The sequence below is a fragment of the Papio anubis genome, chromosome 11, assembly GCF_008728515.1.
Source record: "Papio anubis isolate 15944 chromosome 11, Panubis1.0, whole genome shotgun sequence".
Taxonomy (NCBI): domain Eukaryota; kingdom Metazoa; phylum Chordata; class Mammalia; order Primates; family Cercopithecidae; genus Papio; species Papio anubis.
In genome coordinates this window covers 82,741,649-82,885,827 of record NC_044986.1, presented here as the reverse complement: position 1 = coordinate 82,885,827, position 144,179 = coordinate 82,741,649, and the positions used below count along the sequence as shown (strand labels likewise).

The 144,179-nt window shown below is 41.3% G+C and overlaps 1 protein-coding gene and 1 non-coding gene across 7 annotated transcripts; one reads left to right on the top strand and one right to left on the bottom strand.

The window, feature by feature from the left end:
* Window positions 1-22,853: 22,853 nt before the first annotated feature.
* Window positions 22,854-110,436, top strand: WAPL (WAPL cohesin release factor). 6 transcript variants are annotated; one of them, XM_021943324.2, is made up of 20 exons: window positions 22,854-22,962; window positions 26,235-26,753; window positions 44,971-45,996; window positions 48,382-48,500; window positions 73,236-73,331; window positions 74,759-74,911; window positions 75,180-75,316; window positions 76,417-76,528; window positions 80,529-80,756; window positions 86,922-87,033; window positions 87,717-87,814; window positions 89,455-89,531; window positions 92,599-92,774; window positions 93,098-93,213; window positions 94,240-94,404; window positions 99,931-100,138; window positions 103,002-103,090; window positions 107,685-107,780; window positions 108,082-108,167; window positions 110,307-110,436. In XM_021943324.2, the coding sequence occupies exons 2-19, from the start codon at window positions 26,255-26,257 to the stop codon at window positions 108,145-108,147; spliced, it is 3,573 nt and encodes a 1,190-aa protein (XP_021799016.1). In that variant the 5' UTR covers window positions 22,854-22,962; window positions 26,235-26,254; the 3' UTR covers window positions 108,148-108,167; window positions 110,307-110,436. The 6 variants fall into 6 exon arrangements, with proteins under 6 accessions (XP_021799016.1, XP_021799020.1, XP_021799018.1 ...); XM_021943328.2 differs by having other exon boundaries at window positions 48,400-48,500; window positions 108,082-110,436; XM_021943326.2 differs by lacking the exon at window positions 103,002-103,090.
* LOC116269661 lies at window positions 58,017-58,123 on the bottom strand. Its single transcript, XR_004177268.1, has one exon. It is a non-coding gene; the product is annotated as a U6 spliceosomal RNA (small nuclear RNA).
* Window positions 110,437-144,179: the final 33,743 nt, after the last annotated feature.

Here is a 144,179-nt window from a genome sequence, read left to right as displayed (position 1 = left end):
AGCATTAGAGGTAAGTTGGCCATTAGAAGGAAGCCTGGACAGGTCCCTTGTTTCAAAGGTATGGCACAAGGTAACCTGTAAGCCAGGGAACCCAGACCAGTTCCTGTACATAGACACTTGGTTACAGCTGGTTTTAGACCTCTCGCCCCCAACACACAGTGGTTGAGAGAATAGCAGCATAAGTGAAAAAGGCAAGAAAAGACCAGCAGAGAGAGAGAAAAAAAAGAGACAGAGAGGAAAAGAGGCAAAGAGAGAGAGGAAGAGACAGCGAGAAAGAGAGAGACAAAGAGGGAGTCAAGGAGAGAGAGAGAGAAAGAAAAAGGCAGACAGAGAGAGGAAGAGACAGAGGCAAAAGGAAAGTCAAAGAGAGGGAAAGTCAAAGAGAAAGAGAGAACGAGATATACAAGTAGTTAAGAAAAAAAAGCCATCTATACCAATTCTAAGTTAATTTGGACAAAACAAGGTCTTATTAATAGCAAAGGATAATTAAAATCCCAAACTTACAAGGTTTTCAAGAAAAGTAAAGTTTGCTAAAAGTTAAGAGTGTAACATGTATTATAGTAGCTTCTATTCTTTTGGCCTCAGACAATCTAGTCCACAGACATAAAAACAGGTTTGCTTTAGAAAAGAATGATTATCATCTTTGGGGGGAAAAAAAGGAATAAAAAGGAAAAAAAGGGGGGTGGTGTGGAATTTATATAAAAAGAGTGTTATATGGTAAATTCTTGTCCTGAAATAAATTAACTGGTTGTTTAAAGAAACAAATGTTTGTAATAAGTCAGAAAGTTAAGGCATGTTGAAAAATTGCCTGTAAAATTTGTAGAAAAAAAGTTATAAAAAAATGTGTGTTAAGAATTTATGCAAAAAATGTTGTATAATTTAAAAGTAACTAGGCCTCCTGAATGTAAAACTATTGGAAAAAAAAACCAGTTTATGTGCAAGGTGTATAAAAAAAGTAAAATATACCTTTAGTAAAAGGATTATAAGGAAGCATAAGAACGTACATTTTTACCTACATTAAAAAGTTTAAAAAATTATTGTTTTGAAGGTTTAAGCAAGTTTTAAAACGTTAATTGTAAAGAGAATTCTGTGTGTAAACATATTAGCTAAAGTTAAAGAAGTATTATCCAGTTTTTCTGTGAACTAGACGTTAAAGTAAAAGCATAACAGCTTTTTCTTAAAGTACCAACCTGCTCTTTAGCAAAAATTATAAAAGGTTAAAAAGAGTCTATAAAATCTTACCTTATAGTCAAACACTAAAAATTAGATAAATGTGTCTACAAGGTTTTATTAAAATTAGGTTTAACATTAATAACACACTAATATAAAGATAAAATTTAGCTTATCTGGTATAAAAATCATACAAAAAGCATTATTAAATATAAAATAGTGTTTAGCTTTCTTTGGTCTAAAAACGAATAAAAATAGGAGCTAAAGGAAATTTCTCAGTAAAAAAGCACTAAGGACTATAAAGTCCACTGCCAAGGTCCCCACATTTAAAACAAAAGGTCAATTTCTTAGAAATTATATACTTGGTTTATCTTCCACTTTCCTTTCTCTCAAAAACTAAAAGTCTTTTAGCACATGTACCACACCTAGAATTTCCGGTAAACCAGCACCAGCCTGAAGATCACGTTCTCATCGAAAGGTGGAAAGAAGAAAAACTCAAGCCAGCCTGGGAAGGACGCTATTTGTGCTGTTAACCACCAAGACTGCTGTTAGTACAGCAAAAAAGGATGGACTCATCACACCCGAGTCAAGAAAGTGCCACCCGCTCCAGAGTTGCAGGCCACAGTCCCAGGGGAAAACCCTACCAAACTAAAGCTAAGAAAAATCTAACTTTTTTCATCTATTCTGTTACTCTTTCTTCTTTCCGTGCTCTATTGCTGACCATCTAGTTATTAACATAACCAAGTCAATTTTGCCTCAAACTATTGCATTTAATGCTTGCCTTGTTATACCCTGTGGGGACTTGCCAAGTCAAAGACAGCTTTCTACTTCAGAGAAGTACTTCTGTCCCTCCTGACTTTCCTCAGACTGGGCATTAGTAAACTAGGACCATTTAATCCAGGGAGATTTCAATAAAGACCCCATTGCCAAGGAGGAGTCTTGCCCCCTGATGTAGAGCTTTCATGCCATAGTTGGTCCAACGTTCTGTGGACCACTAAAGAGCAAGGATGGACTGCCCCAACCAATTTTTGTAATTTCCTAGAACCATACATTCATTTTACTAGAGGATCATAGAAGTTAAAGACTTAAAACAAACTTAAGCAATTAAGACAGGATACCAAGATGCAAATGCCTGGTTAAAATGGATCAAATATTCCACCTGCACATTAAACGAAAGCAATTATCATGCTTGTGCACATGGCAGGCCAGAGGCCCAGACTGTCCCCCTTCCACTAAGGTGGTCCTCCAGTTGACCAGGCATAGGCTGCATAGTTGCTCTTTTCCAGAATTCTACAGCCTAGAGTAATAAGTCATGCCAAACTCTCTCTGCTATTTCCCGAAGTCCAGCACCTTGCGGGTCAGCTTCTGAGGGCCATCTAGCTTCTGTCTCCCAACACTAAGTTCACTTCGTGTCTCTCACGACAGGGAGGAAACTTAGCATTCCTTAGAGACCTGAAGGGATGTGATGAGCTTAAGAATTTTCAAGAGCGTATCAATCAGTCAGCCCTTGTTCATCCCTGAGCGGATGTGTGGTGGTATTGTGGTGGACCTTTACTGGGCACTCTGCCGAATAACTGGAGTGGCACTTGTACTTTAGTCCAATTGGCTATCCCTTTCTCCCTGGCATTTCATCAACCAGAAGGAAAAAAAATGAGACATTGTAAAGCAAGAGAAGCCCCTTATGGGTCTTTCGACTCTTATGTCTATTTAGATGCAATTGGAGTCCCACGAGGAATACCAGATCAATTTAAAGCTTGAAATCAAATAGCTGCAGGATTTAAGCTAATATTTTAGTAGGTGACAGTTAATAAAAATGTAAATTAGATAAACTACATCTATTACAACCAACAGCAACGAAGTTTTCATGAGTTAAAAGAAAAACTCATGTTGGACCCAGCTCTGAGGCTACCTGCCCTGACAAAATTCTTCACACTCTATGTGTCAGAAAGAGAAAAAATGGCAGTTGGAGTTTTAACCCAGACTGTGGGGCCCTGGCCAAGACCAGTGGCCTATCTCTTTTTTTTTTTTTTTTTTTTTTTTTTTGAGACGGAGTCTCGCTCTGTCGCCCAGGCTGGAGTGCAGTGGCCGCATCTCAGCTCACTGCAAGCTCCGCCTCCTGGGTTCCCGCCATTCTCCTGCCTCAGCCTCCCGAGTAGCTGGGACTACAGGCGCCGCCACCTCGCCCGGCTAGTTTTTTGTATCTTTTAGTAGAGACGGGGTTTCACCGTGTTAGCCAGGATGGTCTCGATCTCCTCGTGATCCACCCGTCTCGGCCTCCCAAAGTGCTGGGATTACAGGCTTGAGCCACCGCGCCCGGCCCAGTGGCCTATCTCTTAAAACAACTAGGCAGGGTTTCCAAAGGCTGACCCCCAGGTCTAAGGGCCCTAGCAGCAATGGCCCTGTTAGCACAAAAAGCAGATAAACTAACCCTTAGGCCATATAAACTAACCTAAGGCTCCCTATGCTGTGGTAACTTTAATAAATACCAAAGGACATTATTAGTTAACAAATGCTAGATTAACCAAGTACCAAAGCTTGCTATGTGAAAATCCCCACATAACCACTGAAGTTTGCAACACCCTAAACCCCACCACCTTCCTCCCAGTATCAGAGAACCCAGTTGAGCATAACTGTGTAGAGGTGTTGGACTCAGTTTATTCTAGCAGGTCCAACCTCCGAGACCACCCTTAAACATCAGTAGACTGTGAGCAGTACATGGATGGGAGCAGCTTCGCTAATCCCTGCAAAGTGACTCTGAAGAAGACAACAAGCCCTGCTCCAGTCATACCTGGAAACTGACTGGTCCACGCACAGCCGAAGCATGAGGAAACTCATTGTGGGACTCATTTTCCTTAAAATTTGGACTTGCACAGTAGGGACTTCAACTGACCTTCCTCAGACTGAGGGCTGTTCCTAGTGTATACATCAAGTCACTGAGGTAGGACAAAAGGTTGATACGGTCCTATTATTTTACAGTTATTATAAGTGTACTGGAAATCTAAAAAGAACTTGTTTGTATAATGTCAGTCTATACAAGGTATGTAGCCCAGGAAATGACCAACCTGATGTGTGTTATGACCCATCTGAGCCTCCCATGACCACAGTTTTAAAAATAAGATTAAGGACTGAGGACTGGTAGGGGCTTATAAACGATACGAGTAAAGTGTTAGCCAAAACAGAAAAAAGAAAGGGTGCTCAAACAAGTCACCTTAAAATTTTATGCCTGTGCTGTCATTAATAGTAATAAGTTAGGAATAAGGTGTAGTTCTCTTAATTAGAAAAGAGGCTATATGGCAGAAAATAAGTACATCTGTCATAAATTAGGACTGTGTGGAAATAAATGTAAATACTGGTCTTGTGCCATTTAGGCCACTTAGATTAAAAAAAAAAAAAAAAAGGATCCAGTCCACCTTCAGAAAGAAAAAAATGGCTCTTCCTGTACTAAAGGACAATGTAACCCCTTAGAGCTAGTAATAACCAATCCCCTGATCCTCGCTGGAAAAAAAGGGGAACGTGTAACCCTAAAAATTAATGGAGCCAGACTAGATCTTCAAGTAAATATTGTGGTTTCAGAAAAAGTTTATAAATGCTCTCCTGAGCCAGTATTTCAAAACTTCTATGATAAACTAAAAGTGTCAGTACCGGAAATTCCAGGAAAAACAAGAAATTTGTTTTTGCAATTAGCCGAGCATGTAGCCAAGTCTCTCAATGTCACATGCTATATATGTGAAGGAACTGTAATAAGAGATCAATGGCCATAGGAAGCCCGATAATTAGTACCTACGGACCCAGTTCCTGATGAATTCCTGGCCCAAAAGAATCACCCTGATCACTTCTAGGTCCTAAAAGCCTCAATCATTAGACAATACTGTATAGCAACAGTGGAGAAGGACTTCACCCTTCCTGCAGGAAGACAACATGGTGGAGTTCAAACCACACAGAGAAAAATCCATTCAGTAAATTTCCAAAGTTGCAGACCGTTTAGGCCCACCCAGAATCCCACCAGGACTGGACGGCCCCCACTGGGCTATACTGGATATGTGGACATAGAGCCTATGCTAAGCTGCCTGACCAGTGGACAAGTAGTTGTGTTATTGGCACTATTAAACCATCTTTCTTCCTACTGCCCATAAAAACAGGTGAACTCCTGGGCTTCCCTGTCTATGCTTCCCGTGAAAAGAGAAGCATAGCTATAGGAAATTGAAAAAATGATAAATGGCCCCCTGAGAGAATCATACAATATTATAGGCCTGCTACTCAGGCACAGGATGGCTCGTAGTGATACCAGACCTCCATTTACATGATCAACCGAATCACACAGTTATAAGCTGTCTTAAAAATAATCACGAATAAAACTGGCAGAGCCTTGACTATTCTGGCCTGGCAAGAAACTCAGATGAGAAATGCTCTCTATCAAAATAAATTAGCTCTCGACTACTTGCCAGCAGCTGAAGGAGAGGTCTGTAGGAAATTTAACTTTACTAATTGCTGCCTACATGTAGATAATCAAGGGTAAGTAGCTAAAGACATAAAGATATGACAAAACTGGCACATGTGCCTGTGCAAGTGTGGCATGGATTTGATCCTGGGGCCATGTTTAGAAAATGGTTCCCAGCGCTAGGAGGATTTAAAACTCTTATAAGAGTTATAATAGTAATAGGAAACTACTTACCGTTCCTTGTTTGCTACCTGTACTTTTTCAAATGATAAAAAGCTTCATTGCTACCTTAGTTCACCAAAATGCTTCAGCACAAGTGTGCTATATAAATCACTATTGATCTGTCTTGCAAGAAGACATAGGTAGTAAAAATGAAAGTGAGAACTCCCACTATTGAGTGAGAGTCTCAAAGGGGGGAATAAGGGAGGAGACCACCCCTCATATTGTCTTATGCCCAATTTCTGCCTCCAAAGAGAGAAAAAGTACAAACTAAAAGGCAGAAATGAAATCCACAAGCAGACAGTCTGGCACCACACCCTGGGCCTGATAGTTAAAGATCGACCCCTGACCTAATTGGTTATGTTATCTATAGATTATAGACATTGTATGGAAAAGTACTGTGAAAATCCCTATCCTGTTTTGTTCTGATCTAATTACCAGTGCATGCAGCCCCCAGTCACATACCCACTGCTTGCTCAGTCAATCGCAACCCTCTCACGCACACCCCGTTAGAGTTGTGAGCCCTTAAAAGGGACAAGAATTGCTCACTCAGGGAACTCGGCTCTTGAGACAGGAGGCTTGCCTATGCTCCCGGCCGAATAAACCCCTTCCTTCTTTAACTCATTGTCTGAGGAGTTTTGTCTGTGGCTGATCCTGCTACATTCCCAGAGAGAACTCATATGCCAGTTAAACTCCACCATTTTGTCTCTTAGGTCACATGCTTGAGCCTACTCGCCCAACTCCTCAGATCTAATTGGGAAGCTGATCACCAGTTTTGGGTTTTTCTATCTGTTGGGGAGACTGCCTTTCTCTGGCGCTGGGTGTGATCAATTACTATTTTAGACAGCTTAACAGCCTCCTGACCATCACCTGATGGTCTTCTGATATTCCTGGGTTTGGAGGTGGGGGCTCTCCTGACCTGCTCATGTCTGCTGCTACCCACTGTAACAACACTGCCAGGCAGGCTCTGCATCAGGAGACCCACTGTGGCTTCTGGACAACAGGAGATAAAACCCAGGTTGCCGGGACCTTCTGCTTGTCAACTGGCCAGGAGTCGTGTAGCTATCTTACTTGTGCCTCCTAAATCCCTTTCTGGGAAGGAGAGATGGAGGGGTACCGGTATTGTCCTCATTTTACCAAACCTCACGCCTAGTGCCCTTTCCACCATCCCTGGGGCCTTCCAGTAGAATCTCTGTGCTTGGAGAGAAAGGAGTACACAGTCTGAAGTTGGGTAGGGGATGCAAACATCCATCCATTCAACTATTTCTTGGGAACTGGGGCTGCCTGGGACAGGGAGACCTGGGACACTGTCCTAACGGAAGCCAAGACCTGGGGAAGCCCAAGTCGAACGCAGTTAATTATAATTGCAATTACAACTTCGTACTTGAGTGCTTTCAAGGGTTGCCGAGGAGGCGAGAAGGGAAAGAAGGGGCCACAGGTCTGTGGGTGTTGGGTTTGCTGTGTTAATCAGTTTCAGCTGGATGAACACTGCGAGCATGGGAGAAAGGGCGCAGAGAGAATGGCAGGAACCGTGCAGCCGGCAGGCCTAGCTCCCCACCGCGGGTTTGCGCCCACACCCTCTTCCTGGGGCTGCGCAGACCTCACCTCCAAGGTACTCCACAGGGGAAGGCTCGGAGGTGCGGGTGTTCATGTCCTTGGGGCTGCCACGGCTGCGGTTGCTAAGCCCTTTTGGACTCACAAGCCTCAGATAAGTAGCTCAAAACCCAGGTTGGGGCGGGTGGCCTAATCTGCCGCGGCTCCCGGGTCCCGGGAGGCCCCAGCACCACGCGGATGATAACTGACAGCGGAGCCGACGCGATCTAGAGCTGGCCCTGGCTCAGCGCCCCCGCGCCCGCTTTCGGAGCCAGGACCGTCCCGCAGAGCAGCCGGGCCACTGACATGGCCTGGAAGGTCCCCTGCGCAACAAAGGCAGCCCAGGCGGCCCCAAGGGTAATGCCCGGGGTGACCCCAGTGCAAAGGGGAGTTCTGGGGGAGAAGCAGTCCGAGGCACCCGCCCCCAACTCCGGGGGCATTTATTTGAAATGTTAATGTTTTGAAGCCTCCCCTGGGCCCAGATCCGTCTCCTAGAAAGCAGGCAGAAGCCGCTGTGGGATTACTAAACTAACCGCCTCTGGCTCGGGTGCGAACCCGGTAAACATGTGTTGGTGTAAGCTAGAGAGGCCAGTGTACACAGATGAACCGGGTAAATTATTACACACCCCGACCCCTCGCCTTAAAGTATCCTTGGTGCACCAATTCCAGGAGTTGAAGTTTCTCCGGGCCACAGACCTTTATTTGCTCTTGTCCTTTACACCCTCCGCCCTCGCACAGGAACCGCGGAATCCAGGTCACAGGTGGGGGCAGGGAGGCCCGGGCGGGGTGGCTGCTGCGCAGCTCTGACAGAGCCCAACCCTGGCCCCGCCCGGGCCGCAGGCCTCGCCCAGGTCCTGCTGGGCGGCAGCCGGGCCTGCACTCAGCCGCCAAGTCTCCGCCACGCCTCTGGACGTCCTTGGGTAGCCCGGACCACGCGAGGTCGGGTGTCGCTGGCCCGGAGGCCGCCGGGCCTGGGGAGGACACAGAGGGTGTCACAACGGGAGCTTTTTAGAAACCTTGGAATGCGTTTCACTGTCCACATTCGATAGTTTGTCGAGTTATTGCCAAAATTATCTAGTCAGATCCTTTTCCCAGCTCAGCTGCTGGCGATGGTAATCATACCCGCACACACTTTGGGCGCACTGAGACTCTGCCGGGCGCTGTTCCAAGCTCTTCTTATGGATTAACCTGTGATGAGGCGACCAAAGTCAGTCATCTGGCTTCTTTCGAGAACTGGCAGGTCACCTGCCCTCCACTCGACTGGTGGGGTGAGAGTAAATTGGGGCGTGCTCCCCTGTTGGATATGGGGCCCAAGCTGCGCAGACATGATTGCCAAGGGCCCGGGGTTCCCGTGCTGGAGAGGGGCTAGGTAGGGCGTCAGGCACCGTCTTGATTCTGGAAGATTTTTTAGGCCCCGCTATAGTTCTCCAACTTCAACATTCTCTAATCCACGAACTCCTCCAAGCTGCCTGAGCTTCCAAAAGCTTTCGCCTCAAGCTGGGAGAACCCAATAGAGTGATCATTTTTCAACCAAGGGAGCCAACACTCATACATAATGAAGCGAGTTACACAAAGGACAGAATTCTTTCCCACTCTCCTGGGAGAGGCCCCTCAGCTCAGGGAATATGCAGGGCTGCCCAAACGACCCAAACTATGGGCCAGGTTAGGGGTGCATCAGAGGAATGGGGGCAAGCCGAAGAGCTCCTCTGCCCACTCAGAGGCTGGAGTTCCTCACACGAAGAAACCTCCACCCAGGTTATTCCTGAGCACTTCTCAGAAAGCACAATTCCTCCCTTTTCTTTGCCCCAAAGGCCAGTTGCAGAGCCCATGACCCAGCCGTGGGACAGGACGCTGTGAAGGGAGGAAGAGCCGCTTATGGTGGAGGAGCTCCCTTCAAGCCCCAGCAATACATCTGGATGCTGTCAAGAACCAAGTGGGCAGGGCAAGAAGAGACATGGGCTGGTTAAGACAAGACACTGTGACCTTGACTTCAACAACCTGGCCTGTTAGATCTCTGTCTGCCACCTTACCTTTGCTGCTCACAAATACCTGATCTCTCCCCAGGTCAAAGCTTCTCCACCTACAATTCCTCACTCCTCCTTGAATTTGGCTTCTTCTTCTAAACAGCTTTGAGTTATTGATCTTGATCCTCACTCCTCCTGGCTTGAGCCTCTGGCTTGAAATGACAACAGAAGGATGGGGTTCCTCTACTGGCTTGATATTCAGGGCCCAGGACAGCACATGCTTCATGCCTGGAACCTTTGGAGAAAGATAGTTTTGGTTTAAAACCCTGGCTCTGTCACATTAATCAGTTGGGTGACCTTAGGCAAGTCATTTACCATTGTACAGTATTCCTTAAGAGTCCTATCAGAGAAGTGGTAGGATAATGCAGCTCTGATAAGGAGATGAGACATCAATGACAATGTAAATAACAATGCAAATTACAATGCAGGGAAATCTGCACTGTGGCTGGCAAAAAATAGGACTCAGTAAATGGTAGCCTTCTCCCTAGGTAAGAGTAGAGCAACTCAGCACCTAGGAGGCTGCTTGCCGTTGTTCTTTTATTTAAAAAAGTTCTTTTAGAGACAGGGCCTTGCTCTGTAACTCAGGTGGGAGTGCAGTGGCATGATCATAGCTCACTGCAACCTTGAACTCGGCTTACGAGATCCTCCTGTCCTCAGCCTCCTGAGTAGCTGGAGCTTGCCTTTGTTCTCACACTCTCTCCCAAGGCTCCACAATATGGAGGTAGAGACCATGACATCGGTAATGTTGCTGCCACCTCCAGCTCCACTCAGTCATGCCCTGGAAGTTAAATACCTGAAACTGTATGGCCATGGCATCCTCGCTTGGGCAAGCAGCATTCAGAGGCAGATTGGCTTTCAGAGCAGGTGACACCCCAGAGGACTCTCTCCTGACGTCATTGTGGGCAAGCAGTCAGGGAGCAGGGCCTCACTGCTGGGATCTTGCTCCTAACTGGGTGTCCTGCTGCCTCTCACCTAGGAAGTGAGCCCAAGTAGATTTTCCCTGACATTCAATAGCCTTGTTCTGCTTCCACTGTTTCCATCTCAAGGTTATTAATTCCTCACCCACTCATGGCTATCAGAATTATTTTTCAACATTTCCAAGATTAATATATAAACCCCCCCCTTTTTTTTTTTGAGATGGAGTTTCACTCTTGTTGCCCAGGCTGGAGTACAGCGGAGCCATCTCCGCTCACTGCAGCCTCCACCTCCCAGGTTCAAGCGATTCTCCTGCCTCAGCCTCCCGAGTATCCGGAATTACAGGCGCCAGCCACCACACCCAGCTAATTTTTGTATTTTTAGTAGAGATGAGGTTTCGCCACCTTGGCCAGGCTGGTCTCAAACTCCTGACCTCAGGTGATCCGCCCACCTTGGCCTCCCAAAGTGTTGGGATTACAGGTGTGAGTCACTGCACCTGGCCCATATCCATCTTCTAAATTCTTACTAGAAAGAAGCACAAAAATGACAAAAACAAATATCTGCTTTGCTGTATCTTCTTTTGTTTTTGTTTTTTGTTTTTTTTTTTTTTTTTTTTTTTTTTGGAGGCGGGGTCTGGCTCTGTCACCCAGGCTGGAGTGCAGTGGCGGATCTCAGCTCACTGCAAGCTCCGCCTCCGGGTTCCTTGTTCTCCTGCCTCAGCCTCAAATGCTTCAGGACTTCTGGCCGCCACCTCGCCCGGCTAGTTTTTGTATTTTTAGTAGAGAGCGGGGGTTGCTTGCGTGTTAGCCAGGATAGTCGTCCTGACCTGCGTGATCCGCCCGTCTCGGCCTCCCAAAGTGCTGGGTTCTTTTTTGTTTTTAAACCTTTTTGAGATAGACTAAGGGTCAGCTCTGTGCCCAGGCTGGGTGCGGTGGCACAATCAGCTCACTGGCAACCAATGAACTCCTGGGCTCAAGTGATCTCCCACTTCAGCGTCCCAAGTAGCTGGTGTTAACAGAAACATGTTAACGGTAGAGTGTCCATATTCTTGGTATCTTGAACAAAGAATTGGACAAAAAGCACTAACACAGCAAGGAAGGAATGAAAGGATTTATTGATAATCAAAGTACACTCCACAGTGTGGGAGTCGGCCAGAGCATGAGGCTCAAAGACCCCATTACAGAATTTCTGGGAGTTTATATACTCCTTAGAGGATTCCACTGGTTACTTCGGGTACACCCTATGTAAATGGAGAGGATGAAGTAAAGTTACAAAGTCATTTACGGCGAATGCCCTATGGAGAGGATATTTCCTGTTATAGCTAAAGTGTGAATTGGCCTTATGTTCCCTGCCTCCAGACCCTATTTTCCTGCCTCACCGGGACTATAGGAACATGCTACCACACCTGGCTACTTTTTTTGTTTTGTTTTTTTTTGAGACAGTCTTACTCTGTTGCCCAGGCTGAAGTGCAGTGTCACAATCTCGGCTCACTGCAACCTCTGTCTCCCAGGTTCAAGCGATTCTCCTGCCTCAGCCCTCTAAGTAGCTAGGACTACAGGTGCGCACTACCATACCCGGCTAATTTTTTTGCATTTTTGTAGAGACGGGGTTTTATCATGTTGGTCAGTCTGGTCTCGAACTCCTGACCTCAAATGATCCACCTACTTCTGCCTCCCAAAGTGTGGGATTACAGGCATGGGCCACCGCACCCGGCCTAATTTTTTTTTTTTTTTTGAGACAGTCTCACTCTATCGCCCAGGCTGGAATGCGGTGGAGGGATCTTGGCTCACTGCAAGCTCCGCCTCCCGGGTTCGTGCCATTCTCCTGTCTCAGCCTCCTGAGTAGCTGGGACTACAGGCACCCACTACCACACCTAGCTAATTTTGTTTTTGTAGTTTTAGTAGAGATGGGGTTTCACCGTGTTAGCCAGGATGGTCTCAATCTCCTGACCTTGTGATCCGCCTGCCTCGGCTTTCCAAAGTGCTGGGATTACAGGTGTGAGCCACCGCACCTGGCTCTAATTTTAAACTTTTTAGTAGAGACAGGGTCTCACTATGTTGACCAGGCTGGTCTGGAACTCCTGGCCTTAAGCGATCCTCCCAACTTGGCCTCCCAAAGTGCTGGGTTACAGGCATGAGCTATGGCACCTGGCCCGTATCTTCTTTTAACATAGAACTGGTGGAACCAAGGACTAGAGGATGACTGATTCATTTATGGGAGAGTCTATGACTCCATAAGTGTGAGGCTCCACAAGTGCAGAGGGAGAGGGAAGTTCTAGACAGAGAGGACTGCATGAGCTGGGCATGGAGTCAAGTAGTCTGGCCCAGCTAGTCAGGAGAGGAGGGAAAGAGAGGTATGGCAGGGTAGAACATAACCATAAATGCCAATGCAAATTACTTATGCCTATGGGATATGAACTTATCTCCCATAGATAGTGGGGAGCAAAATATTTTCTTCTTTTAGGAGAGGAAAGTGATTTCTCAAATGTATGTTTTAGAAATATCATTCTGGGGACTGTGCAAGAAGAGTACATTCATTTTTAAAAAATAGACTTTTTTAGAACAATTTTAGGCTCATAGAAAAACTGTGCACATAGTACAGAGTTCCCATATAGCTCCCTCCCCAATCCCCTTCCCCAGTTTCCTCTATTATTTATTTATTTATTTTGAGACGGAGTCTTGCTCTGTCGCCCACGCTGGAGTGCAGTGGCACTATCTTGGTTCACTGCAACCTCCACCTTCTAGGTTCAAGCGATTCTCCTGACTCAACCTCCCAAGTAGCTGGGACTACAGCCGTGTGCTACCATGCCCAGCTAATTTTTTTGCATTTTTAATAGAGATGGGATTTCGCCATGTTGACCAGGCTGGTCTCGAACTTCTGACCTCAGGTAATCTGCCCGCCTTAGCCTCCCAAAGTGCTGGGATTACAGGTGTGCGCCACCATGCCCGGCCAGTTTCCTCTATTATTAAAATCTTGCATTAGTGTGGTATATTTGTTAAAATACTGATACATCATTAACTTAATTTACATCAGAATTCATTCTTTGTGTTATATAGTTCTATGGGTTTTGACAAATCTATAATGCCATGCATCCACTGATACAGTATTACAGGTTTTTTTTTTTTTGAGATGGAGTCTCACTCTGTTGCGCAGACTGGAATGCAGTGGTGTGACCTCAGCTCACTGCAACCTCCAACTCCCCGATTCAAGCAATTCTCCTGCCTCAGCCTCCCAAGTAGCTGGGACTACAGGTATGCACCACCATGCCTGACTAATTTTTGTATTTTTAGTAGAGACGGAGTTTCACTATGTTGGCCAGGCTGGTCTTGAACTCCTGACCTCAGGTGATCTGCCCACTTCGGCTTCCCAAAGTGCTGGGATTATAGGCATGAGCCAGCGTGCCTGGAGTATTACAGAATTATTTCACCACTCCCTAAGTCCCCTGTGCTTCAGGTATCCATCTCTCTTCTCCCCTCCTCCTGAACCCCTAGCAACACTGATCTTTTTACTCTCTCCATTGTTTTGCCTTTTCCAGACATCATATACAGTAATTGGAATCATATAGTATGTAGTCTTTTCAGACTGGCTTTTTTCACTCAGCAATATACATTTAAGGTTCCATATCTTTTCATAGCCTGACAGCTCATTTCTTTCGGTAAATTCATTTTTAATATTTTTCTTCAACAAATATTTACTCAGCCTTTTTTTTTTTTTTTTTTTTGAGACAGGGGCTTGCTCTCTCACCCGGGTTAGAGTGCAGTGGCACGATCATGGCTCTCTGTAGCCTCAATCTCCCAGGCTCAAGCGACCTTCCCACCTCAGCCTCCTGAGTAGCTAAGACTACAGGCATGTGCCAACACACCTGGTTAATTTTTGTAGAGACAGGGTCTCACCATCTTGCCCAGGCTGGCCTTGAACTCATGGGCTCAAGCCATCCATCCCGCCTCGGGCTCCCAAAGTGCTGGGATTATAGGTATAAGCCACTGTGCCCAGCTACTGAACTTTGATATCAGGGCTGCCAATATAAATATAATGCAAGTCACAAAGGTAACTTAATTTTTTCTAGTACCCACATTAAATAAAGGTAAAAAGAAACAGGTGATATTAACTTTAATAACATAATCTATTTAACTTGATATAAAAAATCATTTCAACATTTAATCAGTGTAAAAAGTATTGAGATACTTTATTTTCTTTTTTTTGTAGGAAGTCTTTGAAATCCAGTGTGTGTTCTACATTGTCAGGATTTCTCAACTTGGACTAACTATATTTCAAGTGCTCAGTGAACGCACAGCTCATGGCTACCACATTGGACTGTACAGCCTGTTCTTGGTGCTGAGCATACAGCAGAGAGCAGAATGGACAAGATCTCTGCCTTTACACAGTTGACATTCTAACGTGGAAGATAGATAATACAGAACTAGACTGGGTGCGGTGGCTCACGCCTGCAATCCCAGCATGTTGGGGGGCCGAGGCGGTGGACCATTTGAAGTCAGGAGTTCAAGAAGAGCCTGGCCAACGTGGTGAAACCGTCTCTACTAAAAATAGAAAATTAGCCAGGCAGTAGTGGCACAAGCCTGTAATCCCAGCTACTCAGGAGACTGAGGCAGGAAAATCACTTGAGCCTGGGAAGCAGAGGTTGCGGTAAGCCGAGATTGTGCCACTGCACTCCAGTCTGGGTGACAGAGTAAGACCCTGTCTCAAAAACAAACAAACAAAGAAGTACGCAGGCTGGGTGTGGTGGCTCACAACTGCAATCCCAGCACTTTAGGAGGCCCTGGAGGATTGCTTGAGGTCAGAAGTTCAAGACCAGCCTGGGCAATGTAGTGAGACCCCCATCTCTAAAAAAAATCAAACATTCATTTTTTGAATTTTTCCCTAGGTGTCACTCTTGCCTGTAGTTCCAGTTACTCAGGAGGCTGAGCCTGGGAGGGCAAGGCTGCAGTGAGCCATGTGTGTCTGCACCACTGCACTCCAGCCTAGGTGACAGAGGGAGACCTTATTTGGAAAAAAAAAAAAAAAAAGAGAGATAATTTGGGAGAGTGGTACGTGTTAATAATATACCAGTGTTATGATAGAGACTGGGAAGCTGCTTCAGATTGCCTAGTCAGGAAAGTCTTTTGGAGGCTGAGACTCCAAAAAAGGAGGCATTATCAATGGGAAAATCGCTAGTTGTTATCCATTATTTATTGTCACAATGCTGTATAACAAACCACTCTAAAATTCAGAAGCTTAATATAATAAGTAGCTATTATTACTCATGAGCCTCCAGGTCATCAGGACAGTTCTAGTCCCAGGTGAGCTCACATCTACATCTTTGGGTGGCTGCAGGTCAGGTGGGTTGCCATGCTGCTCCTGGCTGGGCTTACATGTTTGGGGTCTGCTGGCTGTTCATAGGTCAGGGAAGACTTCAGCTCTTTTCTATGTGGCTTCTCATATTCCATCAAACTAGCCCAGGCCTGTTCTCATGGCAGAAGCAGGGATCCCAAAGAGAACGTGGAAGCATTCAAGGTTTCTTTAGGCTCAGACTCAGGACTTTATCACTTCTGTCATTTTCTTTAGGCCAAGGTGAGTTAAAATCTAGCTGAGATTCTGGGAGGAGCTGCCAAGTCACATTGCAAAAGGTGTGGCTATGGGGAGGAGTGAGTGGAAAATTCAGGCAATTTTTTTTTTTTTTTTTTTTTTTTTTTTTTGAGACGGAGTCTCGCTCTGTCACCCAGGCTGGAGTGCAGTGGCCGGATCTCAGCTCACTGCAAGCTCCGCCTCCCGGGTTTACGCCATTCTCCTGCCTCAGCCTCCCTAGAAGCTGAGACTACAGGCGCCCGCCACCTCGCCCGGCTAAGTTTTTGTATTTTTAGTAGAGACGGGGTTTCACTGTGTTAGCCAGGATGGTCTCGATCTCCTGACCTCGTGATCCGCCCGTCTCGGCCTCCCAAAGTGCTGGGATTACAGGCTTGAGCCACCGCGCCCGGCCTAGGCAATTTTTGCAATTAATCTCCCATATTACTTTAAAAGCTTTCAATTCTACCAGGAAGCGATAGCAATTCTAACTTGTACAGTATGTGCCCAATAAAATAGCCTAAAAATGCAGAAAGAAAAATAGAACTACAGGGAGAAATGAAAAAGATTACTCTTATAGTGGGAGGTTTTCATGCATGTTTTGCCATTATTTATAGGTCAAGCAGACAAAAAAAATTATTAAAGATATAGAAGAGCTGAACACTATTTATTATTATTTTTGAGAAAAAGTTTTGCTCTTGTTGTTCAGGCTGGAGTGCAATGGTATGATCTTGGCTCACTGCAACCTCCACCTCCTGGGTTCAAGTGATCCTCCTGCCTCAGTCTCCCAAGTAGCTGGGATTACAGGTGCCTGCCACCTGCCTGGCTAATTTTTGTATTTTAGTAGAGATGGGGTTTCATCATGTTGGCCAGGCTGGTCTTGAACTCCTGACTTCAGATGATTCGCCGCCCGCTTTCACCTCCCAAAGTGCTGAGATTACATGTGTAAGCTGTACCCAATTTTTTTTTTTTTTTTTTTTTTTTTTGAGACGGAGTCTCGCTGTCGCCCAGGCTGGATTCCAGTGGCGCGATCTCAGTTCATTGCAAGCTCTGCCTCCCAGGTTCACGCCATTCTCCTGCCTCAGCCTCCCGAGTAGCTGGGACTACAGGCGCCCGCTACCTCGCCCGGCTAGTTTTTTTGTATTTTTGTAGTAGAGACGGGGTTTCACCGTGTTAGCCAGGATGGTCTCGATCTCCTGACCTCGTGATCCACCCGTCTCGGCCTCCCAAAGTGCTGGGATTACAGGCTTGAGCCACCGCGCCCGGCCTAAAGCTTGAATTAATTCAGGTATTCCGTCAACAAATATTTATAGCACACTTTCTGTGTGTGAGGCACTATTTGAGGTGTGCTTGGTATATAAAGTGAACAAGTCAGTCATCCGCGTCCTCATGGAGTTTATATTCTTGTGAAAGGAAATAGATAATAACCAAGTTCATACACAAAGCAAACGTAATGACTATGTTATGGAGAAAAGCAGCAGGGAAAAGGAGATACAGGGTGCTGGATGACCTTAAATAGCATGGCCAGGGAAGACACTACTGAGAGAGACACTTGGGCAAAGACCTGAAAGCATGGAGGGAATGAGTCATGTATGTCTCTTGAGGACTAACAGAGGGAACAAGTATGAAGAGGGCCCGCAGGCAGGAGCTGGTTTGGCATGTTCTAGTAGTAGACAGAGGCAGGCCTGGCAAGGTGGGAAGGGATAGGAGTACTCAGGGGCCAGATCATGCAGGGCCTTTTTGCCGTAAGAATTTTGGATTTTAGTCTTAGTGATAGGAGGACCCTTCAGGGTCTTTGACTAGGGGGGTATCATACAGTATTAGGGGTGAGGATCCTGGATAAAAAAGGGCTGTTTCCAGGACAAGGGTCAGGAAGCCAGACTTCTTCAAGGTTGCTCATACCAGTCCTTGTCAGGCAATGTACTCCTAGAGAATTTCCTTTGCTTTGTGTTTCATCTACCGAGACAGCAGTGTATTCCCCAAAGGATGTCACTATCTCCAGAGAACATATTCCAATTATCCTGGGAAATAAGATAACTGAGATTATAAGAGTACTCATTTTCTCAATTTTCAGAATGAAAACCTATCCAAGGCAAGCACAAAAGGTCTCTAGGAAGTACTCCCTTCCCCATTGTGATATCCCAGTTAACACTTTATTAGAGCTACCAGGTTATGTGAAACTGTTGATAGTTTTGCCACTTTCCTTTCAAGATATAGGCAGGGGCAGTGGCTCAAGCCTGTAATCCCAGGACTTCGGGAGGCCAAAGTAGGTGGATGGCTTGAGCCCATCAGTGCAAGACCAGCCTGGGCAACAAGGTGAAACCCTATCTCTACCAAAAATACAAAAATTAGCGGGGCATGGTAGCGTGGACATGTAGTCCCAGCTACTTGGGAGGCTGAGGTGGGAGGATGGCTTGAACCCTGGAGGTGGAGGTTGCAGTGATTGGAGATCGTGCCACTACACTCCAGCCTGGGCGACTGAGCGAGACTCTGTCACAAAAAAAAAAAAAAAAAAAAAAAAATGCAGCCAGGCATGGTAGCTCACACCTGTAACCCCAGCACTTTGGGAGGCTGAGCCGGGCAGATCCCAAGGTCAGGAGAAAAAAATGAGCTGGGTGTGGTGGTGCGTGTCTGTAGTCCCAGCTACTGGGGAGGCTAAAGCAGGGGAATCGCTTGAACCTGGGAGGCAGAGATTGCAGTGAGCCGAGATTGTGCCACTGTACTCCAGCCTGGTGACAGAGCGAGACTCAGTCTAAAAAAAAAAAAAATGTGTGTGTGTGTGTGTGTGTATATATATATGTATATAATCTTACATGAAAGAAGGAAATAAATGGGTGCTTTTATTCAACAAGTATTTATTGAGCACCTACTCTGTGGCAGGCAGTCTTCTAGGTGCTAGGGTTGTAGCAGAAAACAAGACAGGCAGAGATCCCTGCTCTCAGAGGGAGCACAACATGTAAGATAAACATGCAGAACACCTGGTATGTTAGATGCGAAGATAAATGCCCTTAAGGAAAGTAAAGCAGGGACAGTGACATTTAGGAGTGAGGATGTTGCAACAATTTAAAATAGGTTGGTCAGGGGAGATTCATTGAAAAGTCCCATCTGAGTCAAAACCTAGAGGAGAGGAATTGAAGCAGGCTGGCATCTGGGGGAGTTGTGGGCAGAGGAAATAGGAAATACAAAGGCCCTAAGGTGGGGAAATAGCAAGGACTCAGGTGTGGGCAGAGCAGAAAGTAGGGGCTGCATGAGCAAAGGGCAGGGCCTGGCCCACATCTTGTAGAGCTTTGTAACATAACCACAACATGCAAGTGTACAATTTAACATTTTATTCCACATCTTATGGCAAAGAAAAATTGACTGCTACCAATATGGTAGTTTCTGACCTCTAGTTCCCTAAATAGAATTCTGTAAGTTGTAATACACTTTACTACACATTATCAGAAAAAGACTAAAAGTTCTATTTAGTAACTCCAATTCTGACAGTTCTCATGTCTGGGCTAGAACAAGCGCGTGGCAATGGCAGAACAGATGTCTTCTATTTTCTTTGCAGGATTTTCTTTTTTCAGAGGAAAGTACAGGTAGGGGCCCACTCAAGTGGGGCTCCAGGTAGTAGGGGGTTCTGTCCTCACCCAGGCAGCAAACAGGAGGGCAGAAGCCCCTCCAAGGGTACTACAAACTTGGCTCCGATCCATGATTTCAGTTTCTGACAATTACAACATTCAGTGGGGGAAAGAAAATCAGGTATCTGAGAGCTTGCACAGAGGCATTCTAGCAAAACCAAAAGCATCTACTGGCTACTTGATGTTAGTGTGAAGATTCTCATGAAATGGAGACAACCATTCTAGGGGTTGAGGGTGGCCAGGGGGATGGGCAGAGGGTGAATCCTGAGCTGAGAGAACTAAGAAAACAAAAACAATACAACAAAAAGCTGCTCAGCCATGTGTTACCCATACTGGAGTCCTGTTTGCTCATTCTGGTGTGGAACCCAGGGCCCTGGTAAGGGAATGAGGTGACTCCAGGGCATTTGCCTGCCTCAGTGGAAGCAGGGAGGTAAGGGGTTAAGGTGGTAGTACAGCCTGCAGGGCCAGGGGTCTGAACTCCCTCCAGGAGGGACCCAAGAGGTGTCTTTAGCCTGAGCCACACAAGGAAGGGTATAGAGCCCAGAAGAGCTCTGCTTAATATTCATATAGTAAGTTTCCACAGACTAAATACACACACACACACACACACACTTGTTTACTTCTCAAATCATGTACCACTTTCTACCAGATTCAAGAACATCCGTAAGTACTAATGGGTATCCAACCATTAAGAAAAAGTTTGACTCCCTCACTAGTTGTAATATACAAGTCTTCCCATTTCCTTACCTGTAAGATAAGGGAACAGCCTAGCAACTTACCTGATGCATAGGAGGTTCTTAATCATCTCCCTTCCTCTCCCTCATCCTAACGAAAAATACTAGATTGCTGTCAAATGCTATGGGTATACTTTAAATCGGTGCTTGTCAAACTTTAATGTGCAGCCCAATCAGCTGGGGGAATCCTGTTAAAATGCAGGTTCTGATTCAGTGGAGCTGGGGTGAGGATAGGAATTATGCGTTCTTCACAGGCTTCCAGGTTATGCTACACTACTGATTGGGGATCCTTCTTTGAATGGCAAGAATTTGACACTACTAAGTTCCATTACTTAACACAACCATCTCACAAAAGCCCTCAAAAGGCACCACATAGTCTAAACAATGAGCCCTTCCACTTCAGCTTCATGCAGGCACTGACCCTGCCAGTGTCCAGCACTAGAGAGGCCAGGCATAATACATATATCCTTTGGTCTTGGGAGGTTCACAACACCCTCCTACGGGAAGATCTTGCAATTGTCTCCTCACCTCTTCTGGTTTTTTGATCTTACCTTTTCCCTCTGATGATAATTACCCTTTAATTACCATCCACTACCTTGTCATCTAAATAATTATAGTAAGTGCAGCCTGCACCTCTGCCAGAGATCTTTAAACAGAATGATAAAAACAAGTTCCTAAATTGCCAATTAAAAAAAAGAGACAAAACTGACCCAAATAAAACAGTCATGTGCATCCCACCCACAGTGGAAGATATGGACTTGTTATTCATATAAACTACAGAAGAAGTTGGTTTATTTTGAAACAAGAAAAAATACTGACTCAGTATTTGGGAAATTGTAAATGTCAGAATATAAATTCTGCAGTCAGGTAGGCAAAACAATCCAACCACACCAAAACCCACCTCAAATTCCTCTTGGGAAAGGCTGCAGGGTCTCTGAACTATTTTTCCTTTATTTGGAGTTTCCCCGATTATACCGGAGGGAGCTGGATAACTTCTGGGTGCATTAAAAGCAAATTATCCATTTGTGGAAGAAGGGCGGGCTTCTCACTGAAAGCAATTAGTAGTTTTCTAATTTCCCAGGTGGGTCTCCATTAACCGCCTAACAAACATCAAGGCTGTCCGAGTCCGACGAATCATGCACTTCTCTTAGGGGGAACTGGTTGTGCTATTCTTTAGAATGCTGTTTTCTCATAGTAGCCTTTAAAAAAAAAAAACTTACCAATTTTCTGAATTAGGTAACACATTAAATGGGGAAAACCTAAGACAGCACAAAAAGGCGCACAGCGAAAAATTAAGACTCCTTCCTCCCGTCATCCGCCACCGCACTGTTCTCCCTTGAGGCAATCACTGGCTTACTTCTCTAAACTTTTTATTATGGAAAATTTCAGATACACAAGTAGAGAGATTGTATGATGAGCGCATGTGCTTGCATCACGCAGCATCAACGATGAAAAACGTCCTGCCAGCTTGTTTTATTCCTCTCCCCCAGTTTTCACAGGCGTATTTTACACTCCTGACACCAGATCACTCTACCTGTCAACATATCAGTAGGTCTTAAAAAAAAACAAAACCATAGCCACATTACCGTTACCACACCCAACAAGGTTAATGATATTTGCTCAATACCATCCAATATTCTCGGGGCCACTTTCAATCGGTGACGGGCAGACGGAGTTAGAGGGAGGACTGCAGGACTGGAGGGGCGCGAAAAACCTCGGGGCAACGCTGCTCGCGGCCTCGGGTGTCCGGCGCCTCGCAGTCCCGCCGTCGTCACCTACGCCGGGCCAGGACCTGCCAGGCCAGGTCGAGGGCGGCTCTGGACCACGCGCTCCCTGCCTCCGCGCTCCCGGGCGGCGGCCCCCGCAGGCCCAGCGCAGCTGCACAGCCCGTGGTCCCCAGACACCGGCGGGTCCCTGGAGGGGAAGCGATTGATACAGCTGCCTGCACTGCGATACCCGCTCGGCCGCCCATCCCCATGGCACCTGCGTCTCCCGGCGGGGCCGGGAGCTAGAAGTGGCTGCCGAGATCAGGAGGGCCAGGCCACCCGCCCGCTCCCGCTCCCGCTCCCGCTCCCGCGCCTGGTCCTGGGCAATGCGACCTCGCGGACCTGGACTACAACTCCCGTCGGGCCCCGCGGTCAGGCCAATGGCGGGCGCCGGAGCATGCGGAGCGCAGCGCCTGCGCGGCGGTTTGAGTAAGCGGCTGCGTGATTGGCTGCGGGGTCGGGCGGCCGCGCGGGGACTGTGGGAAGCGGAGTGACGGAGCGAGCGGCTGTTGGAGGAAGGAGGTGGGGGCCGGGAGCGCAAATGGCGTTGAGATGGTTCAGGGCCCTGTTCAAACTCCAGCGCTGACCATTCACCGGCGGAAGCGGCGGCGCAGGAGGCGGCGGCGGCCCAGCAGGGGCACGTAGCGGGCTCTGGCACCAGCTCCGGCGGCGGCGGCCAGCGAGAGCTAGGCCCGGGCCCGGCCGGCGGCGCTCGAGGCGGGGAGGGAAGTTGCGGGGCCGCCGCTCCTCCTCCCCCCCCCACCGGGCTTCCTATTTACCGAAAGCGGAGCCCCTCGCCTCTCTCGGCTCTCAGCAGCCGGCCCTGCTCTCCCGCGCGGGGGTTCCGCGCCCGCCCGCGGGCCGTAGGGAGCGGGAGAGGCGGAGGCGGCCCGTGGCCAAAGCACCCGCCAGGCGCCGAGGGTAAGTGAGGTGTCGGGCGGCCGCCTAGGCCGGGAGGGAGCCGGGAGGGTGGGGGAGGCAGAGGCTGGGAGCGGGCGGTGGAAGTCTAACTGCCTCGCCCACCCGGCCGCTGAGGAAGTTGGGCAGGGGAATGACCTGAAGAACTCTCTTTTTCCCCTTTTATTTTCCTTTTTCGGAGTTCTTTTTCGGGCGACTGCTGATTGACTTAGGTCCCCAAACCCAGTCAAGTGTGTTGATTTCAGCCCCGAGTCCTTTCCCGTGGTTTCATCCGCCCCTGGCTGCCACTGGGGCCTTGCACTGCCCTGGGGATTCGGTGGCAGAGGCTTCCGGGGCGTCGAAAGCGACCTCCCTTTTCTGGGCGGCGCGGGTTGGGAGGAGAAAAGTTGCGTGAGTGTCCAGTCCGAGGGGTCCACCGCGCCCACTGCCCGTGGCGCCCCGGCTGTCCCCAGGTGAGGATTTCTCGATAGTCAGGTTTGTCCTGTCCGCTTTCCATCCTTAATGGAAGCCCCTAAAGCCTTTGGGGATCGGGAAGACGCTAGATTAGGGTGGGAGTGAAAAATAAAGGCTTTTTTTTTTTGGTTTTCTTTAATCAGCGCACTTCCCTGAAAATTCGACCTGATTTTGGGCTAGGGCAAAAGCCCAACAACCGAAAAGACTTAGTCGTGAATCATTCTTTCGTTTTTAGTTAGGACAGTCTTTGGAGTTTAAAGGTTGAGCAGGATCGTGTACTTGAAACACTTAAAATTTAATTTCAAAGACGTCTGCACACTTATTTTGGAATCTATAGTGCTTTATGCTTACATGCCATTGCAACAGTCTGCAGACTTAAAGACATTTTATTGTGGGAAACGATAAAGGCAATCAGGAAGAGATACTATATAATGAACTCCTCTGTACCCATCGCTTGGATTCAGCAGTTAATATTAAACAAAGTTATTTCATCTGTACACTTCTCATTCTTTAATGTTGGAAAATCGCTGACGTTATTTCATCAGTATTTCACTATGTATTTGTAAAAAACGTGGTCTTTTGGCACGAAATTATTATTATTATTATTATTATTTTTGAGACGGAGTTTCGCTCTTGTTTCCCAGGCTGGAGTGCAGTGACGTGATCTCAGCTCACCGCAACCTCCGCCTCCCGGGTTCAATTGATTCTCCTGCCGCAGCCTCCCGAGTAGCTGGGATTACAGGCATGCGCCACCACGACCGGCTAATTTTCTATTTTTAGTAGACACGCAGTTTCTCCATGTTGGTCAGGCTGGTCTCGAACTCCCAGCCTCAGGTGATCTGCCTGTCTCGTCTTCCCAGAGTGCTGGGTTTACAGGCGTGAGCTACCGCGCCCAGCCAGCACAAAATTATTTTTTATCACATAAAATAATTAAGTCCTTAGTGTCAGATATTCATCTGCAGACTTTAAACTTTCAACAGTGAATGCCTTGGGGTTCTAGAACCATTTTAACAGTGAGTTTTTCTGATGTTGACATAAAGGAACTCAAGTCTAGATTTTTGGTTTGGCCTTTGGTTAGTATTTTTAGATGATTAGCACATAAGCGTATCGAAAACATTTCAACCTTGTTGGTGTATATATGTAAGCACACTTACAGACCTGCAGGATCTCAGCTTTACATTCTTGAAAGAATCAAGAGAATCGACTTTTAGTTTGTTGTCCGTGATAGTTGCCCAGTATCCTGTTGTGTTTAGGCTGTACTTAACAAGAAAGAGAGTAAGACTTCTTAGTGTTAGAGCTGCAGTAGAAGATGAAATAGATCTCCTTCAGGAACACTGTTTTCTCTTAACACAGATATATATGATGACTAAATTATTATTTTGTTAAATTAAAATTGTCTTCTCACCAAACATCGGGGGATCTACTACAGAATATATATAAAACTCAGACAGTGACTCATTGTAAGTTGTAATAATTTAAGTTAAGCGAAAACACAAGTGTAGCTCAAAACATATTCAAAAGTATAGGTCAAATATAATTTCAGTTCTTGTAGTTTTCAAAGTAAGAAGATTTTTCATCCCTTAGGCCCTTGTTCACTTTTTAAAGTTATATTCGATGTATTGATGTTTGAACTGTAGAAAGGTCAAAGTGTAGACAAACGGATAAGGATTGATCATGTTTAAAAAGTACTGTACCTTTTTTTAATAGGCACAGAACCAATGCAAGTAACTTGTTTTAAAAAATGTTTGACTCTTGATTTTCTGCCCTAAAGATTTTTTTTTTGTCCTGTGAAGTAGATAAATCAGGTAAATCGATTTGCCATTTATAAATCGAAGAGAAAAATAAAGGTTATATGTTTCTATTCCTGTATTAATCCATGAAACAGTGTAATATGCTGGAGCTCACTAGCTCCAGAAAATGTAACTCAGCAAATGAGCACAGCACTATCAGGACAAGGCAGATAGGATAAGGATAGTTTCTTTCCCTTAGGGAGATGACCATCTAAGGAACATTTTTTAAGTCACAGCCCGAATTACATTACACCAAGAAGCAGAATCTTCAAGATTGGGTTAAAAGCTGCAGGTTGTAAAACATGAGAAAAAGCACCATTTTGGAGACCTTTTTTCTCCTATGAATTAGTGCCATGAAATTTCAAAGAACTAAATTTAATCAAGTATTGGATATTTCTGAGGCCCTGAAAAAAATTAACATTCTGTGCTTAAGATTTTATATAGGTAATTACCCTATATAGATCATTATTACATCACTGCAACCTCCATCTCCTGAGTTCAAGCAGTTCTCCTGCCCCAGCCTCTCAAGTAGCTGGCATTACAAGCGTGTGCCACCACTCGCAGCTAATTTTTTAATTTTTAGTAGTGACAGGGTTTCACCATGGTGGCCAGGCTGGTCTCAAACTCCTGGCCTCAAGTGATCTGCCTGCCTCGACCTCCCAGCCTCTATACAGATTATTTTTTAAGGTAAAAATGATGTTTATAAGAATAGCAAGTTGATTCATTTGGAGCTTAATACGTTTCAAGTTAGCTTTGTGGATATCGTATTATAAGTTGGTTAATCATTAAGTTTTTTTACTTTGTAAGTAGCATAGGAATATGTATTCATTGTAGAGGAAAATTGACATGGAAGCATGTAGAGTAATAAATCAGCCTTTCTTTATACCCCTTCCTCATATTTGTTTGTTTAAAAGTCTGTGGTGAGTGTCAAAAGTCATGAGGGAAGAATCCCTAGGTTTTTATTTTTATAGCACTGTTTAACACTTGTTGAGTATTTGATGATTATATGTTTTCTTAAATTTTTTTTCACAGAATATGAAACTGGTGTCAAAATGACATCCAGATTTGGGAAAACATACAGTAGGAAAGGTGGAAATGGCAGTTCAAAATTTGATGAAGTCTTTTCCAACAAACGGACCACCCTTAGCACAAAATGGGGAGAGACTACATTTATGGCTAAATTAGGGCAGAAGAGGCCCAATTTCAAACCAGATATCCAAGAAATTCCGAAGAAACCTAAAGTGGAAGAAGAAAGTACTGGAGATCCTTTTGGATTTGATAGTGATGATGAGTCTCTACCAGTTTCTTCAAAGAATTTAGCCCAGGGTAAGGGTTCCTCTTACTCAGAATCTAGTGAAGCTGCTCAGCTGGAAGAGGTCACTTCAGTACTTGAAGCTAATAGCAAAATTAGTCATGTGGTGGTTGAAGACACTGTTATATCTGATAAATGCTTCCCTTTGGAGGACACTTTGCTTGGGAAAGAAAAGAGCACAAACCGAATTGTAGAAGATGATGCAAGCATAAGTAGCTGTAATAAATTAATAACTTCAGGTAAGTTTTGATTTTCTTTATTCTCAGCCAAGAGGGCTTTGTGCAAGCAATTTTTTAAAATGATTTAACTTCTAAAATACATGTTGTGTTTTCTTTCTGCACTTAGGATAAATGGGGACTATTGATAGCTTTGTAAAAGACATTTAAGAACTTTAAAAGAACATTTAAGAACATTAAGAAACCAGTTGGAGGTTGAAATAATAAAACAACTTGGATATTAATGTTTATAGACTGTTGCTCAGGGTACATTTTGGGAACAGTCATACGTTTCTAACCCCGATTCCAATAAGAAATATCTCTTTTTGTTGTGTTAGGATCACGGAGTATCTCATTTCTATTACTGTGGAGGATTTGGATGGTTATTGTTAATGAAAATGAGATGAGTACTTAAAATGAGGATTAGTTAACAATGGTAGACTCTCTGCCAAAACTAGCTCAGAAAGATTAAGGAGGTATTGAGTGGAGACATTAAAGAATTGAACTTGATTCCAAATTGAGATTAGTTTGGGGCCAGTAGCAGCTTGTATTGATAGATTTATTTATTTTGAGACGGAGTCTTGCTCTGTCGCCCACACTGGAGAGCGGTGGTGCCATCTCGGCTCACTGCGCGCTCCGCCTGCCAGGTTCATGCCTTTCTCCTGCCTCAGCCTCCCAGGTAGCTGGGACTACAGGGGCCCGCCACCACGCCCGGCTAATTTTTGTATTTTTAGTGGAGACAGAGTTTCACTGTGTTAGCCAGGTTGGTCCCGATCTCCTGACCTTGTGATCCGCCTGCCTCAGCCTCCCAAAGTGCTGGGTTTACAGGCGTGAGCCACCGTGCCCGGCCATATTGATAGATTTTAAACCACAAAACTGGTTGTATTTTAAAAATGTTAATTTGTAAATAGAGCATCTAGTACTCTCTCCTAAAACGATACATTTTGTTCTGTCTCCTGTAAGGGATTTGAGATTTATAATAAGTGAAAAAGGTACAATTAACTAAAAGACTGAAGAGCTAATATTGAGGGTGGCAGGGAAGAGGTGGGGTAGAGAAGTGGGAGCACTCTATCAGCATTAGGATAAGGGTGGCACTATACTGTAACTGAAAAGAAACCTTAGTTCTTGACATCTTGGCAAAGTTTAGCAATAATGAAAGGTTATAAAAATCTTCCTTTTAAAGGAAGTAAACACAAACACAAAACTTTGCTGTACTGAATTCTTAAGGGGAATTTGTCCTTTGAAGGTTAAGGCACATGAAACAGTACAATGTACTGGGCCTTGCATAGTTTTACTAAAAATGTGGAGCATTTTTTCACTCTTTCTCTCACTCTTGGATGAGACGATGAGCCAGCTGTTACTGTCATTCCTTTGATCCTCCGGGTTAATTCTAATTTGGCTGTCCTTACTGCTTTGCCCACATTTCTCCTCAGGCGTTGTTGGCAAGTTTAGGTTAAATTTCCATTAAAAAGACGGCATAAAGGGCCTGTGCAGTGGCTCATGCCTGTAATCCCAGCACTTTGGGAGGCCAAGGCGGGTGTATCACCTGAGCTCAGGAGTTCAAGACCAGCCTGGCCAATGTGGTGAAACCCCATCTATATTAAAAATACAAAAAATTAGCTGGGCGTGGTGGTGGGTGCCTCTAATTCCACCTAATAGGGAGGTTGAGGTGGGAGAATCACTTGAACCCAGGAGACAGAGGTTGCAGTGAGCCAAGATTGTGCCCTTGCACTCCAGCCTGGGCAACAAAGCAAGATGCCGTCTCAAAAAAAAAAAAAAAAAAAATAGCATAAACAGCATAAAAACTGTTTTCAGGTCAGCTTCTAAAAATACATAAATGTATGTTAAAATCATCAAACTTTGACACAGAGTCTCACTGTGTTGCCCAGACTGGAGTACAATGGCGCCATCTTGCCTCACTGCAGCCTCCGCCTCCTGGGTTAAAGTGATTCTCCCACCTCAGTCTCCGCAGTAACTGGGATTATAGGCACCTGCCATCATGTCTCGATAATTTTTATATTTTTGTAGAGACAGATTTTCACCATGTTGGCCAGGCTGGTCTCGAACTGACCTCAAGTGATCCGCCCACGTAGGCCTCCCAAAGTGCTGGGATTGTAAGCGTGGGCCATCGCGCCTGGCCCCTCAAACTCTTTTTGAACTAAAATGAATTTTAACTGAGCTCTCATTTTATATATGAAGCTCAAAGAGGTTAAGTCACTGTCCAAGGTCAGCTAGTGGCAGAACTGGAATGAGATTCGTTTATTATCAACATATTGAGCACCTACTGTTTGTCAAACCACTGTACTAGGCCCTGTGAATGCTATTCTGCTTGTGTTTGTTGTTCAACTGACATTTTTTTTTTTTTTTTTTTTTGAGATGAAGTCTTGCTCTTTTCCCCTAGGCTGGAGTGTGATGGCACTGTCTTGGCTCACTGCAACCTCTGCCTCCTGGGTTCAAGCAATTCTCCTGCCTCGGTACCCCCGAGTAGCTGGGATTATAGGCACCTGCCACCATGCCTTCGCTAATTTTTGTATTTTTAGTAGAGACGAGGTTGCACCATGTTGGCCACGCTGGTCTAGAACTCCTGACCGCATGTGATCTATCCATCTCGGCCTTCCAAAGGGCTAGGATTATAGACATGAGCCACTGTGCCCGGCCTGACATTTCTTGATGTTTTCAGATAATATAGAGCGTGGGGTGGATGGGCTGGAGGAAGGAAGATGACGCTGTACAAGTGGTGAAAGTCCTCAAGGCTAACTCCAGCTTCCTTAAGTGTGTGGTCTTTTGAGGGATGGCGCATCACTGGCAGGCAGGGACCCTGATGGCAGAGCGTATTAATAAAGATGAACGTTTAGGTAAGGGGGAAAGGAATGTGGAAGTATTCAGAAGTAATTGTTTCTGTAGCTTTGCAGACAATATATCTTTGTGTTAAATCTGTTGTTGGAAGTAGGTTGGAGAGACCAACCAGCTAAGTGGGATAATTGCTTCCCAGTCTATGTAGCTAAATTGTAGTTCTAATGCTGATAACTGTGACTGACTCTGAGTTCAAATTCCATTTTAATTGGTTTGTGAGGGGAAAATACATACTAAAATACAGGCAAATAGATGTTCAGGAACATCTTGTCCATCTTCCTCCTTCACAAAAGGTCTTTTAGTGGTCAGGGAATGGTATAGCACTATGAATATTTCTTTTTTTCTCCTCTCCCTTCGTCATCCAGAGTTGCAACAACCATGGCAGCTCCTTGTAGGATAAGAAGTGAATTTGAGGGAGTGCATTTAATTTTTATGGTAGTCTTCTCCTGTCTCTAATGTGTGCAAGTTAGTTGTTGTTATAAACCATTTATAAGTTTGTATGTTTGTAAGTTTGTTATAGTTGTGGGGATGCTTTTGTACTTCGTGACCTTTCCTTTGTCTCTCCCCTCTAAACTGGTCATTTCTCTTGTGCCTAGACTGTTTTCTTGCATTATGTCTATCAATTTTCGTTGCCTTTACTCTCACTCAGACAACCTTGTAATTTTAATTGAAATTTAGAAACCGAAACCTGCATTTTTGATAAAAGAGGCCTCTGTAAATCTCAAGGGGTTCCTAACCTTTTTTGCATTAGGGACCCTTCTGAGAATGAGTTTCGAGCTCTTTTCTCCAGATGCAAGTACTCATATACCTACTTGGGTCTCAGAAGTCTTAGCAGTCTTTTGCAGATCATGGTTAGGCATTTTATTTAAGAACCTGTTGCAAATTTTTTTTTTTTTTTTTGAGACGGAGTGTCGCTCTGTAGCCCAGGCTGGAGTGCAGTGGCCCGATCTTGGCTCACTGCAAGCTCTGCCTCCCGGGTTCAAGCAATTCTTCTGCCTCAGCCTGGCAAGTAGCTGGAACCACAGGCATGCACCACAACGCCCAGCTAATTTTTGTATTTTTTTTAGTAGAGACAGAGTTTCACCATGTTGGCCAGGCTGGTCTCGAACTCCTGACCTCAGGTGATCTGCCCGCCTCAGCCTCCCAAAGTGCTGGGATTACAGGCGTGAACCACCGCGCCCGGCCACCTGTTGCAAATTTTAACAACTTGTTCAAAGTGCACAGATGAAGTTCCATCATATCTTTCCAGTGGAGTGTTGAGTGTCCCTGCTCGTTCGTCTTATTTTTTTGCTGTAGAATTATATCACATTAGTGAAAAGGGCTAATCCAGGCTCAGAATTATTATGTCATTTGACCTGGCATTACGTTTTTAAGTGCATCTCTTTGTCTATAGGGGAGTATGTGGTTGATTTTTTTTTGACACTGTTAAAATTCTTTGTTTTAAGTACTTTTATAAAAATGGATAGTACTTTTAAAAATTGTGTTGCGGGTGCGGCGGCCCATGCCTGTAATTCCAGCACTTTGGGAGGCCGAGGCAGGCAGATCAGGAGGTCAGGAGTTCGAGACCAGCCTGACCAACATGGTGAAACCCTGTCTTTACTAAAAAAAATACAAAAATTAACCAGGTGTGTTGGTGCATGCCTGTAATCCCAGCTTCTCAGGAAGGAAGCTGAGGCAGGAGAACTGCTTGAACCCAGGAGGCAGAGGTTGCAGTGAGCAGAGATTGTGCCACTGCTCTCCAGCCTGGGTGACAGAGTCAAACTCTGACTCAAAAAAAAAAAAAAAAAATTGTGTTTCACTTGAAGAGGAAACATAGGATGAGGTCACTATGAAACATACAATAGCCGGGCGCAGTGGCTCACGCCTGTAATCCAGCACTTTGGGAGGCTGAGAGGGGTGGATCGCTTGAGGTCAGGAGTTCGAGACCAGCCTGGCCAACATGGTGAAACCCCATCTCTACTAAAAATACAAAAAAAGTTAGCCGGAAATTGCTTGAACTGGGGAGGTGGAGGTTGCAGTGAGCCGAGATCGTGCCACTTGCACCCCAGCTTGGGCAACAGAGGGAGACTCCATCTCAAAAAACAAAAACAAAAAACAACCCACAAAATCTACAATGGTTCCCATTTTCCAGACAGATGCTTGATGGGTAAGGGAACCAGAAACAAGATTACAAACTGAATAGGTACTTCAGGGAAGAGTCGTGTTGCTAAAATATCCTATTCCTTGAACAAGAAGAAAACGTTTATTATGAAACTTTTCAGGCACACAAAAATAGAATGGTAAAAAAAACATCATGTACTTGATTGTCCACCTCCAATATTTAGTATCTGGCAGATCTTGTTTCATCTGTTTTGCACACTACTCTCCCCACTTCCCATCCTTTACTCCCTGGATTTTAAAGCTAATTTCAGATTTCTGTTTCTATCTGCAAATATTTCTGTGTCTAATCTTTAATTTTGAAAACAGAAATTTCTGATTACGGTTGCTATTAAAGCCAGTCAGTTCTCAGCCAGGTGTGCCCATTAAAAATGACTGTTAGCAGGGGCTAAAGGTTCACCCTTCTAAGAGATCTCCAGGTAATCCTTAATGGTTTGAATCAGTGCTGTCTGTAGTAGAGGCAAAAAAAAAGTCTTCTCTTGCCTTTTATGCAAGGCTGCTTCCATTTCTCCTCTTTGTTCTGTCTGCTACAGGTTTTTAATCTGGACTCTAAAGTGTGCAAAGACTTATATTTCGGCTTGGCACACTTTCCTTGCCAGTCAGCTGGGATTCAGTCTACATATCCTGCCAAATACTGAGAAAACTACAGCATAGGCTCTTAATTTGCCTGACTGGTTTTGTAGCCAATAAAAATTTTTAATTTGTTTAAAGCTGTAATGAGTATTTGTGTAAGTTAGAGGGATGGTATTGTCAGGAGATTTTTAACTTAGATTTAGAACTGAAGGTGATTTTTTAGAAAGGGAAATGAATTATTACTGAAAGTTTAGAGTAGTCCACGAACTTGTGACCTGAGATGAGATTGTCATTGGATAAACTATAGATGATTAATGAGGATTATTATTATTTTTTTAAGTCCTGAAAGGATAGTATCAGCAAGAGTTACCTACCTTTATTTATTGCATGTATTTGTTGTGTAGAATATATTTAAATCATATCTAAAATCAGCTTCTTTTTAAGAGAAGTAGATAAGATTCATTATTTCTTTTTTTCTTTTTATTTTTTGGAGACAGGGTCTTACTCTGTCATCCAGGCTGGAGTGCATGGCTCATCGCAGCTTCTACCTCCTGGGCTGAAGCCATCTTCCCTCCTTGGCCTCCCCAGCAGTTGGGAGTATGGGGTGCACCACCACACTGGGCCGATTTCTAAATTTTTTTGTGGAGACAGTGTCTCAGTATGTTGCCCAGCCTTGTCCTGAACTCCTGGACTTGAGTGATCCTCCCACCTCCACCTCCCAAAATGTTGGGATTACAGGAGTGAGCCACTGTGTCCAGCCCTGTTATTTCTTAAATTCCTACTTTTACATATTAATTGATCCTTAATCACAACTGTATAAGGGAGGCTTTGTTTCCATTGTATTGAGGGTAAGGCACAGTTCAGAGGTTGAATAACTTGAACTGTTAAGTGGAAGATCTGGGAAACATCCAAAGTGTTCTTTTCATACAGTGCTGTTGTATTCTGATGTGAATGAGATTAATTTTGTCATCTTCAAAGCTGTATGTTTAGAAGAGACTGTCACTGTAAGAACAGTTTTATCTTGATGTTGGAAATAAAGTTGTTTTGCGAGGGCCAAATTATGGATTCCCTCTTGTCTCTGTTCAAGTAATTTTCTGCTTTTTTTTAATTTTAAAGATCTGATTTTTTTTTTGAAGAGGTGGGATCTTGCCAGCTTGCCCTGGCTGGCCTCAAATCTGGCTCGAAGGACAAGCTCCCACTCTCAGCCTTCCGCTCCCAGCCTTCTGAGAGGCTTACTGATTACAGGCATGCCACTCATTAAATATCTTTTGAGACGGCCAGCTACCAGGTTGAGCCGGATTACTGTTCACGCCATTTTTCCGCTGATTACGGCTACCACCGCGCCGCTTTTTTTGTATTTTTAGTAGAGACGGGTTTCATCAGTAGTTAGTTGTGATGGTTTCGATTTCGATCTAGGATCATTATCTGCCTTCAGTTGATTGCGGTTTGAGCCACCGCTACCGCCACAATTTCTTTTTATATAAGCACGATGGGCCAGGCGGCCGGGCGCGTGGCTCAAGCCTGTAATCCCAGCACTTGGGGAGGCCGGTGATGGGCGACCACCAGTGTCAGAGATCGAGACCATCCTACAACATCACAGTGAAACCCCGCCTCTACTAGCCAAAAAAAAAATAGCCGGGCGAGATGGCGGGCGCCTGTAGTCCCAGCTACTCGGGAGGCTGAGTCGGAGAATGGCGTGAACCCGGGGAGGCATGGAGCTGCAGTGAGCTGAGATCCGCCACTGCACCTGCCTGCTTGCCGCAACCGCCCCAAAAGAATGATGGGCCAGGCAGGGTTCAAGCATCTGTAACACCAGCACTTGGGGATACCAAAGTGGGAGGATGGTTTGAGCCCAGGAGTTCAAAACCAGCCTGGTCAACATAGTGACATCCCATTTCTGCAAAAGAAGAAAAATTAGCCCGATGTGTCGGGGTGCACCCGTAGTTCCAGCTTCTTGGGAGACTGAGTTGAGGATCACTTGAACCCAGGAGTTCAAGGCTGCAGTGAGCCATGATTGGGTCACAACCTGGGCGACACAGCAAGATACCATCTCAAAAACAAAACGAGAATGATGACCAAACTATTTTTAATACTTACTGAATAAAGTTTTTGACTTGATTTTTATAGATATTTTCTACTTCTTATTTTCATATGTGTGTATACAAATGGAAATTCGACATTATGTAAATTATGAAAGAGACATTATAATTTTAAGTAAATTCATTTTGTTCTGAAGCAGAACTTTTGTTTCTTACTCAGATATTCTGAGTAAAAAGAGTATTATTCTCAAGGTTTGTGTATTAACAAAAGCATGGGAGACCACTTAAATTTCTTCTCAGATCCAGTTTGAATACCAGCTATGGGGTAAAATATGAAATTTATAAACATAGCCTCTGTACTTTAGAGTTATTGACTTCTGCTGGTCATGCTAAAGAACTAACATGATGACAACACCTTTATATAATACATTGTGCTTTTCAGAGCATTTTCCCTAAGTATTCTATGCTTTTAGAACTTGAAGCCAGACAGCCAGGCACGGTGGCTACGACTGTAATCCCAGCACTTTGGGAGGTCAAGGCAGGTGGGTCAGGAGGTCAGGAGTTCGAAACCAGTCTGACCAACATGGTGAAACTCCGTCTCTACTAAAAATACAAAAATTAGCCAGGCGTGGTGGTGTGCGCCTATAATCCCAGCTGCTCAGGAGGCTGAGGCAGGAGAATCACTTGAACCCAGTAGGCAGAGGTTACTGTGAGCCAAGATCACGCCCCTGCACTCCAGCCTAGGTGACAGAGTGAGACTCTGTCTCCATTAAAAAAAAAAAGTAATCCCATCCCTTTGGGAGGCCGAGGTAAGCAGATCACGAGGTCAGCAGTTCGAGACCAGCCTGGCCAACATGGTGAAACCCCGTCTCTACTAAAAATACAAAAATTAGCCAGGCATGGTCCGGGCGCCTGTATTCCCAGCTACTCTGGAGGCTGAGGTAGGAGAATCACTTGAACCCAAGAGGCGGGGGTTGCAGTGAGCCGAGACCGCGCTATTGCACTCCAGCCTGGGCGTGCAGGGTAACTTGGGGGGTTTAAGGGAGCTGGAAAGAGTTCAGATAGATGTTACTTAAAGTGGGAGAGTGAGCTGTCTAGAGACAAAGTAGAATTCCTGGACATTATTGAGGCCTTAGTTGAAGTTGGTGTTACTGAAAACACATGGTCACTAATCTACCTAGTGTGTGAGTATGTTTTTTTCCCCCTCCTTTAGTAGGCCCCATTACCTGGAACCTGGACAGAATACAGAATATTGGATAGGGTTATTAGAATTGTCCTCAATAGACATTCTGTCAGTCAGCATGTGGAATGAAGAGAGAGAAGCAAGGGAATTTAGGATATTGTTGCCCAGAGAGTGATTGAGAAGGTTAGACTGTGGAATTTGAAATGCTGAGTGCCTGGACAGGGCTAATGAATAGGTGAAAGGGGAGAAAAAGGGTAGTATACTGAGAATCTGCTTAAGTAAAAATGAAGAATGGGAGTACTGGCACAAGCAAGTTGGATGGTTGGTAGGTTATGATTAAAAAAAAGTGGGCTATCTGATTTTAATGTTTAAGAAGTAAAGCATTTTAGGATGTACAGCAAGCTTCTGGATGAAACTGGTGGCTGAGATGGAATGCGGGAGATTGTTGATGATGAGATAGGTTAAGAAACTGGGAAGTCAGAGGGTTGGAATTTGGTGGAATTCAGTGTGATAGCAAAATTGGGATGGAGTAGATTATAAATATGGTGTAAAATCCTTAAATACATGAACAGTGAATAAGAGGTTGAATAAGAGGTTGTTAGATGACAGGTATTAGGAAGATTGGAAGGTAACTAGCACAAGCCTCAAAAGAAGGGGCTTTACTTTATTTATTTATTTATTTTTTGAGACTGAGTCTCGTTGTTGCCCAGGCGGGAGTGCAGTGGTACAATCTTGGCTCACTGCAACCTCTACCTCTCGGGTTCAAATGATTCTCCTGCCTCATCCTTCCGAGTAGCTGGGATTACAGGCGCCTGTCACCACACCTGCCTAATTCGTGTATTTTTAGTAGAGACTGGGTTTCACTATTTTGGTTAGGGTGGTCTTGAACTCCTGACCTCAGGTGATCCACCCGCCTCGGCCTCCCAAAGTGCTGGGATTACAGGTGTGAGCCACCGTACCCGGCCACTACTTTTTTTTTTTCTTAAATCTTTCCTTGTTTATTTTTGTTGTCTTTTTATTATTATTATTATTATTTGTTTAGTCTTACACAGGAAAATCAAAGAAGCCAAGAAGGGGCTTTTATATAACAGGGTGGAGGAGTAATCATTCTATAAAGAGGCTCTGGAGAGTCAGCATATCAGTGTCCCCAAACTGTCCTGCCCTGAAATAGCAGGGTGGGCTGCAGGAGAAGAGGCACCCTTAGTCAAGTGTAGGGCAAGGAAGTGGTAGAAAGGATGAACCCCAGGTATCCTTTTAATTTTTTTTTTTAGAAGCAAGGTCTTTCTCTGTTGCCCAGTCTGGAGTGCAGTGGTGTGATCATTGCTCACTGCAACCTTAAACTCCTGGGTTTAAGTGATCCTACTGCCCCCACTTCCTGAGTAGCTAGGACTATAGGAACGTGCCACCACGCCCGGCTGCTTTTCAAAATTTTTTTTTGTAGAGACAGTCTTACTCTGTTATCTAGGCTGGTCTCTGACTCCTGGATGCAGGTGATCCCCCTGCTTTGCTCCCCCCAAGTGCTGGGATTATAGGCGTGAGCCACCACACGTGGCCAATATTGACATTTTAAAATATAACATGCAGTTTAGGTGTCATAGTGATTTTCTTTAACTTTTTTAAGTTGTAAAATAAAACATACAGAAAACCGCACAAAAGAGGTCTAGCTTAATTAATTATTAGAAGAGGAACACTCCTGTAACCATTACCTAGGTTAAGAAATAGAATTGTGCCAGCCACTCTAGAAGCTCTTCCATGCATCACTTCCTCACCCTCAAAGTATTTATTTATTTATTTTTTGGAGACAGGGTCTCACTCTGTCGCCCAGGCTGGAGTGCAGTAATGCAATCATATTTCTCTGCAGCCTCAATCTTCTGGGCACAGGTAATCCTGCCTCAGCCTCCTGAGACGCTGGGACCACAGGTGTGCACCATCACAGTCAGCTAATTTTTTTGATTTTAGTAGAGACGAGGTCTCGAACTCCTGAGCTCAAGCAGTCCTCACACCTTGGCCTCCCAAAGTGTTGGGATTCCGGTCATGAACCACTGCTTCTGGCCCATAATTATTTTCTTGCTTGCAAATACCATAATTACCTGCTGTTCGTTCTCTTTTTAAAAATTTTTCTTTAATAATTTTTCTTTCTTACAAGTCCCCATTATGTCCCAGAAACTGTTCACTTTTGTATGTTTTAAAAAATACAAGAATGTGCTCTTTAATAGCTAGAATGTAGTGTTCCTTGTTCTTTTTGAAATTGTATTTCTATCCTACTTCCCCTTCAGAATTTTATCCTAATGATTATGGTATTTATGTTTAGTCTTTTAGTGGTCATGTTTTTCATAATTCTTGGTACAAAAATATGTATATGCATTTAAATTCAAATTATTTATGTATTTATTTTTCTTTTTTTGAGATGGAGTCTTACTCTGTCGTCCAGGCTCGAGTGCAGTGGCGCGATCTCGGCTCACTGCAAGCTCCGCCTCCCGGGTTCATGCCATTCTCCTGCCTCAGCCTCCTGGGTAGCTGGGACTACAGGCGCCCACCACCACACCTGGCTAATTTTTTTGTATTTTTAGTAGAGACAGGGTTTCACCGTGTTTGCTAGGACGGTCTTGATCTCCTGACCTCGTGATCCGCCCGCCTCAGCCTCCCAAAGTGGGAGAGTATTACAGGCATGAGCCACCACACCTGGCCTAAATTCAAATTTTTAAGAGCTGCAGTCGGGCCTGGTGGCTCATGCCTGTAATCCTAGCACTTTGGGAGGCTGAGGTAGGCAGATCACTTGAGGTAAGGAGTTTGAGACCAGCCTCGTCAACATGTTGAAACCCCGTCTCTGCTAAAAATAAAAAAATTAGCTGGGAATGGTGACTTGCACCTGTAGTCCCAGCTACTCAGGAGGTTGAGACAGGAGAATCACTTGAACGTGGGAGGTGGAGACTGTGCCACTGCCTCATTGACAGAGCAAGACTCTGTCTCCAAAAAAAAAAAAAAAAAAAAAGTTGGACGCTGTGGCTGAAGCTTGTAATCACAGTACTTTGGGAGGCTGAGATGGGAGGATCACCCAAGTCTAGGAGTTTGAGACCAGCCTTGGCAACATAGAGAGACCCTGTCTCTACAAAAAAAAAAACAAAAAAAAAACTCCACAGCTTTTAGGAATTTTATGTGACTGTAATGCTGTAAACTGTTTTAAAAATGATTCTGTACTACATCATGATCACAGTTACCAGTGCTTACTTTTTTTTTAATCAAATGCTCTCTCTCTGTTAGCAGAATATTTGATCAAACTTAAATGCTGTAATTTATCAAACTTGAATGCTGTATATATTAAAGATAAAATTTACTGGAAATGTATCTTTTTAAGAGATGACTGGGCTTTTTTCAGTTTATATATATATGAATGAGTATTATTGCTAAAGTATATAAAGGTTTTGGACAAAAAAGTTTTTTGGCATCAATTTTATTCCTATTTTTTGTTGTTTGTTGTTGTTGAGATGGAGCCTCGCTGTGTTGCTCAGGCTGGAGTGTGTGGCTACTCACAGGTGTGATCATAACACAGCAGCCTCAAATGAACTGCTGGCCGCAGTACCCTGGGTAGCTCTAGGTGGGACTACAAGCACGTACTACTATGTCCCTATTATTCCTATTTCAAATATTTTTTTTGTTTTTGAGACTGAGTCTCGCTGTGTTGCCCGGGCTCACTGCAACCTCTGCCTCCCAGGTTCAAGCGATTCTCCTGCCTCAGCCTCCCAAGTAGCTTGGACTACAGATATGTGCTACCACACCCGGCTAATTTTTTGTATTTTTTAGTAGAGATGGGGCTTCACCGTGTTAGCCGAGATGGTCTCGATCTCCTGACCTTGTGATCGCCTGCCTCTGCTTCCCAAAATGCTGGGATTACAGGCGTGAGCCCCCGCACCTGGCATCCTATTTCAATTTTTTTAATATGCGTAAATGTTGAGAAGCCATAAATTCATAAAATAAAGATAAGAATGGTAAGAATTTTGTTATAGCAGATTCTATTATTTGAATTCTTGCATGCCACAAAGCATGTGGTAATCATAGAAATTCATTGTAATAATGAATCAGTTAGGTCTTTTCAATTCTGTGAAATGCAATTAATTTAGGAAACTACCTGACATGAAAAGGATTTGTTACCCACACATGAAGGTTTTACTTAATTATGAAGTACAGAAACCAACAGTCTATCACGTTATCAACAATCTATCACATTATTTCTTTATAGTTCATGTCAAGAGTTGGAGAAATATACCGTATAAGATTAGGGATAGGTGAGCGATATGCTGTTATTAATACTTGTAATGTGGGAGAAGAGTGATTGGTTAATGCCAGGTGGGTTGGCAAATCAGTTTTTGGAACAGTATACACCTGGAGGTTGGGGATTTAGAAGTGAATTTCCTTAAAACGCCATTGTACCTATATTTGGAAAGCCCTTGTATAGGCTTTCCACAGGCTGTGTTAGTGGGAGTTAAGGGAAGGCTGCGATAACCTGGACTGTTCTGTGCGGTGGGCCAAGCTGAATAGTACTTTTGAAATTGTTTTTAGTTTAGTGTTTTATCTTTAAAATTGCATGTAAACTTTATATTTTATAGGTATGCCTTATAAAATATAAAATGTTTTGGATTACCAATTGTAACGCTTTACCGTTTTTTTGTTTTTTGTTTTTCCCCAAGACGGAGTCTCACTTTGTTGCTCAGGCTGGAATGCAGTGGCGGATCTTGGCTCACTGCAACCTCTGCCGCCTGAGTTGAAGTGATTCAACCAGCCTCAGCCTCCTGAGTAGCTGGGATTGTGCAGCACCACTCATGGCAATTTTTTGTATTTTTAGTAGACACGGGGTTTCACCATGTTGGCCAGGCTGGTCTCAAACTACTGACCTCAAGTGATCCACCCGCCTTGGCCTCCCAAAGTGCTGGGATTACAGGTGTGAGCCACAGCGCCTGGCCTTAACTGTTTTAAAAAATAATTTTTATCTTTCAAATCTTTGAGTAAAGATTTGCTCACTTAGGAAGATGTGCCGTGTTTTTCCTGTGGCCTTTCAGGTGCCTCTGGTGATCAGCCACATGACCATATTAACAGTGAAAAGTGAATTCCCTTCCACTGAACCAGTGCTGTTAACGGTCTGTTACACAGTCTTTAGTAGGCACAGCATGTGTGTCTATATTTGTGTTCTTAAAAACGCACACAAATGGGAGCATATATGCATATATATATTTAGTGTATTATGCCTTTAAAAACACTTAATCTTTTAAGATGTTTATTGTAACATAAGGCAGATCTATAAATATTAATAAGATTATAATTAAAATTATAATCTTATTTTAATTATAATCTGATATAGATTATTATAGATTTATTTATACACTGTTACAATCTTACTGATATTTATAGATCTGCCTTGGTTTTTTTAAAGCAGTTTCATAGTTTTCCATTGTAGTTTCCATAGTACTATAACTGGTTTTAGTTTCCATTGTAGTTTCCATAGTACTATAACTATAGTTTCCATAGTACTATAACTGGTGTCTTACAGATAGTTTGGCTGTTTCTAGTGTTTTGCTATTACACATAATGCTACACAATATTATTATATACACATAAATGCTACACAGTATTACATACACATGTGTATTAATATATTAATATATTAGTATAATACACATGTATAATTATAGTAATATATTAATACATGTGTAGTGTATTAATACATGTGTATTATATACACATAAATGCTACACAGTATTACACATAAATGCCACTTCAGTTTTCTCTGGAACGACCATTCATTGTTATTTGCTTTAACCTTTCTGATACGTTTTGCGCACATACAAGCAATACAGGCAGTTCCACATATCTTTGTGTACATGTGTGCCTGTGTATTTTAAGCCACAAAATTAAAGTCCACAAAATGATAATTTGCTGCTGTTTTGTACCTTACACTTTCTCATGTAATATCTGGGTGATAATACCATATCAGTTTTCTTTTTGGCCCTCTCCCTACCCTTTGAAAAAATACTGTTGCATGTTGTCAATTTCTGTATGTGCTATAAATTACACACGAATATGTCTTTGACCATTATGTCCCATGTCTGAATATAAGGGTAGGAGATGTTTCTTAAGTGGCATTGAAAGGGCTTATATTTATTTATCTTTGAGATGGAGTCTCGCTCTGTTGTCCAGGCTGGAGTGCACTGGCGTGATCTCAGCTCACTGCAACCTCTGCCTCCCAGGTTCAAGCAATTCTCATGCCTTTGGAATTACTGCGTGAGTCACCACGCCCAGCCCCTGCCCTACTTTTATTTTTAAAACAGTTTATGACTGGGCTCGGTTTCTCATGCCTGTAATCCTAGCAGTTTGGGAGGCTGAGGTGGGTGGATTGTCTGAGGTCAGGAGTTTGAGACCAGCCTGGCCCATGTGGTGAAACCCCGTCTCTACTGAAAATACAAAAATTAGCTGGGCATGGTGGAGGGTGCCTGTAATCCCAGCTACTTGGGAGACTGAGGCAGCTTGAACCTGGGAGGCAGAGGTTGCAGTGAGCAGAGATCGTGCCACTGCACTCCAGCCTGGGAGACAGAGTGAGACTCCGCTGCAAAACAAACAAACAAAAAACCCAAAAACACACAAAAATACCTTTTATTTGCACATGGTTCAATATGGTGTTGGTTAACAACTTCCCTCCTAGCACATTTCCTTAGCCACCTCAGTTTTCTCTGGAACAACCATTCATTGTTATTTGTTTTAACCTTTCTGATATGTTTTGTGTATATACGAGCAATACTGGCAGTTCCGCATATCTGTATGTACATGTGTGCCTGCGTATTTTAATCCACAAAATTAAAATCCACAAAATGATGATTTGCTGCTGTTTTGTACCTTACTCTTTCTCATGTAGTATCTTGGGGATAATACCATATCAGTTTTCTTTTTGGCCCTCCCCCTACCCTTTGAGAAAATACTGTTGCATGTTGTCAATTTCTGTATGTGCTATACATTACTTAGCCAATTCCTTATTAATGTCAGACTTTCAAGTTGCTTCCAATTTTTTTTAATAAGTTGCCTTATTTTTCAGAGCGTAAATACCACTCAATAGCCATGTAATCAACAACTAGTAATGTAAGCCCATTGTCCTTTATCTGTGGAATGAGATAGAGGTTTACATTTCGTTATCTGAAGTCGTTGGGGCCAGATGTGTCTTAGAATTTAGAATTATTTTGGATTTTGGAAAGTTTATATTAACTCCCCTATCAGGATCTGAGGTGGTGTTCTCTATTCAAATATAGTGTTTCTTCAGAGGAGAAAATACCTTCCCTAAGTAGGGTAAATACTATAAACAGCCTCCCTTTGGTTGGGGTCGGGTTTTGCTTCCAAGTGTGTTGTGAGAAAACTTTTTACTTTTTAGAGCTTTTTGGATGTTGGAATTGTGGGAAAGGGATTATGAATATGGCAGTAGTACCTACCTGATGGTTGCTTTGAGATAAATTAATAGAAAGTATTTAGAATAGTACCAGGCGTATACTGAGGGCTTATATAAATATAGTTCAGCTTTGTTTTACTTTGAGTTTTGTGAGTGAAATTGAGTATCCTTCATAAGTTATTTAATTCATTATATATATTTTAATGAATTGCTTCTTTGTGTCCCCAGCTTCTGATTTATTTATTTTTGAGGCAGAGTCTTGCCTTGTTGCCCAGGCTGGAGTGCAGTGGTTCTATCTCAGCTCGCTGGAACCTCCTCTGCCTCCTGGGTTCAAATAATTCTTGTGCCTCAGCCTCCCAAGTAGCTAGGACTTGGGAGTGGGTGGCAGGTGCCACCACGCCTAGCTATTTTTTTTTTGTCTTTTTAGTGGAGACAGGGTTTCGCCATGTTGGCCACGCTGATCTTGAACTTCTGGTCTCAAGTGATCTGCCCACCTCGGCCTCCCAAAGAGCCAGGATTACAGGCCTGAGCCATTGTGCCTGGCCCCTAGCTCCATTTTGTACTGGGACATTGGATTTACTGATATGTAAGGATTCTTAGTATATTAAGGAGTTTACCTTTTGTGTTTCCCTAGCAACTCATGATAAGCATTTTTCATGTGTGTATTCTTGATGTCATTATAATTTCGTTGGTGACAGCTGCTCAAATTTTTTTTTTTGAGACAGTCTTGCTTGTTACCCAGGTTGGAATGCAATCTATAGTGGCCTGATTATGGCACACTGCAGCCTTGACCTCCTACTCGGTAATTCTCCCACCTCAGCCTCCTGAGTAGCTGGGACTAGGCATGCCTCACCACGCCAGGCTAATTTTTGATTTTTTTGAAGAGACAGGGTTTTGCTAAATTTCCCAGGCTGGTCTGGGACTCCTGCACTCAAGTGATCTTCCTGCCTCAGCCTCCAACAGTGCTGAGATTTACTGGCATGAGCCACTGTGCTCGGCTCTGAAGCTGCAGTGAGCCGTGATCACACCACTGTATTCCAGTGTGGGTAACAGAGTGAGATCCTGTCTTGAGGGGAGGAAAACCTATTGGGTAGCATTAAACATTTTATAGGGAATCTGTCCATGTAAAGCATCCCTCTCACCTGTATTTGATGATACTAATTGAGATTTGTAAATAGATTTTCTTAAATGTAGATATATTTTGTAGAAGTAATTTTATTGTTTGTCATAGAGTATACATTTTGCCAGTGTTTTTCTACAAGTAAGTGTTGAGGGAATTAATAATAATACCAGTTGGAATCATATTTGTATCTCATTTGGAAAGGTTATAAAAATGTTCCGATAGTAAAAATTGAAGGCAACAAAAATGAATTATCCACATATAAGATGAAGAGGCAGGCCAAGGATTTGTTACTGGCTGATATGCATAAATAGCCACTATTAGCCATTTAACTAACACACCAGAACTACTGCTAAAAATTCCTTGAGGTTATATGGCTTTTAGGATTAGAAGAAATAACAGAAATAGCTAGAGAAACCTGATCCTATGGGCAGGCTTCTAGATAGAACTAGCATACCTTATGGGCAGCCCTATCCCAAATAAATAAAAACATTGGTAGAAGGTTTTTCGGTTGGTTTAGATTTTACTGAATAATTTTTAATTTAAGCATCTTTATTTGAAAAGCCCTTAATACCCCTAAGAAGGTTTGGCTGAGTCATTTGCATGTCATTCTGAAGGGATTCCATTGCTTAACCCTGCTGAAATTTCTTGTGAGTTGATAATTTTAAGGGACTTGATTGCCTGAGGAAAGGTCAATAGAAGACATGAGAGCTATATACTGAAAAGACAGGAGAGAAAATGTCTGATATGTACACGTTATTTTCTTCACAACCTAAAATTGTTTGCAGTTCTTTCGAGATTGATCATATACTACTGATTAACCACATGTCTGTTGTTTATTAACTTTTATATTGATACCACTCATGTTTTTATCCTTTGACTTATTTTTACAGATAAAGTGGAGAATTTTCATGAAGAACGTGAGAAGAATAGTCACCATATTCACAAAAATGCTGACGACAGTACTAAGAAACCCAATGCAGAAACTACAGTGGCTTCTGAAATCAAGGAAACAAACGATACTTGGAACTCCCAGTTTGGGAAGAGGCCAGAATCACCATCAGAAATATCTCCAATCAAGGGATCTGTAAGAACTGGTTTGTATGAATGGGATAATGATTTTGAAGATATCAGATCAGAAGACTGTATTTTAAGTTTGGATAGTGATCCCCTTTTGGAGATAAAGGATGACGATTTTAAAAATCGATTGGAAAATCTGAATGAAGCCATTGAGGAAGATATTGTACAAAGTGTTCTTAGGCCAACCAACTGTAGGACGTACTGTAGGGCCAATAAAGCGAAATCCTCCCAAGGAGCGTCAAATTTTGATAAGCTGATGGATGGCACCAGTCAGGCCTTAGCCAAAGCAAACAGTGAATCGAGTAAAGATGGCCTGAATCAGGCAAAGAAAGGCGGTGTAAGTTGTGGGACCAGTTTTAGAGGGACAGTTGGACGGACTAGAGATTACACTGTTTTACATCCATCTTGCTTGTCAGTTTGTAATGTTACCATACAGGATACTATGGAACGCAGCATGGATGAGTTCACTGCATCCACTCCTGCAGATTTGGGAGAAGCTGGTCGTCTCAGAAAAAAGGCAGACATTGCAACTTCTAAGACCACTACTAGATTTCGACCTAGTAATACTAAATCCAAAAAGGATGTTAAACTTGAATTTTTTGGTTTTGAAGATCATGAGACAGGAGGTGATGAAGGGGGTTCTGGAAGTTCTAATTACAAAATTAAGTATTTTGGCTTTGATGATCTCAGTGAAAGCGAAGATGATGAAGATGATGACTGTCAAGTGGAAAGAAAGACAAGCAAAAAAAGAACTAAAACAGCTCCATCACCCTCCTTGCAGCCTCCCCCAGAAAGCAATGATAATTCCCAGGACAGTCAGTCTGGTACTAACAATGCAGGTAAGAATTTAAAAAAATATATATAGTAAGTACAGTAGTTCCCCCCTTACCTGCAGTTTCACTTTCTATGGTTTCAATTACCCAAGGTCAACCACATTCTGAAAAGAGGTGAGTACAGTATGATAAGATAAAGACCCCATTCACATAACTTTTATTATAGCATATTATTATTCTGTTTTATTCTTAGTCATTGCTAATCTATTACTGTGCTTGATTTATAAATTAAACTTTATCATAGGTATGTATATGCAAAAACATAGTATATACAGGTTTTGGTGTACTATCCATGGTTTCAGGCATCCACTAGGAACTGGCATGTATCCCCTATTGATGGCGGGGGGACTACTTTAAATGTGTTTTTCAGGCTTAAATCAACACCTACATAGTTTCTTCCTAGATATTCAATTTTAACTTGTTATATTTATTAAAAGTACCTATTTAGAACTATCTAAAGGTACAGCATTTTAAGTGTTAATGATCAAGTCCCAAGTTTTAAGGAACCAATTTGTAGATTGGAGAGTTGTCATACTTTGAGTGTTAATTTAAGCTTTAGCACTTGAGAATTTTAAAGCATGTATGTATATGGGGCAGGGACACCAAATATCATGATGTTTCCACTTGACAAATGCAAATGCAGTGAAGACATAGATTAGATTTTGGACCTTTGGAACTATACTGATAACAAATGGTTATAATGAGGGAAATACCAGAAGATTAGAATTTAAAAACTGTTTGTGGTTGGCTGAAAACTAATAAACATTCAAAACACTCTCAAACCATCTTAAGTTGGTTCAATAAAATTGAAAAGTACCAGGTAACTATGCATTCACTCTTAACTGTGGAAATTTAATTTGTGTGGAGATTGTAGACCCGGTAATGACTAAAGGTCCTGAAGGAGTTCAGTCTCCACTGTGAGAGACAAACAAATGAAGTAGGTTAGCTCTGCTATAATTAAGTCATTACCTGACAAGGGCTTTGTGAGGTGGATTGACTGTCTAGTGAGGAAGAATTTGTGAAAGCTTCTGGGATACATGGTTTCTTAACCAAATATAGTTTTTCTGGATTGCTTTACATATTAAATAAAGCTTTTTTCCTGGTAGGGCCACAGAAGTGTCATTATGGTAAATTAGAATTACAATAGTATTTTAAAATACAGATTCTCTTATAGAATATAAGTCATTCTTGAGATTACCTGCCATTTTGCTTTATTTGGCCTAAAAATAGTTTTGCTTAATTTATTCTTCAAAACTAGACATACACAGGAGTACCCCTAGGGGCTCACCCCTACCTTCCCCGAAAAAAAGGAAAAAAGAAATACATCCAGTGTCGTCTTTGAATCTTTTCTGGAGAATGGAAGTTTGCCGCAGCCGTACTATAGTCACTGAAGATCTGGCTGGGCAGAACAGCTAGGCATTTGCTTCCTCAGTAGAATGATAAATACTGCTATACAGTACCAGTGCCCTTGTCCTGCTACAGTTTACTTATAAGCTTTTATTCTAATCTGGATAGCAAGTTATCCCCTGCAATTGAAAATCTGTGACTGAAATTTACATCTTGGGTAATAAAACTTTTAAAGATTTAAAATGTGAAATTAGACTCCCTTTGAGAAACTTGAAGTAGATGCTAAATAACATTTGACAATTAGAGGCCATTTGGTTGATCTACCCAAAGTTGAAATTTGAGTCTTCATGCCATATGTGAAACAGCAAAAAATTTTAAGCATTGGGATACAGAAAAGTCTTCCTATTTTTCCTGTTTTGTTTAGCTTAGAAAAAGATACCTATTTTTAACCAGTTGGGAAATAAACTGATTTTTTGATTAGTTGTGTTTGAAGACCAACAAATCATTAAACTTTGTTGTATTAGGTCATTTTAAATCTCTTGCCAAGGATAACTGTCCTCCTTTTCTGGTGTTTTAAATGTGGCTTTTGTAGTTGCCAGCAGGCATTCTTTGAAGGCCAACGTGATTTAGTGGATTTAAAGTTCTGAAAAATGTTACAGGTAGATACCGCATGGTGTTTTGTATATGTATAAACTATACCATTCCAGTGGCAGTATCCATAGATATCCAGCAGTTATGTGACCTCTCGGAAGTAAGAAAATTATTTGCGAAAAGATTTGGTTTTTCCATTTAACATAAAATAAGACTAGAACACATACACAGCAACCAGGTTTATGATTTCTCTCTCGGGAGGGGCAAGCAGGAAGGGAGAATGGCAGAATGAAACTTCTTATTCTAGGGAGTATTTTGTCAGCTCTGTGGTGCTCTGATTCCTTTATTCTTTTCTTCCCATTTTCATTGATTCATATATATATAATCTTGATAGGTTTTCTGGTAGGTAATTTGAAATATTAGTAAGCTAGATAGTTTTGATTACTATTTCAGAAAACTTGGATTTTACAGAGGACTTGCCTGGTGTGCCTGAAAGTGTGAAGAAACCCATAAATAAACAAGGAGATAAATCAAAGGAAAATACCAGAAAGATTTTTAGTGGCCCCAAACGGGTAAGTAAAGCACTATCAGTGATTTTTATTATTTATGTGTTACTGGAGGGCTCAAATCTTTATTTTTTATTTGAAAGTTACTAATAAACATAGCAACTGTCTTTCAAAGGATATATGGAAGTCCTTTTTTCAGATGTAACCATTTTTTAAAAATTGTAAAATATACATATTTTTTGAACCATTCTCAAGTGTGTAAATCAGTGGCATTACTTTCACGGTGTTATGTAACCATCACAATTATCTATACCCAAAACCTTTTTATCATATCCAACAAAAACTCTGTACCCATTAACCAATAACTTCCTCCCCCACCCCATGCCTAGTCAATAGTATTCCACTCTGCTCTAGGAATGTGCTTTATCTAAGTATCTTATATAAATAGAATCGTACAATATTCATCATAAACCAGATACAAAAGGACAAACATTGTATGAATCTGGTTTATTTCACTAAGCCTGATTTGTCTAAGGTACATCTGTCTTTTACTGTATGTCAAAATTTCATTCCTTTTTATGGCTGAATAAAATTCCATTGTATGTGAGATATATATGTGTGTGTATATATATATATAAGAATAATATTCCATTGTGTGTGAGACAAACATACCACCACCACACCCCCACACCTTCCACGTTTTGTTTATCCATTCATCTGTTGATGGACACTTGGATTGTTTTTACCTTTTGGCTACTGTGAATAATGCTGCTGTGAAGGGTGGCACACAGCTATATTTGTTTGAGTTTCTGCTTTTAGTACTTTTGGATATATACCTAGGAGTGGATTTCCTGGGTCAATATGGTAGGCCTGTAACTTTCTGAGGAACTGCCAAACTGTTCTCTGTGATGTCTGCACCATTTTACATTGCTACCAGCAATGTATGCTACCAGTAGTGTATGAGAGCCCTAGTTTCTTCATATCCTTATCAGCACTTCTATTTTCTGTTTTTTGATAATAGCCTAATGGGTGTGAAGTGGTATCTCATAGTGGTTTGATTTGCACTTCACTAATGACTAGTGATGTTGAGCATTTTTTATATGCTTACTGGCTACTTTTGTATCTTTGAAGAAATGTCTAAGTCCTTTGCCCAGTTTTTGCTTCTTTGTTTTAGATGGAGTTTTGCTCTTGTTGCCCAGGCTGGAGTACAATAGCACAATCTTGGCTCACTGCAACCTCCGCCTCCTGGGTTCAAGCGATTTTCCTGCCTCAGCCTCCCAGGTAGCTGGGATTACAGGCATGTGACACCATGCATGGCTAATTTTGTATTTTTAATAATGGGGTTTCATCATGTTTGTCAGGCTGGTCCCTAACTCCTGACCTGAGGTGATCCACCTGCCTCGGTGTCCCAGAGTGCTGGGATTCCAGGCGTGAGCCACCATGCCTGGCCCCTTGCCCATTTTATAATTGAGTTTTTTGTTTTTATTGAGTTGTAGTAGTATGTTAATCCTTATCAGTAATAGGATTTACAGATACTTTCTTCTATTTCATTAGTTGTGTTTCACCATATTGATATTGTCCTTTGATGCGAAAAAGTTTTTAATTTTGATGTTCAATTTATCCTTTTGTTGTCTGTGCATCTGGTGTCATATCCAAGAAATTGTTGCCAGATCCAGTGTTACGTACCTTTTCATTTATGTTTTTTTCCTATAGTTTATAGTTTTAGGTCTTTACGTTTAGATCTTTGTTCTGTTTAAGTTAATTTTTGTATATGGTATAAGGTTAGGGCCAATTTTATTCCTCCTCCTCTTTTTTTTTTTTTGAGATGGTCTCACACTTACCCAGGCTGGAGTGCAGTGGTGTGATCACTGTTCAGTGCAGCCTTGACATCCTCGGGCTTAGGTGATCCTCCCACCTCAGACTCCTGAATAGCTGGGACTACAGGCGTGTATTTTGATACCTGGCTAATTTTTGTATTTTTTGTAGAGATGTGGTTTCACTTTGTTGCCCATGCTGGTCTTGAACTCCTAGGCTCAGGCTCTCTGCCTACCTTGGCCTCCCAAAATGTAATATGGTCCAGCATAGGTATTGAGAATAATTTGATTTCACCTTTTTTGTAAAAAAATTCCTTAAATAGCTTGTTAATAGTATTCTGTTATTTAAAGTTAAAATTAGAGATTGTCAGTACCTTTTATTCTTGTAGATTGAATTGCTTTTAAGTAACAAATGAGTGTGTTCAATTTTTATGGCCTTATTTTTCCTATTTTACCTAAAGAGCCCATTTGGGGATCTTTTCAATGTAATTGTGCTATGGTTTTGCACTCCCAGGTGCTTAGGTGAGCCTTTGAATTTCTAGAAAACTGTATGACTTCACAGTGATATATGTAGTTGTATTTTAACAACCTTTTTGAGTAATTTTGGATATTCTTCTATGGTACTACCCCAAAACTCAATAAATGGGAGTCTCTTGATGATTAGTTGCAATTTGGAATCTGAAACCATGCCAGTAACCTTTCATACCTAATTGCATTAAAATCTGCTGCTTTATCTTGCATTTTGAATGGGCATTTACCCATACATGCTTTATAACATCATGTACTGGTCACTTGCAAAATACTGGTTACGATGAATTATGCAAATCTTTCAAATGATGACACATTTCATTATACAGTATCAAAATACCACTGTCAAACTCAGAAAAGTTTGTAAGTACTGAGAACCTGTCAAGTTCACAGTGGTAGATACAAGTTCTCTAAACTTTGTTTTTGCTTGAAAGTTCAATTTTTTGTTGTTGTTGGAAGCAAAGGAAAACAACTGATGGTAACAGATTTACTCTTTGTTTTCGAGAAAATGCCTGCCACATTCCCATGTTTGAATCAGCATAGTTTGTCGACCTTTCCAGTAAAGAATGATGTTTGAGAAAAAAGTAGCTAGTTTGGCTTGCAACTTAAACAGTGGTGGTTTTTTCTCCATACAACCACTGTACTTTACATGCAGCAGAAGTGTTTTATGCATACTTGTTTTGTCACAGAGATTTAGTATATTCAGGGATAGAGATTTAATAAAATTAACCATCTTTATTCCTTCATTAAGGGCTTTAAGTGAAACTGGCATTTTACTTTTTGACTGCTACATAGTATGTAGCAGTTCAGAAGTCCTACCTTTATTGGTGCTAAGGCACCAGCAGTTTTACCCACCATTGCTTTTGCACCATCCATACAAATGTCAATCCAGTAAAAAAAGCCAGATAACATCTTTATAAAATTTTTTTTGAGGTGGAGTCTTGGCTCTGTTGCCTAGGCTGGAGTGCAGTGGCACGATCTCAGGTTACTATAGCCTCTGCCTCCCAGGCACAAGCAATTCTCCTGCCTCAGCCTCCTGAGTAGCTGGGACTACAGGCAAGTGCCACCATGCCTGGCTAATTTTTTGTATTTTTAGTAGAGATGGGATCTCATCATGTTGGCCAGGCTGGTATCAAACTCCTGGCCTCAGGTGATCCACCTGCTTCGGCCTCCCAAAGTGCTGCAATTACAGGCGTGAGCCAATGCACCTGGCCCCATCTTTAAAAAAAAAAAAAAGAAAAAAAAGAAAGGAAAAAATGTAGTCGGGCATAGTGGCTTGGTTGTAGTCCCAGCTACTTGGGAGGCTGAGGCAGGAAGATCACTTGAACCCAGGAGTTCAAGGCTGCAGTGAGCTATGATCACATCACTTCACTCCAGCCTGGACAACAGAGTGAGACCCTGTCTCTTAAAAATAAATAAGTTAAATAAATAAACTAAAATTTGAAATATACAGAAAATGTGAAAGAGCAGTAAGATGAATACCCATATCCCTCTGCCTAGATTGATTTCCAATTAGCATTTAACCATAATTGTACATGGTCCCTTCCCTTTCTCGCTCTCTATAATACGTATTTACTGTATAATATATAATACTTATATTAAATATAGATAGTCTTATTTGCAAGTTTATTATATTAAATATATATAAGGTCTATTTGAAAGTAAGTTGCCTGCATTTCTTAAGAGAAAGGTCTTATACCTGTGGTTATATAACACTTAAGTCAATTCCTAATAATTCTTTGATATAATCTGATAATCACTGTGTATTCAGTTTTCCCCATCTTCAAAATGTCTTTTCATATTTTTTTTTCCAAACCATAATCATTTAGTTATGTCTCTTTTAGTTTTGAACAGTACCCTCCTTTGAAAAAAATTCCCGTTGGCCCTGATGTTTTTTCTTTTCTTTTTGTTTTTTTTTTTTTGAGACGGAGTCCCACTCTGTCACCCAGGCTGGGGTGCAGTGGCGCCGTCTCTGCTCACTGCAAGCTCTGCCTCCTGGATTCACGCTATTCTCCCGCCTCAGCCTTGTGAGTAGCTGGGACTACAGGTGCCTGCCACCACGCCTGGCTAATTTCGTTTTTGTATTTTTAGTAGAGACCTGGTTTCACCGTGTTAGCCAGGATGGTCTCGATCTCCTGACCTTGTGATCCGCCTGCCTCGGCCTCCCAGAGTGCTGGGATTACAGGCATGAGCCACTGCGCTCGGCCGGCGCTGATGGTTTTTTAAGAGCCTAGGCTATTTGTCTTACAGAAAGTTCTACATTCAGAATTTATCTGATTGTTTCCTACTGATGTCATTTAACTTGTTACATCACTGCATTACAGTACCAGAATTTAAGCCTGGAAGTTTGATTAAATTCAGGTTAGACTTTGTGTGTGTGTGGGAGGGGGGAGAGACTATTTCACCGGTTGCATCGTGTATGATGCTTTACATCAGAAGTCTCATGACATCTGGTTACTCCACTCTTAGCGTTGTTTGATCACCAGCTCTCTCCAGAATATAAGTACATTTCTGCTTTTATAATTTAGTTAGGAAACTTCAGAATGCTAGTCTGGTACCACATGCATGCCTATTCTCCACTGTTGTCTTACCTCATCATTTTCGTATCCATTGTTGAGCTTTGCCTACATCATTTATTGCTCGAGTTACAGAATGATGAATTTTCTAATCATTATTTCTTACACATTTAATAGCTGAAATTTTGTAAAGAGGAACCTTCATCTCTCTTCCTTCTTCCCGTCTCCTTCCCACTGTCTCCATCACTATAAATTCAGTAATTTCTGCTTATTGGATAACATTTTTAGTTACGTTATGCTAAGTTAAGTAACTCAGACACAAAGAATATTAAAAATGGCATGATTTTACTTGTGTGTCAAACTAAAAATAGTTGAATATGTAGAAACAGAATAGAATGGTGGTTACCAGGGATGAGGAGGGGGAGGAAATAGGGCAGTGTTGGTCAGACAGTACATACTTGCAGTTACACAGGATGAATAAATGTAGCTATCTGATGTATAGTAGCAGACCTGTAGTTAATAACATAGGATATTTGCTAAGAGAGTAGATTGTAGGTGCTCTTAACACACACATAGGGTAACTGGAAAGTGATGGATGCTTGTAGTAATCACTGTGTATATTAAAGCATTATCTTGCGTGTGAAATATATGCAATAAAAATAAATACTATTTACTAAATGTTTTATAGTTGATTTTGCTTTTTTTTTTTTTAAGTTGAAGTTGTTTTAGATTTGGCCAATGTGAACCATTTCAAGCTGTCTCTTGTATCCTTTTGAAATAACCTGTCATCTTTGAGCACTTCCCTTGCCTTCTGTACGATAAGATGGCTCAGGCTCATCTTGTAGATTCCCTGTTAAGTCATGGAATCACGTGTTTTTCTAGGAACTTGGTTCTGTTTGTGGACGTTAGTACTCAGAAACCAAGATCTGAGTGCTAAATGTGTTCATCACATCAAGGGCCTTTGTTTGGACAGAGTTAGGAGATATGTTGAAAAATGAACCATGAGTTTATGTTATTGATAGTTTTTTTTTTTTTCAAATTTATTTATTATTTTATCTTTTTGTGAGACAGAGTCTTGCTCTGTCACCCAGGCTGGAGTGCGGTGGCATGATCTTGGTTCACTGCAACCTCCGCCTCCCGGGTTCAAGTGCTTCTCCTGCCTCAGCCTCCCGAGTAGCTGGGATTACAGGCATGCACCACCATGCCCGGCTAATTTTATTCGTATTTTTAGTAGAGATGGGGTTATTCCATGTTGGTCAGGTTGGTCTCGAACTCCCGACCTCAGGTGATCCACCCCCTCAGCCTCCCAAAGTGCTGGGGATTATAGGCGTGAGCCACTGCGCCCGGCCTTCAAATGTAACATCACAGAATTGTATACTTATTTGCTTTATCCTACAGCATACATATATATAAAAATTATAATTCCAGGGACATGAGCAATAAATATACTGAGTGAATTTTAATTTCTTTGCAATTTGTTTTGTCCTTAGATTATAGTTTACTTAGGATGAACAGTTACGGTAGTGTGTTAAAATTTGTTGAAATGATTTTTATATTGTCTGCTTATGGTTAATTCTATATTCAGTTGAGGTCATTTGTACCTATTTGTGTTCTGTTTTTTTAACTTAGTTTTGAACTTAATGTTGGAGTAATTTCTTTGCTACGAACATAGCTTAGAAGGCAGCAGTGTACATGTACTTGACCTGATTACGAAGGAATCTATCTGGCCTAAAGTAAATCAGGTCATGGCAACTGAGTCAGCAGCAGACCTATTTACTGTTAATGGATGCAACGTGATAGTGTCAGAAAATTAAGAAAATTATTGCTAATTTATAAAACAAAAAGAGCTATGGGACTGAGCTTATTTGAAAAATGTAATATGAGTAAAATTGTGTATGTGTTTTTTTTGTTTGTTTGTTTTTGTTTTTTGAGATGGAGTCTCACTGTGTCGCCCAGGCTGGAGTGTGGTGGCACGATCTCGCTCACTGCAACCTCTGCCTCCTAGGTACAAGCAATTCTCCTGCCTCTGCCTCCCAAGTAGCTGGGATTACAGACATGCACCACCATGCCTGGCTGATTTTTGTCTTTTTAGTAGAGATGGGGTTTCACCTGTTTGCCAGGCTGATCTTGAACTGCTGACCTCAAGCAATCGGCCCACCTTGGCCTCCCAAAGTCCCAAAGTGGGCCTCCCACCGCGCCCAACCAAAGCTGTGTCTTAACAAGCTGTGTCTTAACATAGTAGCGCCCCCCCCCCTTTTTTTTTCAAGGCAAAGCCTTTATTCATTTTAATGTTGCACAAGTGTAAGGAACATATAATCTGGATTTATTAACTTTAGGTAACAGTAATTTAAAAGATAGAGAAAGGTCTCATATTACAGAAATGTAAAAATTGACTACAATAAATGGTGAAGAAAACTAACAATAGAACAGGACAACGTTCAAATAGGTCATACAATTAACAAATGGGGCCAAGAGATCAACGTATATCCCACGACATCTTTCATGCAATGTTTCAGCTTTTTTTTCCTCCAAACATAGAGGCCAATTAATTCAAATTAGCCCTATTAAGAATATTAGTTTGTTTCCTTCTGAAATTAATATTTGAGTGGAAAATGTATTAACTCATGGTTTCCTACTGAAGTTTAAGATTCCACCAGATGATGCTCAGATTTAGACAGTGCTAGAATAAGATACTACTGGGTGATTATTTCGAAGTATGAACTACAGGTAAAATCTGAAAGGACATAAACAATATTTTCTAATTTAAAAGACATAATAAATATAAATGAATTAACTCACATAACCTACTTACAAACAAAACTAGAAGAAACACAGCTTTTAGGAGCCAACTGCAGTTGATTTCATGACTTAACAGGAGCAAGATCTTAGATGTAGCCCTGACGTTTTATTCCCAGAAGAGCCTTACTTAAGTAAATGCCACAGATTTCTTTATGTATGAGAAATTAGGATTTATGGAAAGCTCAGTTCTCCAGGGAAGTTTTACATAAGTTACCTCACGTGTACCGGGAGAAAAAAAAGGATGAGATAGGTGGGTATAGGAAATGTTCTCAGCAGTCATTCCAGTCTCTGTTTTCTTTTTGTTGTTGTTGTTTTTTGAGACATGGTCTTGCTTTGTTGCCTAGGCTGGAGTGCAGTGGCATGATCATGGCTCATTGCAACCTCAGCCTTTGGAGGGTAGCTAGTGCCTGTAGCTGTGACTACAGGCATATGACACCACATTTGCTAATTTCTGTATGTTTTGTACAGATGGGGTCTCATGTTGCCCAGGCTGGTCTTGAACTCCTGGGCTCAAGTGATCCGCTCTCTTTGGCCTCCTAAAGTGCTGGAATTACAGGCATAAGCCAATGTGCCTGGCCCATTCTCTGTTATAATAGAAGCACCCGTGTGTAGTTGGTAGGCCAGTGGGAATATCTGGATTTTCTGGCTCTCTAATCTGATTAGATTTAAGAATACCAGTGGCCCCATTTCCAGGTGGTAAAGAGGTAGTCTGTGACTTGTAGTGGCAAGAGTTTTCCTCCTGCTCTATCACACTTTTTCAGCCTAAGCACTATTGATATTTTGTACTGAATAATTCCTGGTTTGGAGGCTGGCCCTGTACATTGGAGGATATTTAGCAACATCCCTGGCCTCTATCCACTCGTTGTCAGTAGCATCCCCCTCTTGCCTAGTTGTTACAACCCAAAATGTCTTTAGACATTGCTAGATGTTTCCTGGGGAGTGAAATGCATCCTCCTCCCATTGATGTATATGTATGTGTTTGTGACTTGATAGTAATTTCAGATGTGATGCCCCTTACTCCTAAATACCTAGTTTGTACTTTCTAAAAACAAAAGCACTTTACTATACTGCCACAGAATACCCATCAAAACCAGAGTTAACATTGATGTAATCCATTGTCTAATCCACAGATCCCATTCAAATTTCAGCAATTGTCCCAGTAATGTTCTTTACAGCAAAACAACTAAACCACATCCCCATGTCTCCTCAACAAAGAACCCATGATCTAATCCAGAATCACATGTTAAATGTAGTTGTCACAAGTCTCTACTCTCCTTCAGTTGGCCATGGGATCTGTGTTTCCTGGTCTTTTCATGGTTTTTACATCTTTGGGGGAGTTAAGGCCAGTTATTTTGTCGAATGTCCCTCAGTTTGTGTTTGATGCCTTCTCATGATTAGACTCAGGTTAGATAGTTTTGATGGCAATACAGAGGAGATGCCATTTTCTTGCTGCATCGCATCAGGTAGTACTTAATGTCAGTTTGTACCATTACTATTGATGTTAACTGATCACTTGGTTAAGATAGTATTTATCAGGTTCGTCACCTTTCCTCATTAGACTTTCACCCACTAGTTTTAGCATTGATTCTTGCCTGAGTCAGTTTTTACAACATTGGTTGCCAAATGTGATTTCCTAATTATAGTATTTGTTCTACAGTTATTAGTATTTGGCCTTCTAGTGTAAGGTAGATATTTTCTTCCCCTCCATGTAGGTTAGAATGTATGCATGTATTTTTGTATGTATTCATTCAATTATTACAGTATGAACATGGATTTCTACTTTATTCAGTCATTTTTTTACTGTATTTATTTAAATCATACTTCTGTCATTAGTTTGATCTTCTTAGATTTGGTTGGTGGATGTTCCTTCAAGCTGACTTTGATGTGTCCCACTATTTTGCATTTCCTTACTGACATTCTGTTTTCTTTAATTTTAACGCTTCATGAATTTGTGTGTCATCCTTGTGCAGGGGTCTTGCTAATCTTCTTGATATCGTTCCAGTTTTTGTATATGTGCTGCTGAAGCAAGCACCTTACTGACATTCTAAGATGTTCCAGGCTCATCCTATACTTTCCCAGTCCTGGAGTCAGCCATTTCTTCAAGGATTCCTGTTTGCAGTTCATGGAGAATGGTATTTAGAAATAAATATTTGTTCACTAGGTATGATTATTTCTTCTGAAGTGTCATTGCTGCTAGGGTCTCTTTGAGTAGACAGCTAGGAAACATGTAAAAATATGCATATACCCTTTCATATACAGATACATGCCTATTTCATGGTCATTCTATGTATGTTTAGAACCATGAGTTCATACTAATATTTCCAATACCACGTTTTATTCTAGACTTCTCATTTTCCATATTTTAATTCCCTTCACCGAGAGAAATCTGGTTTCCATTATCCTCCATATGTGTTCTTATTTTCACAATCCTCATGTATGTAACCAGTTTCTTGATTATGCCGGCCATCTTCCTCACCTTAGTTCTGCTGACATAGTCTGGCCAAGAGGTCCCCCTTCCCTTTACCTACCCCTCTACCCTGTGTTAGAAGGCATTAACTCTTAAGCATACTTGTCTGTGAGAATTTTCTTTAACGTCTCCCAGGAGTATAGAGGAGTTGTTAATATCAAGATTGAGGGCTGACTGTAGGAATACATGCCTCAGAAAGAAGATGAGGAGGGTGAAGAAGAAAACTTGTAGTAAAAACATAGTTGAGACAGTGATTCAGAAAAGTTGTCACTTGCTGGTGAGAAAAGGAAAGATAGGATTTGATAGATTGGGTTGAAACATACCTGGATTTAAGTACCTATTGTTTCTAGGTAAGGTTTTGATCATTGAGCAGTTCTTGGTGCTTTCGTTCATGAAATGTCATCCAGTTTCTGATTTCTGGCTGTAGCTTCCCTACATGCCATTATTTGTAGCTGTCATATGTGTGCTGATATACTTAGATTATTTCTTCTGCTTGCCCTGCTTGTGGTTTGATTTCTACCTTTTCATTTAGCTGCTGCGTGTCATCCCTGCTTGTAAGCATTCATTGTCTGTATAGTCAGCCTGACTATACAGGTTTTCAGTGCTTGTGGGGTTGGTTGTGTTTTACTTGGGATGTTGGCCGTCTTGTTGTGCAGTTAAGACTGTTGCTGGGTCATTGATGAAACTAACCATAACGTCAATCTCAGTTTCAGTTCTCAAATATTTAATACCTTTACGTTCTTTTTTGTTGTTGTTGAGACAGGGTTTCACTCCTGTTGCTCAGGCTGGAGTGCAATGGTGTCATCATGTCTCACTGTAGCCTCGACTTCCTGGGCTCAAGTGATCCTCCTGCTTCAGCCTCTTGGGTAGCTGGGACTACAGGTGCACGCCACTGTGTCCAGCTAACTTTTTTATATTTTTTGTAGAGATGGGATTTCACCGTTTTTCCCAGGCTAGTCTCGGGCTTCTGAGTCTAGCCATCTGCTGGTCTGGGCCTCCCAAAGTGTTGGGATTACAGACATAAGCCATCATGCCCAGCCTGTACCTTTACTTTCATCATTCCCCTGTGGTTTAAAGCTAGGCCCTTCTGGCACTATCTTTTGTCTAACTCTTTAAGGAACATTCTGGACTTAATTTTTTCTTCCCATCTGTCCTTCAATATGACACTGGATAGTGGGCTTCTGGGCAATTAAAATTTATCAGTATAAATCATGGTTACATATTTAGTTGTTTTAGAATGTTACAATTACATAAACCTGCAGTTTTAAAGTTGGATATAGCTGTATACTTTGATAAACTTCATTTTTTGTTTCATAAAATGAGTTTATACAGGTTGTCAACTTAAGTAGCAAAATCTTACAATTGAAGAGACTTTAAAGGACAAGTACTCCCACATCTCACCCAAGAACAAATGTTCCTTCCACACAGTATCTTCCTTTAGCAGTTAGAACCCACTCTCATGAAATAGCATATTTTTCTGTCAGAACAGTTTCACCCAGTGTTACCTTTGTTCTATGTATAGGAACTCACTGACCATCTTGAGATCCAGTCATCATGTGGTATTGTGAGATCCACTATATTCTCAAGTACTAGAAACCTGTATTAATTGATATGAAGCCTGAAAAAAAGAGTGACTGTAGCAATTGGATTGGTGATGAGGGAAACTGGCAAAAGTGTGGAAGTTAATAGCAGCTGCCATTCATTACAGCTCTGGGGTGGGTGATCCAAAGAGTTGTTGAAGCTGAGCAGGTTCTGGCTGGGCCTGAGTATGGAAGAGAGGGAGTCGGTTTTAGTTGCCTTTTTTTATCATTGTTTTTATTTAGTGTTTACTACATGACTTTCACTGTGCTAGGGATACAAAAAGGAATAAGAAGAGTATCTTAAAAAGGCAGAATTGTTTTTTCCTGCTGGAATTTTGAGCAGTCTTAGTATTTCCTTAGTGTGTTTGTTCCAAACCAGAAGCATTATTTCTTCCTTTTATATAGGTAATATTTAACTTAAATAATAAACCGGATAATTAAAATCTTTGATCTATGTAAGTAGGCTGGGTGCAGTGGCTCACGCCTTTAATCCCAGCACTTTGGGAGGCCGAGATTGGCGGATCATGAGGTCAGGAGATCGAGACCATCCTGGCTAACATGGTGAAACTCCATCTCTACTAAAAAAAAAAGTACAAAAAATTAGCCGGGTGTGGTGGCGGGCGCCTGTAGTCCCAGCTACTTGGGAGGCTGAGGCAGAAGAATGGCGTGAACCCGGCAGGTGGAGCTGGCAGTGAGCCGAGATCGCGCCACTGCACTCTAGCCTGGGTGGCAGAGCGAGACTCCGTCTCAAAAAAAAAAAAAAAAAAAGGCAAAAGTTAAAAAGGCTTAGGAAAATGTAAATTATTTTCTCTCTGTGATCCAATTCTTGTGCTTTTTTTCCTTTAATACTTTATTCTGGAAGGATTTTAATAAGGAATGAAAGTACAGTTAATCTTTTTTTTTTTCTTCTTTGGATGCAGAGTCTTGCTCTGCTGCCTAGGCTGGAGTACAGTGGTGCAATCTTGGCTTACTGCTTCTTGGGTTCAGGTGATGCAACTGCCTCAGCCTCCTGAGTTGCTGGGACTACAGGCGGATGCCACCACGTCCTAGGGCTAATTTTTGTATTTTTAGTAGAGACGGGGTTTTACCGTGTTGGTCTTGAACTCCTGATCTCAAGTGACCTGCCTCCCTCGGCCTCCCAAAGTAATGGGATTATAGATGTGAGGTACCACGCCCTGCCTAATCGTATTTTCTTTAGTATAGGTGCCTTTAAAGTTTGAAAGTTCAAAGTATTTTACTATTATTTCCCAGGAAATGAGGCTTGAAATGAGAAAATGTGGCCAGGGGTTATTCAAGAGCTGGAAAGCACTGACATCCATTTGATAGTTAAAGATGGGAAGGATTGAGGTAGGGGTTAGGAGGGTGGGTAGGGGGGAGATGGGGGGTGGGGCGAGAGAGAGAGAGAGAGAGAGCGAGCACGCGTGCGCGCGTGTGTATGCCTGTGTGTGTGTTAGGGTGTTTTTAGTTTGGAATTTCATTTGTTTTTCCATTTTGTACTACAGTCACGCATTACTTAATGACAGGGATACGTTCTGAGAAATGCATCATTAGGCGATTTCATTGTGCAAACAGAATGTACTTAGACAAAGCTAGATGGGAGAGCTTACCACACACCTAGGCTTTATGGTGTAGCCTGTTGCTCCTGACATGTTGCTGTACTGACTATTGTGGGCAATTGTAATACAGTGGTAAGTATTTGTGTATCTAAACATAGAAAATGTATAGTGAAAATACATATAAAAATGGCACACCTATATAGGACACTTAACCATGAATGGAGCTTGCAGGATTGCAAGTTTCTTTGGGGAGTCAGTGAGTAAATGTGAAAGCTTAGGACACTACTGTAGCCTTTTAAACACTGTACATGTATGCTGCACTAAAGTTATAAGATAATAGTTTCTTCAGTGATAAATTAACCTTAGCTTACTGTAATGGCTTGTTTTGTTCTTTTTGCTTTTTGTTTTGAGACAATCTCCTATTACCTAGGTTGGAGTGCAGTGGTGTGAATGCTGTTCATTGCAGCCTTGACCTACTGGGCTCAATTGACCCTCCCACCTCAGCCTCCCTAGTAGCTGGGACTACAGGTGGACACCACCACACCCTGCTGATTTTGTATTTTTTGTAGAGGTGGGGTTTCGTCATGTTGTCCAGGCTGGTCTTGAACTCCTGGGCTCAAGCGATCCTACCCACTTGGCCTTCCAAAGTGCTGGGATTACAGATGTGAGCCACTGTGGCCAGCCAGCTTACTGTAACTTTTTAACATTATAAACGTTTTAATTTGTTTAAAACTTTCTGGCTATTGTTAGTAACACTTAGCTTAAAACAAACACACTGTACTACTGTACAAAAATATTTTCATTCTTTATATCTTTATTCCGTAAACTTTTTTCTATTTTTAAAATTATTTTTAATTTTGCTGTAAAAGTTTTTTTGTTGCCTGGGTGCGGTGGCTCACGCCTCTAATCCCAGCACTTGGGGGAGGTTGAGGCAGATGGGTCACCTAAGGTCAGGAGTTTGAGGCCAGTCTGGCCAACATGGTGAATCCCCATCTCTACTAAAAATACAATTAGCCAAGCATGGTGGCGGGAGCCAGGATCACGCCATTGTACTCCAGCTTGGACAATAGAGCGAGACTGCCTCAAAAAAAAAAAACAAAAAAACACCCCACCAAAAAAAACATTTTTTGTTTAAAACTAAGATACACTAGCCTAGGCCTATCCAGAGTGAAAGTCATCATTCTAACAGTCTTCCACCTCCACATCTTGTCCCACTGGAAGTTCTTCAAGGGGCACTAACATACGTGGAGCTGTCATCTCCTATGATGCCAGCCTTCTGGAATAACTCTAGAAGGAGCTGTCTGAAGCGGTTTTTCTGTGAACTTTTTTTTGTTTTACAAGTAGATGGATAATACTCTAAAATGGTTAAAAGTATAGTAAATACATAAACCAGTACCTATGTTATTGTTGATAGTCATTCATTGTCAGGTGTTACTTTATCTAATTGTATGTGCTATACTTTTTTTTTTTTTTTTTTTTAAATGAGATGGGAGTTTTTGCTCTTGTTGCCCGGGCTGGAGTGGAATGGTGTGATCTTGGCTCACCACAACCTTTGCCTCCCAGGTTCAAGCGATTCTCCTGCCTCAGCCTCCTGAGTAGCTGGGATTACAGGCATGCACCTCCACGCCTGGCCAATTTTGTATTTTTAGTAGAGGCAGGGTTTTTCCATGTTGGTCAGGCTGGTCTCGAACTCCCAACCTCAGGTGATCCACCCACCTTGGCCTCCCAAAGTGCTAGGATTACAGGTGTGAGCCACCACACCTGGCCTGTATGTGCCATACTCTATAGGACTGGCAGTGCAGTAGGTTTGTTGATGAAAGCATCACCACAAATACTCACCTAATGCTTTGTGCTAAGATGTCACTAAGCATTAGGAATTTTTCAGCTCCGTTAAAATCTTATGGGACCGTTATATATGCAGTTTGTAATTGACCGAAACCTTGTCATGTGGTACACGACTCTATAAAGTACATTATTATTAACTGTAGTTACCATGCTATAAGTTAGATCTCCAGAACCTAATCATTTTATAATGGGAAGTTTCTACCCTTTGACCAAAATCCCATTTCCCCTACCTGCCAGCCCCTGGCAGCCACCTTTCTACTCTTCATTCCTATGAATTTGACTTTAGTGAATCCCTACTTTTTCCCCAATGGTTTATAATCTGTTACTGTACTTAATTATTCGGGGCCTAAATTTGTCCGAATTTGGCTAGTAGAGCCTCATCAAGCTGGCTGTTTGGTTCCTCTGCCATGTCCCCATCATTCTATGAAAACTTCTTTCTTCCTGGTGTAATACAGTGTTCCAGGTTCATCTTATACCTGGTCAGCTGTAGCCTTGGGATCAAGTCCATTCTCTGAGGAGTAATGATTCTCTTTAGTGGAGAATGGTATTAGAGATTATGATAATGGGCCCTAGGTGTGTCCTTTGCTACTTGGCCCTTTTAGCAAACAGGCATAGGAAACATGCACATATACATATATTACATACATACATGTATATTCACATACATTCACATACAAATATACCTTCACATGTATATGTGGATTCATGCCTATGCACATAAGTTATCTAGAAATTATGAATCCACACTGATACCTTCAGTATCAGCGCATCCTCACAGGATTATTTCTTGTCTTCTGTCTTTTTCACAGTGAGAGCCCAGGGTTCTTTCTGGCCTTATGTCTTTTTCACAGTGAACAACAGCAACACCTTTACTCAACCTGTAATATATCTAAATAGGTACGGAATTGCTTTGCCCATTACACTACAATAAGTAAATTTACAAAAATTTTCAGGAATTGTTTGGCAATTCTGTACTTACCCTCCTCCATCCTGCCAAAGATAGAGGGTATAAAGTCAAATAATGTGTTCACAAATTACTTGGGATTATTTCTGCCTGCCTGCCTCTTTGATTGGTCAGTGCTTTGGGTTGTTTGTCTGGCTTCTCTTCACAGTATTTGCTGTCCATGTGAAATATGAGTAGGTTTCTTTGTTCTGGTTTGCTTTAAGTGTTGGGGTTTTGTGTTTCCATTCTTACCTTTTTTTTTTTTTTTAAATATGTGCAACTATATAAAAAGGTAAGTTTAATGAGGTCACTTCATCTGAGATCTGTTCCAGTCTGTCACCCACCCTTGTAGGGAACCAATTTTATTGTTTTCTGCTTTTTTTTTTCTGTGTTTCTTTTTTATATAAAAATAAACAGACTAAAATTTTTCAGCCGGGCACAGTGCCTCATGTCTGTAATCCCAGCACTTTGGGAGGCTGAATCGGGCAGATACCTGAGGTCAGGAGTTCGAGACCAGCCTGACCAACATGGAGAAACCCCGTCTCTACTAAAAATACAAAATTAGCTGGGCGTGGTAGTACTTGCCTGTAATCCCAGCTACTCGGGAGGCTGAGGCAGGAGAATCGCATGAATCCGGGAGGTGGAGTTTGCAGCGAGCCAAGATCGCGCCTTTGTACTCCGGCCTGGGCAACAAGAGCAAAACTCCATCTCAAAAAAAAAAATTTTTTTTTCTTACATAAAAAGTAGCATCTATATGTTCTGTTTTGCACTGTCTCTCCTTTAAAAGTTAGTAATATTTCTTGGAAATCACTCTGTATCAGTTCATATAGATCTTCCTCAGTATATATTTTTATAATTCTAAAAAGTTGGTTTTAGATTTTATTTTTTTCTTTAGTTTCTGTCTTCCTCCTTACATGTTGACTGTTTATATCTTTTACATTGTTTCTTTTTAATGTTGTATGTGCATAGTTTACCCACATCCAGTATTGGCAAAATTTTATATTTTCAGCATGTCCTGTTATTATTTGTTTCTAATCTCAATTTACTGTTGTTCAAAGGTGGCGCTTAGGATTTGGTTCAGATGTTGTAAAAGAAATCACAAATTAGTTTTTAATAGATAGCTTATTTTTCTCTGGCTTACCAGTCTCTGGTTGTTTATCTCTGGACAATTTTCAAATTGCTGCAGTGTAGGGGACTCAGGTTTCCCTTGTGTGGTGGTGTTCTACCTTTTCTAGACTGTTGATTAAGATAAAGGAGCTAGAAGGGAGGGCAGTGAACCATCCCTAGAAGCCAGGACCCCAGAAGGTGTACCTCACTTCTCTTCACACTTCATTGACATGAGCTTAGTCACATGCCCATGCAAGCATCAAGATATTGAGAAATCTGTGTGAGCATGTGTCCAGCTAAATGTTCTTAAAGGAAAATGAAGGGGAGAATGGATATTCTCGAATCACAGGTGGTGTTGTCTCAAGATATTTACAGCTTCTGTTTTTTTATTTCTAAATTTGATAATCATCTTTCTAATACAACTTGTCAACAATATTTAATGGTATTTTTAGTTGTGAGAACTGTTATTTTAGCTGATTGTGGTCATGGCTCTCATACTAGTGTCTTGGTTTTTAATTGTTGAATTATAGGCTAAGTTATGTTCTCACAAAATGCCAACTACTGCATTTTATGTTTTTTTGCACGAAATTTTTAGAACTTACAACCAAGTTATGCTATTTCCTGGTGGTATTCTGAAGTGACAGTTACCTACTTTTAATAAAACCGTGGCTACCAATTAAGCTTTGAAGTTATACTCACAGTAGTGGTGTGCATCATTCTCCATGAAGACAGGAATTGACAATTTCTTCATAAAAATGGCAGCTGTCTTTTTAAAAGTCATTACTACCTGTAGTACGCAATTGATTCAGGCAAAGAAGAAAGACTTTGCAGTTTTATTTCTCCCTATTAGCTGTGGATTAGATTTCTGCACAGTGTTTCATATTGAATATTACAATTTCTAGTTCTTGATAGTACAGACACTGTTGGTTTTAATTTAGGAGTTTCTGTAGTCTTCCTTCAAATAATTCAATACTCTGAATATTTAACATGTGTTATGTTTTTTGTGTATTATTATGCTTAAAAGGAAGTTGTAAAGAGCTGAAAGATTCTTTGTAAGACTTTTCTTCTTCCTGCTTCTGATTCCAATTGTCTTTTATACAAATCCTTTAAAGAAATTTTTGATAATCCAGATCCAAAGTGTTTTTTCTACTTCCCCCTTTTGAATTGCCAGTAAAGTACTGTGCATACATACACACACAGTTATGCATTGCAGTACTTCTTCAGAGTTCATTTAGTTGTACTTCATGCTGATTGATTGAATTACTGGTGATATCCTTGGGTGGGTAAGTCTGGGTGAACTCTGATCAGCTTACTATTTTTGTCTTCATATAGCACATAGTTTTTGAAACATATAAATAAATTTGCTCTTGTTGTTTATAAAGTATTTATGGCTTAAAAGCATTCCTTTTTTTGGCCAGGCGTGGTGGCTCATGCCAGTAATCCCAGCACTTGGGAGACCGAGGCGGGTGGATCACCTGAGGTCAGGAGTTCCAGACCAGCCTGGCCAACATGGCAAAACCCCGTCTCTACTAAAAATACAAAAATTAGCCGGGTGTGGTGGTGGGCGTTTGTAATCCCAGCTACTCGGGAGGCTGAGGCAGGAGAATCACTTGAACCCTCGAGGCGGAGGTCGCAGTGAGCTGAGGTTACAGTGAGCCGAGGTTGCACCATTGCACTCCAGCCTGGGCAACAAGAGCGAAACTTTGTCTCAAAAACAAAACCAAACCAAACCTTTTCCTTTTGTTCCTCCTTTTATGACACAGCCCAGTGAGTGGGGGATAACATAATGTTGTCACTTTTTTTTTTGAAATGGAGTGTAACTCTATCATCCAGACTGGAGTGCAGTGGTACAGTCGTGGCTCACTGCAACCTTCATCTCCCAAGGCTCAAGTTATTCTCCTTCCTTAGCGTCCTGGAGTAGCTGGGATTACAGACGAGTGCCACCACACCCAGCTAATTTTTTTGTATTTTTAGTAGAGATGGAGTTTCACCATGTTGGGCAGGCTGGTCTCCGGACCTCAAGTGATCTGCCCACCTCAGCCTCCCAAAGTGCTGGGATTACAGACACGAGCCACCATACGTGGCCTTTTCCTCTGATTTATAGTTGTGATTCAGTAATCCAATCGGTTAACAGCAACCTTTGTGGTGTTACTGTAAAAACCCATTTTTGTCCATTGTTTTTATAGAAGCTATATTATCTCTCATGGAGAAATGCCCCATCAGTTTGTCACTGGAATATTTTTTCCTTAGCTTTAATGGAATGCCACATTTGAGGTTTTTCTTTCTTATGCCCTTGGAGCACTGAATATAAAAGAATAATATATTTAAGATTACTACTAGTATTGAAATATGCTAAAATGGATCTGAATATTTAGAATGTTAGATTATTATTATGAACTTTTTGCTTATTTTGTTCTAAGTATTTTTCTCATTAATTTACCTAGCAAACAGAATCCACCCTTTTTTTTTTTTTTTTTTTGAATACAGGATCTCGCTCTGTCACCCAGGCTGGAGTGCAGTAGTGTGATCTTGGCTCACTGCAGCCTCCACTTCCTGGACTCAGGAGGTGATCCTCCCACCTCAACCTCTTGAGTAGCTGGGACCACAGGCACATGCCATCATGCCCAGCTAATTTTTGTATTTTTTTGTAGAGACCGAGTTTCATCGTGTTGCACAGGCTGTAAACTCCTGGGCTTAAGACATCTGTCTCCCTTGGCCTCCCAACTTGCTGGGATTATAGGCAAGAGCCACCATGCCTAGCCACAATATGTATATTTTTTAACACAGGAAAAAGTTTAGGAATTGGGTTTATATGCTGTATCTACTTTGCTTTGCTTTCTTTTCTTTTCTTTTTTTTGAGACAGAGTTTCACTCATTGCTCAGCGTGGAGTTCAATGGCACAATCTCAGTTCACAGCAACCTCTGTCTCCCAGGTTCAAGCAATTCTACTTCCTTAGCCTCCTGAGTAGTGGGGATTACAGGCACCTACCACCACACCTGGCTAATTTAAAAAATATTTTTAGTAGAGAGGGGGTTTTACCATGTTGGCCTGGCTGGTTTCAAACTCCTGACCTCAAACTCCTGATCTGTCTGCCTCGGCCTCCCAAAGTGCTAGGATTACAGGCGTGAGGCACTATGCCCGGCCTGTATCTGCTTTTTTGTTGCCCAGGCTGGAGTGCAATGGAGCGATCCTGACTCACTGCAGCCTCCACCTTCTGGGTTCAAGCGATTCTCCTGCCTCAGCCTCCCAAGTAGCTGGGACTACAGTGCCTGCCACCACACCCGGCTAATTTTTTGTATTTAGTAGAGATGGGGCTTCACCACGTTGGTCAGGCTGGTCTCGAACTACTGACCTCAGGTGATCCACCTGCCTTGGCCTCCCAAAATGCTGAGATTACAGACATGAGCCACTGCGCCTGGCCCTTTATCTGCTTTTCAAACAAGAATAAAATTAAGAAGATTAAAGACAATCCTGGTGGTGCAATCAGAATGACTCTGTTAACATTTAGCTAGGTTGCTAAATGGTAAGGGTGACTTTTGATTTTCCATGGAAAGTTTATTGCTATATGATATTTTTACATATTTTGTACACACACAATCACTTTCTTTTTTTTTTTTTTTTTTGAGGCAGTCTTGCTCTATCCACCCAGGCTGAAGTGCAGTGGCGGATCTGCGGCTCACTGCAAGCTCCGCCTCGGGTTCATGCCATTCTCCTGCCTCAGCCTCCCGAGTAGCTGGGACTACAGGCACCCGCCACCTGCGCCCGGCTGGTTTTTGTAATTTTTAGTAGAGATGGGGTTTCACCGTGTTAGCCAGGATGGTCTCGATCTCCTGACCTCGTGATCCGCCCGTCTCGGCCTCCCAAAGTGCTGGGATTACAGGCTTGAGCCACCGCGCCCGGCCACAATCACTTTCATTAAGTGAAATTAGCGTGTGACATACCACTGTTGTGTGCTTTACATACACAATTCACTTGGGAGCATGTGGAATTATTATACTGTTTTGGAATGATGTAAAGAGCTCAGTCAGTGTTCCTTTTCTGTCTTTCCCTGTTTCTACCCCTCTCTGCTGTGCGTGTATGTTAGCCATACACAGATATTACTTATTTTAATTTTTAGTAAGATGTGTCTTCAATATCCCTCCTCCGGTAATAAACCCTATATTAATCTTGTAAGACTTTGAAATAAAAGTCAAGAAAAAGTTCTGATGGGACTACTTCCTTTAGATTGCTTATTAGTATTAAAATGGTAAAACATCAAAAGCTTTAAAACTAATAGTGTTACTGAATTGCCTTGTTCAGCAGCATAACCAATAGTTCAGCTTTAATATGACCTTTTGATATAAATATTCAGTTATTCTCTATGCTGTCATGCTTCAAGGACTTTTGAGATGAATGGACACATCAGTTATTCCATTTGTTTATCATATTCTTTATTAGGTAGTTAGGCTATATATTTCTATTTTCTTATGAATGTGTTAGACTTAAACTGAGCAGCACATCATCACATAACAATTATTAATAATATTTAATACTTACAAAGCACTTTTTTCTTTTCTTTTTTTTTTTTTTTTTTTTTTTTTTTTTTTGGGGACTGAGTCTGGCTCTGTAAGCCCAGGCTGGAGTGCAGTGGCGGGATCTCAGCTCACTGCAAGCTCCGCCTCCCGGGTTTCGCCATTCTCCTGCCTCAGCCTCGGATAGCTGGGACCACAGGCGCCCGCCACCTGCGCCCGGCTAGTTTTTGTATTTTTTTTAGTAGAGGCGAGAGGGTTTCACCGTGTTAGCCAGGATGGTCTCGATCTCCTGACCTTGTGATCCGCCCGTCTCAGCCTCCCAAAGTGCTGGGATTACAGGCTTGAGCCACCGCGCCCGGCTCTTTTTTTTTTTTTTAAAGAGTCTCACTTTGTCGCCTAGGCTGGAGTGCAGTGGCGCAATCTTGGCTCACTGCAACCTCTGCCTTCCGGGGTCAACCGATTTTCCCGCCTCAGCCTCCTGAGTAGCTGGGACTACAGGTACTCACCACCATGCTCGGCTCTTTTTTGTATTTTTAGTAGAGACGGGGTTTCATCCTGTTGGCCAGACTGGTCTCAAACTCCTGACCTCAGGTAATCCACCCACCTCGGCCTCCCAGAGTGCTGGGATTATAGGTGTGAGCCACCACAGCCAGCAGCACATATTCTTTCAGGGACTCTTACAGTGTTTTAATTTAGAACTTTGAGCCGCACTAGTATTTTGTTGGCTGTGGAACTAGGTAACTAGATTATTACCTGTAGTCAATGCTTTTTAAAAAATAATTTCTCTTTTTGTTTCTTTAATTTCTTTAATTTTATTTTTTGTAAAGAACAGGGTCTTGCTTTCTTGCCCAGGCTGGTCTTGAACTCCTGGCTTCAAGTGATTTTCCTGCCTCAGCCTAGAGGGATGCTGCAATTACCAGCATGAGCCACTCTGCCTATCCCAGTCAGTGCTTTTTAAAAAGAAGTAAAATGCTTGAGCTTTGAGGCACTCGTTCTTGCCAAAAGGCTGTTGTTACCAAAGCCTGGACTCTGAGTATGCTTGAGGTACTAAAGGTAGTTCAAATCAGGGATCCATAACTAGCACACAAGTTATATAGCTGGTCTTTGAAAAGAATGGAAGGAATAGAGAGGTAGGTTTTAAAATTTATGTTCAGTCCACTTTATGTGTTGTGTCTCAGGAAGCCAGATCAAGTCATTGCATGAGTGCATAAATTGTTTCAGATTGCTAATGCTGCATCATGTTATGCAAACCTGGCATATAAGAATGATGGGTTTGTATACACAATTCAAATAAGAGTTTTTCTACTTTATTAAAGATAATATATAAAAAGCTAACCATGGCTGGGCGCGGTGGCTCAAGCCTGTAATCCCAGCACTTTGGGAGGCCGAGACGGGCGGATCACGAGGTCAGGAGATCGAGACCATCCTGGCTAACACGGTGAAACCCCATCTCTACTAAAAATTACAAAAAACTAGCCGGGCGAGGTGGCGGGTGCCTGTAGTCCCAGCTACTCCGGAGGCTGAGGCAGGAGAATGGCATGAACCCGGGAGGCGGAGCTTGCAGTGAGCCGAGATCCGGCCACTGCACTCCAGCCTGGGTGACAGAGCAAGACTCCGTCTCAAAAAAAAAAAAAAAAAGCTAACCATTAGTTCACACTAATGCTTAATGCTAATTATGTTGCTTCATTGCAGCTAGGAAGGGGAGATAAGTTTTTTAATGTAGATTTTTTGACGTTCTTGAAGTACGGTTTTCCACTTGTCTTATTTTTGTGTTGTACCGAAAATAAGATTAGTTTCATAAGAGAAAATCTCTAATTTGACCAAACCATTTCTTTGAAGTTCAAAACATAATTTAACATCACATTTGTAGAGGATAGAATGAGGTGTGACCTTTCTATCTTGTCAGTCGTTGTAATTATGCAGTTTTCTCTTGAAAGTGAGGGTTTTGTTCTTTTACTTGATTTGATTTTGTAGGTTTACTGTCATTTATTCTCAGTTCTGAAATTCTGTGTTAAAACTGAAAATCCCCCTCTATAAGTTTAAGTAAATTGATGGGGCAGCACAATAACCTGAATTGATGTGAGGGACTTTACATCCTTGTCCTGCTTAGTGTGACATTTTGCTGCAGAAATCATGTATGTTTTTACATGGTACTTTCTTGGATCCCACTGTATCTTGGAATATATGGTATATGTATTGTATTTACCTTGATAAAATTTGAGAACTCTTGAGTGGTGGCACACATCTGACTGCAGTGGTTTGCTTTAAATGAGTGCATTATCTGTCATAAACTGCTGGATTCCCATTGTTGGAATGTTGTGAGGCATGAATTGGTAGTAGGAAGAATAACGTTTTACTACAGAACACGTTGAACTATTATTATTATCATCATTACTATTTTTTAAATTTTTTTGAGATGGGGTCTTGCTTTGTCACCCAGGTTGGTCTTGAACTCCTGGTCTCAAGTGATCCTCCTGCCTCACTCTCCCAAAGTGTTGGAATTACAGGCATGAGCCAGCATGCCCAGCCCATGTTGAGTTAAATGTGTTGATTACTTAGTCAGTAAGCCTAGAAAGAGGTTTACTATTTTTTTTTTTTTGAGACGGAATCTCACTCTGTCACCCAGGCTGGAGTGCAGTGACTCAGTCTCAGCTCACTGCAACCTCTGCCTCCAGGTTCAGGTGATTCTCCTGCCTCAGCCTCCCAAGTAGCTGGGATTACAGACGCCTGCCACCATGCCCAGCTAATTTTTTAAATTTTTAGTAGAGACGGGGTTTCACTATGTTGGCCAGGCTCGTCTCAAACTCCTGACCTCAAGTGACCCGCCTTGGCCTCCCAAAGTGCTAGGATTACAGGCATGAGCCACCGTGTCTGGCCTAGGTTTACTTTCAAGTGCCATCTTTTCTTGGTTAGTCATAGTTGCACAGAGCGTAGTTACTGATTTTGTGACCTAGTACTACAGGGATTATATTTGCCATAGACATGAGAATAGGAACTATGGTGGGACTATTCCCAGTATCCATCCTGCTGTTTCTAGGACATGTTTATGCATATAAATTATTCTTTATGATTTTTAGTTTATTGAGAGTCTTTTATAAGGATGGAAGCAGTTGATCTTTCTCTCATTTCTCTAGTCACCCACAAAAGCTGTATATAATGCCAGACATTGGAATCATCCAGATTCAGAAGAACTGCCTGGGCCACCAGTAGTAAAACCTCAGAGTGTCACAGTAAGTGAACTGTACTTATTTATTTTGTGTTTTTTTGTTTGTTTGTTTTTGTTTTTTTTTGAGACGGAGTCTCGCTGTGCTCCCAGGCTGGAGTGCAGTGGCGTGATCTCGGCTCACTGCAAGCTCCGCCTCCCGGGTTCACGCCATTCTCCCGCCTCAGCCTCCCAAGTAGCTGAGACTACAGGCGCCCGCCACCACGCCCGGCTAGTTTTTTGTATTTTTAGTAGAGACGGGGTTTCACCATGTTAGCCAGGATAGTCTCGATCTCCTGACCTCGTGATCCACCCGCCTCGGCCTCCCAAAGTGCTGGGATTACAGGCTTGAGCCACCGCGCCCGGCCTATTTTGTGTTTTTTAATAAGATGTAATTTAAACAATAACTCTTTTAATTCATAATTTGTAAATCTTTGACTTTTCTATTTAACGGTTTATTTTGGCTTTCTTTACTGAAACTTAGTAGTTTCAGTTTAATTCATTGGAAAACCGAGGATTGTCAATAAGATAGCAGAAATTCTAGTGCTAGGTTAAACAATGAAAGCCATAAAAAATAAGGCTCTTGTTACTCATGATCCACATTTCATGGAATTTATAGTATTTAGTGTTTAAGAGCAAGATTGTCCATATTTGATGTTTGTATAAGAGCTATATTGTATATTATATCCTGTATATATTTCTAAGTGGCTTTCAGTGCTTAATTTGCTTTTCAGAGGCAAATCTCTTCCTGTATTCCAGTAATACTTTTCAATCCAAAACATTAGGAAAAAGATTCTTAGCAACTTACTTTCTCCAGAATGACTGATAATATCATACATGATTTCTAGGTTAACAGTAAAGCTTCACTCATCTGGAGTTATCAAGTAAATTAGTTCTTTATAACAACAAGAAATTTGGGGATAAAGTCTTTCTAAAGTATAATGTACAGTTCCCTGTTTTCTTAAACTGATTAGACTCCTTTCGATAGTATAAAGAAATCATTTTGCATATTAGTAGTAATATAGCATGCTTCTGTTATAGCTATTTGTTTCTACCCTAAACTACTTCACACTCTTGTGCTATTAAAATTCTTTTGACTCTGTCTAGTTTTTCTGTCCTGTCCCTTTCTGCTTATAAAAGCTATTTTTGCATGCAATTGTGGTTCTTTAGTCTTTCTAATGGTACTAGAGACAAACGACAAATTGTGAAATAAAAAGTTTAAAAAAGACCAGAAGGAATCCTTGAGTGGTTCTTCTGTGTGCAGACAGACATATGTCTTACCTGTTAGTGCATGGAATTCAAAGTATTTCTAAAGACCTTTGAGAGGCCTCCCTGCTCCCCGCTTTTTGAAAAGCTTTATTTACTTTTTTTGGAAGCTGAATTTGCCAGATAGATGAGATGTTCCTATTTTTATATATTTATTTAGAACAACTAATTTAATACCTTTATTAATAGGTGAGGCTGTCTTCAAAGGAACCAAATCAAAAAGATGATGGAGTTTTTAAGGCTCCTGCGCCACCATCCAAAGTGATAAAAACTGTGACAATACCTACTCAGCCCTACCAAGATATAGTTACTGCACTGAAATGCAGACGAGAAGACAAAGAAGTAAGCAGCCATATACAGTGTTTACTGCATGTTGATAGATTTTTGTATGTAACATTTAGCCTTTTAATATCTTCAACAAGTATCAGTATACTGATACTCAGTTTTGAACCACAAACTTCTTTTGTCCTACCATCATCATTGTTCTAAAAATATTTTTGTTGCCATCTAAGGAACTATTTTATGCACTTATGTAAAAGTACAGTGAGCCCATTGTTTTAAATATGCTAGTTCCTAGTTAAAAAGGGGTGAACTTTTTTTTTCTTGGCAGTTATATACTGTTGTTCAGCACGTGAAGCACTTCAATGATGTCGTAGAATTTGGTGAAAATCAAGAGTTCACTGATGACATTGAGTACTTGTTAAGTGGCTTAAAGAGCACTCAGCCTCTAAACACACGTTGCCTTAGGTAAGATCTTATTTTTATATTTTATAATTATGTGCATGCTGTATTAAATTTTTTCAACTAGATGTTGTCCAAAAAGCCAAACATTTTTTATTTTGTTATGATGGGGAGTATATATAGCCAGTGATACGTTAAAATGCTATCCATTTCTTTAGAAAGAATTTGATTCTACATGATAGAGGGAAAGCTGGATGGTGAGAGCCTTTTTTTAGCATAGCATAGGCTTCAGTTTTCAAGTGCTTAAAAAAAAAAAAAAGCATTATGCTAAAGCATCTTTTTGTCCTGTATGGTGGCTCATACCTATAATCCCAGCATTTTGGGAAGCCAAGTTGGGAGGATCATGTGTGTCCGAGAGTTCGAGACCACCTTGGGCAACATTGTGAGACCCCATGTCTACAAAAAGTAAAAAATTAACGAGTCATGGTGGCATATGCCTGTAGTTCTAGCTACTTGGGAGGCTGAGGTGACAGGGTGGCTTGAGCCTGTGATCATGCCATTGCACTCCAGCCTGGGTGATAGAGTGAGGTGAGGCCCTGTCTCCAAAAAAAGAAAGAAAAAAATAGCAGAAAGAAATAAAGTAAATAACTTTTTAAAAAGATATTTTAAGTTCTTTTTACCTCTGATGTTTAAGTAATAAATTAGATTTATTTAAGCATATTGTGATCTGAGTGCTTACATTTGCACCCAAATGCTCAAAATAAAAAGATGATCTTTTGTATTTCCTAATGGATTGATTGAATACTATAATTTTGATTGAATTTTTCAGTCATTTGTAGTATATCCAATCAAATATAATTATAATTTTTATCAGAAGTATTATGAAAGGCAGTTCAGATTTTAAGCTTGTAATGGTAGTAGTAATGTAAGGAATGCACTAAAGACAGTTACGTTATTTTTTAAAAATACAGTGTACCTAATCATGCACTAGGCATCAGTATGTTTTTAATAGTGTGTTTTGCCTATGGTTTTTATATTGTGATCATGTATGGGCAGTGCTTTGACCCTTTTACCCCCTTCCTATTTGCTGGTTTTGGTATTACACAAACTAAAAACTAATGTACTAGCTGTTTCCAGTCCCCCTAACCTACTCTATTTTCTTGTAGTGTTATTAGCTTGGCTACTAAATGTGCCATGCCCAGCTTTCGAATGCACCTGAGAGCACATGGGATGGTAGCAATGGTCTTTAAAACCTTGGATGATTCCCAGCACCATCAGGTATTTTTAAGTTTCCGAGATTGAGAAGCCTTATATTGAAAACTACTAGTCTATTTGGCTATCAAAAAATATCTTCACTGAATAGTCTATAAATATATCCTAATTACAGATTGAGTTCATTTTATTTGCTAAATTTGTAGTGCTTATGGCCAGAAGTTTTTGCTTAATACTTATTTTCTCATGAAAACATTTTTTCTTAATTTGTCATTTTATACTATTAAAATTGTATTTTGTTATCTTAGCTAACGTAGTATATTGATACTGAATTCTGTAAGCATGATTTTCTCTATAATCAGAAAGCACTGAGAAGAATCTTTTAATATTATTTGATACTAATGAATGGAAAAAAACTGGTTCGGAAATGCAGCCCTAATTTTTTAGAAACGTTTTTGTCCAGGGTTGAATCTGGAACATGGCCTCATTGTGATGAGGAATAAATTCTTCATTTTCCTTGCCTTTGATGCTTTTGCTTAATAATAAACATAATAACAAAAGTTATTAAGTTTAACATTTTTCAAAATTAGAAGAGAGTAACCATCATTGCTAATTATTATCATTAGTAGTATTTTGAGATGGCCTTACTGTATTTTTGTTAAAGAAATTATGTTCTAAATACAGGTTAGGCGATAAATAATTTAATACTGCATCTTCTGGGCTGGGTGCAGTGGCTCATGCCTGTAATTCCAGCACTTTGGGAGGCCACAGTGGGCGAATCACCTCAGGTTAGGAGTTTGAGATCAGCCTGGCCAACACGGCAAAACCCCAACTCTACTAAAAATACAAAAAATTAGCTGGGTATGGTGGCGGGCACCTGTAATCCCAGCTACTTGGGAGGTTGAGGCAGGATAATTGCTTGAACCTGGGAGGTGGAGGTTGCAGTGAGCCGAGATTGCACCACTGCACTCTAGTCTGGGCGACAGAGCGAGACTCCTTCTCAAAAAAAACCCCAAAAACCTGCATCTTAGGAAACCTAAAGTAATGCACTTAACCCTGAGTGAGCATAACTCTTTACTCAGTTGTAGCAGCTACAGAATAATAATGGAGAAAAAGTGAGCACTAAGAAGTTAGTTCGTTAGCTAGGCATGGTGACTCACACCTGTAATCTCAGCACTTTGGGAGGCTGAGGCAGGTGGATCACTTGAGGTCAGGAGCTTGAGACCAGCCTGGCCAACATGATGGAACACTGACTCTACTAAAAATATAAAAATTAGCCAGGTGTGGTGGCATGCATCTGTAGTCCCAGCTGCTCGGGAGGCTGAGGCAGGAGAATCGCTTGAACCTGGGACACGGAGGTTGCAGTGATCCAAGGTCGTACCACTGCACTCCAGCCTGGGAGACAGAGCAAAATTCTGTCTTAAAAGAAGTTAGTTTGTCGCTAGGCAAGGTGGTGTGCATTTATAAGTCCCAGCTACTCTGGAGACTTAAGGTGGGAGGATCTCTTGAGCCCAGGAGTTCAGATCCATTTTGGGAAACCTAGTGAAACCTCATCTCTTAAAAACAAACAAAAAATAGAATTTGCTTTATTATGCAGTTAACAGTGAACTTAGACATTATAGTGTGTGATTTTAAGGGCAGTGGATCCCCAATGGCCTTTACTATGGCATCCTAATTTCCAAAAATAATTTGCTATATAAACATTTAATCAGACACCTGGTCTGATGCTTCTCTACTTCTGGGGGCTCAAAGTTTAAATCTTTAGATAGTTGCATTTTCTGTATATTGAAATAAGTGTAAGTACAGAATATCTCAAGTGTTGGGATATCCCAAATGTAAGACCTTTTTTTTGTATTCACATTTATCTAGAATATTTCACCTTCAGTATTTTTAGATTGTGTTAGTAGAGTGTCCTGGCCAGGTGCGGTGGCTCACACCTATAATCCTAGCACTTTGGGAAGCTGAGATGGGCAGATTGCCTGAGCTCAGGAGTTTGAGACCAGCCTGGGCAACATGTGAAACCCCATCTCTATTAAAAATGCAAAAAGTTACCCGGGCGTGATGGTGCGTGCCTGTAATCCCAGCTACTCAGGAGGCCGAGGCACAATAACTGCTGGAACCCAGGAGGTGGAGGTTACAGTGAGCCGAGATCGTGCCACTGCACTCCAGCCTGGGCAACAGAGCGAGACTCCCTCTCAAAAAAAAAAAAAAAAAAAAAAGTAGAGTGTGCTGACTTAACTACCTGATCTGAGTGATTTTGAGACAGTTTATTAATGATTTAAAAAATTATTTGGTTCAACCAGAGTTGATTGGTTTATTTTATTTTTTTAAGTGATCCTCCCAACTCAGCCTCTCAAGTAACTGGGACTACAGGCTCCTGCCACTATGCCAGGCTAGTTTTTGTATTTTATTTTGTTTTGTTTTATTTTATTTTTTATTTTTTTATTTTATTTCATTTATTTTGAGATAGAGTCTCACTCTGTCACCCAGGCAGGAGTGCAGTGACACAATCTCAGCTCACTGCAGCCTCCGCCTCCTGGGTTCAAGTGATTGTCCTGCCTCAGCCTCCCGAGTAGCTGGGATGACAGACGAGCGTCACCATGCCCAGCTAATTTTTTTGTATTTTTAGTAGAGACGGGGTTTCATCATGTTGGCCAGGCTGGTCTTGAACTCCCGACCTTAGGTGATCTGCCTGCCCCAGCCTCCCAAAGTTCTGGGATTAACAGACGTGAGCCACTGCGCCCAGCCTAATTTTTGTATTTTTAATAGAGACGAGGTTTCACCATGTTACCAGGTTGATCTCGATCACCTTACCTCAGGTGATCTGCCCGCCTCAGCCTCCCAAAGTGCTGGGATTACAGGTGTGAGCCACCACGCCTAGCAATTGGTTTATTTTAAAGAAATCCAAATAAGTGTATTTCAGCATCCTGGGTTTATATACAGATGTAAACACAGCTGTGTTTTCCAAGGGAAAAAAATGTGTTAAGGGTTTGATATAGATTTAAAATTATTATTTAAATTATTGATTTTAAACTGAAATATGACTACTATGTCATAAAGAATAGGCTGGGCGTGGTGGGTCACGCCTGTAATCTTAGCACTTTGAGAGGCCAAAGTGGGTGTATCACTTGACCTCAGGTGTTCAGAACCAGCCTCGGCAACATGGTGAAACCCCCTCTACAAAAAAATAGAAGAAAATCAGCTGGGCATGGTGGCGTCTGCCGATTGTCCCAGGTACTTGGGAGGCTGAAGTGGGGAGGATTGCTTGAGTCCAGACAGATAAGGCTTCAGTGAGCTGATGTGGTGCCACTGCAGTCTAGTCTGGATGACAAAGTGAAACCTTGTCTCAAAAAGAAAAAAAATGAGGTATGTCATAATAGAATTTATATATATATATATACTCACACACACATATCTGTAAAAATGTTCTATAAACTCTTCATTTAGCACAGAATAGCCAAATAAATATTTAACTCAGCTTATATTCTTCTAGCTATCAGGCATTCATGTATGGAGGATCCATTGAAAGGAAAATTTTAAGCAACAGCGTTTAATTTTTTAAACATGTTTCTTCAGAATATTTTTAGAGTGGGGCCGGGTGCGGTGGCTCACACCTGTAATCCCAACACTTTGGGAGGCCAAGCTGGGCGGATCACGAGGTCAGGAGATCAAGACCATCCTGGCTAACACAGTGAAACCCCATCTCTACTAAAAAAAAAATTCAAAAAATAAGCTGGGCGTGGTGGTGCATACCTGTAGTCCCAGCTACTCAGGAGGCTGAGGCAAGAGAATGACGTGAACTCGGAAGGTGGAGGCTGCAGTGAACTGAGATTGCACCACTGCACTCCAACCTGGGCAACAGAGTGAGACTCCATCTCAAAAAAAAAAAGAATATTTTTAGAGGGACCACTGAATAAAACATTTTTGAAGTTTCCAACATGGTTAGTAATATGTTTTAAGTGTTCTAACTTGTAAACAAAAGTCATTAACCATCTTATTTCCTGAGATGTCAGGAGTTGCTTACATGAACTTTTTTTTTCCTTTTCCTTTTTTTGGCCTGTTGAAGAATCTGTCCCTGTGTACAGCTGCCCTCATGTATATACTGAGTAGAGATCGTTTGAACATGGATCTTGATAGAGCTAGCTTAGATCTAATGATTCGACTTTTGGAACTGGAACAAGATGCTTCGTCAGCCAAGCTACTGAATGAAAAAGATATGAACAAAATTAAAGAAAAAATCCGAAGGCTCTGTGAAACTGTACACAACAAGCATCTTGATCTAGAAAATATAACGGTGGGTTCCTTCTTCCTTCCTTCTAAGATGAGAATTACTTTCATAAAGTCTTTGGTTAGTTACAGCAGCTGTGTGACTGTGGGCAAATTATTTTAACTCTAACCTTGGTTTACAGTTTGGCAAATTTTTTAGGTTTAGATCTGAGCATAATTTCCTTCCTTGCCTGAACTTCCTAAACTAGTTTATCTGTATTTGGGCTTTTTGCCCAGTAAATAGTTGCATTTTCTGTTGCATTTTTTCTAATCCTTTTCTCTTTATTTTTTATTTTTTAAGGAAAAAATGGGCCGGGCACAGTGGCTCATGCCTGTAATAACCAGCATTTTGAGAGGCCGAAGCAGGTGGATTGCCTGAACCTGGGAGTTTGGGTCCAGCTTGGGTGACAGGGGGAAACCCCAGCTCTACAGAAAATACAAAAAAGTTAGCCAGATATGGTGGTGTGCACCTGTAGTCCCAGCTACTCAGGAGGCTTAGGTTGGGGGAATATCCTGAGCCAAGGGAGTTTTAGGGTACAGCGAGCCGAGGTTGTGCCCCTGCACTCCAGCCTGGGTGGCAGAATGAGATCGTCTCAAAAAAAAAAGGGTAGAAACTACATTTAGGCTATTAGGAATTTGAATTCTTATTCTCCATGGATTTCAGGAATAAAAGTTTCAGAGGATTTACATCTGCCATTTTCTTTTTTAATTTTTATTTTATAATAATGGTAATAATTATTATTTTTTGAGACAGGGTCTTGCTCTGTTTCCCAGGCTGGAGGGCAGTGGTGCAGTCATAGCTCATTGCAGCCTCAAACCCCTAGGCTAAAGTGATCCTCCCACCTCAGCGCCCCAAGTAGCTGGGACTACAGGTGTATACCACCATATCTGGCTAACTTTTGTATTTTTAGTAGAGGCGGGGTTTTCGCCATGTTGCCCAGGCTGGTTTTGAACTCGTGGGCTCAAGCGATCTCCCCTCAGCCTCTCAAAGTGTTGGGATTACAGGCGTGAGCCACCACCCCTGCCATAACTGCCATTTTCAATTGGCAAGCATCTATTTATTCCAGAGTACCTCAGGGTGTCTCACTGCTTCATGGGACTTGAAGAACCCTGAAGACACGACAAGGAAGATTCCTAGGCACCTCGCCTCCCCTGAGGTGGTATTCCTTATAATTTAGTCATGGCCTGTAGCTGCTGTTAATGCTCATCACGATGCCCCATGTGTGAGATGGCTATTCCATTTTTGCTTTAGTTCAGTTCTGCTTTCTTCTGACTTTTTACTTGTACAATCAATAATGTTCCAATGGTTTCTAGGCCAGTAGAAGATAATTGGCCTGTGATTTTGAAAACAAACAAACAAAAAGAATATTTATTATAAAGTAACCTGGTTTTCAGACATTTCCAACATCAAAACTATATAAACATTGGTTATTGTCTACTGGTTCACAATGGACAAGTCTATGCAAACGTACCCCCAAAGTCCAAGGAAGCCGAGAGGCCGAAGAGTCTGACAAATCCAGTGTTTTAGAAAGAAACATTTAAGGCCGGGCGCGGTGGCTCAAGCCTGTAATCCCAGCACTTTGGGAGGCCGAGACGGGCGGATCACGAGGTCAGGAGATCGAGACCATCCTGGCTAACACGGTGAAACCCCGTCTCTACTAAAAATACAAAAACTTAGCCGGGCGAGGTGGCGGGCGCCTGTAGTCCCAGCTACTCGGGAGGCTGAGGCAGGAGAATGGCGTAAACCCGGGAGGCGGAGCTTGCAGTGAGCTGAGATCCGGCCACTGCACTCCAGCCTGGGTGACAGAGCGAGACTCCGTCTCAAAAAAAAAAAAAAAGAAAGAAACATTTAAGAGGGACTTACGAACAAAAGCCGTATCTGTATCTCGGGATCCCCATGCCATTACACCCCACATCCAGGGTTTATATGCTATATGGAAAGCGTAATTCAGAATGGATGTGTAGGGCTGTTGAAGTACACCAGGGTTGTTTGACGTAAGGGCAGGATATACAGTAAGTACCTGATTTTACATAAGGAACAATGGGTAAACTGGAAATTTTAGAGGCTTTCCTGAACAGATGTTAATTAATCAGAAGCCAGGCTGGGCGGTGTGGCTCATGCCTATAATCCCAGCATTTTGGGAGGCTGAGGCAGGCGGCTCACCTGAGACCAGGAGTTCAAGACCAATTTGGCCAGTATGGTGAAATCCGGTCTCTACTAAAAATACAAAAATTAGCTGTGCATGGTAGTGGGTGCCTGTATTCCCAGCTACTTGGGAGTCTGAGGCACAAGAATTTCTTGAACCTGGAACCTAAGAGGCAAGGTGGAGGTTTCAGTGAGCTGAGATTGGCGCCACTGCACTCTATCCTGGGCAACAGAGCAAGACTGTGTCTCCAAAAAAAAAAAAAAAAAAAAAAAGGCCAGTGTCTCCACACCTCCACACTTACTTAACTGAAGACTGCAGCATTTGCCACAAAAATTTGTAGGATGCTTTGTGCTAGCCAGATGTGACTTAAGGCTCTTGCTCTATTCTCTATTTTAATTAAGGTAAAGGTGGTAATACATTCTGGTTACGGTGGAGGATGGGAGAGCAATTTAACTTTAAACAGCAAGGTACAAAACTGACATGTATTCGGTACTTTTCACTTTATAAGATTGTGGAGAGAGGTGGTGTGCTCAGATGGCAAATCATGAAGTCTTGCCCCTGTCGCCCAGGCCAGAGTGCAGTGGTGTGATCTCGTCTCACTGCAGCCTCTGCCTCCTGGGTTCAAGCGATTCTTGTGCGTCAGCCTCTTGAATAGCTGGGATTACAGGCGTGTGCCATCACACTCAGCTAATTTTCTTGTATTATTAGTAGAGACGGGGTTTTGCTATGTTGGCCAAGCTGGTCTCAAACTCCTGATCTCGGGTGACCTGCCCTCCTCGGCCTTCCTGGGATTACAAACATGAGCCACTGCGCCTGTCCAAAATATCTGTAATTTTTATTTACTTCTATATTTTTACAGTGTCTACTAATTTTTTCATGCTATAAAAGAATAAATTTGAGCCTATAATTTTTATTTGCCTGCATAGTTGGATGAATGTGCATTTAGTTTTTTGTCTGTATTCAACATTTAGATTCATTTCAGGTATGCTGTTAAATAACATGATAAACTTGATAATTGGATTTGTCTTATATTTTGTTGAATTTATTAGGATGATAAATACCAGAATAGAAACTTTCCTACACTGTATTAAATAGTTTACTCATATGATTAAGCCAGAGCACAGTTGTCAATTTTAGGATTCCTCTTTTTCCCCACTAATGTTAGCTATTCTTGAATATTTTTGTTTTAAATTGTACAGTAGATTTACTATGTTGTTTTGTACAATGAATATCCTCTACGCATTAGTTTTGTTACTAGTTGCTTACTTTCTTGAATATATTGGTATTGCTGATTTCCCATGAAAAGATAATTTAAAATAGTAATATAGTCATGCTTTGCGTCATGACAGATATGTTCTAAAAATGCATCGTTAGGTGATTTTGTTGTTGTGTGAACATCAGAGTGTACTTACACAGACCTAGAAGTTATAACCTACCACACATCTCGACTATATGGTAAAACCTGTTGCTTTTAGGGTGCAAACCTGTATAGCATGTTACTATATTGAACACTGAAGGTAGTTGGAACACAATGGTGGTAAAATTTGTGCATCTAAACATAAAGATACAGTAAAAATATGATATAAAAGATTTAAAAAGATACACCTATATGGACACTTACCATGAGTAGAGCTTGCAGGACTGGAAGTTGCTCTGTGTAAGTCAGTGAGTGATGAGTGAATGCGAAGGCCGAGGACATTATTGCACACTACTACAGACTTGATAAACACCATACACTCTGGCTCCCTTAAGTTTAACTCTTGACTCTTTTATAATAACACTTAGCTTAAAACACAAATTGTATAGATCTACAAAAATATTCTGTGAGCTTTTTTCTGCTTTTAAAATTATTTTTTAACTTTTAAAACTTTTTTTGTTAAAAATGAAGACGACACACACACTTTAACCTAGGTCCACACAGGGTCAAGATTATCAATATGATTGTCTTCCACCTCCATATCTTGTCCCATTGGAAGGTTTTAGGGGCAGTAAAACTTGCATGGAGGTGTCATCTCCTGTGATAACAATGCCTTGACCTGGAATACCTTCTGAAGGACCTGCCTGGGGGCTCCCCCGCACTGCCTTGAAACTCTCTGGCTCTGTCAACCTGGCTGGAGTGCAGTAGCGCCATCTCAGCTCACTGCAACCTCCGCCTCCTGGGTTCAAGTGACCCTTGTGCCTCAGCCTCCCAAAGTGCTAGGATTACAGGTGTCAGCCACCTCGTGGCCTGTTGCTCTTATTTTCTGATTAGTGATTTGACTGTGCTTTAACTCTGAGGACTATTCCAGTTTTCAAATAAAATGCTTGAATAGTAGGCTGTTTTTACATGCTAGCTTATAGTATACTGAATATAGCCTAAAATATCAAAGAATCGTTTTTATGCCAATAGAAACAAAACCAAAACTTACTAAAAAGACTCGAGTTTTAATTATTAATATCACATTACCATCACCTTTCTTCTAAACAAAGAGTGCCTCATTAGGCTTCAGCTTTGCCAGTATGACTCATGAATTAACACACCCGAACCAATCTAAATTACTCTTTGAGGGACAGAATGAAAAATGGGCACAATTGAATCTGTTTTTTGTGGTATTGGATTCTAGTTCTGTATTTGTCACCTTGGAGAACTTTTTTTTTTTTTGAGACGGAGTCTCACTTTGTCGGCCAGGCTGGAGTATAGTGGCACAAATCTTGGCTTGCTGCAACCTTGGCCTCCCGGGTTCAAGCAATTCTTCCTGCTTCAGCCTCCCGAGTAGCTGGCATTACAGGCGCCCACCACCACGCCCAGCCAATTTTTGTATTTTTAGTAGAAATGGGGTTTTACCATGTTGGCCAGGCTGGTCTTGAACTCCTGACCTCAGGTGATCAGCCCGCCTCGGTCTCCCAAAGTGCTGGGATTACAGGCTTGAGCCACCACACCTGGCCGAGAACAACTTTTTTTAAAAGAAGTAGATTAAAATATTCTAGATCTCTTCTAAATGTGCAATCCTAAGGTTTTCACTGGTAATATCTGTTATTTGTGTTTCTAAATATCTAATTTTTGTGCAGTTTTCAAATAGACCTGATAATGTAAACCATCATCTTTCGAAAGGGAGAAATTTAGGGAGAAAAATCAGATCTTGTCAGTCTTTGCTAGTTAAAGAGCGTTTCTTTTGTTATGCTGAAGTTCCTTTATTACAGCAGGAACCAAATTGCTGTTTGTTGGGAAGTGGCTGTCTGCTTTAAAAAGAAAAACAACAGCCAAAGTGAAATAAAGAGCAATAAAAACTTTACTCAGATTGTGAATGTGGCTCTTAGCTTTTGTACCAGAAGGTGGTGGTCCTAAAGCATTATTTGTATACAGTTTTGTTATCATGGCCACATGATGAATATCTGAGCTGCTAAGCCTGCAGTATGCCCTTTAAAACTAGTCAGTCTGCAACACTAAAATGAACAAAAGATTTGTATGCAGAATAGACAAAATACACCGAATAATAAGAAAAGACAATCAGTCTTGCAGGAAAATATGGAAAGAATAATGAACAGGAGTCTCATATTAGAAACATAATATGTGAAAAACTGTTCAAGGTTATTGTAGTTGTAAAAATACAAACAAAAGCAATATGTTACCATTTTGTGTCCTCAGACAAAAATGTTAAGTGATAACTTGTGCTTTTGAAGATTCAGGGCAACTGACTTTGCTCCTGAGAGTGTTACTTGTTAAATCCATTGCGGTAAATTAATCCAATATTGATTTACAGTTAAAAAATACATGTACCCTTTGACTTAGCAGTTCCACACTTCTATACTGTAGAAATAAGAGTACCTATATATATGTATAATATTAAACTGATAAATGATAGGCTAATAGCACATTTTCTCTATGAAAAGCTGGTTAAACTTTGTTCAATGTAGACTATTCTGATAAAATTGAAAATTAGTTCAATTTTATGTATAAAAGTAGTATTAAAAAACTACATGTAGCATGCAGTAAAGTTTTGTAAAGAAACAATTTCTAGACTTATTGCTGAAAGTTAATATTCGTTAATGATGCTTCTGGTTTTTAGACTGGGCATTTAGCTATGGAGACATTACTGTCCCTTACTTCTAAACGAGCAGGAGACTGGTTTAAAGAAGAACTCCGGCTTTTGGGTGGTCTGGATCATATTGTAGATAAAGGTATGATATTCACATTTATAATGTTTTTATATATTATTTAAAGCCTGAAGAAAATACTCCATTGACATACTTCAAAAAATAATTGTGTCCGTTTGGAAATGTCTATTTTTTTTTTTAGTAGCATCCTGCAAATTTCTAACATTTAAAGAAGCGACCGGCTGGGCGCGGTGGCTCACGCCTGTAATCCCAGCACTTTGGGAGGCCGAGGCGGGCGGATCACCTGAGGTCAGGATTTTGAAACCAGCCTGACCCACATGGAGAAACCCCGTCTCTACTAAAAATACAAAACTAGCCAGGCGTGGTGCTGCATACTTGTAATCCCAGCTACTTGGGAGGCTGAGGCAGGACAATTGCTTGAACATGGGAGGCGGAGGTTGCAGTGAGCTGAGATTGTGCCATTGCACTCCAGCCTGGGCAACAAGAGTGAAACTCTGTCTCAAAAAAAAAAAAAAAAAAAAAAAAGGCCATTAACATTTTGATCTTGGGGGATTATGGAAACAAAATAATTACAGAGTATGATATATTTCAAAATCTCACAGTATGAAACCTAGAATAAAAAATGTTCAGAGAGGTTCCAGCATGTTCATAGCGTGTGTACAGATGGCTTTTAATGTTAGCTAAAAGTATTCTGTTGGTAAGTATTGATGGTAAATACTAACTTACGTTTGTTTCTTTTCACCTAGTAAAAGAATGTGTGGATCATTTAAGTAGAGATGAGGATGAAGAGAAACTGGTAGCCTCACTATGGGGAGCAGAGAGATGTTTACGAGTTTTAGAAAGTGTAAGTATGGATGATTTGGCAAAAATTATTCAATCTTAATTGTGATTGTGTGTGTGAGAGAGACTGCCAAATATTTTATATACCCCTGGGGGTTCACTTCTGTTAATCCAGATAGAAATAGCAGTACTTTTTTTGAGCAACCAGTTAATAAACAAGCTAAATGAGTAGTTTTATATTTTAGGACTACCTGTATTGTTGCTGCAAATGAAATGTTATGCTTGTTTGTTTATATATGCCAATCTTTTTTTAAGATTTTATTATTTTTATTATTATTTTTTGAGCCAGAGTCTCGCTCTGTCACCCAGGCTACAATGCAGTGGCCTTGTCTCAGCTCACTGCAACCTCTGCCTCTAGGGTTCAAGCAATTTTCATGCCTCAGCCTCTTGAGTACTGGGATTATAGGCATGTGCCATCATGCCCTTCCAATTTTTGTATTTTTAGTAGAGTCAGGGTTTCCCCATGTTGGCCAGGCTGGTCTCAAACTCCTAGCCTCAAGTGGTCTGCCGGCTTTGGCCTCCCAAAGTGTTGGGATTACAGGCATTACACCTTGCTGGGCCCCTCCAAGCCCAGCTTTTTTTTCCTTAATGTGAATTTCCTTAATGTGAATTTCTACTTGACTACATTGTAGATAACAATAGTGAAATGCAATCAAGTTTTATTTTTAAATTATTATTAGCATTTTGTTTATTTGACTTTTATTTGAGTCAGATTGTTTATAGGCATGACTTGTCATAATATTTGACTTTGGAGAATGATACTGTTGAACTGCAGTAAGTATATTTTGTTCTTTGACTCTTATGAAGGACTTAACCCAGTTCCGTGTAGATTAGAATTTCACCAGGTTATTTTAAAAACATCTGTGGGGAAAATAGGCCAGGCACGGTGGCTCACGCCTGTAATCCCAGCACTTTGGGAGTCCGAGGTGGGCCGATCACGAGGTCAGGATATCGAGACCATCCTGGCTAACACGGTGAAACCCCATCTCCACTAAAAATACAAAAAATTAGCTGGGTGTGGTGGCAGGTGCCTGTAGTCCAATCTATTCGAGAGGCTGAGGCAGGAGAATGTTATGAACCCAGGAGGTGGAGCTTGCAGTGAGCTGAGATTGTGCCACTGCACTCCAGCCTGGGTGACAGAGTGAGACTCCGTCTCAAAAAAAAAAAAAAAAAAAAAACAAAAACTGTGGGGAAAATAGTGTAGTATAAATTAAAAGCTCCTGGCCAGATTAAATTGTAATCGCTCCATATGTCTTCTAGAGTGCTTTGGGTACAGTAGATAACATATTTCTTTGTAAAAATGTATTCTAAATGAATCTACTTATGAACTTTACGTTATTTGTAAGTTGAGGACTGCTCTATTCTGACATTCAGTGTGTTTGGCAATTTGTTACAGTGAATATATAGTGTAGAATATGTTAATTATGAATGAATAATTATAACAGTGATGTCTTAATTTTTTCGTAAAATATTAGCTTTCTTATTTTACATCTGGAACCTGTGGGTTGTGAAATTATTTCCTTAGGTAACAAGAACTGTTTCTTCCTCATTTTTATATCTTTTACGCCCCAGGCAGAATATGGTGTTGTGTGAATGAATGAAAGTTTTGGATTGTCACAATTATCTCATATTCTTCCCTTTTAGGTAACTGTGCATAATCCCGAAAATCAAAGCTACTTGATAGCATATAAAGATTCCCAACTTATTGTTTCATCAGCTAAGTAAGTTTTTTGTTTATTAGTTAACAGTTAACATTGTTACTTATTTTGAACATTTGGATTGATCATAAATGAAAGAAATTTGGATTAGCTTCCTCCATCAAGTACTCTTTTGAGTTCTATGAATCAGTTCACATTGTGTAACGAAAGTTTGAAGAGTACAGATTTTGGACGCAAAATGAAGATGTGGATTCCAATTTGATAATTTCAGCTGTATCACTTTTGTAATATACAAACCAAACTCTTTACAAGGGGGGGATAATAACTGTGTCTAACCCACCTAGGATTTTTATTACAATTAAATGTGTTAATTTGTATGTTTGTAAGAAATATATACTTAGTAGACATTTTAAAATATGTGTATATTAAAAATACACATAAAAACATTTTTAAAATTTAAATGACTTTAAAAGTATCTTTTGTATCTTATTTGTGATACATATTAATGAGTTAAATTAGTTAATATGCAAAGCCTAGAACAATACTTGGCATATAGTAAATACTAAGCATTTTTCCTCATTCTGGTTTTAAATGGAGTTTTCTAGCCCTCTTCTTCTGCACTTTATTTAGACCTGTTTTTTCATATCTGTATGTAGCTTCTTCCATTCCACATTTCTTTCTTCCCACATTTCATCACAATTAGGCTAATGCTGTCACCTCTGCGCAGGTAAAATTCCCAAGTATGTCTCCAGTCCTGGTTTTATCTTATTACAGCAGCCTCTTCCTGATATCTCTGTCCTAGTTCTTGATATCTGCCCTAGTTCTCTGGCTTTTAGCCTATCCAGAACAATACTACTTGGAGTTAACTTTCTCCAAATTGCTACTTTGAAAAAATAGTTTTAATTTCTCAAATCTCTGATTCCTTACTGTCTTTAGATATATGTACGACTTTCTTATTGAAGTCAGCCTTATCAAAGGCCCATTGCAGTCTTACTCTAGTTTATCTGTTTTTTAACCTCTTATTTTGGAGGAATTCAAATATAAATAGTGTAATAAACTGTAATGTACACATTATCAGTCATGGCCAGTCTGGTTTCCATCTATAACCCCATCCATTCCCTCTGCTGTATTATTTGAAACAAATCCAGGTATTATTTCATCCATAAATACTTAAGGTCTGAAAGAAAAGGACTCTTTTAAAAAATATATCCTCAATGCCATTTTCATACCACACACTATTAGTTGCCTACTATTTTATGTTTAGGCAATATTCTAATTTTCAATAGTCTCAAATTTTTAGTCTCAATAGATTTTCTTAATCTGTAGGTTTTTAAAATCTCCCTTTTTGTCTTGGATTTGTACATTTTGTATCTTTCATTTGTATATTTTATTTATCTTTATTTTATTTATTTTTTTTTCTGAGCCCCAGCTGGAGTACAGTGGCATGATCTTGGCTCAGTGCAACCCCCGCCTCCCAGGTTCATGCGATTCTCCTGCCTCAGCCTTATGAGTAGCTGGGACAACAGGTGTGCCCCACCATACCCGGCTAATTTTTGTATTTTTAGCAGAGACGGGGTTTCACCATGTTGACCAGGCTGGTCTCAGGTGATCTGCCCGCCTCAGCCTCCCAAAGTGTTGGGATTACAGACGTGAGCCACTGTGCCTGGCCTATTTTATATATATTTAGCACTTTTTTTTTTTTTTTAAATAGATACAGGGTCTTGCTGTGTTGTCCCGGCTGGTCTCAAACTCGTGGGCTCAAGTGATTCTTCTGCCTTGACCTCCCAAAGTGTTGGGATTACAGGCATGAGCCACTGTGCCTTGCCTATATTTAGTGCTCTTACCGCATGCATTCTGGTTGTTTGCTACCATGTTATTACCCTTCCTTACCAAAGATTATTGAAGTTAAATGTTTCTGGTTTCATTTTCTTTTTTAAATTGACAAGAAAAATTGTATATGTTGTTTCTGATTTAAAAATATCTCTTGTGTATACTTCATAACCTCTGGCAAGTACCTTGTAAAAGGAAGTATTTCATATGACATATGCTCTTTCGTTGTGATTAGGAAAATCAGGCCACATGTCTTGGAAGTGGCAGTAGAGGTCAGAATTGAGTGTTTGTAAAAGAGCACTTATCTCTAGGTTTTTAAGCTTTTCAGCAGAAACCATAATCAGTTCAGAGATAGCTTACAGAAAGATTAAATAACATATGCTGAACCTCCTTTTATCTTCAAAGCCTGAGTTTAGCCCAGTCTAAAAACAGTTGAGTTACCAATGACAGTATGGTAATCCTGACCAGCATTCAATACCAGAAGAACAAATTATTTTAGGTTAGACATGAGGAACACCTTCCTGACCAAATGGTTGTAAAATATTAAGAACTTTCACAGAATTTCCTCAGTATGTTTTAAAGGGCAACTAGGCATAGATTAGATACGGTTTCTAATTTTGTGTGATATATAATGCATGAAGAATCAACTGATAGAGCCAGCTTACTTGATTTGTATTAAACATAAAAATAGTGGACTTGATGATTTAAACAGTGTCTTTAGAAATACTAGATCCATTTAGGGATTATATTTCCTTGTTATTTTGGGTAGAATCTTGAGAATCCTTGGATGTAACTCGTCCCCTTGGATAACTGTCAAGGAGACATGTCAGTTTGAATAAACTTAAATTAAAAAATAATGATTTATATTGTCACATTGGTAGTTAAGATAATAAAAATAATGATTTGCTCTAATGCGTATGAAATATTTAATACTTGTGTTTACTTTAACATTTGTTATGTAGTCATAACATTTACTACCTCAGAAGTGTCCAACATTAGCTCTTTAATCATTTGCACTGTTTGAGAAAGGGTTGTTGTCCGTCTCATATTGGAGAGATCAATAACATGCGAGAGAATTTGGAAATAAAGAGATTACTAGTGGTAAATGTAGATAGTACAGATATAAACTTCTGCCATGAGTTTTTAATTTTAACGTTCCTTGGATAATTTTTTTTAAGGTATCAGGTTTTTCCAAAATAAAGTGAAATTTCATCCGATAGCCTTTAGGTTCAAGTAAGTAGAAATTTGCTGTTACCTATTATTATTTACTATAATAGTCTATATTTTATTTCCTTTTAAGAGCATTACAGCATTGTGAAGAACTGATTCAACAGTACAACCGCGCTGAGGACAGCATATGCTTAGCTGACAGTAAGCCTCTGCCTCACCAGAATGTAACTAACCATGTAGGCAAAGCAGTGGAGGACTGCATGAGGGCCATCATTGGGGTGTTGCTCAATTTAACTAATGATAATGGTAAGATTTTTTCCATTTTTTTCTCATTGAAAGATGTATATTACATGTGAAAACAAGTTATTTTTCTTTGTTTCTCCTTTTCTTAGGATAGTGATTTTTTAATTTGTCATAATGTACTTGACTTATTCATGTGTAGGTTTAAATTGCTTTTAAGAGTTGGTATTTTTAGAAGCCTAGTAGCTTAACCCGGAAGTATCAACAGTATGTTTCAATAGAGAAATGACTGTACAATTCCAAGTTAATGTCCATGTTAATAAATCTCCATTATTAGTGTTCTAAGGAAGAATCAATAACCGCTTTCCTATATCCATTTCTTATTTCAGAGTGGGGCAGCACCAAAACAGGAGAGCAGGACGGTCTCATAGGCACAGCACTGAACTGTGTGCTTCAGGTTCCAAAGTACCTACCTCAGGAGCAGAGATTTGATATTCGAGTGCTGGTAAGTTGAAATGACTTTTTCAGAAAAATGAGTATCATATCTAGTAAGGTGTGCAAAATGTTAACCTTAGTTTGGGTTTAAGAACCAACCCTTTAATATATTTTGGGTTTTTTTCATGAATTTCCTTAAGAACATACTTTTTTTTTTTTTTTTTTTTTGGAGATGGAATCTACAGTGGCATCATCTTGGCTCACTGCAACCTCTGCCTCCCTGTTTCAAGCAGTCCTCTTGCCTCAGCCTTCCAGGTGCTGGGACTATAGGCATGTGCCACCATGCCTGACTAATTTTTGTATTTTTAGTAGAGACGGCATTTTGCCATGTTGCCCAGGCTGGTCTCAAACTCCTGGCCTCAAGCGATCTGCCCGCCTCAGCCTCCCAAAGTGGTGGGATTAGAGGTATGAGCCACTGCGGCTGGCTGAATGTACTTCTTATTGTGCAAAAGAAAGCCATGAAAGACCCTATGTAAACATAAAAAGTGCAAAAGCTAAAAGTGACGGTTAAAAATTAAAGGAATGATTCTTTGGGAAAATTGGTGCGTTTTTTTGTTTTGCTTTTTTTTTTTTTTTTTTTTTGAGACAGAGTCTTAGTCTCTTTCCCAGGCTGGAGTGCAGTGACACAATCTTGGCTCACTGCAGCCTCCATCTCCTGGGTTCAAGCGATTCTCCTGCCTCAGCCTCCCAAGTAGGTGGGATTACAAGCATCCAACACCACACCTGGCTTGTTTTTGTATTTTTAGTAGAGATGGGGTTTCCCCATGTTTGTCAGGTTGGTCTTGAACTCCTGGCCTCAAGTGATCCACCCACCTTGGCCTCCCAAAGTGCTGGAATTACAGGCATGAGCTACTGTGCCCGGTCTTTTTACTTTTTTTTTTCTTTTTGTCCTTTCATACTACTGGTTTTTAGCCATTTTGTAGATGGTAGAACACTGATATTCAGCTTTTTAGCTACCAATAAAAATTGTGTATATTGTGTTTATTTGTTTTAAGCACTCATCTCTGATAATATGTGTCTTTTAAAATTTTTGAAGGGCTTAGGTCTGCTGATAAATCTAGTGGAGTATAGCGCTCGGAATCGGCACTGTCTTGTCAACATGGAAACATCGTGTTCTTTTGATTCTTCCATCTGTAGTGGAGAAGGAGATGGTAGTTTAAGGATAGCTGGACAAGTTCATGCTGTTCAGGCTTTAGTGCAGGTAAGCAACCACTTAAATACAAACTCATAACTGCAGTTTGTTGGATTTGTCCAATTTCTTTTATCAATTCCACCTTTTACCTCCTTTTCTTCCCCACCTGTTGCTGGCCCCCTCTGCCCCTCCCCCAGCCTTTTTAGTTAGAACTCCTGAAGCATGTCTCTGCTAGGGTCGAAAGGGACTGTTTTACACCTGACCAATTTTTAAATATTCACAGCGTCTAGGGTGAAAGCTTATTTTAAACCAGAATTTGTAACCAATTAAAAATGTGGTACACGGTGGTGCACGCCTATAATCCTAGCACTTTGGGAGGCCGAGGCAGGTGGATCACTTGAGGTCAGGAGTTCAAGACCAGCCTGACCAATATGGTGAAACCTCATCTCTACTAAAAATACAAAAATTAGCCAGGCATGGTGGCATGCACCTGTAATCCCAGCTACTCAGGAGGCTGAGGCAGGAGAATCACTTGAACTGAGGAGGTGGAGGTTGCAGTGAGCCAAGGTGGCATGTCACTACACTCCAGCCTGGACAACAGAGGAAGACTCTGTTTCAAAGAAAAAAAAAAATGGTATTGTGATTTCTCTGTAGATCAGTACACTGCTTAGAATGCATTCTTACTTTATTCTGCTGATTTTTCTCAACTGTTATAATCACTCCTTAAGTATTGTTACCAAAAAGCAGAAACAAAGGCACATTTGTTTTATTAATCAAATTGGGTGCGGTGCAGTGGCTCACACCTGTAATCCCAGCACTTTGGGAGACTGAGGCGGGGAGGATCACTTGAGTCCAGGAGTTCAAGACCAGCCTGGGCAACATAGTGAGCTCCCATCTCTGTTTAAAAAAAAAAAAAAAAAGTCAAGAATCCAGGCCCATCTCATCCACTTCATGTTCTCTAGTATTTATTTACTCATCTGATCTGTGTCCAGAACTTTGACCTTATGGACCATAGAAAGCTAGAAGTTCCTTTGTCACCTGTTCCCTTACCCAGTCTGGAAAGAGCAGAGTAGCTGAGCATGGGAAATCGTGAATGAGAATGTTTCTTTGAACCATTTAAAGTCATTTTTCATTATCCTCTTTTGTTCTCTATTATGTGTGATTGAATGTTGACTGTAGATAAGAGGTAGTTAATCCCTAGGATTTTCTTCTTAGATTCAGGATACTCGGTCTTGACTAGCCTTGAAATTTTAGTTTATTTAAAATACAAAATTAAATGTGAAACTAGTGATAAATTGTCATTACTTATCAATAACAGTAATAGTAAATGGTAGTAGTAATTTACTAACAATAATTGGTAATAGACTACTTTTAGTCTCCAGATACCATTTAGAGATTTCATTTAATGCAAAAACCATTTTAAAATATTTGGCACCTCTGTCTTTGATCCCATCGACACATTTATTTTTCTGCTAAATGAAGCATTTCTTGACTAGGCTAGGTAGCTCACACCTATAATCCCAGCACTTTGGGAGGCCAAGGTGGGTGGATTGTTTGAGCTCAGGAGTTTGAGACCAGCATGGGCAACATAGTGAGATCCTGTCTGTACAAAAAGTAAAATAGTTGATCGAGTGTGGTGGTGCATGCTCATAGTACCAGCTACTCGGGAGGCTGAAGTGAGAGGATTGCTTGGGCCCAGGAGTTTGAAGTTGCAGTGAGCCGTGATTACAGGGCTGTGTTCTAGCCTGGGCAACAGAGTGAGACCGTGTCTCAAAAACGTTTTAAAATAAAAGTATTTTTTTTTCTGTACAGTTGACTTGTTTTTAAACTTTTTATTTCAAAATAGTTATAGACTCACAGGAAGTTACAAAAATAGTACAAAGAATCCCATTTACCCTTTACCTAACTTCCTCAAATGGTGACATCTTATATAACTGTAGTACCATAGCAAAACCAAGAAATTGACATTGGTACATCACTGTTAACTGCACTTTAGACCTTACTTAGTTTCACCATTTTTCATCTGCATTCATTTATGTTTGTGTGTAACATATGCACCTCTGTTCAATTTTATTACATGTATAGATTAATGTACTCACTACTACATTGAGGTATAGAACCATCACCATAAAAGAATTCTCTTGTGCTGCTCACTGTACAGCTTACCTGCCTTCCCTGTCTCCTAGCTACCACCAACCTGTTTTCCATCTTTTTTCATCTCATTTAATTTTTTTCTATCATTCTAGTCCCTTTCTTTTAAAAATTGACTTTTCTTCAAATGGAACCTAGAAATGAATAAAAACTTACCGTCAGCCGCCTCACGAGCTGTGTTTGAAGGCACAGATGATAGGTCTGCATTATTCACATAATAGGGGTTCATTTGCAGAAGCCACCCCCACACCCTAGGAGATCCCTTTTTGTGAGTTGTTTCAGGGATAGTCTCAAATTTTCCTACTGTGTCTAATTGACCTGGGAATATCACTTCCAGTATTCCTCTTTTGCACTTAGTGTTATAGAAGCTTCTTGTCCTTCAGGGTGTCATCCTGTATCTTCTCTGGCTTTCTTTTATCTGCTATGGTTTATGGTTTGTTATTTTTAAATCAGTTTACAGTTTTTGTTTTTCGACTGTAATACCTTTTGGGTGATGGGTTCTGTTACTCATTTTAGAAAATTGTGCTGCCTTGTACTCGTATCAGTTATCTTAAAGTATCAAGAAATGGCTTTTAATTCTGTTATTCAAAGATAGAGTGGAAAATTCCATGTTCATATTTATATCCTTTATGCTACTGGTAACATTGGTCTGAATCCAGTAATTTTCAAATTACATATCTTTTCAATAATGTTGTATAAATGGAATCTTACAGGTAGTTCTGATTACTGACATGAACTTTCCTCTTTCTAGCTGTTCTTACCTATTTATGGATCTGTTTATTTTTTAAAAACCAAACATAATTCACAAAAATAGTGGGGGAAAAAAAAAGTCAGATCCAGAGAGGTTTAAACTCCATAAATGTATTTCCTAAAACATTACCATTTGTAACAGTTTTGTGTTTGTCCTGAGAAATTAGTGTTTGTGCATATATCAAAATAAATGTGGAGGCCAGACATGGTGGCTCATGCCTGTAATCTATAATCCCAACACTTGGGGAATCTGAGGCAGGCAGATTGCTTGAGCCCAGGAATTTGAGCCTGGCCTAGGCAACATGGCAAAATTATGTCTCTACTAAAAATTAAAAAATTAGCCAAGTGTGGTGGCATATGCCTGTAGTCCCAGCTATTTGGAAGGCTGAGGTGGGAGAATCACTTGAGCCCAGGAAGTGGAGGCTGCAGTGAGCCATGATCCTGCCACTGTACTCCAGCCTGGTCAATGGGAGTGAGACCCTGTCCGAAAAGTAAATAAAAAATAAATGTGCAATGTGTTTTATATAAAGGGACTCTTACTGTACATAGTGTTTAGTCTATACCCGCTCTTTGCTTTAAGTGTCTTCATGAGCTTTTCATGTCAACACATAGGTTTATCACATTCTTTGTAATGACTGCAAACCAGTAGCTTTTTTATTTATACATACATACATACATATATACATACATACATACCTACATAGTAGTCTCTTTTGCCCAGGCTGAAGTACAATGGTCCAGTCACAGCTCACTGTAGCCTTTACCTCCCAGGCTCAGGTGATCCTTTTACCTCAGCCTCCCAAGTAGCTGGGACTACAGGCACGTGCCACCACGTTTAGCTAAGTTTTGTATTTGTAGAGCTGAAGTCTCACTATGTTGCCCAGGCTGGTCTCAAACTCTTACACTCAAATGATCCTCCTGCCTTGCCTCCTAAAGTGCTAGGATCACAGGCGTGATCCACCATGCTCTGCCTTAGTACCAAACCTCTACTGATACACTTTTTGATTGTTTTGTGTTTAAGTTTTAGTTTGTTACAAAAATTACAGAAATAAATACCCTAACATCTAAATCTTAGGCCATACTTTTCTTTTTTTAATTTTTTTTGGAGACAGAGTCTTGCTCTGTCGCCCAGGCTGGAGTGCAGTGGCACCATTTCAGCTTACTGCAACCTCTGACTCCCAGGTTCCAGTGATTCTTCTGCCTCAGCCTCCCAAGTAGCTGGGATTACAAGCATGCGCCACCACGCCCAGTTAAGTTTTGTATTTTTAGTAGAGGTGGTTTCACTGTGTTGGCCAGGCTGGTCGCGAACTCCTGACTTAAGTGATCCGCCTGCCTCGGCCTCCCAAAGTGCTAGGATTTACACGCATGAGTCACCCTGCCTGGCCAGGCCATACAAAGTATGTCTGTGAGCGTACTTTTCTGGTTTAGGAATTGTTGTGTCAGAATATATTGTACTGTATTTAAAGTTGATATGCCTAACTCCTCCCACCCTCATCACCAAACACATACTTCCTATGCCCTCAATTTATACTTCCCCCTAAAACTTTTTATGAGTCCCCATTCCTTCATACTCTTGCCAAGATTTTTGCTAGTCTAACAGGTTCCTAGGTATTTTTGGTATTTCCTTAAATGGCATTTTGTACATGTCCAGAAACAGTGATGGTTCATTCTTTTTATTTTTCCAAAGCCCTTGCTGTGTTTAGCTTCCTTTTTTTGACCTTTTCAAAAGCAGTCATCCTTGAAGTTGTGTCTTCAGAGTAACCCACAACAACTCAGTTCTTTCTGAAGTCATAAGTAGGAGTCCATTATTCTCTTCTCATACATTTTTATCTCAGGGCTTGAAAATTATTGGGAAACCCAAAGAACTTTTGTTGTTTATATGTGCTTTATCTATCTATATTTATTGAATTAGAAATTAAAACTGGGAGACATTACATTAGCTGTTAGAGCAGTGACATAATCACATGGCATGTAGATTCCAAAACTCCACTGTACACTCAGTGAAAGAAGAAAGAAGTCAGCAGACCTCTTAATATTATTATGAGTGTAATTTTGACCTCCTGTACTCCCTGATAGGGTCTTAAGGATCCATAGGGATTCTTAGACCAGTTTTGAGAATTGCTGTTCTCTATAAAGGTTAACTTTTATTTTCTGAAAGATATTATCTTGTATAATCTCTCTTTGAAGTTTGTGTACCACTCTTCTGTATACTCAACAAATCTTTGGGGTCTGCTTGGCATTTGATTTTCAGGCAATTCTTTTAGTAACTTGGAGCATTTCCCAATTCATGTCAGTGTTTTCTATGTGTCAGTACTGTACCAGCTCAGGGAAAATAAAGTAAGTGATGGCAAGGAATTTAGCATATTCCCCTTTGACTTAAGAATTTTCTAATTTTGTATTTTTTTGTTTGAATTTCTTGTATTATGCAAATTAAGGGAAATTATCGAGACTCATTCTTCCAAGCAACCTGCGTCATTAGTAGATGACTTCATTGAATCTTAGCAGCATTTATACTTTTGTTTTGGCTTTCAGTAGGATGTAGAGCAAAAGCTTTTACTTATACTCACCTCTTTTTACCACATAACCATCTTAGAGTTAGTGATACATTTAAAAGCAACTATAACTTTATATTTGCATATATGCATATTGATTGGCGATCTCTTTTTAATGATCTTCAAAAATAATTTTTATCAGCTATTCCTTGAGCGAGAGCGGGCAGCCCAGCTAGCAGAAAGTAAAACAGATGAGTTGATCAAAGATGCTCCCACCACTCAGCATGATAAGAGTGGAGAGTGGCAAGAAACAAGTGGAGAAATACAGTGGGTATCAACTGAAAAGACTGATGTTACAGAAGAGAAACATAAGAAGGAGGAGGAGGATGAAGAACTTGACCTCAATAAAGGTATATTTACTTTGAATGATGTACTTACATTGAAGATAGTGGTTTGATTTTGTTTTTTTCTTCAAACCATTTTAATTCGCAGATTGTCTTAATCTAGCTATTACTTGAGGACCTCTCTAGTTCAATCCAGACAAACTTTGATACTTGAGTGCTTGTGGTAGTTCTCCCACAGTGAGGAAGGTGCATGCCAATGGCAGGCATGCTAGTGACAGGAAAGATCCAGTTAAATCACTCTTCCTTCCGGCGCCCTCCTTTCCTTTACTCATCTGTGAAGAGACACATAGGAGACATAATAGGATTTTTTCAGTTTTCAGTTTTTGAGATTGTTTTTTCAGCTTCACTATAAACTTGAAGATCTGTTGTCATAAATTATAGTAATAGTTCTCAAAATGTAAGTGCTAGATGGGAAACAATAAGAAATATACTGTAGGCTGGTGGCTCACACCTGAGCCCAGCACTTTGGGAGGCTGAAGCAGGAGGATTACTTGAGGCTAGGAGTTTGAGACAATCTAGCAAGACCCCATCCCTACGAAAAATTTAAAAAATTAGCTTGGCATGGTGGCGCAAGCCTGTAGTCCTAGGTGCTCAGGAGGCTGAGGCTGGAGGATTGCTTGAGCTGAGGAATTCAAAGTTACAGTGAGCTATGATTGTACCACTGCACTCTACCCTGGGTGACAGAGTGAGACCCTTTCTCATTTAAAAAAAAAAAAAAGATACTAGAGGTAATATCTTCACCAGTCATACATTATTGAGTATCTGCTGTTGTCAGAATTTGTGATACAACTTTTGCCATTCATACGAGTTCTGCAGAATAGCCATTTGTAACTTCATATCACTAAGGTTATGAATTTAAGTTCAGTCAGCCCTCCATACATGTGGGTTCCACATCCACAGAGTCAGCCAACCACAAATCAAAAATATTTGAGGAAGAAAAAATAATACAGGTTAATAAATAATATAGTATAACAGCTATTTACATAACATTTACATTGTATTAGGTATCAGAAGTAATCTAGAAATGATTTACAGTATGTCAGAGGATGTGTGTGTCTTATATGCAAATACTGCACCCTTTCCTATCAGAGATTTGAGCATACGCCAGTTTTGGTATTGGAGGGTGCTGGCATCCTGGAACCAATCCCCGCTCGGATGCAGAGGGACGACCGTAATGTGTTCAGTTTTACATCACTAGGAAGCAAGCTGCCGCAATGTCTCATTCTGAGCCTTTTCTCCTTCTGTTACTCCCACTTCTCCACAAATCTGATACCATTAGTTCTAATATTGTAATACTTTTCCTTTTTCTCAGTTACTAGGTTTTGATGCTTTTCTTTTTTTTGGCGTAATAACAGTTTTGGTTTTTTAGCAGTCTTTTAAAAAGTTACAGCTTTATTGAGATAGAATTCACAGACTGTACAGTTCATCCTTTAAAAGTGAGTAATTCAGTAGTTTTTCATATATTCACAAGGTTGTGCTGCCATCACCACTAATTCCAAATACTGTTTTTATCACCACTAAAGGAACCCTATACCCATTAGCAGCCATCACCCCTATTTTCCCGTCCTCCCTGGGCACTGGCAACCACTAATCTACTTTCTGTGTCTATGGATTTGCCTGTTTTGGACATTCCATTTAAAAAAGAATCATACAATATGTGGCCTTTTATGACTGGCTTCTGTCAGCCAGCAGAATGTTTTCAAAGTTATCCGTGATACAGTATTTGTTAATACTGTATTCCGTAGACAAATAATATTCCATAATATTGTTATACTATAGTTTATCCATTTGTTTACTGATGGACATATGAGTGATTTCTGCTTTTTAGCTTTTTGAAGTTATCTACAAGTTTTTTTGTAGACATGCATTTTCATTTCTTTTGGATTTATACCTAGGATTTGGAATTGTTGGATTGTTTGTAACTGTGTGTTTAACATTCTAAGAAAATGCCAAATTGTTTTCCAGCGTGGCTGCACTATTTTACATTACCATCAGCAATGTATGAAGGTTCCAAGTTACTTGTATTGTAAAATAAAATTTTTAGTCATCCTAGTGGGCGTGACATGATATCTCATTGTGGTTTGATTTGCAGTTGCCTGGTGATTAATGCTGCTGACCATCTTTTTCATGTGCTCATTGGCCATTTGTGTATCTTGTTTGAAGAATTCTCTAAGTCCTCTGCCCAGTTTTGTGGGTTTTTGTTTTTGTTGTTTTTGAGACAGAGTGTTGCTCTGTCGCCCAGGCTGGAGAGCAGTGGCACAATCAGGGCTTACTGTAGCCTTGACTTCCCAGGCTCAAGCGATCCTCCCACCTCAGCCTTGCAAGTAGCTGGGGACTACAGTCGTGCACCACCACACCCATTTAAGGTTTTTTAATTTTAGTGGAGAGGAGGTCTCACTATGTGGCCTAGGCTGGTCTCAAACTCCTGAGCTCAAGTGATCCTCCCGCCTCAGCCTTCAAAAGTACTGGGATTATAGGTGTGAGCCACCATGCCTGGGCCCTTTGCCCAGTTTTAATTGGGTTGTTTTTGTTGTTGAGTTGTTAAGAATTTTTTTGTATGTTCTGGATACTTGACCCTTATCAAGTTCATGATTTGCAAATATATTCTATCATTCTGTGGATTATCTTTTCAGTTTGTTAATTTTTTCCTTTGTAACACAAAAATTTTAACTAAAAGTTTTATGGTTTCAGCTCTTCTTTTGGATCCTTTTTTCATTTTGATTTAATTTTTGTTAAGTTGTGGATATCCAGTTGTTCTAGCATCATTTGTTGATTTGTAGCTGTTTTGAAGTAAAGATAACTAACAGAATGGTTGGTTTTGTAAGGTTTGTGTTAATTAATATACTGTTACAATTCTCGACTCTCTCAGCCCTTCAGCATGCCGGCAAACACATGGAGGATTGCATTGTGGCCTCCTACACAGCACTACTTCTTGGGTGTCTCTGCCAGGAAAGTCCAGTAAGTACATAGTTCAGTGATGTTTTATGTATCTTTGAAAGATTCCAATGTAACAGCTTCATACCTTTACCTGTTTCACTTACTTATTTCTTCAGTGTTTCCCCTTTAATGTCCAACTTATTCCACAAAGGCTATTGGCTGGTTATAGGGTTATTTAAACTGTTTGTTTTCTATGGAGGAAAAATGGCAAGAAAATGTGTTAACATTTCCAGTAGTTTTATTTAAATTACCTAAATAGTTTTAAAGTAAAAACTTTAGTACAGTCTCTATTGGAAAGGGAATGTGTAGCATTTTTTACATGCTAATCCTTTCCAATATAGGTTTTATTAAGTAAGGCTTGGAGTGGAGTAAATTAAATTGATTTTCACTTTTTAAAAAGTGAAATAAAGTTGATCTTTATGGCTTTGTTAGAAAGGATGTGCCTGTCAGAGTTAGGCTGTTAAAGATATAAGAAAAAGCAGTTCTGGAAAACAAGCTAGTCAGTCCTTTAATCTCATGAAAAAGGAAGAATTACATACATGAAATCAACTTAAAAATCAAGATAGTGTATAATATTGAAAACTACTTGTTGAGATTTTTAAGGTACGTCCCAAAGGTCAGAATACATTAGGTCTAATGAAAAAGCTCTTGTGGCTGGGTGTGGTGGCTCACGCCTGTAATCTCAGCACTTAGGGAGGCCGAGATGGGCAGATCACTTGAGGTTAGGAGTTCGAGACCAGTCTTGCCAACATGGTGGAACCATGTCTCTACTAAAATATAAAAATTTGCTGGGTGTGGTGGCAAACACCTCTAATCGCAGCTACTCGGGAGGCTGAGGCGCAAGAGTTGAATTGCTTGAATCCTGGAGGTGGAGTTTGCAGTGAGCCAAGGTCACGCCACTCCACTTCAGCCTGGGCTTCAGAGTGAGACTGTTTCAAAAAAATAAATAAGAAAAGAAAAGGCTCTTGTTTGATGGATGAATCTGTTCAGATGCCTTTGGTTGGAGTAAAAGAAGGGATAGTGTGAAACCTGTACTCATCTGGCTTAAACAAGATGGCAGAGTCTAATTTGGGTGATGTCAGTGCCTCACTGAGGTCATCAGAGGCTCGGATCATTTCTGTCTTTGTTGTTTTTCTGTATTTTTTTTGTAGAGACAGGGTTTCACCATGTTGCCCTGGCTTGTCTCGAACTCCTGGGCTTAAGTGACCCTCCTGTCTTGGTTTCTCAAAGTGCTGGGATTATAGGTGTGAGCCACAGTGCTCACCCCATTTCTGTGTTTAAACTGCTGTCCTCCACATGTTGTCCTTTGCTAGCTCTCATGGTCCCATGCTAAGCTAGGTGTCTCATCAAATTAAATAATGCCTAGCAGTAATAGGTGCCTCTTCCTCTAGGTTCTTTTTTTTTTCCATAGGTACATTGGCTAGAAATACGTATCTTTTTAAGACAACTGTTTGTTTATTTCCCCTTTGGGACCCCATGCCACTCTAACCCCTCACCAGGTAGACTTCCTTATCTTGGCCAGCATCGGGTCACAATGCTTTTGTCTGAACCAGTTGCTGGCCAGGAACATGGGATTACTATGAGTGGATTAGATCATCAGGATTCACTTTGGAGAAATACGAATGTCTAGACAATCAGGCTGAGTCAGCCCGAAAGTGGAAGGTAATGACTATGGGGATAGTCTGCTGCCTTGGGAAAAACAAAGATGAAGAGTAAAACTGTTGAAGAAGGACACGGCAGAATCATTGTGAGTGTTCTCTTTAAGATGGGGGGGTTGGGCGTAGGTGGATTATTGTAAAGCCAGAGTTTGAAATGGAAGGCAGATTGTTTTCTAGGAGCAAGGGCATTGAGGGAGCAAGAAAGAGTGGAGACCTATAGAGTGGGGGGTTAGTTTCAGTAGGAAGCAGGGGCCATCTCATTTTGAAGCTGGAGGACTGGAAGAACAGAGTAATGATAAATGCATGGCTTCATTTGAGCAGGAACTCATGCTGGCTCCTTGTACTTGGGCCCATCTACCCAGCCACGTTTCCTTATTTTTGCCATCTAATTCTTTGTATTGCCTTTTTTTTTTCACTTTCTGTAACTAAGTCCTGTGTGTTTTTTCTGAATCCATCTTGTCCATCTCTTCCATACTTATATTTTAACCAACCTAAATACACGAGCCCACTCTGTGTGGCCCCTCTGGGTACCACCCATTTCAGGATCAAGACCAAAGTTCTCATCATGGCTCTGGAGGCCCCGCAAGATCTTTATATCCCTTTTTCTTATTTGCAGTGACAAGATTTTAAGAGCAAATCAGAAACACATCACACACAGGAGAGGAAGAAGAGGCAGGCCTCAAAAGCAATGAAAATAATATTTAAATGTAAAGATTTTTAGATACTCTGTTTTGTACACACTATAGGTTTAGTCATATTTCAGTCATATTCTTTCTTACATAATCATTCTTGAAATTGTGTTATTACCACATGTGATTTATCTTGGGTCATCTTTCCCATGCTAATTCCTGTTTGTGTTTGCCTGTATCTATCTTGTCTCTAAAGAGAGAATGTTCTTAAGTTGTAGGCAATGTTGTGAATTCATAGAGCCCCAGATTTGTTTGTTGCCTTGGAGATTATTATGATTAACACCAAAAAGCTAGCTGATACCACAAAATGTAAAGGAAGTTTGGTTTGCCTAATGTGTAAGTGAAAGAGATAGACAAGAAAGCATGTGGTTGTTGCAGCAAATGCTGCTTTGTGGTCTGATCCTGTTTTCACTTGCCCTTCATGACTTCTCACTTTGCATCTGGTGCATTGCAGTGGTCAGTCTTCTCACTGCTCTTCCTTCTTTCTTGCCCGTCCATTCCTGGGACATTGCACATTGCCACCAGAGCTAACTTACTTCAGAGCACTTGCTGATCAGATAGCTCCTTGCCCAGTCTTCCTTGGCTCACAGCCAATAAGGGGACTAATGACTGTTTAATGTTGCAAGACCCTGGACTTAAGACTGCTTCGCCAATTTCCAAACTTACATACCCACCGGATACTTTTAAAATTTTTCGAATAGGCCATGCTGTATCATGCCTTTTCTTTTTGTACCTGCTATACTCTGTTAAAAAATGCGGTCACTGTCCCTCCCATTGCCTCAGAAATGCTGTATGTTATGTTCTGTAGTGTGTTGACAGAGAAGGATTTGATTTGGATTGAGGGAGTTTCATCCAAAACATAGGAGCTAATCATATATTCTCTCTTATAGAGGTGTACTTTTCTACTGAGCAGTTCTCCAGAGACACTTTAGCCACTACTCTGCCCACTACTGTGATAGCTTTTGGTGGAAGGATCAGTTTGAATGTAACTGATACCTTCAGCACATGAGTACTTTAGCAGTTTTTTGATTAGATCTTTTCTGAAGCTGTATTCATCTCATTATTTTGCCGCTTTCTAATTTTGCAAGTACCCTGGCATGGGAATAGAAAAAAGGGGGAGGGTAGTGGCAAATTTCTGAAGAGAAATATGTTGTCTCTCCTTTTTTGCCCCCGCTAACAAAAGTCAAATTGGAAGTTTTTGTGTGTTTTATTGTTGTTTGGTTGGTTTTGTTTAACCTTTACCTTGTGTCCCCAAACTTGGGACAGTATACTTTCTTTTGCTCCTTACTACAGGTGAACCTTCCTAAAAGGTCTTTTCTTTTTATTCTCCCTAAAACATTTAAAGCATTCTTTAATGTAACGAAATAGTTTTTTAAGCAGGTTGTGTAATGTTTTCCATGTAACAGATTGGTTTATATATAGTTTGGCTGCTTCTTGCTAATAATGAAGGGTTTTCTCTCCTGATACTGTCTGAGAATCTGTCGTAGGTGAGGTTAGATTACCTTTGGAAAGATGCTTCTAGTTAATTCCTGTCCTATATAATTAGTTGAATTCATCTGTGAAGCGTGTGAATTTTTCTTTCATCTTTTTATTTCATGAGCAGCTTTGTGAGTACGTTCTCAAGTGTAAAGTCCTCACCCTCTTCTCCTATTCCTCCGGGGCCCCCAATGAAACATACACATACATTAAACAGTGCAGTTTGTTATTTCAGGCCTTTTTCTTTGCATTTATGAAAGTAGGCCAGCATGCTGCCTCACGCCTGTAATTCCAGCACTTTGGGAGGCCAAGGCGCGTGGATTACTTGTGCCTAGGAGCTCGAGACCAGCCTGGCCAACATGATGAAACCCCATCTCTACTAAAAATACAAAAATTAGCCAGGTGTGGTGGCACGTGCCTATAATCCCAGCTACCCGGGAGGCTGAGGCATGGGAATTGCTTGAACCCAGGAGGTGGAGGTTGCAGTGAGCTGAGATTGCACCATTGCACTCCATCCTGGGTGACAGAGTGACTGTTTCATTAAAAAAAAAAAAGTAAATGTGTACACAAATGTTTATTTGTAGCTTTTGCCAACTTTGCCTTTCTCCTTTCTTTCTGGGGGTGTGGTAGGAAATCGACAGCACGCAGAATGAGTGTGGAAAGAGAATAACCACGTGTTCCAAGGATCTTGAAAATTTACACTGAGATGTGTGTCAAAACCAACAACATTGTACGAGGTGCAGTCTCATGTTTTCTGCCAGCTGACCAACATTTCTTGCTCTGTTTCCTCAGATCAATGTAACCACTGTGCGGGAATATCTGCCAGAAGGAGACTTTTCAATAATGACAGAGATGCTCAAAAAATTTTTGAGCTTCATGAATCTCACTGTAAGTAGCTTTTATGATTTTAAATTTAAGTATAATACATTGACAGTAGACATAAAAATACTATGGCCATAGTAAGTGGGAGCAAAAAGGGATTTTCTTCTAATTTTAATAATTGTGTTCTATTTCTTCAAGGTAATTATTGCATGTTACGGCAAATAACTATCAAACCCACAATTTAATCTCGGTGTACTTTGATTTGTAGTGTTCAGTTTAGTAAATCTAGAGGTAAACTTTTATTTATACTTCTTAAAATCTGTTAAATATTAACTGTTACTTCCTTTCGCCTTCATCCCCCTTTCAGTGTGCTGTTGGAACAACTGGCCAGAAATCTATCTCTAGAGTGATTGAATATTTGGAACATTGCTAGCTGCTTTACCTTTGCTTCAGGTGCTCAGTAATGCTGGAGCTATCCTTAGACAAAGAAAAGTCAAGTTATGAAAGAAGTCCTTGAAGATGTACCAAGAACATTCATCAGTATCATTCGTGTTTGGATTTTTAAGGCCACCTGATTTCTTCGTCATGCATTCGGCATTTGCTAAATGACAGTTACTACATCAATCTGCAACTATCAAAAATGAGGGAAAAGGTTCAGGCTGTTAACAATTCCATGCAGTATTTAAATACATTTACTTTGGCAGAGTTTATACCCTCCCCTTGTTTTCTTGCTTTATTCGGAGCAAGTTTGAAGGGGAAAATTTGTGCTGCTGTTAGTGCAACTGCTGTGTATGTTGAGCCACTGTTGTCATGCCAGCCAGGTGCAAAGGCAGCTTAGCTACTGAGGTAGCGAATGTTCTGAGGACATTCTAGACAACAGCTTAGTTCCTTTTTCAGGCTCATTTGCTTTTGCTTTTTTGTTGAATGATTCCAATCGTAAATAAAGCTTTTAATAATTTTGTGAATTTTTTGGTTGTTGTTCCCTGAACTACTGTCTATATTTAAAATTAGATGGAATCCAAAGATACATGGGATTAATAGTATATTTTTTTATTCTTGATTAGGTTTGGGTTATTGAACTATTTTTTACTTTTGAGACCACAACCATATTCAGTATCATACCGTAACGTGTCATGCTGTAGACACAAGAAAAACAGTTTGAGGGAATATTGTATAAGATGATGTGCCCTGTTAAAGGAAGAGGCAAAATAGTCAAACCCAGGGTAGTTTACACTTAATGCTAGAGAGGCTCTTGAAACATTATAGGTTTTGAGGAAAGACTCTCTAGATATATTTTCTAATGTTCAGTACAATAAATATAAGGAAGCTAAAACACCAATGTGGAATTCATGTTTTCAGATAACATGTATATTCTTCTATAGAGTGACAGGATCAATTGCATAAGCGCAAAGCCTTAAATTGCTGGTTTAGAGAAGACCCTTTTTTCATTCAGATCCTTTGTTCATAGAGCGGTTATTTGGAAAACAGTTATGGAACACAAAACATTTTATAGATTTAATATAACATTGCAAATTTTTCTTGTATTTTTCAGACCACTGGTTATACTTTTTTTTTCCCCTTTTCTTTTTTATTGATTGGGCCTGAATACAGGCTTTCTAGAGATCTTTTTCATTAATACTTTTAAATACCTTTCAGGTAGTACACATCATGTTTCTTCATTGGATTTGTAAAACTTGAAGCCATAAAAATATTAGTTTGGTGTGTATTGGGGAAAATAGCTAAAAGTCTAATTTTTACCCATTTAGACTTTGTTATTTCCTTGTATAAAGTGACAAATCGGGGCTCTTGTATCAGTGCCAGCTGTAATGTTTTTAAATGCAGTGGCTGCCTTCTGTTGTCTTCCTATTTTTGATAATGCAGATTGTTGGGAAATCTATAAGGAAGTAACTGATTCCAGGCAAATTGTTTTCTTCCTTCTACCCACCCCGACCCCTACCCATCACCTTTTAAGAACATACTACGCCAGTGTAACGTGGGAACCATTGAGATTGTATTTGCCCTGAGTATTAAAGCTGGCTTAGCAAAATACTTTTAAAAACATACTGGTAAATGATACCCATAAAACTAAATTAGTTATATTTTATTTTAAAATGCAAAATACATTGGTATTTATTAATCATTGGATTTAGGGAAAGGGACAGATTTTTGGTGAACCTGACATGTGGCAGATGGTAAGGAATATTATAAAACATTTGGATGAGAACAATCAGGGCGAACTACATTTTTCTGTTACACTGGTAATCATTTGAAAATTGATTTACCTCAGTGTTTAACAGTTTTTTGTTTTGTTTTGTTTTTTAATAACTAATTGTCAAGCACTGATAAGAGATGCAGATTTTGGTGGGGGGAGGTGGTGGGGGAGATAATCACTTCACCAACTGCAGTGCATTTGTGTGTTTTTAACCCTCAGAGAACTCTGCATTTTAGGGTACTTGAGGCTGACTTGCAAATTAACTAAAAGTTTTAAAGTAACCTTTTTTTCCATTGTAAATATTTCTGTAAATACTACCAATTGGAAATTAGAACAGTAGAGTACTTTTCTGAATCCAATCCTATTTTTATTTTATACAGTATTTCTCAGCTGTGATCTTTGGAGCAAAAGCCAACGGCAGGAAAAAATAGTTTGTACCAGTTTCATGAAGTATGTCTTTGGGTTTTTGTAAATAATTTTAACTCAAATAAAATTGCTACTTTCAATACACATGTTGTCTTTAACATAAGTCTGTTGGAGGACAAAAGTGTCACAAACTTTATATATAGCTGACTAATGGGAAATACACTATCACTTAACACACATTTAACCAATTTTCGTTAAATATTTTATTTCTCTGTTTTTAATAATACTTATCTGAATATAATGTGAACTCAACAACTCAGGCCAATTAGGGACTGGATTTTCAGTTAGGCCCTTGACATACTGTTTTGATTTAGGTATTTTTTGCTCCTATGAGTATGATCCAGACTTATTTGCTTCTGAGGTTTTACACTGCTTTTTAGTTTTTTTAGTTTAAGTTTTCTTCTTAATTGTCAGTCCTTAGGCCTCCTGCATTTACAAGTAGATTCCTCAACCTCTCCTTTACTGCTTTTAGCCACAAAACTAGATTGAAGGATCTCTCCTGGGAGTTTCCATCTACTCTCCCCACTTAAACATGAGTATGTAAGAGTGGTTTCAGGATGCAGGCTATGGATATAGAAAGACAAATCACACATAAAATTTGAATCCTTTTTCTGATACATGTTTATTGACTTTTAGTAAATTCTTGGAGCATTAAGCCTGTTTCCTCAAAACAGGAAAAGTAGGGATAGTACCTACCTCATGGTTGTGAAAAGTAAGTACATACGAAGTATTAGCACAACATTCTAAACTTAGGATGACCGGGCACAGTGGCTCACACTTGTAATCCCAGCACTTTGGGAGGCTGAGGTGGGCAGATCACTTGAGGTCAGGAGTTCAAGACCAGCATGGCCAACATAGTGAAACTGGTCTCTAATAAAAATACAAAAATTGGCCAGGCATGGTGACGCACACTTGTAATCCCAGCTACTTGGAAGGCTGAGGCAGGAGAATTGCTTGAACTCAGGGGGCGGAGGTTGCACTAAGCTAAGATCGTACCACTGCACTCCAACCTGGGAAACAGCAAGATGCCGTCTGAAAAAAAAAATAAAAAGTAACCTTAACTTGGCAATGGTAGCTTTTATCGTCTCACTATTTTCTATCAGAAAGGTGAAATACTCTAAACAATGGGGTAGCATATTGTTATAATTGCTGTTTTCAAATTGATCTTGTTAATATCTTGTTCATGACTAAGAAGGAGGGAATTGAACACACTTCAGTATTAAAGTATTTTAAGCATGGGGGTGCGGCGCGGTGGCTCATGTCTGTAATCCTAGCACTTCGGGAGGCCGAGGTGGGTGCATCACAAGGTCAAGAAATCCGAGACCATCCTGGCCAACATGGTGGAAACCGTGTCTCTACTAAAAATACGAAAATCAGCTGGGCGTGATGGCGCATACCTGTAGTCTCAGCTCGGGAGGCTCAGGCAGTAGAATCGCTTGAACCCGGAAGGCGGTGGTTGCAGTGAGCCAAGATCGCGCCACTGCATTCCAGCCTGGGTGACAGAGCGAGACTCCATCTCAAAAGTATTTTAAGCATGTCCTTCAGAATTTTTCTTGGATGTAGAAGAACGGGTTGAAAGAGGCTTGCACAATTCCCTGTCATGGTCTCCTGACATTGAATGTGTAGATGAATAACTTTATGGATAATGTCTTTGAACAAAGAATTTGAATAAATACTGAGTGTTTTGGTCAAACCTCTTTCCCTGTTTAACCTTTGTGTGCAGTTTGAATACTCCAAATGCCATGTACTGGCTTAAGGAGCCAGTTGAGTTTATAAAACCACATCTGTATACTGCCTAGTTGTTAGTTATAAGAACCTGTCTTGCTATCTAGAATTGTATTATAGCGAATGTAGGTAAATGTAACTATCCTCTTGCAAAAATTGTTAAGTAGATTGTCATATATTAAAAGTGCCTATCATAATCCCTAGAGTAACGAGTAAAATATAATGCAGACACATATAGCTGGAGCTGCCAGAGGAAATTAAAAGAAACACTGGAAAATATTGATTAATCAGAGGAAGACAGGGAAGGAGTAACTAACAAAAACGAACAAGTAAAGTAGAAAACAAGAAGCAGGACAAATATAAATAAGCAAAACATACTTTCCCTGTAAGGAATAAGCCAAAGATGTCCACTAAGCCGAATGACATGAATAATTATATTAAATGTAAATACACTAAAAGGCAGAGATTGTCAAACTGAACAGCCAAGAGACACTAAATACAAATATACAAATGGTATGAAAGTAAAAGGATAGGAAAAGATGTAGCATGCAAATACTAATCACAAAATTGGAGTGGCTGTATTATCAGACAAGATGGGCTTTAAGACAAGGGAATATAGATCTATTAAGGGGAAAGGGTCTCTAACAGGAAGAAATAACAATTCTGCCTGTGCATCTAATACCTGATAGACCTTTTATACTACATGCAGTTAAAAATTTAAAGGAGAAATAGACAAAGTGACATCATAGTTTGATATTTCACCCTTTGGAATTAATAGGATACATATATATATGATATATATCAGTAAGGATAGAGAAGCTCTGAATGACAGTATCAACTATCTTGACATAATTGACATTTATAAAACATTACACTGAGCATATTTTTCAACTGCACAAAAAACTTTCACAGACCATCTGATGGGTCATAAAACAAGTCTCAATGAATTTAAGATGACTGAAATCTTAAAGGGGATATATCTTCACCCCAGGGAATTAAATCAGAAGTCAATACAATATCTAGAAAACTTTGAAAAATAATACACTTCCTAGTAGTCTTTGGAGGGGAATTAGAAAGTTTAATGATCTGAATGACGAAATACAACATATCAAAATTTGTAGAATACACTTAAAGCAGTGCTTAGAGGAAAATTAAGAAGGCTTAAATTATCCTAATTTCTATGTGAAGCTAGATGAACAATTAAACCTAAAGTAAGTTGAAGGAAAAAAATATGAGCAGAAATTAATAAAAGACAAGTAATAGAAAAATTTTACCAAAGCCAAAAGATGATTCTTTGAAGTTAATAAAACTGATAAATCCTTAGCAAGACTAATCAAGAAAGAAAAACACCCAAATTATCAATGTCAGAAATAAAAGATGGAATACAGATGCTATAGGCATAAAGGGATAAATAATTTTAAAATTTCTATAATTAAAAGATTTTTATTACTTAATAGAGACAAAGTCTTGCTTTGTTGCTCAGGCTGGTCTTGAACTACTGAGCTCTGATCCTCCCACCTTGGTTTCCTAAAGTGCAAGCATTACAGACGTGAGCCGCCACACCCGGTCAGATAAAGAATTTTATGAATAACTTAAGCCAGTAAATTTTACAAATTAAATGAACAAATTCCTTGCAAAACAAACATACCAAAACTGACTCAAGGAACAGAAAGCCTCATTAGCCCTATATTCAAAACAATTGAATTTGTACTTTAAAATCTACAAATAAGTCCTGTCCCAGAAGACTTCATTGATGCATCACATGAAACACAAGGAAGAATTAATATCTGTCTTACACAGAAAGTAGAGACGGGAATACTTATCAAATCAGTGTATAAGGCTTACCTATATATCCCCAATACAAAACGCAGACAAAGATATTGCAAGGAAAAAAATAGCAACATTTTATAGATGTAAAATATTTAACAAAGTATTACAAAATCAAATCCATTACTATATAAAAAAGTATAATACATCACAACAAGGTATTTTTCAAAGGAGTGCAAAATTGTTTTACTATCCTTTAGATACAGAAAAACAATTTTCCAAAATGCAACACCTATTCATGGTTAAGAAACAAAAAAGCAACAATGCAGTGCCTCATGCCTGTAATCCCAGCACTTTGGGAGGCCAAGGCAGATGAATTGCTTGAGCCCAGGAGTTCGAGACCAGCCTGGGCCACATGGCGAAACCCCTTCTCTATAAAAAATACAAAATTAGCCAGGTGTGGTAGTGTGCGCCTGTGGCCCCAGCTACTTGGCAGCTACTAAGGCAGGAGAATTGCATGAGCACAGGAGGTTGAGGCTGCAGTGAGGCGTGATCACACCACTGCCCTACAGCCTGGGTGACAGAATGAGACTCTGTCTCAAAAAAAGAGAAAGAAATAGGAACTAATATTGATCCCCCGCCCCCCAGAAGAGAGCATGTATGAAAAGTGTACAATATAATTAAACATGGTGAGTCACTGGATACTTTCCTCTGAAGAGCAAAAACAAGGCAGAAGTGTCCAATATCAACACTTCTACTTTGTTTAAAAGCGGAATTGACAGGGGGATTCTAAAATTCACATGCAAATGCAAAGGACATAAAATAGTAAAAATAATCCTGAAGAATAACAAAGCTGGAGGACATACACCATTGACCTTCCAGTTTCACGATGAAATCACAATGGTCGAGACCATGTGATATTGGCATGAGGACAAGATCAATACAATGAAGGCAGAGCCTAGAAATAGGTCAACAGATACAAGGTCAACTGATTTTTGACAGAGGCACTAGAGCAATTTAATGTAGAAATTAAAATATTTTTAATAAATGGTTATGAAACAAGTGAATATCTATATTTTTTTAAAAAAAGCTTGACCCTTAACTCATGCTAAACAAAAATTAATTCCAGATGGATCATAGTTCGCAATGTAAAAGCTAAAACTATAAAGCTACTATAAAAAGAAAGCACGAGGCCACGCGTGGTGGCTCATGCCTGTAATCCCATAACTTCGGAAGGCTGAGGCCAGCAGGTTGCCTGAGCTCAGGTGTTGGAGACCAGCCTGGGCAACACAATAAAACCCCGTCTCTACTAAAATACAAAAAATTAGCCGGCCGTGACAGTCTGCACCTGTAGTTCCAGCTACTTGGGAGGCTAGGGTGGAAGGATCACCTGAGCCCAGGAGATGGAGGCTGCAGTGAGTGGAGATCAGGCCATTGTACTCCAGCCTGGGAGATGGAGCCATACCTCGTCTCAAAAATAAAATAAAAATTGGTCAGGCACAGTGGCTCACGCCTGTGATCCCAGCACTTTGGGAGGCCCAGGCAGGTGGATCACGAGGTCAGGAGACTGAAACCATCCTGGCCAACATGGTGAAACCCCATCTCTACTAAAAATACAAAAATTAGCTGGGTGTGGTGGCTCGTGCCTGTAATCCCAGTCACTGGGGAGGCTGAGGCAGGAGAATCACTTGAACCCGGGAGGCGGATGTTGCAGTGAGCAGAGATCGCGCCACTGCACTCCAGCCTGGCGACAGAGTGAGACTCCATCTCAAAAAAAAAAAAAAAAAAATTGAAAAACCCCTAAATTACAATGAGATGCTATTGTATATTCAGTAGAATTGCCAGTTCAAAAGATGACAACACCAAATGGTGGCACATGAACAACTGGAACTTTTTTTTAATACTGTTGGGAATGTAAAATTGTAACACCATTTTGGAAGAGTTTTGTCAATTCCTTGTGAGGTTAAAGTTATACCTGTCTGGACTGAGTGCACTGGCGCATGCCTGCAATCCCAGCACTTTGGGAGGCGGTGGCAGGAGAATCACTTGAGGCCAAGAGTTCAAAACCAGCCTGGGCAATGTGGTGAGACCTCATCTCTGCCATTGTATGATTGATTGATAGATAGATAGATAGATAGATAGATAGATAGATAGATATAGATAGATAGATAGATAAGATAGATAGATAGATAGATAGATAGATAGATAGATAGATATAAAAGCTGGGCATGGTGGCACATGCCTGTAGTCCCAGCTGAGGCAGGAGGATTGCTTGAGCCGAGGAGGTTGAGGCTACAGTAAACCGCGATTGCACCACTGCACTCCAGCTTGGGCCACAGCTAAATATATATATATCTGTCCTTCAACTTAACAGTTTCACTTTATCCAGGAGAAATGAAAATATTCAACAGAAAAAGTTGTGGAAAATGTTCATAGTCATTTTATCAACAAATAGCCAAACACTGGAAACAACTCAAATGTCCATCCACAGACAATAAACAAATTGATAGAATCATGCAATAATATACTACTTAGTAATAAAGAGGAATGAATTACTTTTTAAATCAACAACATGAAGAAATTTTACATTCATAATGCTGAGTGGAAGAAGCTGAATTTTCAAAATACATATAATACAGCCATGTGCAGTGGCTCACACCTGTAATCCCAGTGTTTTGGGAGGACAAGGTGGGAGAATCGCTTGAGACCATGAATTTGAGACTTATAATATGCATCAATTTATACAAAATTATAGAACAGGCAATATTATCTCAGGTGAAAACATTCAGAACAATTTATTTAAAAGACAGTAATAAGCAGTTAAATGAAAACTTCTATATGCTTAGAAATGTAAAAAACACAACCCGATAACTCATGAGTTAAATCAATTATAATTTTTTTGTTGTCGTTGTTTAGACGGAGTCTTGCTCCGTCACCCAGGCTGGTGAGCAGTGGTGCGATCTTGGCTCACTGCAACCTCCAGCTCCTGGGTTCAAGTGATTCTCCTGCCTCACCCTCCCGAGTAGCTGGGATTACAGGTGCACGCCATCATACCCAGTTAGTTTTTGTATTGTTAGTAGAGACGGGATTTCACAGGTTGGCCAGGCTGGTCTCGAACTCCTGACCTCAAGTGATCTGCCCACCTCAGCCTCCCAAAGTGCTGGGATTTACAGGTGTGAGTCACCACACCTGGCCATAATTTTTTTTTTTTTTAAATTAGAACTAGGCTGGTGACAGTAGGTCACACCTATAATCTCAGAACTTTCAGGAGGCTGAGGCAGGTGGATCACCTCAGCCCAGGAGTTCGAGACCATCTTGGGGAACATGGCGAAACCCCATCTCTATGAAAAATACAAAATTAGCCAGGTGTGGTGGCATGCGCCTGTATTCCCAGCTACTTGATAGGCTGAGCAGGGAGGACACTTGAATCCAGGAGGTACAGATTGCAGTGAGCCCTGATTGAGCCACTGCACTCCAGCCTAGGTGAAAGAGTGAGACCCTGTCTAAAAAAAATAAATATTTTAATTTAAAAAATAAATTAGAACTGGATGATAATGAAAATAAAATATATCAAAAGTCATGATGCAGGGCACAGTGACTCATGCCTGTAATCCCAGTACTTTGGGAGGCCGAGGCGGGCAGATCACTTGAGGTCAGGAGTTCAAGACCAGCCTGGTCAACATGGGGAAACCCTATCTCTACTGAAAATACAAAATTAGCTGGGCGTGGTGGCACATGCCTGTAATCCCAGCTACTTGGGAGGCTGAAGCGGGAGAATCGCTTGAACCCAGGAGGCGGAGGTTGCAGCGAGCCAAGATTGTACCATTGCACTCCAGTCTGGGCAACAAGAACAAAACTCCGTTTCAAAAAAAAAAAAAAAAAAAACAGTCATGGGATGCAGCAAAATTTTTTACATGCTTATATTTGAAAGACGGAATGACTAAAATTGTAAAGTACATATTATTCATCTTAATGACAGAGTAAGAACAATAGAATAAACTCTTAATAAGTAGAACAAAGAAGATAATGGCAAATTTTTAAAAATTGGTGAAAAAAAGATTTTTTGAAAAGTCTAAATTTTGAGTATGCTGACCAAGAAGGAAGAATACAATACAAATTACAAAAGTAAGTATATAAAAATCAATACATGTGGGCCGGGCGTGGTGGCTCACACCTGTAATCCCAGCACTTTGGGGGGCCGAGGCGGGCAGATCACAAGGTCGGGAGTTTGAGACCAGCCTGGCTAACATGGTAAAACCCTGTTTCTATTAAAACTACAAAAAATTAGCCAGGTGGGGTGGCACGTGCCTGTAATCCCAGCTGCTTGGGAGGCTGAAGCAGGAGATTTGCTTGAACCCAGGAGGCAGAGGTTGCAGTAAGCCGAGATTGAGCCATTGCTCTCCAGCTTGGGCAACAAGAGCGAAAACTCCATCAAAAAAAAAAAAAAAAAAAAATCAATACATGCTATCCTGTATGAAATAAATAAATAAATAAATAAATAAATAAATAAATAAATAAATATTAAAAAGACAATATATGAGTACAGAAACACTAGAGATTTAAAAAGTTTTAACTAAATACTCTGAATAAATGCATGCTAATGAATTTATGACTTAAATGAAGTCATATTGCTAGAACAATATAGCAAAAAGGAAAAACCTGGCCAGATGTGGTGGCTCATGCCTGCAATCCCAGTACTTTGGGAGGCTGAGGTAGGTGAATCACAGAAGGTCAGGAGTTCAAGACCAGTCTGGGCAACATGGTGAAACTCTGTCTCTACTAAAAATACAAAAATTAGCCTCATGTGGTGGCATGCGCCTGTAATCCCAGCTATTTGGGAGGCTGAGACACAAGAATCCCTTGAACCTGGGAGTTAGAGACTGCAGTGAGCCAAGATGATGCCACGGCACTCCAGCCTGGGTAACAGAGCAAGATTGTCTCAAAAAAGAAAAAAAAACCCGACGCAAAAAGGGATAGAGTTTTATAATTTCTCAAGAAATTGAATCAGTATCATTAAAAGATTTCAAAACACACATGACACGAAGTCCATGGTTTTGAAAGTAATTTCCACTAAATTATCAAGAAATAATTTCAATCTTATACAAATTATTCTGGAGCATTGAAAAAGAGGGAACTCAGGCCGGGCGCGGTGGCTCAAGCCTGTAATCCCAGCACTTTGGGAGGCCGAGACGGGCGGATCACGAGGTCAGGAGATCGAGACCATCCTGGCTAACACGGTGAAACCTCGTCTCTACTAAAAATACAAAAAAAAACTAGCCGGGCGAGGTGACGGGCGCCTGTAGTCCCAGCTACTCGGGAGGCTGAGGCAGGAGAATGGCTGGAACCCGGGAGGCGGAGCTTGCAGTGAACTGAGATCCGGCCACTGCACTCCAGCCTGGGTGACAGAGCCAGACTCCGTCTCAAAAAAAAAAAAAAAAAAAAAAAAAAAAAAAAAAGAGGGAACTCAGAAACTCCCCTAATTATTCAATGAAGGCTATATAATGATAAACATAAGAAAAGGACAAGAACAGAAAGACAAATTCCAGGGTAATCTCCTTAATAACCATAGACAATAAATTCCTTTACAATATGTTAGAAAATTGAGTCCAGAAATGTATAAAAAGCTAATACAATGTCCAAATTGAATTCATCACAAGAATGCAATGGTGAATTAACATTAGAATAATCAACAAATGTAATTTATCACATAAATGAAGAAAATAATGAGGTCTTCTCAGTGAAAGCACAAAAAGCATTTAATTAATTTTAAATAATATTCAAAGATAAATATACAAACTACACAAATTAAATGACTAAATAAAAGAAAGTTTTAAAGATTGACACTAATTACATAAATTCAAAGATACTCAAAGAACAAATGTTTTAGCAGAGTAGGAATAGAAGCGAACTTCCTTGAAACAATTGAAGGTATCTATTTAAAACCTACAGAAATATTCTACCTTACTACCTTTAAACTGGGGTGAGATGATCTCTCATTGTGGTTTTGATTTGTGTTTCTCTGATGATGCTGAGCATTTTTTTCTTTTTCTTTTCTTTTCTTTCTTTCTTCTTCTTTTTTTTTTAATAGAGACAGGATTTCACCATATTGCCCAGGCTGGTCTTGAACTCATGGGCTCAAGCAATCCTCCTGCCTCAGCTTCCCAAAGTGCTGGGATTACAAACATGAGCTCCTGCACCTGACCTAGTTTTTGTTTTTGTTTTTGTTTTTAATAGAGATGGGGGGCATTTTTTCATATACCTGTTGGCCATTTGTATGTCTTCTTTTGAAAAATGTGTAATCAGGTCTACTCCCATTTAAAAACCTGATTCCTTGTATTTTTTCTATTGGGTTGTTTAGATTCCTTATGTATTCTGGTTATTTTAGTCCCATGTCAGTTGAAGAGTTTGCAAATATTTTCTCTTATTCTGTAGGTTTTCTCTCCCCTTTGTTGATTGTTTCCTTTGCTGTGCAGAAGTGTTTTAGCTTGATGTGATCCAATTTACCCATTTTTGCTTTGATTGCCATGATTTTGAGGTCTTACTCAAGAAATCTTTGTCCAGACCAATGTCCTGAAGCATTTCCTCAATGTTTTTTCCTAGTAGTTTTATAGTTTCAGGTCTTACATTTAAATCATTAATCGATTTTGATTTAATTTTGGTATATGGCGAGATATAGGGGTCTAGTTTTGTTCTTGTGCATACAGATATCTGGTTTACCAGACACCATTTGTTGAAAAGACTGTCCTTTCCCCAGTGTATGTTCCTGCCACCTTTGTTGAAAATGAGTTGATTGTAAATGCATGGATTTATTGGAATTTTGTACTCTGCTGGTGGGGAATGTGAAGTGGAAGAACCACTTCAGAAAACACTTTGCCAGTTTCTTTTTTTTACTTTCTTTCTTTTCCGCTTTATTCTTTCTTTCTTTTTCTTTTCTTTTTTTTTTTTTCTTGGAGAAAGGGTCTTGCGCTGCAATCCAGGCTGGAGTACAGTGACATGACCTTGGCTCACTGCAGCCTCAACCTCTTAGGTTCAAGCGATCCTCCCACCTCAGCCTCTCAAGTAGCTGGGACTACAGGAGCATATCATGATGTCTGGTTAATTTTTTGTATTTTTTGAAGGGACAGAGTTTCACCATTTTGCCCAGGCTGGTTTCGAACTGAGCTCAAGCAATCCACCTGCCTTGGCCTCCTAAAATGTTGGGATTACAGGTGTGAGCCACTGCCCTGGCCTGTTTGTCAGTTTCTTAAACACACACTGTCCATATCACCCATACATCTCACTGCTAGGTATTTACTGAAGACAAACGAAAGCACACTTTCATACAAAGACTTGCTGGTTCAGGATATTGATCATGGGGGAGGCTGTGCATGTTGCAGGCACGGGGGTACCTAGGAAATCTCTGCACTTTCCACTCAATTTTCCTGTAAAACTAAAACTACTTTTAAAAATTAAGTCTATTTTTTTTTTTTTTTTTGAGATGGAGTCTCGCTCTGTGGCCCAGGCTAGAGTGCAATGGCTTGACCTCAGCTCACTGTAACCTCCGCCTTCTGGGTTCAAGTGATTCTCCTGCCTCAGCCTTCTGAGTAGCTGGGATTACAGGTGCGCGCCACCATGCCCAGCTAATTTTTGTAGTTTTATTAGAGACAAGGTTTTACCATGTTGGCCAGGCTGGTCTTGAACTTGTGACCTTGTGATCTGCCCACGTCAGCCTCCCAAAGTGCTGGGATTACAGGCATGAGCCACCACAGCTAGCCATAATTTTTTTTTTAAATTAGAACTAGGCTGAGCGTGGTGGCTCACACCTGTAATCTCAGCATTTTTGGGAGGTCGAGGCGGGTGGATCACTCTATCCCAGGAGTTCAAGACCATCCGGGGCAACATGGTGAAACCCCATCACTATGAAATATACAAAATTAGTCGGGTATGGTGGCACGCGCCTATAGTCCCAGCTACTTGAGAGACTGACAGGGGAGGATCACCTGAACCCAGGAGGTGGTGGTTGCAGTGAGCCCTGATTGAGCCACTGAACTCCAGCCTAGGTGAAAGAGTGAGATCCTGTCTAAAACAATAAAAAATAAAAAATTTAATTTCATTAAAAAAAAAATTAGAACTGGATAATGAAAATAAAATATATGAAAAGTCATGGTGCCGGGCACAGTGGCTCACACCTGTAATCTCTACTTTGGGAAGCCAGGGTGGGTGGATCACTTGACTCCAGGAGTTCACGACCAGCCTGGGCAACACAGTGAAGCCCTGCCTCTACAAAACACACCAAAACATTAGCTGGGGTGGTGGCATGTGTCTGTAGTTCTAACTGCTTGGGAGGCTGAGATGAGAGGATTGTGTGAGCCTGGGGAGGTCAAGGCTACAATAAGCCATGGTCACGCCAATGCCCTCCAGCCTGGGGGACAGAGTGAAGCCAATGCCCTCCAGCTTGGGAGACAGAGTGAAGCCAATGCCCTCCAGCCTGGGAGACAGAGTGAGACCTTGTCTCAATAAAAAATACATTGATTGGGTGCCTACTATGCGTCAGGCCCTGTTCTGGGCACTGGAATTGAGCAGTAATGAAAGACACAAAACTCCTGCCTTCATGAAGCTCACATGCTAGCAGATACATAATAAAAATATGCTATCTGGCAGTGAGAAGAGGTGGTGAGAGGTAGTCAGATTCTGGGCATAATTTGAAATGGAAATGAGGGGTAATAAATGAATTATATAAAGGGAGGTGGTGTCACAGTTGTTCCGTGTTTGGTGCCTAGGAGCTCAGCGAAGGGAACTGAGCTATGAAAGGCTCATGGGTTACACACATGTTGGTGGGTAGGGTCTCCGGGTTTAGTTTCTATATATGATGTAGGAGATGCCTGTGAGACATCCAAGGGGAAAGGGTGGATGGGTGCCTGGATGTGTATGTTTAGGAAATGTTACGATTGAAGCTACAAATTTGGGAGTCATCAACACGTAGGTGGTGTTCCAAGTCATGAGTCTTGGTGGTCTTATGGGTTATTTCAGTGTTGGAGGTGGGCTTAGTTGGGCCCTCCTCCCTCATGAATGGCTTGGTGCCCTCTCTGCGGTAATGAGTGAGTTCTGATTGTATTAGTTCATGTGAGATCTGGTTGTTGAAAAGAGCCCAGTGCCTCCCTCCCTATTCTCTTGCTCCCTCTCTTACCATGTGACATCTCTGCTCCCTCTCTGCCTTTTGCTTTGATTGGAATCTTCCTGAGCCTTCACCAGAAGGAGATGCTGGCACCGTGCTTCTGGTACAGCTTGCCAAACTGTGAGCCATAGACACCTCTTTTCTTGATTACCCACCCTCAGGTACTCCTTTATAGCAATGCAAAACAGATGAATGCACCTTCCTATAAAGAAAACACTTGGCCTGTTTACTTTTAGTGGTGAGTTTTCCAACATTTTAAGACAAAAGTAACAACAGTGCTATACAAAACTCTTTAAGGAAATAGAAAAAGAGGAAATACTTTTCCAACACATTTTATGAGACCCATTTGTCCCTGACACCAAACCCTGATGTGGACATTGTAAGAAAGAAAGATTGTACTGTAGTCCAATCTTTCATGGCTTGGATGTGAAATGGTAATAAAATGTTAGCCAGTAAATTACAGCAATATATAAAAATGTGGCTGGATGCGGTGGCTCACTCACGCCTGTAATCCCAGCACTTTGGGATGCCAAGGCGGGTAGATCACCTGAGGTCAGGAGTTTGAGACTAGCCTGACCAACATGGAAACCCTGTCTCTACTAAAAGCCGGGCTTGGTGGCAGGCATCTGTAATCCCAGCTACTTGGCAGGCTGAGGCAGGAGAATTGCTTGAATCTGGCAGGCCGAGGTTGCAGTGAGCTGAGATCACGTGACTGCACTCCAGCCTGGGTGACAGAGTGACACTCCGTCTCAAAAAAGAAAAAAACAAAAAGTGAACACCTCACAACCAAGTTGCCTTTATATTAGGAAAACAACCCGTCGTCTGTGTGCACAAAGCTTCTGCACACCCCTGATCTCAACCTGTGGTCCCTTCTTTTCCCTCCCTCACTTCTTGGTGGTCTTAATGGCTTGGAATAACCCGTAAGACCACCAAGACTCATGACTTGAAACACTACCTATGTGTTGATGACTCCCAAATTTGTAGCTTCAATCCTAGCATTTTCCTAACTGTACATATCCAGGCACCCGTCCACCCTTTCCCCTTGGATGTCTCACAGGCATCTCCTACCTCATATGTCAAAACTAAATTCTGAAACCCTCCCAAACAATCTGTATGTAACCCATGAGCCTTTCATAGCTCAGTTCCCTTCATTGAGCTCCTAGGCACCAAACATGGAATAATTGTGACACCACCTCCCTTTATATAATTCATTTATTACCTTCTCACTTCCATTTCAAATTATGCCCAGAATCTGACTACCTCTCACTGCCTCTTCTCACTGCCAGATAGCATGTTTTTATCATATATCTGTTCATCATCTCTCTCCCCTGCCAGCATGTAAGCTTCATGAAGGCAGGAGCTTTGTGTCTTTCATTACTGCTCAATTCCAGTGCCCAGAACAGGGCCTGACGCATAGTAGGCACCCAGTCAATGTATTTTTTTATTGAAACAGGGTCTCATTGTCTCTCAGGCTGGAGTGCAGGGTCGTGATCACGGCTCATTGCAGCCTTGACCTCCCCAGGCTCACACAATCCTCTCATCTCAGCCTCCCAAGCAGTTAGAACTACAGACACGTGCCACCACCCCAGCTAATGTTGTCGTGTGTTTTGTAGAGACAGGGTTTGCTATGTTGCCCAGGCTGGTCATGAACTCCTGGAGTCAACTGATCCACCCACCCCGGTCTTCCAAAGTACTGGGATTACAGGCGTGAGCCACCGTGCCCAGCCCCCATCAATATTTTTACAAATAATGACCTCGAGTGTTTTTAAATACATCACACATCTTAAAAGATTGATACCATCTCCTTTGTAAGGATGTTGGGCCACAGGTACACATTCATAAACTGCGTGTGTGAGTGTAAATTGTTATAGCTTTTTAAAAAATAGCCTTTATGCCAGGTGCGGTGGCTCGCGCCTGTAATCTCAGCACTTTGGGAGGCCGAGGTGAGCGGATCACAAGGTCACAAGTTCAAGACCAGCCTGGCCAACATGGTGAAATCCTAAAATACAAAAATTAGCCGGGCGTGCTGGCTCATGCCTGTTATCCCAGCTACTCAGGAAGCTGAGGCAGGAGAATCACTTGAACCAGGGAGGTGAAGGTTTCAGTGAGCTGAGATCGAGCCATTGCACTCCAGCCTGGGCAACAGGACAAGACTCAGACTCAAAAAAAAAAAAAAAAGACTTTATTTATTTATTTATTTATTTATTTATTTATTTATTTATTTATTTTGAGGCCCAGTCTTGCTCCTGTCGCCCAGGCTGGGTACAGTGTGGGATCTCAGCTCACTGCAAGCTCCGCCTCACAGGTTTTCATGCATTCTCCTGCCTCAGCTATCCAGTAGCTGGGACTAAGCCATTTTCTGCGGCTAGTTTTTGTATTTTTAGTATTAGAGGCGGGGTTTCACTGTGTTATGCAGGATGGTCTCGATCTCCTGACCTCGTGATCTGCCCGCCTCGGCCTCCCAAAGTGCTGGGATTACAGGTTTGAGCCACCGCGCCTGGCCTAAGACTTTATTTTTTAGAGTAGTTTTAGTTTTACAGCAAAATTGAGTGGAAGGTGCAGAGATTTCCCAGGTACCCCCGTGTCCGCAGCACGCACAGCCTCCCCCACGATCAGCATCCTGCGCCAGTGCCGTGCGTTTGCTACAATCAGTAAACATGACATATCATTGTCGCTCAGAGGCCAAGTTTACATCAGGGCTCACTCATGGCTTTCTATGCTCTGTGGGTTTGAACAAATGTACAATGATATCTATGCACCATGTTAGTGCCATACAGAGTACTTTCACTGCCCTAAAAATGTTTTGTACTTCACCTATTTATCCTCCCTCAATGTGACAGCCTTTACAGAGGTCAATTTGAGGGTATCTATTGAAATTGTAAAGATGGGTATCTTTTGACCCAGAAAATTTTTTTTTTGTAATCCATTGAAGAAAACACTTGTATTGTACCCAAAGAATAAATATGACTATGTTCTCTGCAACATCAGAATAGTGAAAAATGAAAACTCCCTGAATGCCCCTGGGTAAGGAGATTGCTGCTGAACAAAGTGTGGTCCTTCTTTGCATGGAATATCATACAGCAGTAAAAAGAAAGAGCTGGCTCTTGTGCTGACAAGGAAAGAGAAAGTCGTATTTTTAAGAGGGAAATTTAAGTGGCATAGTAATATGTACAATGTGTTCTATCAGTTGAAGTATATATATAATTTCCATACATGCTTGTGAGTGCATAGATGGAAAAATTCTGAAAGGCTAAATATCAAACTCATAGTTATTATCTCTGGGGGATGAGATGAAGGGAGATACAAGGCAAATTGTGTTTATTCTGTATTGATTTGGATTTCTTTATCTCTCTTCCCTCTTTCTCTCTCTTCCTCATTTCTCTTTCTTTCTCTTTTCTTTCTTTTTTCCTTCCCTTCTTTCTTTCTTTCCTTTCTTTCTTTCTTCCTTTTTCCTTCCTTCCCTCCCTCCTTTTTTCCTTCCTTCCTTCCTTCCTTCCTTCCTTCCTTCCTTCCTTCCTTTCTTTCTTTCTTTCTTTCTTTCTTTCTTTCTTTCTTTCTTCTTTCCTTCTTTCTCTTTGTTTCCTTCCTTCCTTCCTTCCTTCTTTGCTTCCTTCCTTTCTTCTTTCTTTCTTTCTCTCTCTTTACTTCTTTTTCTTTTTTTTGGAGACAGGATCTCACTCTGTTGCCCAGGCTGGAGCGCAGTGGTGCTCTCATAGCTCACCTCAACCTAGAACTCCTGGACTCAGGTGATTCTCCCACCTACAGGAAGTATAGGCATGCACCTGGAACTACAGGCATGCACCACTATGCCCAGCTATTTTTTTTATTTTTGTAGGGACAGGGTCTCACTCTGTTGCCCAGGCTGGTCTCAAATTCCTGAGCTCAAGTGATCCTCCCACCTTGGCCTCCCAAAGCGCTGGGATTACAGGTGTGAGCCACCACACCCAGCCTGGACTTCTTTTAAATGAGAATATACTTATTCATTTCCTATGTATTAAAAATAAGTTGAAAAAGTCAGGAAAACAAATGAACAGACAAAAAGTTTAGCATTGTTATTTAGAAGGGATCGGCAGAGGGTGCTGAATATTGAGCCATATCTAAATGATGACCTGCTTCCATTCAAGAGCAGCTAGAAATCCACACTTAGTTTAATTAAAACAGTCCTGATAGCTCAGTGGAAACCTGACCTCTGTGAAGCAGATTATTATTCTTTATTGCCAGAGGCAGTGGATATAATAACTGTGTTATCTATAGCTAACAGTTCCTGAGTGGTTTACACGTAATGTATATTTCAACAAGCATCATGCGAATGGGTTAATGCTAAAATGAGCCCACTCCTTCATTCTTTAGGAATATGAGCAAAATTAAGAATGGTTCTTGAATCCTTTTACTGAATGTCTTGATTCTCTAAAACAATCCTCAGCCAGTCACAGTGGCTCATGCCTGTAATCTCAGCACTTTGGGAGGCTGAGGCAGGAGGATCGCTTGAACTCAGGAGATTGAGACCAGCCTGGGCAACATAGCAAGACCTTGTCTCTACTAAAAATAAAACAAACAACAAAAAAAATTAACTAGACATGGTGGTGCTCCTGTAGTCTCAGCTACTTGAGAGACTGAGGTGAAGGATCTCTTGAGCCCAGAGGTAGAGGCTGCAGTGAGCCAAGATTGTGCCACTGCATTGCAGGATGGGTAACAGAACAAGACTGTCTCAAAAATAAGTAAATACGTAGCTGGGCACGGTGGCTCACACCTGTAATCCCAGCACTTTGGGAGGCCGAGGCAGGTGGATTGCCTGAGGTCAGGAGTTCACGACCAGCCTGGCCAACATGGTGAAACCCCATCTCTACTAAAAATACAAAAAATTAGACGGGCGTGGTGGCACGTGCCTGTAATCCCAGGTACTCAGGAGGCTGAGGCAGGAGAATCGCTTGAACCTAGGAGGCAGAGGTTGCAATGAGCCGAGATTATGCCATTGCACTCCAGTCTGGGTGACAGAGCAAGACTGCATTTCAAAATTAATTAAATAAATAATAAAATAATCCTAGAAAAGAGTGTCTAATAATGAAAATAGTCAATATCCAAATTAGTCTGTTCAGGGTATTTAAAGTGTTTAAAAACACCTGGAACAGGGGAGTAAGATGTGAGCATATGGCCATTGTCTGCTGATTAACAACCAAGACTTAGGAAGCAGCTGGTGAGACAGTCCAAGTCCACCTCTAAAGAAGATCAGTGTGCTTTGAAAACAATTCCTTTAGCTGTCCAGTAACGCTAACTGATTGCCTGATTGAAAACCTAAACTCTGAGAATAGAAAACAACAGAATTTTCACTGCGGGCTTTTCTCACAACCACCCTGAGGAATTAGTTGAGCTCTGAAATGGGGATGTACTAAAATGAAGTTATCACTTTCCAGTGAGACTGAGCTTTTTACTTTCGTAATCACAAGCCTTTGAAAGTGCTAAAAAAACAAAAAAAACAAAAAACCGGCCGGGCGCAGTGGCTCATGCCTGTAATCCCAGCACTTTGGGAGACTGAGGGGGGTGGATCACCTGATAGCAGGAGTTGCAGATCAGCCTAACCAATATGGTGAAACCCCATCTCTACTAAAATACAAAAATTAGCGGGCATGGTGGTGCACGCCTGTAATCCCAGCTACTCAGGTGGCTGAGGTAGGAGAATCGCTTGAACCTGGAAGGCAGAGGTTGCAGTGAGCCGAGATCATGCCACTGTACTCCAGCCTGGGCAACAGAGTGAGACTCTGTTTCAAAAAAAGAAAGGAAGAAAGAAAAAGAAGAAAGAAAAGAAAGCAAGAGAGAGAGAAAAAAAGAAAGAAAGAAAGAAGGAAAAAGAAAGAAAGAAAGAAGGAAGGAAGGAGAAAGAAAGAAAGGAAGGAAGGAAGGGAAAGAAAGAAAGAGCTAAAAAAAAGTTAAGGTGATTTTGGGGAGGACAATTGCAATATGAAATGAAAAATCAACACAAATCCTAAGGTATGTGGCTCTTGGGGTTTTATTTGAGGAGTTTTTTCCTGGACTCAACTGTCAAGATTGGGAGGGCATGACCACGTCAAGGGTCTGGCGTGTGCTGAGTGCTTTCACGTAATTTTTCTGGCATAACTTCTCCAACATCCTAGAGGATGGGTGGGTGGTATCTGTGTTTTACAGAGAAATAAATCCCGTGTCATGAGCCTGGATTAGCCACCTGAGGTCACATGGGGGCAGGATCAGAATCTGAACCCAGGTCTGCTTGATTCCCACAGCAGCCAGGAGTCTCAAGACCCCATGCTGTCCTTCCTGGGTGGCCACTCCTGTAGCCCCTGCGTACGCATTCCTGAATTTTTCTGTTTTATGGTTTTCCCTGTTCAGTTAAAGTTTGTTGAGGGCAGGAAGTCGGTTTTATTCATGTTTGAATACTCAGTGTCCTACTGAAACTATCTCAAAATGACTTTTTATTTTTATCTCAACCAATTACTAAAATAAATTCTGATTCCTTGTAGCAAGGATGAAACCACTTAAAGTTCTAAGGAAGAGAGTAATTAGAAGCAGGAGAATTTCAGGAGAGACAAATATATTAAGTAAAGAAAAATATATTAAGAGAATGGACCTCACGGGTTTGAGTGTTCTAGGAATCAATTCATGAGTCAATTGGCACCTCGTGATGAAGGGAAGATAAATACTTAGAAAAATAAGCAAATTATTAACTTACAGGAAGCAAAGTTTCACGAGAAAATAAATGCAATCATAGTATAGTATACATGGTTCACTGGGTAATATTTACACAGTTGTAATCATGAAAGTTGAATACTGAGTACTGATCTCACCAAAACTTGTGATAGAACTTTATTCGGGAGATATGTGTGGGGCATAGGAGAGGGAAAATCTAGTCTTCGAGGGCAGACAGTCAATGGAAAAGTCAAGAAAAAGCAGTAGAAGCATATTGTTTAAAAATATGGAGTAAAGGCTGGGCGCAGTGGCTCACGACTATAATCCCAGCACTTTGGGAGGCCAAGGCAAGTGGATCACGAGGTCAGGAGTTCAAGAGCAGCCTGACCAACATGGTCAAACCCTGTCTCTACTAAAAACACAAAAATTAGCCGAGTGTGGTAACGGGTGCCTGTAATCCCAGCTACTCAAGTGACTGAGGCAGGAGAATCGCTTGAACCCGCGAGGCAGAGGTTGCAGTAAGCTGAGATCGCACCACTTCACTCCAGCCTGGGCAACAGAGGGAGATTCCGTCTCAAAAAATAAAATAAAATAAAACAATAATAAAATTAAAATATGGAGTTAAATCAACTGGCAGAAAAAAGCAGGTGCCAGGGCTGGAACAGGGTGCTTTCCGGGAACAGAGGTCAATGATGAACTGCAGAGCTAGGGAACCATTAGTTTTAATTGTAAGCATTTTCACTGTAAAACGTTTGATTTTTAAAGATATGCACACTTATTACTTCGATAGCGATAAAACTCAAGCTATAAAAGGAAAGTGAAGGGCCAGACACAGTGACTTGTGTCTGAAATCCCTAGTCAGAGACTAGGGTGGCTGAGGCAGGAGGAGCACTTGAGGCCAAGAGTTTGAGACAAGCCTGGGTAGGATAACAAGACCCTGTCTCTACAAACAATAATTTTGAAAAGATTTAATCAGGCATGGTGGCATGAGCCTGTAGTCCCAACTACTTTGGAGGCTGAGGAAGGAGGATTGCTTGAGGCCAGGAGGTTGAGGTTTCAGTGAGCCATGATTGTGCCACTGTACTCCAGCCTGTGACAGAACGAGACCCCAGCTTTTTTTTTTTTTTTTTTTTTTTTTTTTTGAGACGGGGTCTCGCTGCAATGCCTGGGCTGGAGTGCAATGGTGCCATCTTGGCTCACTGCAACCTCCACCTCCTGGGGTCAAGCAAGCCTCCTGCCTCAGCCTCCCGAGTAGCTGGGATTACAGGCACCTGTCATCATGCCCGGCTAATTTTTGTATTTTTAGTAGAAACGGTGTTTCACCATGTTGGCCAGGCTGGTCTCGAACTCCTGACCTTGGGTGATCCGCCCAAAATGCTGGGATTACAGGGGTGAGCCACCATGCCCAGCCAAGACCCCAACTCTTAAAAAAAAAAGAAAAAAGTAAAGTGAGTGGCAGCTGGGACTGGCTTTGGGTTGGAAACCACATCCTGAATTGAACATTTAGACCATGGAAAAGTTTCTGAGGCACATAAGCATGAATTTTTGCATGACCGGCCATGTGATACATCAAATAGTTTTTGATAACTAAACTGAAATAATAAAAAATAAATTTTCAGGGTTTCAGTACTATAGTTGTCAGTACTGTACTTACATAGCGCCCCATGGAAAATAAAACAAGACAAACCAAATATTACATAAGCACACACGGCTACTCTAACTTCTTCTGTTTTATGTTGCTGTCATCCAAGGAGAAAATTTAAGCACAGCTTTCATAAAAATAGCTTGCTTGCGCTGAACATGCGCTATATATATGCCAGAGTCTGCAGAAACCACATCCTGCGTTTAACCTTTGGATCACTGAACAGTTTCTGAAATGGTAAGCATGAATTACTGCACAATCCACCATGTCCAGACAGAAATAGTTTAAGTGGACTAATATTAAATATAGCATTTATTTTTAGGGTTGTAAGAGTGACAGAGAACCCATACACAAGAAAAACTAAAATGGAGTAAAGCAAACCATCTTACTTCAGCACCTGTTACTGTTCCAACGACTGCCCGATCATGCCTCTCCGGCCCAGGATGATGTTCTGAGGAATGTTTTTAATATTAATTGTGAACATTCACTGAGCACTTAGAATGTGCCTGGCAGTCTTCAATTATTTATTTATTTTTTTAGTGATGGAGTCTAGCTTTGTCGCCCAGGCTGGAGTGCAGTGGTGTGATCTTGGTTCGCTGCAACTTCTGCCTCCCGGGTTCCAGCATTTCTCATGCTTCAGCCTCTTGAGTAGCTAGGATTACAGGTGCCCAAAACCATGCCTGGCTAATTTTCATATTTTTAGTAGAGACGGGGTTTCTCCATGTTGGTCAGGCTGGTCTCAAACTCCTGACCTCAAGTGATCCGCCTGCCTCTGCCTCCCAAAGTGCTGGGATTATAGTTTGTGAGCAACCATGCCCGGCCTGTCTTCAATTTTCAGATACTTCCAGAAGAGTTTATGTTTCAATTTTGGGTTTCCAGGTCTATGCGTCAAGAGTTCATAATGTGTGAACAGACAAACTCTTACCTAATTTTCAAGGCAGTGTGAAGTTAAAGAAACAACAGGTTTACTTTGGGCACTACCTGGAAGTGTATGAATTGTTTATAGCGGAGCATGTAGGTGTCTCATACACAGCAAATTAACATAATGGCATTTTAATCAAATCTTCTACCTGGTCAAATGATGAGTACGGTGATATAATGTACTAAGGGTGAGCCACAGGTATGTACAGCCTGGCATGGGAGAAAAAAGAACAACTTCTTTACAAGGAACAGTGCCAGGTGCGGACAGCCCACAAAGGCCTGATTTCTTTTATTTTCCTTTCTTTTTCTTTTTCTTCCTTTCTTTCTTTCTTTTTTTTCTCTTTTCTTTTTTTTTAAACAGAGTCTTGCTCTGTCACCCAGGCTGTGGTGCAATGGTGTGATCATAGCTCACTGTAGCCTCAACCTCCCTGGGCTCAAGCAATCCTCCTACCTCAGCCTCCTGAGTAGCTGAAATTACACACATGCACCACCATGCCTGACTAATATTTTACTGTTTGTAGAGATGGGGTCGCACTATGTTTCCCAGGCTGGTCTTGAACTCCTGGGCTCAAGTGATCCTTCTGCTTTGGGCTCCCAAAGTGTTGGGATTACAGGTGTGAGCCACGATGCCTGACCAGGCCTGGTTTCATGACAGGTGATGAAGTGGATGGACAGGGCCAGCTTTCTGCAGGGCTGGGTTGCACCATGGTCCAAGTGGAAGCCAACGTCTATTGAACACCTACTAGGTGGTTTAGGTGCACTGTCTCATTCATTGTTACTCCTCTTTTACAGCTGTGGGAACTGTGGCCTACAGAAGTCAAGGATCACAGCTAGCAGATAAGGGCCCAGTCCATGCTTTGCCTCAATTCTCCGAGTCTGGGCTGTAACAGCAATGCTTCCTGTGTCTGCGAGCTCACAGCTCTGAAGTGCACAGAATTTCCTGTCTGAGCACTGTGGGTGTTTCCTGAAATAATCTGCTGGGTCAGAGGCTGATGCATGCTGTCTGTGCAGTCTTTGACATTTATTTCTGTTTTGCTCCACCTCCGTTTGCACGGAGGCTTTGGATTTATGAAGATTTAGCTGGAATGGGAAATCCAGGAAGAAGCCGGGTGGAGTGGGAAAGTGTCAAGAGAAGCGACTGATTTATTTATCTAACCTGGGGTTACCCAAGATAGGTTTGTTTTTTTTTTCTCATTCTTAACAATGACAATAAAATATTTTTAGCCCAGCTTTAGTCTCTTAGACTGCACACTATCCCCGTGCATTTCCTGAAGGCTGGTTCTCATAAACACAGACGACTCCTCATGCTGGTGTGGAGCTCAGCATCCTGGTTTTAGCCCCTGTTTGTGTTTGTTATAGGGACAGTGGTAGCCAGTATCTGAAAGTTTTACAAGAGCTCAATGGGAAAGGAGAGGATGTGTTCAGGCAATTCTTAATGAGCTGTTGAGAAGAGAGCAGAGTCAGAGATAACAGGTATCAAGGCCCACGCAGGGAGGGAGGTGTGTTGGATCCCCCAGCTGTAGTTGAACCACCTGAAGACACCACGTGGAGAAGGATAAGCTATGCCCACTGAGCCCTGCTAAACTCCACAGAATCATGAGTGACAAATGCTGTTTTGAGCAACCAAGTTTGGGTGTACTTTGTTACACAGCTATAGCTGACTGAGACAGATACTTATCAGGAAGAGTCAAAACGAAGGGTTCACAGATTCACAGGCCATGGTCAAATTCAAGTCAGCTAAACTCATGAGATGGAAAAGGTCCACAGAAGAAAGGGAGAGAGGCTAAGGCAGGAGCAGAGATAAACTGAGTCAACATGAAGGGGAAGATAAAGCCAGTTCTGTTTCCAAGGCATCAGTCAGATGGCCTGATCCTTAGAGGAGAAGTTGGCATGATGTCTGCATGTGGCCGAAGTTCAAATAGTATTTGTGGAATAAACAAATGAATTCATGAAGCAGTCTGCTTTCCTGTTCTACTTATCTTCATTTCATCAGCAAAATACATTCCTCTCAACCGTGTCACCTGGTTTGTTGTTTATCCTGTGAGTCATTTGCTTTTTTTTGAAACAGAGTTTTGCTCTTGTTGCCCAGACTGGAGTGCAGTGGCGTTATCTAGCCTCACTGCACCCTCCGCCTCCTGGGTTCAAGCAATTCTCCTGCCTTAGCCTCCCGAGTAGCTGGGATTACAGGCATGTGCCACCACGTCCGGCTAATTTTGTATTTTTAGTAGAGATGGGGTTTCACCATATTGTCCAGGCTGGTCTTGAACTGCTGACCTCAAGTGATCCACCCGCCTCGGCCTCCCAAAGTGCTGGGATTACAGACGTGAGCCACCGTGCCCAGCCCTGTGAGTCATTTTATGCTCCTAATAATACTTAATGTCTTTGCTATATTTGTTCACTGTGATTCAAGTGGCTCTCCTTAGGCCAAATGTCAAGGAATCCAAAATTCTTATACAGGGAATGCTGGGGAGGGGAAATCTGCTTGAAAGAACTTATGGGCCGGGCGCGGTGGCTCACGCCTGTAATCCCAGCACTTTGGGAGGCCAAGGTAGGCGAATCACTTGAGGTCAGGAGTTCGAGACCAGCCTCAACATGGAGAAACCCCTCTCTACTAAAAACACAAAATTAGCCGGGTGTGGTGGTGCATGCTTGTAATCCCAGCTACTCAGGTTGCGGTGAGCCGAGATCGCACCATTGCACTCCAGCCTGGGCAATAAGAGCAAAACTCCATCTCAAAAAAAAGAAAAAAAAAAAAAAAAAAAAGAGAGAGAATTAGTGGAATATATATAGTAGAATATACAAATCTTAACTGTACAACTCGATAAAACTTCATGTGTATACACAATGTAACCACCACTCAGATCAATATCTAGAACATTTCCATTATCCCAGAAGTTTCCCTCACGTTTCTTCTCAGGCAAGACCTTTCCCCACCAAAAGGCAACCACTATTGCAACTTCTACCATCACCGATTAATTAGAACATCATATATATAGAACCATATAGCATGTATGTGTCTGACTTCTTTTGATCTACATAATGTTGGAGATTCATGCATGTCACTGTATCAGTAGTTTGCTCTTTTTAATTGTATAATATACCACAATTTATTTACCTTGTTGGTAAACATTTAGTTTGTTTCCAATTTGGGGCTATTCTGAATAAAGCTATTATGAAGAGTTTCGTGTATGTCTTTTACAGATATATGTTCTAGATTGTTTCTAGTGTGGGGCTATTATGAATAAAACTTTCATGAACAGTTGCATGCATGCCTTTTATAGTTACACGCGCTAATTTCTTTTGGGTAAATAGGAATGAAATTCTGGGTCATAGAGTAGGGCATATATTTAACTTTAGTAGATATTGTCCAACTATTTTCTGAAATAGAAACATGGATTACTCTCCCTCTGACAATTAATGATAATTTCCAGCTGCTCCATAACCTTGCTAGCACTTAATATTGTCACACTTTTATATTTCAGCCGCCCTGTCTGGTATGTGATGGTATCTCACTGTGGTTTTCATGTATATTTCTCCCATGAGTGATGAGGTTGAGCACTTTTTCATGCACTTATTGGTTATTTGGATATCTTCTTTATGAAGTGTTTGTTCAAGCCATTTGCCCATTTTCTAATTGAGTTGTTTTTTAATTGCTATATAGGTGTTTTAAAATATATTTTGCATATTATATTTTGTCAGATACATGTGTTGCGAACATGTTCTCCCAGTCACTGGCTTGCCTAATAATGATGTCTTTTGCTTAATGTAAGTACTTAATTTTAACAAATCAAGATTTACCTTTAAAAAAAATATGGGCCAGGCACAATGGCTCACGCCTGTAATCCTAGCACTTTGGGAGGCTGAGGTGGGCAGATCACCTGAGGTCAGGAGTTCAAGACAAGCCTGGCCAACATGGTGAAAACCTGTCTCTACTAAAAATATGAAAATTAGCTGGGTGTAGTGGCATGTGCCCGTAATCCCAGCTACCTGGGAGACTGAGGTAAGAGACTCGCTGGAACCTGGGAGAAAGAGGCTGCAGTGAGCTGAGCTGAGATCACACCACTGCACTTCAGCCTGGGTGACAGAGTGAGACTCTACCTCAAAATATATATATATATATATATGTATGTGTGTATATATATATGTATGTATACATATATGTAGCATATGTAAGTTATAATGTAATATAGTGAATATGGCAAGCCTGCCCCAAACTTCAGCTCTTGAATGTGACCATTTGGAGCAGCATGCCTCTCCCTTATACCAACCCCTGCCTCCCTCTCTACTCTTCAGAGTAAGGTAACTACTACCTTAAATTTTGTGTTTATCATTTTCACGCTTTTAAAAATAGCATTAGCTAACATGACTGTATCTCTGCTATGGTCTAAATCTGTCCCCCAAAATATGTGAGGTGGGGCCCAATGGGAGGTGTTTAGGTCATTTGGGCTCTGACCTCATGATTGGATTAATGCTGCTATAAAAAGGGCTAGCATGCCAGGCGCTGTGGCCTGTAATCCCAGAACTTTGGGAGGCTGAGGTGGGTGGATCACATGAGGTCAGGAATTCCATACCAGCCTGACCAATATGGTGAAACCCTGTCTCTACTAAAAATACAAAAATTAGTTGGACATGATGGTGTGCGCCTGTGGTCCCAGCTACTTGGGAGGCTGAGACAAGAGAATCACTTGAACCTGGGAGGCAGATGTTAAAGGGACCAAAAAACCCACAAAACCAGAGACCAGCGGGGGAGAAAGGGGAAGACTCAACAAAAAAAAAAAAAAAAAAAAAAAAGAAAAGAAAAAAGAAAAGAAAAAAGGGCTAGCAGGAGTGGGTTTGTCCGCTTCCACCTTCTGCCGTGTGAGGATGCAGTGTCCCTCCTCTCTGGAGGACACAACAAGGTGCCATCTTGGAGCCAGAGATAAAACCTGCTGGTGCCTTGATCTTGGATTTCCCAGCCTCTAGAACTGTGAGAAATAAGTTTTTGTTCTTTATAAATAATCCAGCCTCAGATATTCTGTTACAGCAGCACAAAATGGACTAACATGATCTGTAAACAATATGTTGCTTGGTTTTGCCTGTTTTTGAGGTGTATAAAAATAGTACCTTATAATGCGCTGTCTTCTGAAGGATTCCTTTTTTTTCCCCATTCACTTTTATATTTCCGAGATTTAGCTTTATTGCTACATGTAGCTGTAGGTCATCCATCTCCACAGCTGGATAATATTTCATTACATGAAATTTCCACAGTTTATTTATGCAGTAGCCCATCCATGGAAATATGGAATGTTCTCAGAATTATTTTTTTTATTTTTATTTTTTTGAGTCAGAGTCTTACTTTGTTGCCCAGGCTGGAGTGCAGTTGTATGATCTTGCCTCACTGCCACCTCCGCCTCCCAGGTTCAAGCGATTCTCCTGCCTCAGCCTTCCGAGTAGCTGGGACTACAGGCGTGCACCACCATGCCTGGCTAATTTTTGTATTTTTAGTAGAGATGGGGTTTCATCACATTGGCCAGGCTGGTCTCAAACCCCTGACCTCAAGTGATCCGCCCACCTCGGCCTCTCAAAGTGCTGGGATTGCAGGTGTGAGCCACTCTGCCTGGCCCTCCAAAGATTTTTAATTTCAAAGAATTCTGTTATGATCTGTTTTGTAAATATCTCCTCATGCATATGTACAAGAGTTTCTCTAGATAGATACCTAAGAGTGAAATATCTAGCTATAGGATGTGTGCATATTCAGTTTAAAATACTGTCAACTTGTTTTCCAAAGTGACTGTGCCAATTTATACTCCCATGTGCAGCTAAAGGCATCCCTACTGCTCTATCTTTCCACCAACACTTTGAACAATCAGATTTTTAAATCTTTTGCCAATTTGATGGATATAAAATAGCATCTCAAGTGTCATCTTTATTTCCACTTTCCTGATTACTGGTGAGGTTGAGCATATTTACAGACCACTGGTCTTTTGTCCATTTTTCTATTGAATTGTTTATTTTTTTCTTACTGATTTTTTTTTTTTTTGAGACAGAGTCTCACTCTGTTGCCCAGGCTGAAATGCAATGGCACGATCTTGGCTTACTGAAACTTCTGTCTCCCGGATTCAAGAGATTCTCGTGTCTCAGCCTCCTGAGTAGCTGGGGCTACAGGCGCTTGACACCATGCCTGGCTAATTTTTGTATTTTTAGTAGGGACAGGGTTTCTCCATGTTGGCCAGGCTGGTCTTGAACTCCTGACCTCAAGTGTTCTGCCTGCCTTGGCTTCCCAAAGTGCTGGGATTACAGGCATGAGCCACCACGCCTGGCCTCTTATTGATTATTATACTTACATGTTCTGAATATGATTTCCTTGTTGATTATATATGTTGTGAATATATTCTTCCAGTTTGTGGCTTGACTTTTCACTTTCTGTACAGTGTCTTTTACGAAATAGAACTTTAAAATTTTAATGCAGTTGCATTTATTAATCTTTTCCTTTTTTCTTATTCTTTTTTTGTTTTAAAATGATGATGAAATGTGCCTTCATGTTCTGGAAGGTTTTTTTTTTTTTTTTTTTTTTTGAGACAGGGTCTCACTCTGGCATCCAGGCTAAAATGCAGTGCCGTGATCTCGGCTTACTGCAACCTCTGTTTCCCAGGCTCAAGCAATCTTCCCACCTTAGTCTCCTGCGTAGTTGGACTACCGATGTGCAGGTGCACATCAACATGCCTGGCTAATGTTTTTGTGTTTTTGTAGAGGTGAAGTTTCACCATGTTGCCCAGATTGATCATGAATTTTAGGGCTCAAGTGATTCACCTGCCTTGGCCTCCCAAAGTGCTAGGATTGTAGGTGTGAGTCATTGTACCTGGCCCAATCTTTTGTGATTCCAATTTTTAATATATTATTTAATAAATCCTTCTCTACCGAAGTTGTTAAAACATTCTCCTATATTAGTTTCAAAAAGTATTAAACTTTGATTTTCACATTTAAGTGATCTTTTTGAAATTATTTTTTGTATTACAAATATAAATTTTGTTTTTTTTCCATATGAACAACCAATTGTCCCAGCACCATTTCTGTCCTTTCCCTGTTGGTCGGTCTTTGTGGTAGGCTGAACAATGGTTCTCCGTAGATGTCCACATACTAATCTCTGTAACTGTGAATGTGTTACTTTGTAAGGCGAAAAGGCATCTGTAGATATGATTAAGTTAAGGATCTTGAGAAGGGGAGATTATCTTGGATTACGTGGTGATCCCAGTATAATCAGAAGGTCCTCATTGGAGGGAGGCAAAGAGGTTAGAATCAGAACAATGTAAAGACACAAGCAGCTCAGGGGCTGAAGTGATGCACGTTAAAAATGGAGGAAGGGGTCACAAGCCAAGGAATGTAGGCTGGCTCTAGAAACTGTAAAATAATTCTTCCTTTGAGTCTCCAAAAGGAACAGAGCCCTGCAGACACATTAGAATTCTGGCCTCCAGAACTGCCTGATAATATATGTGTATTGCTTTAAGTAACTAAATTGGTGGTAATTTGTTGCAGTAGCAATAGGGAACTAATATAGTACTCAAAATCACCTTTGTTGGATATCAAGTTTTCATATTCTTCTGAGGTCGTTTCTAGGTTCTCTTTCCTGTTCCATTAGTCTACTATGTATCCTTCTGCTGACACCACACTCTTAGTTATAGTAGCTTCATTATAAATATTGACCTGGTAAATCAGGTCCTTTAGCCTCCTCTTCCTACCTGTGTCATGGCTATTTGACTCTTCTTGGGGCTTTGCTTTTCTAGATAAATTTCTTTCTTTCTTTTTTTTTGTTTTTTGGGATGGAGTTTTGCTGTGTTTCCCAGGCTGGAGTGCAGTGGCACGATCTTGGCTCACTGCCACCTTCGCCTTGAAGGGTCAAGTGATTCTCCTGCCTCAGCCTCCCTCCCAAGTAGCTGGGATATATGCCACCATGACTGGCTAATTTTTGTGTTTTTAGTAGAGACGGGGTTTCACCATGTTGGCCAGGCTGGTCTCGAACTCCTGACCTTGAGTGATCCACACCCCCCCCCCCAGCCTCCCGAAGTGCTGGGATTACAGGGGTGAGCCGCTGCGCCCAGCCTCCAGATAAATTTCAGCATCTGCTTATCAAGTTCCTCAAATATGACCATCGGGGTTTTTGTTTAGAATTACATAGATTCTAGAAATCAATTTGGGAAAAATTGACCTCATTCGGTATTGAGTTTTCTAAAAACATATTATACTCTTGTATTTATTTATGTCCTTCATATATTATAATAAAGTCTTTAAATTTTTTTCTTACACATCTTTTGTAAGACTTTTTTCCTAGATACCTTGTATTTTTTTTTTCCTAATGGAAATAGTATTATTTTAAAAATTATACATAACGTTTAAAAGACTATGCTTTCTAACTGCTGTTGTATAAAAATGCAATTGATTTTTATATAAGCTCTTATTAGTATACTAAATTATCTACAGATTTCTTGGTTTTCTATTAGATATGAATATCTCCTGCATAATGAGTTTTGTTTCTGCCTTTCCACTTTTTTCTACGTCCATTTTCTTTTTCTTCTCTTACTGTGTTGGCTAGGACTGCCAGTATAATACTGAATAGAGAGAGTGATAGAGGTCATCCTATATATACTTCTGGTTTAAAAATAATTTTGACATTTCTCACTGAGAATAATGTGTGATGTAGATTTATTTTTTATTTTTTATTTTTGCCCAGGCTGGAGTACAGTGGTGCTGTCGCGGCGTGGGAGCCGCCTTCCAGGCGCTCTCTCTGCCTCCAGAGGTGAGGGCACTGCCGGGCCCCAGTCATGCCCGTGGCCTCAGTCTCCCAATCTGAGAAGTGGGTGGGCAAAGAAGAGCTCGGCAGAGCTGCATCTCCAACTCCCTGCTCTCCCCTGGAGGAGTCCACCAGCTCGAAGGTCACTGTAACCTTCGCCTCCCGGGTTCAAGCAATTCTCCTGTCTCAGCCTCCCAAGTAGCTGGGGCTACAAGCACCCGCCACCACACCCAGCTAATATTTCTATTTTTGCTAGAGATGGGGTTTCACTATGTTGGCCAGGCTGGTCTCAAACTCCTGGCCTCAGGTGATCCACCTGTCTCGGCCTCCCAAAGTGCTGGGATTACAGCCATGAGTTACCACACCTGGCTGTGTGATGTTGATTTTTAAAAAATTCTTGGCCAGGCACGGTCGCTCATGCCTGTAATCCCAGAGGTGGGTGAATCTCCTGAGGTCAGGAGTTGGAGACCAGCCTAGCCAACATGGTGAAACTCCGTCTCTACTAAAAATACAAAAATTAGCTGGGTGTGGTGGCGGGTGCCTGCAGTCCCAACTATTCAGGAGGCTGAGGTAGGAGAATCGCTTGAACCCGGGAGACGGAGGTTGCAGTGAGCCAAGACTGAGGCACTGCACTCCAACCTAGGTGACACAACCAGACTCCATCTCAAACAAACAAACAAACAAAAAACAAAACAAAACAAAACCTGGTGTTGAAGTTTACCAAATGCCCAAGTTCGTGTTTTTCTTTCAGTGAAGTGCACCAGTGTTTTCTAGTAAGAATGAGTTGTCCCTGCTGTTGTCTTTGATTGCTTCTCTTTGGCATCTCTACCAGACCTGTCAGTCAACTTTTGAACTAATCTGCTTTGCCATAGCTCAGGAAGGGGCAGCGTTGGTGACCTCACCCAAGAGTGGACACATGACCCAGTGTACACATGGCCAAATGCCAGCCAATTATTTCAATGTCAAGATCCTTAACTGTGAGCAGAAGTGTGGAACACAGGATCTTCCAGGTCACAGAGATGAGAGGTCAGAATTGGCTCCAGGGCAACGGAAGATCAGTGCAGGATGAAGTCATAGGGCACAGAAACTGGAGCCACAGAGGACAGGGCAGAGTCACAGAAAGGAGACACATACATGGAAAGAGGAGCTTTCTCCAATCTTAATGATTCCCAGATCTCAGCCTCGTTTCTGTAAGGCCTGACTCGGCTTCATCTCTGCCCTTAAGGAAACTCCCCCTTCCTCCAGGTAGACTGAGTAGGCTTCTCCACCTGATCAAAGGAGCCACACCCATATCCCCTGGCACTGGCTTGCATAGCACCTGTCCCTTTGACCTCTGCTTTTCCATCCCCATCACCACATTCAGGTCCTTCTCATGCAGCACCAGGCCTCTCTTGCTCTTGCCAAACCAGTCTCTGGCTTGCCTTTAGGAAAATCACCTTCTCCAGCCGCAAATGTGGCTTTCTGCAGCCCAGCTCCAAAACCATCCCTGCCCTTTGGATCACCCCGCCTCAGCTGCTAGCGCCTTTCGGAAGTCTGACCATCTCACCCTGGCATTCAAGGACCCACGTGATTCAGTCTCACTGCCTCTCAGAGTTATGTCTCCTCTTGGTTACAGGCGACCCAGTCTGCAAGTAAACTGTCCTGCTTTGGGCCCTGCAGTGTCGCTCTCCGCACCAGCCTTTGCCTCTGCACTTCGCTCTATGAAGTCCTCTCATGCTGCATGGAAGGACGACTCTCTCAGGTCCCTTAGCGATGGAGACTCAGGGACATCAGAACACATCTCAGCGGTGGTGACTAGCCCTCGGATTTCCTGACATGGTGCTGCCATTCCCACCGCCCGTGCCCTCTGCCTATGCTGTTCCTGCTGCACCAAACGCCTTCTCCTGCCACCGCCCTTTCTTTAGAAGCCCTTGCCAGCACCCGACCTCTCTGCAGATTGCTGTTCCTCCCAGTCTGCGGAAGCTCTGCCCATACCCTTTCCTTAAAAGGGCTCTGGGCAGGGCAGGTGCCCCCACTTCTCAGGGATCCCCTCCTTTTGTCTTCAGCTCTCCTTAACAGATATCTATATATTTGTATATATTCAGTTTCACCAACAATGCATCAAGTACTTTTTTTTTTCAGTAAAGATAAGAACCGCACTCATCAAACCGGAGTCCCATTGATTCCCCACCCCCCACCGCCCCAAATCTGGCACCTCCCCGAGGTATCCTCAGAACCATTTGGGGTGTCCTTTGGCATTGGGTAATAGAAATAAATTTTTACCTCTTTCTACCATAAATTGTACCAGGTTTTATGTATTGCTGACCCCCTTCATCTGACTTATTGTTGTTTATTTTAGAATATTTTCTCTTTGAAATATATATATATTTTTTTTGGCAAAAAGACACGACACCGAGCACAGTGCTCCGAAGGCAGAGGCGGATGAACGCAGGAGGCCTGCCTTCGTCTCCGCAGGCGACGCCCTCCCACCCCTTCCCTTGTTCTCACGGCACTCCTCCCTGCTGGCAAAGTAGACGTGCCAGTTTCTGCTGCTCCCCCACGGAATGGAAGCCCCAGAGGGCAGGGACCTAGTCTGTCACGTCCCAGGCCTCTCCCCAGCTCCTCTGAGGCCCCGGTGCTGGGTCGGGGCATCTGCTGGGCTGCGCGGGCGGCAGGGGAGGGAGAGCCTTGGAGCGCGGCCCCAGTCCTGGGAGGGAGAGGTGTCCTTCGAGGAAAGGGACAGAAGAGAATTGAGGATAGAGGTCCAAGGGGAAGAAAGAGGGAAAGGATAGGCGTGAGGAGGACGTCCGGGCGGGGTGCGGAGGGCCCCGGGCGAGGTCAGGCCCACGGGCTTTCTAGGGCGCGTCGCAGCTCAGGGCCGCGGGTGTGCTCTCCGCTCCAGTCGGACCGCCCTGACGCTGTAATCTCCTCCGAGTCTGGCCCTTCTGCCTCGAGGCAAGCTCGGGTCTGGCACGGAGCAGTGGGAAGGGCGGGAGATTGCCCCTAGCGGACTCCAAGTCCAGCCCTTGTCCCTGGGCACGTCTCCACACTTGCTGGATCGCGGAGGAAACCCGGTCGCGGATCCCCAGCCAGCACCGGCCCCCGCCTCGGCTTCGCCCTCTTTACCCAGAGGTGGCCTCGGAGGCCAGGGTGGGGCGCGCCGCTCACCTGGAGAGGAGGCTGGGGGTCGGGGGACGCACGCGCCCTTGGGCCCTACT

What these genes read in the sequence shown, in the direction of transcription:
- WAPL (XM_021943324.2), top strand. Translation starts at nt 26,255, where the DNA reads ATGACATCCAGATTTGGGAAAACATACAGTAGGAAAGGTGGAAATGGC. An exon ending in TAATAAATTAATAACTTCAG is followed by an intron (nt 26,754 to 44,970) that starts GTAAGTTTTGAT and finishes TTATTTTTACAG; the next exon opens with ATAAAGTGGAGAATTTTCAT. An exon ending in ATGATTCCCAGCACCATCAG is followed by an intron (nt 76,529 to 80,528) that starts GTATTTTTAAGT and finishes GGCCTGTTGAAG; the next exon opens with AATCTGTCCCTGTGTACAGC.